Source organism: Camellia sinensis, chromosome 11 (assembly GCF_055761805.1).
Source record: "Camellia sinensis isolate YWXY chromosome 11, ASM5576180v1, whole genome shotgun sequence".
NCBI classification, from domain to species: domain Eukaryota; kingdom Viridiplantae; phylum Streptophyta; class Magnoliopsida; order Ericales; family Theaceae; genus Camellia; species Camellia sinensis.
In genome coordinates this window covers 110019810-110163988 of record NC_138971.1, presented here as the reverse complement: position 1 = coordinate 110163988, position 144179 = coordinate 110019810, and the positions used below count along the sequence as shown (strand labels likewise).

Genomic DNA, 144179 nt, shown 5'->3' with positions numbered 1-144179 from the left:
GTCAAGGCAGTCTCTTCCACTCTACATCAGATGCTAAAGTACCCTCACGGGAAAGGGGTAGCGATCGTTTTTGGGAATTCATCAATCCATCCCCCGCCGGAAGTGTCCACACCTGTCTTGGAGATCGAGCACGGCACGGAGGATGTGTTTCTATCGGGGTTCACTTTGGCCGAGGCTCAAGTGGTGCAGAATGTCATGGCTGTGAATGAGGGTATGTACGTTAGTGCTCAATCTATCTACCTCATGAACAAGCTAAAACATACCCTTGGGATGGGATTAGGGAGAAGCGGCTGGAAGGGCGTCTCAGTGTTGGCCGAAGTGCCACACAACCCTCACGCCTTTGGACTGGGTTATCTGCCCACCAAGGAGGATTGGGTGAGGAAAGGAAAAGAAATGGCCGGAAGGGCCAGAGCAAAGAAGGCCGGGAAGCCATTTGAGTTAATGCACAGGCCCATCTGGGGTACCCTAAACGGACGTTTCGTCCGGGAGGGGGAAGATTTTCCATTCTGCGGCTTCCCGGAGCCATGGCTAAACGCGGAGGGGAAGCGCGTGCTTGGTTTTGAAATCTTCTTCGACATACAATTATCTGGGGATGACGTTGCCGAAGCGCAGACAGACCCACCAACTGAGGTTGAGCAATGTGAAACAGTGGATCCTGAGAGCACAGAGCTTGAAATGGGGGTAGCACTGGCGAGTCTACTATCAGATCCTCCGATCGGCCAAGAGTGCTTGGGGGATAACTCTTCAGTTTCTGTGATTGGAGATGAAATAGCTGCGGGCTTTCCAGCACCGATCTTGGATGCATCTATCGCACCTTCTCTCATCTGGCAATATGAAGAAGGCTTTTTATCTAGCAGCTCCGGGTCAGGTAGTGAGCCGGAATCTGATTCTACCGAATCTTGTGCGTCGGAATCAGATTCCAGCTCGACTGAGTCTGAGTCCGGTATTCCTGGGGGTGATAACCCAGATGCCACAGTCCTGTCTAGGTCGTCATTTTCATTTTCTTTTGAGTCTGTTGTAACAGAGGAATCTGACGGCTTGGAAATATTTAATGAGAATGATGTCGATGTGGTTTCTGAGTATTTTTCTGTGCCTTTGATTTATTGCTTAAATCAGGATTTTCAAAATTTTGATGAAAACAACGAGGGAGAAATTCCCCCAGTTTTGCAACGATTAATTGATCAAGAGCAGGAAAGATTTGTTAAACCTTTAATGGATGAAATCACTACTGTGAATGTTGGTACTGAGAAGGACCCGCGGCTGGTCCAGATCGGGTCCACGTTGTCTTCAGAGGAGCGCGAGCGCTTAGTGGCTTTATTAAAAGATTTCAAAGATGTTTTCGCGTGGTCCTACGAAGACATGCCTGGAATCGATCCTGAGATTGTACAGCACCGGATCCCTCTTGATCCCGAGGCCCGCCCTGTCAAACAGAAACTCAGAAGGATTCGCCCGAACTGGGCTCTCAAAATTAAGGAAGAGGTCACCAAGCAAATTGACGCAGGGTTCCTGCTGGTATCTGAATACCCAACTTGGTTGGCCAACATTGTTCCGGTGCCAAAGAAGGACGGCAGAATTCGGGTCTGTGTAGACTTCAGAGATTTGAATAGGGCCAGCCCAAAGGACGACTTTCCCTTGCCACACATTGATGAATTGGTGGATTTCACGGCAGGACACGCCTTGCTTTCGTTTATGGATGGTTTCTCAGGCTATAATCAGATAGTAATGGCACCCGAAGACCGGGAGAAGACTGCGTTCACTACCCCGTGGGGTACATATTGTTATAGAGTGATGCCATTCGGGTTGAAAAATGCTGGAGCTACGTATCAACGGGCAGCAACTACAATATTGCATGATATGATCCATAAAGAGGTCGAGGTGTATGTGGACGACATGATTGTCAAGTCCAAAGAAAGAGAGGGCCACTACACCACCTTACAAAAATTCTTTCAAAGGATCAAAGAGTTTCGGCTGCGACTGAATCCCCAGAAATGCACGTTTGGTGTTACAGCAAGGAAGATGCTAGGGTTTCTGATTACACAAAGGGGCATCGAGGTCGACCCTTCCAAAATCAAGGCCATCTTAGAAATGCCACCACCAAGGACTGAAAAGGAGGTGCGAGGCTTTCTGGGTAAAGTGCAATTCATAAGACGGTTTATTTCTAAATTAACCTTGACTTGTGAACCACTTTTTGGTCTTCTGAAGAAAGGAAAGAAATTCCAATGGGACGGCCGATGTCAAGCAGCTTTTGAGCAGATCAAAGAGTATCTACAGAACCCGCTCGTGTTGTCACCACCAGAGCCAGGGAAACCGTTGATATTGTACCTTTCGGTAACTGAGACTACCATGGGCTGCATGCTCGCGCAGGAGTCAGAAGACAAAGTGGAAAGAGCCATCTACTATCTGAGAAAAAAGATGCTGGATTACGAGACCCGCTATACACCGCTGGAGAAGGCTTGTTTGGCCTTGGTATGGGCAACCAGGAAGCTGCGGCACTACCTGTTAGCTCACTCTGTAATGTTGGTTTCGCGTTTAGATCCCATCAAATATCTTTTCGAGAAACCAGCACTTACGGGTAGGCTAGCTCGTTGGCTGCTGTTGCTCTCCGAATTTGATTTGAAGTATGTAACGCGCAAGTCAGTAAAAGGGAGAGCGGTAGCGGAGTTCCTTGCCGACCACCCGGTTGAGGGGGATGAAGCGGTTGAGTATCTATTCCCAGATGAAGCCATTCCGCATGTCGAAGATGAAACTTGAACGATGTACTTTGACGGAGCGTCAAACCAGTATGGGTATGGGATAGGGGTGTTGCTGATAGTGCCTGACGATTCTCGTATCCCTTTAGCATTCAAGCTCCAGTTCAAAGTCTCGAACAATGAGGCAGAGTATGAGGCATGTATTGCTGGCCTGGAAGCAGCCCTAGAACTAGGGGCAAGACGGTTGGACGTCATTGGGGACTCAAACCTTGTTGTGTCTCAAGCAAAAGGAGATTGGAAAGTCAAGGAGGAAAGGATGATAATTTACCACCAAACCTTGGATCTGCTAATTCCTCGGTTTGAAAAGCTAAATTTCACCCACCTCGTAAGAGAGAACAACAGGTTTGCAGATTCACTAGCAACTCTATCTTCTATGATAGACATCCCGTCCGGAGTCCGGATGCGTCCAATCATTATTGATCAGAAGTTTGCGCCAGCATACGAGTCGATTTCCGCCATAGGTGAGGTTCAAGACGGCAACCCCTGGTATTACGACATCTGGAACTTCTTGGAAAATGAGACATATCCACCAGGGGCGAATGCCAAGGATAAGAGGGCTGTCAGGAGAATGGCTGCTCAATTTATCATCTGTGGGGAAAGCTGTACAAAAGGGGTCATCTGGGAATGCATAAGCTCTGTATAGAAGCTGAAGAATCGAAACGCCTGATGGAAGCCATCCATGGGGGGGAGTGCGGTGCACATATGAATAGAGTAATGCTGGCCAGAAAGATCCTCAGACAGGGCTACTACTGGTCAACCATGGAGGAGGATTGTATTAGCTTTGTTCGGCGATGCCACAAGTGTCAAATCCATGCAAATCGCATGAACATCCTGCCGTCAAAACTGTACAACATGACTTCACCATGGCCTTTTTCAGTCTGGGGAATTGATGTGATCGGAGCTGTTACCCCGAAGGGGTCAAACGGGCATGAGTTTATCCTAGTAGCGATAGATTATTTTACAAAGTGGGTCGAGGCCCAATCATACGCGGTGTTGAAGGCGTCGCACGTCGCAAAGTTCATTAGAAACAACATCATCTGTCACTACGGGGTGCCAAACGAGATAATTTCAGATAATGGTTCCCACTTCAAGAAAGAAGTGATAGACTTGTTGGAGAAATACAATGTGGCTTTCCATAAGTCATCCACATACCGGCCGCAGACCAACGGAGCGGTTGAGGCCGCCAACAAGAATATCAAGCATATACTGCAGAAGATGGTGGGAACCTACCGGGATTGGCCAGACAAGCTACCATTTGCTCTGTGGGGCTACAGGACTTCAATCAGGACTTCTACTGGAGCAACTCCATATTCATTGGTCTATGGAATGGAGGCTGTTCTACCCATTGAGATTGAGGTTCCGTCGTTACGAGTATTGGCTGAATGCCAGATAGCCGAAGCAGATTGGCAGCAAAGCAGATTCGAAGAACTCATGCTCTTTGATGAAAGAAGACTGAAAGCACTGTACCACATCCAAGGCTATCAACGCAGAATTGCCCGGGCTTTCAACAAGAAGGTTAAGTCCAGGAATCTGAAAGAAGGAGATTTGGTGCTCAAAGACAACCGAGCTCCCATCCACGACCCAAGGGGCAAGTTCAAACCCAATTGGACGGGTCCTTACATCATCAAAGCTATCTGGTCAGGTGGAGCTGTGGTTCTGATGGATCTAGATGGCTTGGAGTTCTCACAACCGATCAATATGGACAAGTTGAAGAAATACTATCCTTGAGAGGCTCGCTAGGCCGAAAACCCGAAAGGGCGACCTAGGCAAAAGTCAGAGCACAAAAAAAAAATTAGAAAATATAAAAACTGAGCTCGCAAGGTTGAAAACCCGCAAAGGGCGGCCTTGGCAAAAGTTAGAGCGCAAAAGGAGAGTGAAAATACTCGAGTGAACCTCAGCCTGAACTACGTAAGGCTTGATTCCCATCTTTGGGATACGTAGGCAACTTCACCTTGAAGTTCAGCCATAAACTTTTCCCCGATCAACTCTGTCCATTTTGATCATCTCAGTCATCTTTATCCATCAGCATTTATCACAATCTCCGGTACAGTGCTGTTCAGACTAGGGGCAACTTCCCGTTGCCGCGACGGTGCAAAGTTACTCAGACAAAGGGCAACTTTTCGTTGCCATGAAGTGCCGCATTGTTCTTCAGACTAGGGGCAACTTTCCAGTTGCGGGGATCTGGGGTTGTGCATCTCAGTGACAGATTTTCGGCGTGTCCAATTCTGATCCACATCGAAAATAGTTTTGAAAAGTTTTAATAAAAGTTGACTTTGTTCAAATCAATCTTTTTACGACTAAGACCATTTTTGGACCAATAGCGGAAAATTTTCAGTACCACAACTTTCAATTTCATTGATTTTAAAACTGAGTTCTCCTGCTCTTGCATTATAATCGGGGTTGCTTTTTTTTTAGTACATTCATAAAGAAAACTTGAAAATGCTAAATAAGCAATAAATTTGGGGCATAGTTGAATCAAGTATCTCTGCGTCCCCTCCCAGAGCTGGACGAAGCATCTGAAGCCAAGCTAGGCCCAACCTGTGCCTCCTCATTGAGCCAATTCAAGCACTTATCGGACAAAGTGCAACTGAAAGTAGAAGCAGGGGCCAGGAGCTCTCTAGTCCTCCATGCTGTGGCATATCGGGCAAGCTGTGCACCCCGGACCGGGAAAGCGGCTGGGTACTCAATCCCCTCCGGTGGGCAGGTCTGATCATGACCAAACTGACGCAGGAACCGGAACGGAAAATAGAATACGCAGTGGGTTAGACCAATCAATTGGATCCCAATCAGCCGAGACATACTATAGCTCATTGCCGGGAGGTTGAGCCAAGGGCAACGCCAAGCAATGCCGTCTGCGGACAAATTGCACATCCAATCGAACCACCACCTTTCGTCAAGAGCATTGACTAGGCGCTGCCGAAAGAAGTAGCCTCGAGCTGAATAGGCCGGGCAAGAGTCCACAACCTGCAACTTGTCCATTAACCATACCTAGGGGAGGGATGGAAAATGAGAGAATAAAGAACAGAGAGATGTACGATGAGAAAAAAAGTAAGACAAGGGTTTTGTGAAGAAAAAAAAACCGAGCCTGAGGGTCGAGTGATGTGAGCAAATATATATGTAAGGTTGGGTGGGAAACATTACCTGCAGCAGCAGTGGACTCCCAGCAAACCTAGTCGCCTCCCGGTGATAGACAGAATCTAAGCCCATCAGTGTCTCGGCCAAGGTCATGGCAATACAGCTCTTTCCTTCTCTCAAACCTTGGGCGACTTCAATCAGGCGAATGCTAGCCCCGCCGAAGCCCGAGGAAAGCAGAAAGTGAGACAACAAACATAAGCAGAGGGCGTGTTGCCGGAAACCCTGCCAATAATGGTTGCTGCGGTCACCGGCGTCGGAAAAACGATGGATCAAGCCGAGGATGTCCAGTTCCCCACTACAAATCAGAGATCGAGCGTCATGCGCCGTGAGCCCACACATCCGCCCTAAAGCCTGAGCGTGGCCAAAACGGAGCTGGGGCAAGATCACTTCAGAGCATTCAGACTCCATCAAAACCTGAAAATCTTCGAAAGTGGGACACATCTCTTGGCCGCCAAAGCTAAAAACATGCGTCACTGGATTCCAGAACCTTGCCGCGGCATGGAGAAAAGGGAGCTGTAGCGGAGTACGGCTCAGCGTGAATAGTGCATTCAAGCCGAAACCCCGGAAATTCAGCTTTTCCGAGCCATCTAGAGAAGAGATCCAAGATGTGACATTTTCTGCGAGAAACGCCTCCATCTTTGTCTAAAACTAAGATGAAATGAATGTTCCCGAAGTTGAGGCTTTTATAGAAGGAAAAACACTATTCACGGGGACACGTGTCAAAAACCAGGAGGCTGCAGGAATAACTGGCCGGCCGGCCACCTTTTCTGGCTGGTCAGCCATTTACTTTTTGAAAAACTGGCCGACCAGCTGTCTCTCTCCACAAAATTGGCCGGCCGGCCCCCAAAGGTGGCCGGCAATGCTGCAGTGTATCTCCTTGGCCCTGTTTTACTCTTCGAAGGGAAGTTTCAAGCATTTCCATGCAACAGGAGAGTCAAAGGCCTTCATCTCCCTCCGTTTCGGATGTGTTCCGGTGCCCAGATCGTCAGAAGTATGCTCTGTTGTTGCTGAGTTTTGTTTATCGAGTTATTGTTTTGCTTATCGAGTTGTTTGTCGAGCGGACGTGTTTCGTGTCTTTGAGTCATTGCGCTCTGTTTAAGCAATCTTTGTTTAAAGTCTTGTTTATTTGCGTTGTCAACGTTGTTGCTTATCGAGTTGTAAACTTGCTAAAGGTTCTGTTATATCTTAGTAAGTTGAGTTGCTTAGTTTGTTGCGTCGATTCACTACCTGACTTGGTGATTACACAATGCACATTCCCATTCAAATTCTTTTTTGTGCGAAATAAATGATGCGATACGATGCTAAAAGTTTAAAATACAAAACATCTTTTCAAAAGCTATTTCATTCCATCATGGCTTTACAACAAACAAAGGTACAAGTTTTACAAAAAATAAAAACTGCCTAACAATGTGCAAAGTGCTACAAACTACTAGCAAAAAGAAAAATAAAGCAGGAAACAGTGGCATCAATGTCCTCGGGAACGGGAATGAGAAGCACTCCTCATCCTCTTCTGCGGGACAACCTCTGCGCCATCATCATCATCTGGGTCGGAGCTGTCATCCTCAGGATCCCCCTCAGCCTCACCTCTGTTCCCCGAACCAAAACCGGAGCCCCCCTCCTCAGCAGATGTCTCTGACTGACGGTCAGTAGCCTCCTCCTCCTCCTCAGCATCCTCCTCCTCCTCATCAGGCTCCACCTCTACGACGTGAGCCCTGCGTCTGCGGACAGGCCCTCCTCGAGCTCCCCGAAAAGGCCTAGATGGCCCGGCTCCTCGGGAAGGCCGGGATGGCCCCACCCCCTGAAAAGGCCCGGGTGACCCAACTCCCTGAAAAGGCCCAGATGGCCCAGCTCCCCAAGGAGGCCCGGGTGGCCTGGCCTGCGGCTGACCGGACCATGAAGGCATCTGAAAACAAAAAGTTCAATTCAAATACATCAGTCCGAATATATACATCAGATGCAGATACAAGCAAAGGCTACGTGAAGTGGGTGCGTGTAAATGCAGTGTCCAAGTGGGGTGTGTGTCAGATGTGCTCTACACAAGTAGTCTATCGATGTAGTAGAAATCAGCATGTCATCAGAAGTATGATAAATGCCAGAAAACTGAAGGGTACCTGAATGCCCGCGACAGACAACTATGCCTCCCTACGCAGGACCATGCCCTCGAGTGTGGCCACCAGTCCAACCACCTCCTCCATGTACCCTCGCAGTGGCTGCAAATATGAGCTCATAATCATCAGTGAACAAAAATGTCTAAACATCTGAATGATGAATGAAAAACAGCGGAGCATACCAGCGGTGAGTCAGGATCAATGGCGTATCGATCACTGGGCATCGGAGGCTCTAGCGGAATCGGAGTCGGGGAGATAGCTCCATACTGCCACGCCATCAACTCAGTGGGCATATCTGGCCATCCAGGATGAGGATAAGCCGACGGAGTCGGAGGAACCAGTCTACTCCCACCTCTAGATGTACCAGCCCTGCTAGTAGAAGGGGCGTCTGCAGCCCGAGCCCGAGCCTGGCCCGAGGATGACATACCGGCAGGCCTCATCATCGGGATACGAGCTCCCGTCAATGGAGGCATCAAGTATATGTGACGGTAAGTGGCGTAGTCCCCCTCCTCAATATATAGTAAAGCATCACTACCCAGCATGGCGCCGACTACCTCCGAGTAAGAGAGCCTGTCAGCAGTCCGCATACTGACTGGGGGTACTGCGGGAGGATCCTGAGAAAGATACCCCCATACCTGGCGCAGAAAGCGTTCCCCCAGGAACCATGCCCTGCCAACCGGCCCTTCAAGCAGGATCCTATACTGGGAGATGTCCGACCCTCCGGTATACTGAAGTCGGAGACCGTCACCCAGGGACACCCAGGGCTGCCATGTGATCTGCGGATGATAAATGCATAAACCAATCAGAAATCAAGAATATACAGAGCAAATCAAAGATGAAAATGAAAGGAACTGAAAGTTCTGAGGTACCTCCGAATGTCGCACAGTGTCAAAGTACTGTCGCAGGTAAAGGAGGGTCTCTCGAGGTCTCGGCCGGTGCGGGCCCTCAAACACCAGTGAGTATGGGGTCATGGGAACCCCTGCCACCTCCAACTCTAGGGCTAATGCTAGGAAGTATACATAGACCCATAGCTGAGAAAAGCAGTGCAGAATGTAAGTACGAAATGCTGAGAGCAAAATACAGACTGTAAAAGTGCGCTGTGAGTGCAATGTACAAGTAATGAAGAGCAGAAATGTAAATCAAGAGAACAAAAAAGTACCTCCCAGGCTCTCCAGTAGTCGCCAAGTAAATCGCCCCGCCCGCGGGAGGTCGCGCTCATATAAAAGTAAAGGGTAGCCAGGCCGGCGCCCCCCCAGTCAAATCTACTGACCTGTGATAGGTCGACCAGAGCGCTCAGCAGATATAACCCAACTGTGTTCCCTCTATCGGTGAATAGAGTAGTCCCGAAGAGGAACATAAGGAAACCACGGGCGTACTGCTCCGTCTCCTCGGGAGTCTCAGGCACCATCTCCGCCCGCCGGAAGTGGGAAGAGAACCAAGTGTATCGGACTCTCCCAGAAACCCTATCAACAGGCGGGCGAGCCCCCAATAGGTACATCCAAGCGGCCTCCCACTCGCCCATATCCTCATCATAAGGGATGGACCAACCTCCTATGTCTAAGCCAGTCAACACAGCGAAGTCTAGGGGCGTCATGGTCATGTCCCCGGTAGCAGAAAAATAAAAGGAGTTGGTGGTGTCCCACCATCTCTCTACCAAGGCTGCCATCAGAGTCCTCTTGGCAGGACAACGTGACAACCCGACACAGAAGGGCCCGAACCCTGCCAAGTCTACTAAGTCTCGGACGCCCTCCGGGAGCTCAGCGTACCAGTCCCGCGCGATGGTGGAACCATACCCCCGCACACTGCGGGAACCAACCTGCATTCAGAATGAATACATGTGTCAATAATGAAATGAATGGGCTGTGTGCCAATGAGATGAAATGGGCTGTGTGCCGATGAAATGAACTGGGCTGTGTGCCAATGAAATGAACTCGGCTCTGTGCCAATGAGATGAAATGGGCTGCGTGCCAATGGAATGAAATGGGCTGTATGCCAATGAAGTGAAATAAGCTACATGCAAATTCTAATCTGGGCTGCGTGTTCAGAAAATTTGAAGTTTGGGCTGCATGTTCAACTTTCTATCAGTGTGGGCTGCGTGTTCACTATTTAATCTGGGCTGCGTGTTCAGAAAATTTGAAGTTTGGGCTGCGTGTTCAACTTTCTATCAGTGTGGGCTGCGTGTTCACTATTTAATCTGGGCTGCGTGTTCAGAAAATTTGAAGTTTGGGCTGCGTGTTCAACTTTCTATCAGTGTGGGCTGCGTGTTCACTATTTAATCTGGGCTGCGTGTTCAGAAAATTTGAAGTTTGGGCTGCGTGTTCAACTTTCTATCAGTGTGGGCTGCGTGTTCACTATTTAATCTGGGCTGCGTGTTCAGAAAATTTGAAGTTTGGGCTGCGTGTTCAACTTTCTATCAGTGTGGGCTGCGTGTTCACTATTTAATCTGGGCTGCGTGTTCAGAAAATTTGAAGTTTGGGCTGCGTGTTCAACTTTCTATCAGTGTGGGCTGCGTGTTCACTATTTAATCTGGGCTGCGTGTTCAGAAAATTTGAAGTTTGGGCTGCGTGTTCAACTTTCTATCAGTGTGGGCTGCGTGTTCACTATTTAATCTGGGCTGCGTGTTCAGAAAATTTGAAGTTTGGGCTGCGTGTTCAACTTTCTATCAGTGTGGGCTGCGTGTTCACTATTTAATCTGGGCTGCGTGTTCAGAAAATTTGAAGTTTGGGCTGCGTGTTCAACTTTCTATCAGTGTGGGCTGCGTGTTCACTATTTAATCTGGGCTGCGTGTTCAGAAAATTTGAAGTTTGGGCTGCGTGTTCAACTTTCTATCAGTGTGGGCTGCGTGTTCACTATTTAATCTGGGCTGCGTGTTCAGAAAATTTGAAGTTTGGGCTGCGTGTTCAACTTTCTATCAGTGTGGGCTGCGTGTTCACTATTTAATCTGGGCTGCGTGTTCAGAAAATTTGAAGTTTGGGCTGCGTGTTCAACTTTCTATCAGTGTGGGCTGCGTGTTCACTATTTAATCTGGGCTGCGTGTTCAGAAAATTTGAAGTTTGGGCTGCGTGTTCAACTTTCTATCAGTGTGGGCTGCGTGTTCACTATTTAATCTGGGCTGCGTGTTCAGAAAATTTGAAGTTTGGGCTGCGTGTTCAACTTTCTATCAGTGTGGGCTGCGTGTTCACTATTTAATCTGGGCTGCGTGTTCAGAAAATTTGAAGTTTGGGCTGCGTGTTCAACTTTCTATCAGTGTGGGCTGCGTGTTCACTATTTAATCTGGGCTGCGTGTTCAGAAAATTTGAAGTTTGGGCTGCGTGTTCAACTTTCTATCAGTGTGGGCTGCGTGTTCACTATTTAATCTGGGCTGCGTGTTCAGAAAATTTGAAGTTTGGGCTGCGTGTTCAACTTTCTATCAGTGTGGGCTGCGTGTTCACTATTTAATCTGGGCTGCGTGTTCAGAAAATTTGAAGTTTGGGCTGCGTGTTCAACTTTCTATCAGTGTGGGCTGCGTGTTCACTATTTAATCTGGGCTGCGTGTTCAGAAAATTTGAAGTTTGGGCTGCGTGTTCAACTTTCTATCGATGTGGGCTGCGTGTTCACTATTTAATCTGGGCTGCGTGTTCAGAAAATTTGAAGTTTGGGCTGCGTGTTCAACTTTCTATCAGTGTGGGCTACGTGTTCACTATTTAATCTGTGCTGCGTGTTCAGAAAATTTGAAGTCTGGGCTGCGTATTCAGAAAATTTGAAGTTTGGGCTGCGTGTTCAAACTTTCTATCAATCTGGGCTGTGTGTTCAGAAAATGTAAAGTGTGGGCTGTGTGTTCACTTTCGAATTCGGGCTGTGTGTTCGACAAATTAGTGTTTGAGCCGTGTGTTCGCCTCTTAACTAATGTGTACTGTGCGTTCACAATTAATTAATGAGCCGAGTGTTCAGAAATTCGAGTGTTGAAACTACATGTTCAGGATGCAAGCAAAGTACTATGTCATAAGCTAAACTGCGTGTTCAAGCATGGCAAATGTGCGAAATGTACGAAAAATACAGAAAATGAAGTAAATACCTCTCGGGCCTCATGAGAGAGGTGATGCTCCGGCTCTCGGAGAAGCAGATCCCCGGGTGCTCGCTCGTCAAAGCTAGTGAAGTGACGGAAGACGGCGCGCGGAAGAACGTGTGCTGGAGGATTGTACCTCCCAGGAATAAAAGGTCGGGTCCTCGGGGGTAGAGTCATAGGATCGAAATCATCTCCGGCACCTGGAAAACCTCCGCCGTGGGGAGAATTACCCGCCATTTTCAGAAGATCTGCAAAGGGAGCAAAAATGAGCAAAATGAGCCAAAATTGGAAAAAGTCAACAAAAGTCAACTCTCGGGAAATAAAAAAGTCAACAAAAGTCAACTCTCGAGAAAATCTCCCAAATATTGAGACAAACTTACCTCAAGTGGCGAAAATGCGAAAAGAAGCTCCGAAACCGAAATTTAATCGCTTCAAAGTACTTGAAACTGAATATTTTTGCGAAAACAATTTGCACGGGGCGTTGGAAAACGCGTATGAAACTCAGATCTGGAGAAGAAAGTATTGTAGGAGGCAAGAAAGGAAGGGATCTCGGCTGCCTTATATAGGCTCAAGGTCTTGGTTGAAGGAGCATAAAGAAAAGGAGGTAAAAAGACCAAAGTGCCCCCGGATCTGGGCATATGGCCGGCCGGCCCTCTTTTCTAGCCGGCCAGCCATTTCCTTTTTGGAAAACTAGCAGGCCAGCTATTTGCTTTATGGAAAACCGGTTGGCCACCTCCCCTTGGGAAGATAAACGGCCGGCCATGTCCCCCACATGCCCACCTAGCTCCCTGAAAATTTTGAGGAAGATTGGAGTTCCCGGGACCTGAAAAAGTTCAAGAAAAGTACACTTTCGGTCGCGAATTTGCTCCGTCGGAACTTCGGCTTCAAGATCTGACATGTGTCTCATCATCATTCATCAAAATCAAAGTGTATCCTTTTTGAATGAGTTGTAACCTTTCAGGGAAGCGGATCGGAGGCCGTGATCGAGTCGCCTTCGCCGAAACGCGCATTTCCATACTCGTTACTTCATGACAAACGGGCACCCTGATTTATGCTCATTTTGTACTATCATGCACATAACTTGCATTCTCATAAGCATACTCACATTTTTATGCACATTTCTTGATATTGGCATACCTCTATGTTTGAGCATACGTTGTCACGCATGTTCCACTCTTGCATTGCGATGCATTCACTTGCCGGCACTGCGTGTGTTGAACTTTCGGAATCACATTAAATATATGTTGGTAGCATATTGTACTTGTTGCAATTTCTCTCTTTTACAAGCATGATATTGTATGTACGGTTCATTTGAGACTGGTGTGACCAGACGAATCGTGCAGGTATCGTATCTTCTCCATGTGAGACGTGGCGGGGATTGAATAATCCTCCGCATTTCTTAACTGCATGAAATGTAGTTGTTGCTTTGCATTCTTGCTTAAAACTGTTGCATCTATTTGCGAATACTTGCTTCATTACAGCTTGCTGCATTCGCATGATCATTGGGTTACCTCCGGCTCTTTGCATATCTTTTGCATTTTGCCCCCTTGGCCTGCGGGCATGCCTGCGGGCACATCTCTGTTTGTCTTGTACGTTTGTCTAAGTCTTCGGCCCTGTCAAAAATGGGTCGTCTCTGGGCTTTGACATTCACTCCCGTCATTTTTTTATGACTTCCGAGTTCTGTCAAAGAGGGGCAACTGTAGACACCCCATTTTTTACCGACCTTAAGACTTAAACGTCACCAGTTGAGTGCTTGGTGATATTGCATATCGCGCTCGTTCAGAAGTCTCAGAGTCGCGGCCATGAGCCCTGCCTCCGGACTTCCGAACCCTCTCCTGTGCCTTGTCTCGGTTTGCGAACCAGACTCAATTTTCTCTGTTTCTTTTCCTGAGGGAAGGGAGAGGTCCCGTAGACCATCTCTCAATATCCGTAGGCTACATTTGGTGGCCGTAGGCCTTTTTTCCCATTTCAGAGTCCGGTTTCCGGTTTCCGGTTTTCGGAGCCGTCAGGCCGTGTGCCTCGGTTCGGGACAGCCTAACCATCTCCGTTTGTTCTGATTTTTGGCATACTTCCGTTATACTCCCTTTTGAAGGACACTGGGGGCTGAGAAACCCACTTCGTGGCCGAACGCCACTTTCGGTGCTTGACAGCCCATTTTCGGGACCTCGAACTGCGCGTTTTGGTCCCCGAGCATTCGTTTTGCAACGGTTTTCGTTCATTTTTGGCAGGGTACCTCTATTTTATCACCGGGGAGGTCACTGAAGGGGGAGAGGCCAGTAATTGTTGCAGCAACCAGTTATACATCCTCCGACGCCCTCCGGCGCCTGTTTTTCACACTTCCGGGCTAATGTTGAACACCTTGGGCCCACATTCTTGAACTTTGAACCACATATTTGTGATGTACACACATGGGAGGACCCTAAAAGTTGGTGGCCAGCCATTAATGTTACTTGACCCTTTTGATCCCCTCATTCCGGGCTAATGTTGAACACCTTGGGCCCACATTCTTGAACTTTGAACCACATATTTGTGATGTACACACATGGGAGGACCCTAAAAGTTGGTGGCCGGCCAGTAATTCCACCTGACCCTTTTGAACCCCTCTTTCCGAGCTAATGTTGAACCCCTTGGACCCACTTTCTTGGACTTTTAACCACAGGGTTGTGTTGTACACAGATAGGAGGACACCATCAGTTGGTGGCCGGCCACCAAATCTGCTTGACCCTTTTGACCCCTAGCCGGCCGGCTAGGGGGTGTGGCCGGCCGGCCACCTGGAGCAAAAGTAACTGGCCGGCCGGGTTCCTTGCACTGTGCACTTTACAGCTGTGGAGCTTTATCCCCCAGAAAATATCTTTATCCGGGGGATATTTTGTGGGGGAAAGTTGCTCTCCTTTTCCTCCACCTTTACACCCCCTTTTTGGCCCTTATAACCAGCTGGTGGCTTCACTTGTAGATGTTAGGAAAATTGTTCTTCAAGCTTCCATACACAAATCCCTTTCTATACCTCTCATTTCCTTGAAAATTCCTAAGTCCCTAAGCACCATTTCTTCTACACCACCAAGCTCTACCATCACCACTTCATTTCCAGCAACAAGGAAGGCTTCTCAAAGGCTAAAGGAGCTGCAAATTGATCCAAGAAGCAACAAAAGCTTTGATTTTCAAGGGTGAGTAACACTTCTCCTCTTTTGACCCTTTTTCTTGATCCATTTGTAAGCCCCATATTCTTTTTGTTTCAAGCTCCGGCCCTAACTGAAAGGGGCCCTCTTTTGAGCTCATCTTCACTTTTCATTAAGGGCTCAACCCTGTTTGAGCCCTCCATGATGCACTTGCTTCATTGATCCTCTTATATGTCATAGTCTTGCATGCTATTTTTGACCCATGAGTAATCTGTTTTTGAGCATGTTGTAAACTGATATTAGGCTTATTTTGAGCCCCTCTTCAACATTGAAGAAGGGCTCAACACCATTTGGGACCTCCATGTTGTACTTACCTTTATACTCCCCTTTTGGTCCCATTTTTGCATGCAATGGCAGCCTACCATGCTTTTGTTTTTGGCCATTTTACATTTCTGAAAAAGTGCTTATTTTGGTCCATTCTTCATGTTTCATTTAGGTCCTTTCATGGTTTGGGACCTCCATATGCCATTTCATGTTATATCTCCCTTTTATTCCTCATTCTTGCATGTTTAGTTAGCCTATCATGCTTTTGTTTTTGGCCATTTTACAGTTCTGGAAATAGTCCTATTTTGGCTCATTCTACATGTTTTATTAAGGGTCTTTGGCTGTTTGGTGAATATTTTGCATACCTCATGTTATAGCCACTTTTGAGCCTCATTTTGCATTGCATTTCTAGCATGTTTGTATACTGATTTTGAGGCTTCCATAAACTGTAAATGTGCATATTTTTGGTCCCTCTTCAGTGTTGTAGAAGGGAATTTTTCAGTTTGGATTTTTCTTATATCACTTGCTTCATTACCCCTCTCTTGGCCCCTATTCTTGCATGCCATTTTTGCCCTACTTATGCTTGCTGTTTGGCCATGTTTATAACTGTGAAAGTGCCTTTTTTGGGGCTGCCTAGCTTCTGTCTTTGCATTTCATGTCCATATTGTGCATGTTTGGCATAGCTATAGGCCATTTCGGGTGCCTAAATTCGCATTTCGGGACAATTCCATGCATTTAGTGTCATTTCGCCTCATTTTGGGACTGTTTTCCCCCGTATTTTAGTGCTGAAATTCCATTAGGATGATTGCTATCCATTTCATGTCATTTCATCACATTATGCCAATGCCTCGATTTGCGTACCCTGTGCACGCATTTCGAGACACTTCATTTTTATCCGCCGGCATCCTATGTGAGTGTGGCTGAGGCTCACTCATGTTGGTATAAGCCCATATCACATTTTCATGTCATTCGCACTGTGTATGCCAATGCCTCGGTTTGCGTGCCCGTGTGCACGCATTTCGAGGCACTTCATTTTTATCCGCCGGCATCCTATGTGAGTGTGGCTGAGGCTCACTCATGTTGGTATAAGCCCATATCACATTTTCATGTCATTCGCACTGTGTATGCCAATGCCTCGGTTTGCGTACCCGTGTGCACGCATTTCGAGGCACTTCATTTTTATCTGCCGGCATCCTATGTGAGTGTGGCTGAGGCTCACTCATGTTGGTATAAGCCCATATCACATTTTCATGTCATTCGCACTGTGTATGCCAATGCCTCGGTTTGCGTGCCCGTGTGCACGCATTTCGAGGCACTTCATTTTTATCCGTCGGCATCCTATGTGAGTGTGGCTGAGGCTCACTCATGTTGGTATAAGCCCATATCACATTTTCATGTCATTCGCATTGTGTATGCCATTGCCTCCGTTTGCGTGCCCGTGTGCACGCATTTCGAGGCATCTCCTTTTTACAGCACTATGCATACTAGATTGTATCTTAGATCATATTCTGTCATTTTCTCGGTTTGCGTGCCCGAGTGCACGCATTTCGAGGCATCTCATTTTCATAGCATTGTGTATGTTAGGATTGTATCTTAGTCGCATTTCATGCATATCATGCATATTGCATCGTGTTCGGAATAGGAGTTAGCCCGGGCACGGGAAACGAGGTGCATTTCGTACTCCGAGTGACGGAATGTGTCTTAATTCCCCAGTCACCGACACTCCGGATTATCCATGATGGAGTTAGGTTTTAGCTGTAGTTTCATGTGCATTCATTCTATATTGAGTTGTGCATTTCGACTCCTCGGCCATCATGCCTCGGTATGCGTGATTGGTGGCACGAGGATCGAGACATGCATATATCTGTGCAAATACATTGGTATGCCCATTTCCTGCTCTCTGTTGCAGCAAAACGAAGAATCAGTAACTTTTTTGGGGCTTGGCATGCATTTCAAGAACAGGTGTAAACAGAGGCTAATTGGGGCATTCCGGTGGATTTCCGCGCAAGGCAACCCGGACATGCATCATCCATCAGAAGCAAGGCAGTCCCTGACTTGCACGCCAGTTTTACTTGCTTTCTTAGTTAATTCATTAATTAATTGGGAATTTGTATATTATTCGGACTGTAATATTTGGACTGTAATATTCTTTCATTTGGGACTGTATTATTTATTCGGACCCTCTGCGCGAGGGCACAACTGTAATAAGTGTGCGTGTGTGTGTTGTATGTCTTCCAACCCCACGTCTTTCTCCCTTTTATTTATCCGCTTATGATGGTTAGATTAGGACATATTTCAATTAGCATACAGTATGATAGCATGTTTGCATTCATTCATCTGTTTTGCATGCACCGGGCTCGGCGCATCATACTAACTGCATTGTATTTTCAATTCTAAATTGAATACATGTTAGTTGTAGCATTTCATATACCATCTTAGAATAGCTGAGCCTGCTATAGTTGCATTTTGCATGTGTTGCATTAGGCATTTCTGTATACTTAGGTTTCATGCATGATTTCTAATAAGTTTCTATTTTGGCTTGGAGTACCCGGTAAGCTTTATGCTTTAGCATCCTTGCATGCGTGTGAGTGACTGCCATGAATAGCATGCTTACCATGAGGCTATGTGCTTATGTGATATAACTGCCTGAATGCCTGTGGGTGAAGGTTGGGTTATCTGAATTGGAATAAATCATCAAATGTTTCAAGCCTACCTGCGGGTAGCAAAACCTCTTTCAAAAACAAACATGAAATGTCTTATTCCAATTCAGGCGATTCAGTCTATACTTGTATGTTGTGCTCATCACATAGTAACCTAGGCTAATAACCGGAATAAGAACACACAAAGTTTTCAAAAATTGATATCACGGTTAGTAGAGGCCGGTCTATGACCGGGCGAGCGGGGGTGCTCACAAAGTGACCTTCCCCAATCGTACCCAAGTTCCCGAGCCGAGGCAACTTTGGTGATGACGGACACGTGGCCTTTGGCAACGAGTCAGGGTTTCCTAAATTTCCCAAAATAAAATATTTAGGTGGCGACTCTGTATCTGGCAAAGCAGTCCATGTTTGGCACTTCTTTCAAAAAAATCTGTTTTCTCAAAACGATTTGCCGGATTTGGACTCTTTGGTTCAGATTTAGAACCGTGACTACGAAAGTCGAGTCCGAGCTGTGGCGAGGTCCCCCGCGGGCTTGTCTACACCTCCTGATGTAGGTGCCCTTCGTTCGTGGTGTCCTTTGAGACTCCCCTCGCATTGACTCTATCCGTCTGGCATCTCGTGATTGCCGTTGTGAATTTCCATGTCCCTTAGCATGTTGTGGGACAGTTAGTACTGCATTTTACCCTCCTTTTTGGACACCAACTTTGGCTACTGGGGCCGGTGTATCTTGTAAGGGAAACGCTAGTTGCATCACATTGTTCTGCATCGTGAAGATGACCACAATCTGTAAGTCTGTCAACTTGTTCGCCATATCCTTCAGTTTCTCATCTCTTCTCAAGCACCTATCCTTTCATACCTAGAGATCACCTTCGTGGCAGTACTCATCTCGGTTACCTTTATTGTTACCGTTTCGGCCCCTGGCAATATTCTTTGCCTCAGGGTTGACCTCTTGTACTTCTTTGTTATTGTTCCCTCCTCCAATATTAGGATCCGTGTGTTCCTCCTCCTCCTCACTGTAAATGTCATCCCCGATCCTCACTTCATATTCGTTGTTGGCCATCTATTCTATACTAAGTTCCCACAGACGACGCCAAATTGTGGGTGTTGATTTCCGACCTCATAAACAAACAGGGAACTTAGCTAGAGATTATGCGGCAGAATAGATTAAGCAACCACCTGCCAACAAGAAGATGAGAATACCGTGGTGGTTCATCCACTCGGGGGCACTCCGGCGATCAAGTCAGTCAAATAATCTTTCAAAGATATCAAATAAGTAATCAATGCCTAAGTCAATGCATCACAAATAAAAACATACCTTAGACCCATGGGAGTGCCTCACTTTTATAATGATCAGTGTCTAACTTCCTATAGAAGTCTTACTTCATGGGACTCTATCCTTTACAAGGATAACATCTATCACAACTCATACTATTCAGATTAAGATGAACTTCCTCAAGAGTTTCATCTCTATCCAAATGGGTAGCTTGATGCTATCTAGGACTCTTGTCCTCTATTCGAATATCTCAGATTCTGGAACTATCGCACCGAACCTCGGTAACACCGCAATCACCTCGGAAAACATGACTTGACCACGTGGCACCTCAGCCGACATCTTGAAGGCACCTTGGCCACATGGCATTGTTTTCAAAATACTTCCCCATACCAAGAGATTTGCATATTCACATGTTATCACTATGACCATAGAATAATTGATTCAGTAAATAAAAAAAACCTTATATTTTCTTCAATAATTTGACTAGAGGCTTTGATACCACTTGTGTGATTTCAATAGAAATCTAAACCCCAAGATCTGAAGTCAAATTAATAGAAGAAAACAATAACTGTAACGACTCGGATTTTAAATTCACATTGGATTGATATATAGTGGTGCCTGCCACCTTAAAATTTGTATGGTTGTCGGACTCTTGATATTGATGGGTTGGCAAGTGAACTATAAATATTATAATTGAGGACCTTTGGATGATGTTTGGAACCTTGATCGAAGTATTAACAAGATATATAGATAAGATTAGATAAAAAGTCTCAAATTTGAGTTTGAATTTTTGACCAGCCGTCACTCTTTTGCCCTTTTCTCCTTCCATACTTAGAATTTGAATGTGAGGTTGGAACCATTGGAAAGCTTGTTTCCGGGGATTCAATTTGAACACAAGAACGGCCTAGAAAGGAGTCCCGATGAGAGAGTTATACCCGTTTGAAGTTTCCACATCTGTGCTGGAAGCAGAGCCGCACGTGCGGGGAATAGCGCCGCACGTGCGGGCTGTGCGGGACAGCAGCTAAAAAAACGTGATTTTTGGACCATTTCTTACATTTTCTTTTCCTCTCTTCTTCTCCCCTCTTCCATGTCCGAAAACTTAGCCCTAAAAACTTTGATTTCCTCCACTTTTATCAACAAATCAACCATGGATTTTGCATCAACGATGAAGAACAAGTGAAGATCAACATTTTCAACCGATGGGATTTTGAAATTTCGAAGTTATGCTCTTGACCTAGCTTCCTTGCTTTCAATCTTGAGGTAGGGGTCCTAGTTCTCCTTCAATGCTTACATAAATAGATAGATTTTTGGTATTTTTGAGTATATAAATGCAGAATCTACATGTTGAGCATATAGGGTTATATTATGGAAATTTGGGGATTTCGGATTTGAAGAGTTTGGGGTTTTATTGTTGGGTTTAGATTATGGATTATGAACCTAGGATATATAATCAAGGGGAAAATTGGAAGAAAAAATAATGGGTTAAGAAGTTTGAATTTTTCTTGAAATTTCTAGGTTTTTCTAGAAACCCTAGGTTGATTTTTGATGATAATCAATTATTTGGCCCAAATTGAAAGTTGAATCATGAAATTGGTAGGTTGAATTATCTATGTACAAGTTTAATTGGAATTTGGTTATGTTTGAAAATTATGTTTAAAATTTGCGAATGAATTTTGTTATGAGCAATGTAAATCATGTTATAATGAGAAGGAAATTGGAGGAAATGATTTATAAATGATATAGATGACATAAATTCGGTTATGGAATGTTGAAATGGAATTTAAGAATTTCTCTTGAATTATGTTGAATTATATTTAATGATGTTGAGTTGAATCATGTTGCTTATGTTGAATTGTAGTGATTATGTGAGATGGTATTGACTATGTTGACTTTGATTTTTGTGACTTAAAATGTAGAGTTTTCCAAAATGGGTTAATCCCAAATTATTTTGCTAAATACTTGTGGGCTTGCTTAGTTGTTAAAATCAAGAGAATGATTTATTTTTGGAAAAATGTGGAAGATGTCCATACAATTCCTTCCTATCTTGAAATCGAAGTGATTGATTAAAAATTCCATATTGTGTTTGCAAGAATGGTAATCTTCTATTTCTATATATAGATATATTGAGATGGAGGAAATTGTGGTATAATGGATGGATAATGGTAGGCTTGTGAAGAATAATGAAGGAAGGAAAAAAAACTAATGACTAAGTTATATATGTGTACAGGGCATACTTCAGGAGGGCCAAGCACTCCGTTGTAGCACTGTGAGTAGTAGTACTTCGATGTATCTTTAACCATTAATGATTATTGTTCTCGACGTTATGATCTTTGTCATAAGAATTATGTTGACATGTATGTTATGTATGCTACGTAAATATTGTGAAATTATGGAAACATCAAAGGTGTATGCTATATGAGGAACATTGTGAAATTATGAAAACATCAAAAAGGATTTGTGAAATATGCATCTCGAATTTGTGAAGTATGGATCACCAACTTGTGAAATATGAAACGATGTGGCCGAGGGCCATTTGTGAAGTATGAATTTCTGAATTGTGAATTGTGAAACTATGAAGCCAAGAGCCGAATTGTGAACCTATGAAACCCAAAAGCTAATTTATGTATATGTGAATTTATGAGGCCAAGGGCCGACTTGTGAATTTATGTGGCCAGGGGCCATTTGTGAACTATGAATCTATGTGGCCAGGGGCCATTTGTGAAATTATGAAGCTATGAGGCCAAGGGCCAAACTTGTGAACTTGTGAATCCAAAGGGCCGAAGGCCAATGTGATAAGTTGTGAATCTATGAAACCTAAAGGCTATTGTGAATGTGTGAACCCCTCAGGCCAAGGGCCGAACTGTGGAATTGTGAAACCGATAAAGTCATCTGTAATCTAATGAAAATGTGCTTACTTTGTCCTGTTAACTTTATGTTAATTATGTCAACTCGTGGGAATGATGTAACGGTTACCATTAGGACTCTATTAATTACAAGGCAAGGCAACTATGTTAACATATAAGAACGATTAAACAACGGTGTATACTATTGATTAATAGAGCACGTGAATTAAGTCATTTACCCAAAAGAATTTATGTTCATTCTTGAAGAATAGATTCTGAGTAAATATAAGAGTAGCTATGTGTATCCATATGAATTTGAAGTTATGTTGCTATGTTGCTTATGAATTGGAAGTTATTCAGAATCTACGATATAAGTGCAAAGTTTAGCATTATTATGTGACTCTTATGAGAATGTGAATTAGTCTCTTATTGTTAAGCGTATGATAATGACATGATACAACAAGAAACGCTCCAGTTATAATATGTTCCGTTTGAATTAATGAATGATGTTCAAGTATGCTGAGGTATGTTTCAAGTATATGTTACAAGTTTGAATATACTATAAGGTCAAACAAGTTTCAAGGGCTTTATGCCAATGTTTCAAGGGCCTCGTGCCACCACATTTCAAGGGCTTATAGCCATCAAGTTTATGTTGCAAGATTGGGCCTAAGGCCGTTATGTACTTAGCACAGAATCAGACTATTACATTGACATGTATTATGTTTCAAGTTAAGCATCATTTTATTTATGTATTACTATTCACTGAGCCCGGCTCACTCTCTATTATGTCTGTTTCTGTAGGTCACCAATCAGGTGGTCAGTCCTAGCCAAGACGCCCGCTTTCTTTTGTCAACCTTCGTATGTCCAGGCACTGTATAAGCCATTTATTTTATCAAGTTGTTAAGATGTTGACTTGCTTATGGGTGTCCCTCTAAGGTTGTTATATATCCTTTCATGTCTGCTTTTTTTGTATACGCCCAATCATGGGGCTGGCATTGTAAATGTGTATGTATATGCTCCGAGTTATAGTTGGAACTTTATCTATCCACTATAATGCATGTGATGAACGAGATCCTGGCATGTAGAAGTAGCTCAATGGAGTTTATTTGTTTCATTATTTCCATTTTTTTTCGTGCTTCCGATAAGGCCCCGTATGTTATGTTACCAGGTTACATGTCCGTTTCTGAATAGGTCATGCCCAAACTTTTAGGGGCGGGTTTGGGGCATGACAATAACAGTTGTGTACCTGATGCCATTGATGGAGGTAATCCAAGCAGTAGACTTCTTGGTAGTTGTTGTCTTCCAATCCAGAACCTTCTACTCCAGAACCTTACTCTTGTTTCTCTCACACACCGATGGAAAAATATAAGATGGAGGCTAAGGTTGGTGTGGGGACCTTAACCACATATTTGTAAAGCCCCAATTCCATATTAGCCTATCATAAATAATGGAATTATAAGTGAGCCTAAACTAGTGTTTACACATATGGTTTAGCCCATACTCCTTTAGTGCACATAGCATGACCAAAAATATGTACTATTAGAGATGTGTCCATGACGTGGTCATATTTTTATATGGATCATAATTTAATGGGTTTAATTGACACTACTCATACTTCATTTAACAGTATACAATGTATAATTATTTGATCTATGTAGGTCCATCTATGGAAAATTCCTTATAGATTGATTCTCGTAAACTTTCATTTAATTATATTTGCCTACAAACAAATAGATGATTTATTTTAAAAAACATGTTTGTTGTCATTTTTTCAAATATAAATACAATAAAATAAAAATGTTACGATTATTGGATTGACCCATGAATCATATATACAGAGGATCTTACAAAATGAACAGTTTAAATCATCAAAATGGAATCCATTGTGGACCTCATGAGCCCAAACATGACTGCTAAGTTTAGATTTGCTTGGGAGAAAACCCCAATCTTTTTGAAACGTTTTATTTTTAGTTAATTTTTAAATTTTTTGTGTAATTTTTTTTAATTTATTTTCTTGGTCTGTCTAGTTTAAAAAGATCTAAAAGTAATTTTTTTCCCTAAAATATCAACAACAAAAAAAAATCAACTTTTGTTATTATTATTATTTTTTTTGGAATTGCTAAAAGCATCCCTAAGGGATGGCGTTAGTATTGAAAAGGTGTGTAAAAAATGTATTTCAATGTGTGAAAGTGTTATGTGAAGAGTGTATTAAAATTATATATGTTTTGCCATTTTGTATTTCTTATTAAGAACTTATTATTAGCAAGAATTTTTTTTTTTTTTTTTAAATCTTTAGTTGTTTTGTTCTTTGTAGTTTTTAAGTTCATCTAATCTAGTTAGGGATGGCAACGGACCGGGGATCACACTCTCCATCCTCGATCCCAGATGGCAAAAATTCCCCCGTTCCCAGCCCTGATCCTCGACAAGAAACCTATCATCGTCCTTGTCCCCGCCTCCTAAAGGGGCTTAGGTTTCCCCAACCCCGAAAATTCCCCAGCCAAAAAAAAAAAAAAAAATCAGCTCCAGTTGTAGATCTAACAACACAATCACAACCAACTCAAACATACATATAGATATATATACACATGTAGAATCAGAATTAGAATCAGAAGTTGAAGTTGTAAAACACACACACACATGGACACGCACACACAAGTAGAATCAAAATCAGAAGCTGAAGCTATAAAACACACACAAATATATAGATATATATACACACATGGACACACACACAAAGAGAGAGAGAGAGAGAGAGAGAGAGAGAGAGAGACTAGATTTGGATTTGAAATGGTGGAGCTCATAGAGGACTCCGCCGTGCTCGACCGATCTTGTTTTCCCTGGATTAAATCCGTGGCAAAGATCAAGAAAGGCACGGCGGCCAAGGGTAGCACGGTGGTAGTGGCATCGGAGGAGGCAACGACATCGGAGAATGTGACAACTTTGGATGCAAAAGACAGAGTGAGAGAGAGTAGAGGGAAGAGAGAAAGAGTATGAGTCACACCATAGATCGTGAGATATATATATATATATATATAGAGAGAGAGAGAGAGAGAAAGAGAGAGAGAGAGAGAGATGGGTTTGTATCAAAAAAGTGAGCTAAATATATATATATATATATATATATACGAAGCTATTCAGAGATTAATTGTGGCGGGGTTAGGCCGGGGTCGGGGGAATCTATTCCTGTCTCCGGCCTGAAAACCATCGGGAATTTATTTTTCAATACCAGCCCCGACCCTATAGGGGATAATTTTTGGGAAACACCAGACTTAGAGAGGGCAGTCCGGCTCCTCGTCGAGCCAAGTTCAAATTGTCATTCCTAAATCTAGTAGTATCTAATGGTAGGATTGCTCAAATACCCAAATCACCCGTTCAAACCGACCCACCAATACAAAGAATGGACAGATTCAAATAAGGACACGATCAATTATAGTGTCAATTGTTTAAATCAACAATTCCACGATCAACAACGAGTTTTATTATATTGCAACCAATGTAACAATCTATCATGGGTGACTGCTCGAGTTGTTAATCGGTTGCTCAAGTGTTGATGTAGTATCTTGTTTGTTTGCAGGCGATACCACTTAAGCAGTCAAGTGGTTGCTTGAGCAAAGATATGAGACTCCTAGTATTTTTACTGTAGCTCTGCAAAATTTTTAAGACCTTATGTTTACCTCTCGAGTTATGGATAGTTTGCTCAAGCGGTTTGTTCGATTTTGTGTTCAACACTCAAGCGATGTAAAGTTCGTTTGAGCGATCTGTTCAGGATGGCAGTTTTAAAAGTCGATCTAAATATCTTTTTTTCTTACATTTTCACACCCTTTCTCTCTCCAATACCCATTTCGGAAACCCTAGCCCAAAAACACTTGGTTTCTCTTGATTTTACCCAAGATCCACCCTAGATCCTTCAAGAAAGTTGAAGAACAAGAATAGTTCAAGAGTTCTACCATTGTTTTGCGATTTCATCGAAGTTTGGAGTTGGGCTTTCATATTTTGTCTTTACTCTTGAGGGGGTACTTTTAACTGTTAAGCCACAACTCAAGACAGAGCTTAAGGCAGAACTCAAGTCACTAGCAAAGCCTCAGATGCAGTCCTAGCCTAAGTCAAGAATAGAGCTACACCAGTTGCAAACCTAGCCATAGCTCCAACTCAAGGAGTTGGTCAAGCCATTTAAGGCCAATACCCAAGGGATAAGCACGTGTATGAAGTTGAGAGGTTACAATCCACTTGTGGTGGTTAGAAGAATTTGTTAGGAAGTTATGATAACATAACCATGGTTAGTTAGTTGATTGATTGAGTTAGGCAGTTACAGTGACTATATAAGAGGCACAATTTGCATTGATTGAAAGATAAGGGAAATTAAATGATCTTCTTCAAATTCTTTTATGGTATCTATCACGACCCAAACTTGCCCCTAAAAGTTTAGGTCATGACCTACCTGCACTTAGGCCTCAAAACAAAAATTTCAACAATTATTTTATCCAATGACGGGGCCTAAAGCGGAAGAAAATATAATAACCAAATGAAATGTCCATTGAGTAGTTCCTAAATGGCAGGACCTTAGTACACCATACCATATATAGAGAACTTACATACACCATTCATAGTTCATATACAAACAAGTCCAAGTTATGCAAGTCTATACAAAAAGGAAACAACCCAACATTTGCATATGGACGATGTATCTATTACAAGTCTCTAAAGACTTATCAAAATGTGACATGAACCCCATGAAAGGCAAAAGGCTCCATTTGGGGAGGCTTGCCAAAACAGGTCCAACAAAAGGCTCTTGGAGATAACCTAAGGCTAGCCTCCAAGCTGGTCACCTACACAAATATATATAAATATGGAGTGAGCAAGGCTCAGTGAATAATAGTAATGTAAGGAGGTTCATACGAATGAGCATATACTTTGAAGAATAGATTTATAAGTCGTATGCCTGTCTTATTCATAAACTCATTCCGGAACGCCCTTGGGCTCACATTAGACAGAACGACCTTAGACCCAACATAATACGAAAAGGCCTTGGACCCAACATAGTACGGAACGGCCTTGGGCCCAACATATCAACAGTTGTTCAGAACATTATAGGGTAGATGGAACATCGGCATGTCTTCATCTCCCTCAGCCCTAAGCTATGAATCATAACTAATTTGTATCCTTATATAGTAGATGGAACATCGGCATGTCTCTATCTCCCTCAGCCTTCAGGCCATGAGTTATAAGTAGTCCACATCAGAACGGCCTCGAGCCCATCATTTATAACAGAAACAAAACGACCTCGGGTCCATCTCATATGCCATTGTTTAATCATTCCAATTATTCTAATCAAAACACAACTTATATAACATATGCCATTCATGAGCAAAATATGTAAAGTATGAGCACAGTACGTAAATAAAACATATCGTTACACTACTATTACTTATTGTGATATGATCGTGCAATGGTCCCTTCCGATACGTGACCTACACATGGTACACAACTTGTAAGTAAGTCACTTTTCCTTAGCCTTTTCTCTTTAATCAATTGCCCGATTCGTTAAATTCCCATTCATTTTTAAGCATTTCAAAAGGATCAAGTGGACACATTAACAAATTTAGAGAGTCAAAAAGAGCAAAAGAAATTGACAAAATTTTTCTTCATTGGCTGCACGTGCAGAAGTCCCCCATCGCACGTGCGGAGAGGTGTGCCGCACGTACGGCTCTGCAAGTGCTTTTATTTCAGAATGTTCAGTTTGCCTCCCCTATTTTTCGTACGTGCAACTGTGAGCCCCGCATCCTGGGCTCTGTTTGAGCAGTCTGAAACTTCAGCAAAATCAACATTTCCAAACACACGTCCAAGGCATAATACAAGCAAATGCACTTCAACATCATGATATATGATCATAATAAACATAAATCTCAAGCTCAACTAGCTCATAACCCATTTTAATTGCATATATACAACTCAAGTTGCCACTCTTCTCTTATTTCTCCATCTTTTCATGGTCTACCAAAACATATACAAACATATACACATATATGAGTGCAAAGCATACAAAACTAAAGATGAGAAAGTGATTCCTCTTAAGCTAACTCAAGACAAACTCAAAATGCAAGAATCAATTCTCAAATCAAACAAATACAATGAATCTTGATGATTTCCATGGATATTTACTCAAGTAAGATCATTATGTCAAAACCCTAGCTTATATGTGTGTAAAGACTCCATTTTAAGGCTTGATGCTAAGAAATTGAAGAGAGTTTTAGAGTAGTTAGGTGATTTACACATACCTTGAACTCTATTCCTTAAATCCCCTTCTAAAATCTTCAATCTCCAACTCTTGGTTGATCTCTTCTTCCCCCCTCTCTCTTTTTTCTCTTCTTCTCTCCTCTAAAAGCTCTCCATGAGAAATTTTTAGGGCTTTGTTGAGACTAAGTCACCTAAGGCTCATATAAGTGACCCTTATATCTATCAAGACTTGAATCTTGAGACTAATAAAATTTAATTAAGACTTGAGCCTAAATAATTCCAATTAATTTGTTACGAATCAAATTTTTACAAAACTTCATATAATGTCCTAAAAATCATGTTAATCATCACCGTAAAGTCAATTTCAGTTTATCGCGCCTCTAAGGCTTTCAATTTCCCCTCCAAAGGTCACAATTTTAACAGATTTTCTCATAACCGACAAACATAAAGTTATAAATTTATAATTCACACATTCAAACATGGAATTTCACATCAAACACATAAACACACATATAATAAGGGAATTTAAGCATATGAGAGGGACGGGTTATTACAGTATCAGAGCCTAGAAAACTCCTTCGAACATTGTATCTTCAATATGATACAGTAATGGTGGCAAACCTGCAAACTTGCTGTAACAATGGCAGTTACATCATCTTCTACGGTTCCTTCAAACATTTCTGTGTTACCTTCCAATCTCACTCTTCTTATTTCAAATCTAAACTCATTTGTTCCAACTGCGCTTGATTCAACAAATTATATCATTTGGAAAAGTCAATTTCAGAATATATTAAGAGCTATGAAGCTTGTAGGCTATGTTGATGGTTCAGAACTCTGTCCTCCTTCCATAACTAGTGATGCAAATGGTAATCCTATTCCAAATCCTACGTATACTCATTGGATCGCCATTGATGCACATTTGTTGAGTTGTCTTACTGTTACATTATCATCATCTATCTTCACTTCTGTTTTGCATTGTGGTACAAGTTCAAAGGTATGGACTACACTAGTCACTTGATTTACATCCCTTTCTTGATCCCATATCCATCAGTTAAAGAACAAACTCAATCATATTACAAAGAAGAATCTTACTATAGAAGACTATTTGAATCAAATCAAGACTGTTTATGATCAGTTGAGTTTGGATGGTTCACCAATTGAAGATGAAGATTTAGTTTTGCTCACCTTAAATGGATTACCTGATGAATATAATGCTTTCAAAACCACTATTCAAGCCAGATCTGACCCTATCTCTATTGCTAGCTTATCTGCTCTACTGTGCTCAGAATCCATTTATTTTAAAACCTCTCTTAAGCAAACACAAGCCTCTAATCTTCCTTTTTCTTATGCTGCTACACGAGGGAATTATAGAGGTGGTTTCAGAGGATCTCAAAGAGGGAGATATGGAGGCCATGGCTCATTCAGAGATCAAAATAATGACAATGGCAGTAGATTTTCTCAGAACAGACGTGGAGATAGATCATCATCTTCTCAAAATGAGTCCTCTAGTATCTCCACTATTGGACCTTTGTTATGTCAAATCTGTGGAAAGCCTAACCATTTAGCCTTGGATTGTTGGCATAGATTGGACTCAACCTTTCAAGCACCTGTTCTTCTCTTGTGTCTAGGTCCCATCCCAGGGCTTATGTTGCATCCTCATCAACCAATTGTGTTCATACTACCACCACTTCTCCTACTGCTTCTCAACATAGTTCTCCTTGGTTCTTAGATTCTGCTGCTACAAGTCACTTCAGTAATGATCTCAATAATTTGAGTACCTATCAACCTTATCATGGTCCTGATCAAGTCACTATGGGAGATGGTTCTACATTACCTATTCATCATACTGGTAATGGCATTCTTCCTACCCCAACTATGCCTTTCAAACTTAATAATTTGTTACATGTTCCGTCCATTTCTTCAAATCTTATTTCTGTTCATCAATTGATTGCTGACAACAAGTGCATCATTACTTTTGATGTTGATTCATTTGTTATATAGGACAAGATTATCAAAAAGGTTCTTTATAAAGGATGTCATTCTAATGGTCTTTATCATCTACCAGTTTCAGATACTTCTTCATTTGCTTCTAGGCTTGCAATCTGTTTTCATTGTTCCACTATTGCTACTGCTCATACTGATTCTCTTTGGCATTTTAGATTAGGCCATTCTTTATATAAGAAGTTGCACTTTCTTGTTTCTCAGCATCATTCACCTACTATTGCTAGTGTTGTTGCTACAAATAAATTGTGCACACATTGTTGTGTGTCTAAGAGCCATAGGTTGCCATTTAGTCTTTCTAATTCATCTATAAATTAACCTATAGCTCTAATCCATTCTGATGTATGGGGACCATTTGTTGCTTCTATTTCAAACTATAAATAGTATGTCCTTTTTATTGATGACTATAGCATATTTACATGGTTATTTCCTCTATCTTACAAGAGTGAAGTTTTTTTCCAAATTTTTTGAGTTTAAAGCTTTTGTGGAAACATTGTTTCACACCAAACTTAAAATTCTAAGAAGTGATAATAGAGGAGAATATCTGGCTACTAACTTTTAGAATTTTCTTAAAACTAAGCTTATTGAACATTAGTTCACTTGTCCACATACCCCTGCTCAAAATGGAATGGCTAAGAGGAAGCATAAACACTTAATTGAAACCACAATTACTCTCATGCATCAGTCTTCTCTTTCCATAAAATTTTGGTTTGATGCTCTTGCTGTTTCTGTTTTTCTCATTAACATGCATCCTACTTCTAAGCTTGACAATCGAACTCCTTTTGAAGTATTGTTTAAACATTCCCCTGATTATAATTTTTTGAAGGTCTTTGGATGTAGGTGTTATCCATGTCTTCAACCTTATAACACACAAACTTTAACGAAGATCAATTCCTTGTGTTTTTCTTGGCTATCAGCCTTCAACAAGGGGATATAGATGTCTTGATGTGTCCAGTGGTTGAATTTATGTTTCTAGGCATGTCCTCTTTGATAAAACCATTTTTCTTTTTTAGGACTCTTCTCTCTATGCTATTGTTCCAGCTCCTACTTTACTTCAACTTCACACTTTCTTCTGGCCTCCAATCAGTCATACCTCGCAACCTATGTCATCAGCTAGTTCTATTTTTTCTGTAGTACCTACAGTTCCTACATCTGTAGTATAGCGTTCTTGGTTTGGACTTGACCTATTTGATGATTGTGGATCCGAGTTTCTTTGCCACATATAGTTATCCATGTCTCGTTTCCCTTTATATCTCTTTGAGTTTGGCTTTTGAGAGGTGTTGATTGCATTTGGAACAGATTGGTGGCATGTTTTCAAACTTTTGTTGCCCATATTTTTGTCCCTTCGCTCGAGCGAACTTTGTGAACCTCCTGTACTTTTGCAGGTCTGCTAAAGTACTGCGAGTTTGTATTCTTCGCTCGAGTGACGACCTCTGTCTGCAAAACTTCTAGGAGGTTGTATTATGCGCTCAAGTGAAGCTTCTTGTGCTCGAGTGGTAAAACTTATTGTGTCTAGTCGGTCGAGTGAACTGTGTGTATATCAGTTCATAAATAGGCCATTTTACATCACTTTTTCATCTTTCTCTCTCTCTAAAAAATTTCAAAACCCTAAGTTGAGACCCTCTCTCTTTAAAACTCATCTTCACTCTACAAATACACCTAGATCTAATGATTTCTTCACTCTACTCCTTTGGTTAAAAAGGTAGAGCTCACCTAGAGCTTCATTTTGATCCGGACAAAGTTGGGTTTCGACGTGGTTGGAGTCTCTTCACTTTTTTTCTCGTCTTCTAAGCTTGAGGTAGGGGTTCTCTACACTCTTTTATGATTTTTAACTTAGCTATTTATCTGTTGATTTGGTATAAATAATGAAATTGATGTTGGCGTTATGAAATTGGATTTGTGCTGATGAGAAGGGTAGAGTTGGATATGTATTATCATTCATCTCTTGGAATTTGAAAAGTTTATCTTTATGGAATATAAATTATCTGTTTAGAAATATATGTTTTAGGCTATCGGTGGAGGATAGCTATGATTGTTGTAGAAATTACATGTGGATTAGGAGAATTGAAGCTATTTTCTCATTCATTTGCATTGAGCATTATCTCATACTTATACATTGAAAACGTTACTATTTTGGAGAAAATTAGTGAATTGGGGAAAGGAATTATTGTTATATCAAATAAGCTAGCCTGTGTGTCTTGGGTGAAAGTCCCAAAAATCGCACATATACATGGGTGCCAATCTCGTTGATGAGATTTTCGTGAAATGGCAATAGTAGTACTTGTATAGCCTACGTTTACATGGATTCCGATTTACGGTTTCCTCTAGATGAAATTTCCGGAAAAGGTTGGATTGTTTGAAATTCCTAGAGTGTGATTCACTGCCCTCTTTTCTATCGTAATGGAAATGATTTATGAATGAAGATATTAATTGGCATTGTATAGTTTTAAAAAGAGCTATAAAGATGTTTTGGCACAAGCATTACATATGCATTCATCTTATAACTTTGTTAAGATTCATATACTGTGTTAGATTATTCCTATTGGGCTTTGGCTCACCCTACTTGGGAAAAAAATTTCAGGTGCTAATGATATGCCTCTGCCAAGGCAATAGCTTGGGAGGACCTGGAGCGAGAGCTTTTTTTTTATTTGTTATATTTATTTTTTTGTACAAGCCAAGGGCTTAAAACTGTATTGGACTTAAGTCCACTTTTGATGTAACCAAGAACTATCTTGGAAAGTTGCAAGCCTTTAGGGCATTTATTTATCTGTTTTACTTTCACATCTTATGTCTTGTTGTACATATGCTATAGATTCAGGGTTAGACTTGTGAATTTATATCTGTTGTACAAGTTATTGAGATAAATTAAAGATGATTGTTTCATCACATGTTGTTATGTATCGATATCGTGGATGGTTTATGGTATTTATTTTGAGGCGTTACATGCAGTACCTCCACCTGCAGCTTCTGTAGTCCCTATTTCTGTCATTTCTCTAGCTGTAGTCCTTTCTTCATCTGCTACAGCACATATCTCTCCTATTTCTGCAACACTTGTCTCTTTCTAAGCTTCTACCCCTCACTTACCTATTTCTCCTTCTCCTATCCCTTTTTCATCTATTTCTATTGATTTACCTCTTACCATGCCTTCCCAAAATAACCATCTTATGCTTACCAGGCCTAAGACCCAGTCAATGTTCACTTGTTTCTTAGTTTCCACTGATTTCATAGAACCATCTTCTTACAAAGAAGTAGTGCAATCTTCTCAATGGCAAGCTGTAATGCTAGATGAATTTCAAGCATTACAAAGACAGGCCACATGGTCACTTGTGCCATTACCTCCTAGCAAATCAACCATAGGTTTTAAATGGGTGTACAGAATCAAGAAAAAATCAGATGGTATTATTGCATGGTATAAGGCCATTTGGTTGTTAAGGGTTTTCTCTAAAAGGGCATCGATTTTCATGAGACATTTAGTCATGTTGCCAAACAGCCAACTGTCAGAGTTCTTTTATCCTTAGTTCTACGTTTTCAATGGCAAATCAAGCAACTTGATACCTCAAATGCCTTTCTCCATGGTGTCCTTTCTCTATGGTGTCCTAGAGGAGGAAGCATATATGCACTAGCCTCAAGGCTTCGTTAATGCCTCTTCTCCTCATCTTGTTTGCAAGCTTCACAAGTCTCTTTATGGGCTTATATAAGCCCTATGGGCCTGGTATTCCACATTCTCCACATTTCTTCAGCCTCAGGGTTTTTTTTTTCAGTCATTGTGATTCCTCCCTATTTGTTAAGAAAACTGTCTCTTCTATTCTCATTTTGCTCATATTTGTGGATGATATACTTTTAACTGGCAATGACTCTTCTTCTATTGCTCAGCTTGTTGAGCAAATGCACTCCACTTTTGCCATGAAAGAACTTAGGTTTATAAATTAAGTTCTTGGTATTTCAATCATTTCTTTCTCTCAAGGATATTTCCTCTCTTAGCACAAATATGCTACTGAGATCCTTACTAGAGCTGGCATGTTTGACTGTAAATCATATTCCTCCCCTATGGCTCTTGAACAAATTGATTCCTCTACTAATGTGCCATTTTCTAATCCTTCTCTTTACAGAAGCATTGTTGGTGTTCTTCAATACTGAACTATAACCCATTCCAATCTTTCTTTTGCTATGAACTATGCTTGCCAATTTATGCATCTGCCTCTTATTAGTCATTTTGCTCATGTTAAATGTCTTCTGAGATATCTTAAAGGTATTCTTGACCTTGGGCTACAATTTAGTCCTAGTCCTTTCATTCTTTAAGCTTGCTCTAACTCTGATTGGGCTAGCAATTCTTATAACCGAAGATCTACTACCGGCTATTGTGTTTTCCTTGGCACAAATTTGATCTCATGGTCTGCTAAAAAGTTGCCAACCGTGCCCCGCTCTTCTACTGAGGCTGAGTATTAAGCCTTAGCTCAAACAGTAGAAGAGCTCAGTTGGCTTACCATGCTCTTATCTGATCTTCACATATCAGTTCCTTCACCCACTCTTTGGTGTGATAATATTTCTGGTATCTCTCTTTCCTCTAATCTTGTCTTCTATGCTCGAACAAAACACATAGAATTACCATTATGTTTAAGAGAAAGTGGTAGTTAAACAGCTCAAAATCAGTCACATTTTGACTTCTGATCAATTGGCCGATATTTTAACAAAACCCCTTTCAAATAAGAGTTTTCAATACTTACAATCCAAGCTTATGGTCTTGCCAGCTTCCCTAAGCTTGAGAGGGCATGTTAAGCCACAGTTCGAGACAGAGCTCAAGGCAGAACTCAAGTCACAAGCAAAGCCTCAGATGCAGTCCAAGCCTAAGTCAAGAATAGAGCTACACCAGTTGTAAACCAAGCCACAGCTCCAGCTAAAGGAGTTGGTCAAGCCATCTGAGGCTAATGCTTAAAGGATGAGCACGTGTATGAAGTTGATGAGGTACAATCCACTAGTGGTGGTTAGAAGAATCTGTTAGGAAGTTATGATAACATAACCATGGTTAGTTAGTTGATTGATTGAGTTAGGCAGTTATAGTGATTGTATAAGAGGCACAGTTTGTATTGATTGAAAGATAAGGAAAATAAAATGATCTTTTTCAAATTCTTTTATTAACTTGTTATATCTTTGATTTGAGACATCTATGTGGTATTTTCATTAGTTATCAAGATGTATGAAGTGTATTTGTATTGTAAAATGAGTTTGATCAAAAGGGCTATACCTCATGATTTTTGGAAGAGTTATGTACATTTTTTTGTTTATTATGGTTATTGATGATGAGTTGGCCTTTAGTTTGTGTAAAAGGGAAAAGTCTTAGTTTTCTCGAAACCCTGTTTTCAAATTGGCTTATTGAAGGGGATTTGGCACAATTGATCTTTTAATCTTGAATTGGATGTATTGATTTGACTTTGGTGTTGAAATATGAAATTTTGGGAACTTCTTGAAACAAATCCTTGGGATGGTGAAGATTGTGAGTTAGAGAATCTCTTCAATTGTTGATATTTATATTATGGATTGTTGTAAATTGAACTCACCTTAGGGAAATTGAGATTTGTAAAATCATACATCATATGCATTATAACTACACCTTGTGGCTCTTACCTGCTAATGTTTGGAAAGTGTTGGATATGGGTAAATAGCGTTGGATGTGGGTAAATAGCGTATGGGTCTAGGTAATGAGTTGGGTTTTGGTTTGAGTGTGTATTGTATATTGGTACCCGCATAGATAATCAAGGTGGCCAATTGCCTTGTCTTAAACATATCGCCGGGCGAATGTGGGAAAGGTTTTAGGGTGTCCATGAGCCTACCGTTTTTAGAGTCGACAAATGTGGAAAACATAATTTTGGGTGACCACGAGCCCACCGTTTCTGGATTCGGCAAATATGGAAGAGAAAGGTCTTGGGTGCTTATCGTCTAGCTATTTTTAGACTTGGCAAATGTGAGACTATTTTATATATATCAATCTACGTATGCATATATGGTGTTAAGGCTATTGCTTGTGACATCATAGCTCATTTACACCCCATGATTACTTGAGATTGGTTATTGACATTTCATAATTAGCATAAAGGTTTTAAAAAGAAAAGAAAAGACTTGGATTTCTCATCTCTTGCATGGCATGATTATATGTATTTCGATTAATTGTATAACTTGTTAATGGTATTTCCTACTGGCAATTGCTCACCCAAAAACTAACAACCTTTCAGGTGATGAAACTGTGATGTCACCAAAGTGATTGGCATGATGTATTTTTGGATGGGAGTACGAATGCTCTATTTATATGCTACATGTTAAAGCCTCGGGCTATTTTTTGTGTTGGAAATAGAATTATGTCATTTTGTGTAGTCAAGGGCATTCCTTGAAAAGATGTGTGCCTTTAGGGCATTTATATTTTGTGTTATCTTTCACTCTTTGAACTATTATTGTCATTTGGTGAAAGTGATCGGTGCCTAAATGTTATACATTTAATCCCTTAATATACACTTTATTAGTTTATTTATTTGTATTATTTTATAGTTTTGTATGATTTAATCTATTTGTATATATTTTAGTGTTTATACATAAATTAGTCTAAATAATACATTTTAAATATTTTAAATATTATATTATATTTATTATAAAACAAAAAAAAATATATCATCATCACATTTCGGTGGAGGTGGCCACCATCATCAACCTTTGGTCGAAAGAAAAATAAAAATAAAAAAAAAAGAAAAAGAAGAAAGAAATTTGTCGGCAGCTCATGCAGCAAACCACCATCAACCATTCCACTAATATATATTATTATATTATATTATATTTGTTTATTTGTTTTCATTTGCAGATCTTGGCCTATACAAGGAGGCATACAGACGAAGAGAAGGGAGGAGATAGCAAGAGAACTGGGAGCTCTTGGAAGAGACGGAAAAATTAGTGAGAGAGTGTAGAGTGTTTCTTTTATAGAGTGATAGCTCCACAATTATGTGAAATTAACTTTCTTATTTTAGGTTTAAGATGAAACTCTAATCAATTGATTGGAATAGTTTGTATTTAGTTTTGTAGACTTTTAATTGATTTGGGTACTGTTGTATAACTTAGATTTTTATGCAAATATTGTTTTATCAAATTATGTGTTCACTAGTTATAAATACATGTCATATAAATGGTTTTCATGCTTGTGTAATAAAATTATTAGACGGGTCATGCATCAACCTTAGTTTAGCGGTGACGGTTCGTGCTAAGCAAAGATGATTTGTAGCTTTCTGATTTTAAAACACAAATATTTAAGTGATGTGTCCCGACCAAGATACATCGTAATATCCATTTCAATGATTTTCTTCAATCTAAATACGAACAACCCCTAATGATAAGATTAGTAGTGGATTCTAAGCTCTAAGATTTTCTTTTTATTATCTTCTATCCTCCAGCCAGATTAGTAGTGGATTCTAAGCCCTAAGGTTTTTTTTTTTTTTTATTATCTTCCATCCTCCAGCCAGAAATCTTTAAATTAAAGTCAACTTTCATCATCTTTGTGGTTCGACATTCGTTCTCAACCGCTATAATTCAGTGTAGTAGTTATTATTCAATTTTTTTAATTAATATATTTTGGTGTGCAAACGACAACACCAGAAAGTAACTGAACAATGATGTAATCATTTAAATAGTTCAATGGAGAAAAGATTCTTTATGAAGTATCACTATATTATTTATTGGATTGTTGTATTTTAAATAAAATTAAATTATTGATGAATTAATATTGTAATTTGAGGTTATGATTTCGAGGCATTACAACCAAAGCACCCGAACTGACTAAGCTATTTATAAAAGGAAAATGATTGGTGGCCCTAAAAAATTTGCCCCTAATGTCCCTAATTTCCATTTTTGGAAACTGTTTCTTTTTTTCTTTCTTTTTTCCTTTTTTTTTTTTTTTTTTTTTTTACTTAAAGTGGAATTTCGAGGCATTCGAGCCCCGAAATTTAGGGCCCTCAATCACTTCCGTTTATAAAAACGAGGCTTCATGCATGGTAGCATTTTGTTGAGTTGTCAAATTACATCTTATCTCTATGGAAGGGAACTTTATCTTTTATATCTCTTCAAATCTTATCACATATCATAAACTTTAATGTTACTTAAAGGCTGTCGATATCTTTCTTTATTAGTACATTTTTGTTTTCTTTTTCAAGACTGTCATTTATGACATACTTTAATATATATATCTTTCATCTGTATACATATATATATATATATTTTCTTTTCCAAGACTTTCACTTATCAGAGCATCTCCAACCCATCCTTCATATCTTCAAATATGAAGGATGGTCTCCTCCAACCCACCCTTCAAATTCATCTCTATTTGGGAGGAGAATGAATTCATCCTTCATATTTGAAGGGAGGATGAAAAAATGAAAGATCCCTCTAAAATACTATTCATTTTGTATTTCTTATTATATTACAAATAACTTTTAATTTGTAAATTTAATGTTTATAAAATTGACATCATTAAAAAGTATAAAATCATACCTTTAAAATGAGTACAATATTAAATATATTTTACAAAAATTTTAAAATTAAATATTTATTAATGAATAAAAATTACTTTTTGAATAGAGTTTGAATGAAGGAAATGAAGGTTTGTGGTTGGAGTTTGAATGAATAGTAACCTCCTCTATATTTACTTTTTAAATAAAAAATATTATTTTCATCCTCTTAGTGAGAGTATTGCATTGGAGATGCTCTCAAAAACTTATATCTCTCTCTCTCTACTTTACTTTTTTTTTCTTTTTCCAAAACTCATTCTTGACTTTGTACTCCACAAATCCCTTTCTCCGATGTTCATCTGTTAGCCTACGAGTCCAGATCATCCACCGCCCATTCCTGCGACACTCTCTGTGGCCCACAAAAACGATGTCGTTTTTTTTTTTTTTTTTTTAGCTCCTTCTTTCTTACTTTTTTTTTTTTTTTTACCCCTTTTCATTTTTGAACCCAGCCCCTCTGAGAAAGACGAAGAGAGAGGCGAGAGGAGTGAAATGGGTGCTCAGTTCGAATGGGTAACTCTGCACATGAAATGTGAAGCAAACCCTTACACTGTAAACAAACATAAAACCAATCTCCATCAACAGTCGTCAAAGGAACTGCAAGTATAATCAAGTTCTTATCTTTATTGCACAAAATCAATGGATGTGGGTGATTGGGTTGCTGAAACTCAATATTCTTCTTCTTCTGGGTATTGTTGTTTTGCTTGGGATTGAGCAGAGCACACTTGAAAAAGCATCGGATTGACCTACGAAACGAATTTATGGGTTTGGGTCAGAAGACGGAGATTGATTTTGGCATGGGTTTTGCATCTTTTTAGCGAAGGATTTTAGAGAGCGAAAGAATGGTGGTGGAGGAGAGATGGTACGCGGTCATTGATGGGTTTTGATAGGGTTTTTTGATGGGAAGTTATGATTTTATTTAGCATTTTGATTGTTGAGATTGAAAATATAGTGATTGGGGGTTGGAGGTATATGTATATATACATATAGAGATAGAGATAAAAGAGTGGATAGAAAGGAACTTGGACTGAAGAGAGAGCGGGGAGAGAGAGAGCGAGAGAGTTGATAAACAAAACGACGTCGTTTGTAGAGGGCCGTAGGAACGGCTGCAGGAAGTGGCGGCCGATGATCCTTACTCGTTAGCCTACCCCCTAGTTTTCATCTCTCCTCATAGCATTACTCTTGGTAAAACTCGTCACATCTCAAATCGTGATTACAGTATCATTGTAGAAAGTACAATGGAAACTTAAGATTGATGCCTCCACAATCAAAATCGTCAACAGCTCTAAGTTTTGTCATCATCAAGATCTACAAAGGTCAGGCTCCAAGTTCACCATTAATTGAAAGATCATGATCTAAGTTTTTTTTTTTTTTTTTTTTTTTTTTTTTTTTTTTTTTTTTTTTTTTGTGTGTGGTGTGGAGCCATTTGGTATTTCCTTTTAACGGATTTAGTTTTACTATAAGTTCTTAAATATTTTTTTAATGGATTTTGATATGAATAAATTGAATTGGATTTGAAATTAGGGTTTCTGATACTTTAATTTTGTGCATCTATGTTTCTTTGATTTGTGAGAATTTCTCCATCTATCGACACCCAATTGCCTAATCAAAGGCATGGTGTGGTTTATTTTGAAACTTGTGTTACTCATGAATCCGAACTGATTCAACCTGCAAACATTTCTACCTAATGATGAAACATTTTAAATTTATTATTTAAATACAAAAAAAGTCAATAAAAATATACTAAAATATAATTGTCAAAGCTATTTTAGACATTTTTTTGGGATAATTTAAAAATATTTATTTGGCTAAAAAAGTAAAAGAAAAAAACTTATTTGTTATTAATTAAAAAAATTAGATGTCATATTATTTTTATATTTACAAAAAATATTTTTTTAAACACATCAACCCCCTTTGTCAAGCAATTTTCTATGGGCTTGGATAATAATTTTAAGAAAAATGCTTGAGACCTTCATTTTTTGGCAACTCTACGATTTCTTTTGGATCTCGATCATTGATGTATATATAGAACTCATTTATATATGTGTGAAGCTCACACCGTCAATAGTGAAAATTCAAAAAAAATTGAAAAGATCTCCCCAAAAAAAAAAAAAAAAAAAAAAAAAAGTTTTTATCATTGTTGTAATTTCAAACCTTATAAATCATGAGTGAGTTTAATGGGCGCACATGTAAAGTGGTCTTGTGCACGCCACCACAGCCAATTCTTGCCCCCAAAAGTTTTTAACCCTACTACTACCCTTCAGATTCTTATTGCAAAAGCGTCGTTCCGCTCTCCTCCATCTCTCACTCGGTGGTTCTCTCCTGCGGGCGGCTGCCGTACTCTCGGGCAAAGATCGATCTAAAGGTAGCTCTGATCTCTCTTCGTTCCCATAAACCCACTGACTATGGTTGATTTTGATTAGTTCTTTGTATTTTGATTCTTTGTACAGAGATACACATAGAAACAGCACAGAGAGCGACAGTTAGAGAGCAAGAGAGATAGATTGGATCTTCATTAGGAGGGCTTGGCAGAGAGACATGGCTCCTCAGTCATCAGGTAAATTTAGTGCACATATGTTTAATTACCATGTCGAAACTATAGTTGGTTTTTATTTTCCAAATAGTTTTTAATGTTGCGTTTGGTTGGAGGATTTGAGAAGTTATTTGAAAAAGAAAAGAGAAAATGTAGTGAAAACATTTCAACTATTTTCACGTATCTCTTTCTTTTTTCCTTTTCTTTTCCCAATTCTTTCTCAAATTCCCCAACCAAATCCGCCATAAATATTTTCTTTTGTTTTCTTGGTAACTAAAACATTTGTTTACTTTTTCCATTTGTAATAATAAAATAGGTTTACATACTGGAATTTTAATGGCATGAGTGGAGTCGGAAAAAATAAAAATAAATAAAGGTATGCTTTGCTCCTTCTGGTTGTGCTGTGTGAATGTTTATTTTACATATTCAATTAAGGGTTAATTATACCTTTTACCTTGTAGTTTGATTCAAATTTCACTTTAGTTCCATAGTTTTAATCTAATAATTTGGTTTGTATGCTTTTTTAAATGTATTTTAATTTTGTGTTTCTGTCCAAATTGGCTGTTAAAATTAATAATTTTGAGACATTTGTCAATTTTCTATTGTCTACACGTGAGTAAAATTAATAGAAATTTAGACGGAATGATTAAATTGGAATTGGATTTGTAGAGATCAAATTGTTTAAATTAAAACAATAAAGACTAAAGTGAAACTTGGATCAAATTATAAGATTGAAAAATGTAACTAACCCTTCAATTAAATACTACTTGTTGTGAAACTTAGGACATGTTTGGAAATTATATTTCAAAAATTTGTAAACACTTTACAAAATTTAATATTTTTTTTGTAACCATAAAAAAGTTGGTTTCACTTATTTTGAAAAAAAAAAGGTTTTATTTTATTTAATATTTTTTCCCCAATTGCTTTGGCTAATATTTATTGCTTGTCACCGAAACTGGCCACCCCTACCTCTAGCCACTGTCGTTGGTTTGTTGATGAGCGTCTCTAACAACCACCTTTGGCCACTACCTTCCACTAGCGGCAACCAACATTGGCCACCACCGCGCTAGGAACCACCTTCGGTGGCCGACTAGTATCTCCGATTGTTAGCATTGACCTCTGGCCACTACCAACCACCTTTGGCGGCCAAAAACAACCTCAGATCACCACCTTTGTGCAACCAATAACCACATCTAGCCACAATCTACGACACCGTCAACAACCATCTTCGGCCACCCTTTTTACTTCATTTTTAAAACTAAATTTTAGAACACATGTTCCAAACATGTTTTATTTTTGTTGTCATAAAAAATAAAAATGACGTGTTTAATATTTTTTGTAAACAAAAACTAAAAGGTGTAAATTTTACCAAACGACACCTTAGTTACTCCTATATTATAACTAACTTTTGTAATTTTTATGTTTGCCAATATTCATTCAACAATGTTTTTTAACTTATTGCATGGATAAAGGACAAAAACGTATACATCTTATGAGCTGCTAGTGTTGTTGTTAGTATTGTATGATTCGAATTATGATTTGCACGATTTGATACGATTCACCAAGAAATTGATACGGGTTGGTTATTTGAATAAGAAATAGCAGCAAATTGTACCTTAATCACAAAGTTATTAAAATCGAGATCCTATATAGGGTCGGTGAGAGGGTCTCGTGGATTAGATCGTAGGATCGTAAGATTCTACTTTCAATTAAAAATAAGGAAAATACAAATTAGAATAATACATATTAAAAATATGTTGCTCAGGCCATATGTCATTTTTATAAACTTTTAATTTTATACATCCATGTGACTTCTGTTTGGGTCCATAAGGATAGTCCTAGGTCCACAAGAACAATCCACATGCCTTTTGTATTTGTTTGGATCCACGAGTGTCTCTCTCTCTCTCTCACACCACGCGGCTTTTCAAACTCTATCATGATCATATATATACACATCCATACAATCTACCAACACATTCAAATATTCTAATTTCTCATAAAATCAAAACTATTTAATCTCTATCTCTCTCTGTTAGATTCTCTTTTTCAATGACCCCTCTCGTTGCGACTCTCAAAACCAAGTAAGCTCCTCTCTGTGTGTGTGTGTGTGTTTTGTTTTTTTAAATTTATGGGGCTATGAACCTAGATGGATTATGCTCTATTCATGGTGTTTGCTTAAAAAACTCATCCGTGTTTTTGTTTTTTTCCTTTTATTTTTTGATTTTCTCTCTTCTTTTTGCTTTTTATCTAGATTTTCCATCTGGGCCTGCTGAATAATTCCTAAATTCAAGTCTCTAATTTGCATGTGTGTGTTCTCTGTCTTTGTTTCGTAGTTCAATGGGTGAAGAAAACAGAGATGGGTTTGTTGGAAGCAAAACTATCCACTTTCTAGAGGGATTCGATACCAGAAACACTGAATTTTCTGATTCACTCAATCTGGGGCTCTCTATAGGTTGTTTTTATGCCCAAATTCCCCAACAAAACCCCACTGATTGTGGCTGAGAATGATGTCGGCGATGTTGGGTTGAGTGTTTGTGTGTTTCTTCCTTAGGCCCCATTTGTTTTTAGAGTTAGATTGGGTGGGATTGTGAAAAATGTATTCTCTTTAAAAACTCTAATGTTTGAATTATTTTCTTAAAGCCCCTCAGTTCCTAGAATTATTTTGAATTTTGTCGGTTAGAATTTTTATTTATATTTTTATTTTTATCCGAACAGGAATATCCTAGCCAAATTAGGTTCCTTAACCTAATTTAATTTAATTCTACATAAGTAAAATTCCAATACATGAGTTTAATTCCAAGTCCTCACTACTTTTATTAATTTCAAGAATTTCTCCAAAACTAGTACATGTACTTTTATATTATAGGTACCATCAATCAATTTGAGATCTATATATATATACATTAGGGGATGTGTCCCTAGTACTTAAATTGAATAAAAAAATGCCCCATCTCCCTTCCCAATGGCCGGCCACCATAGGAAGATGTGAGGAGCCCATTTTCAAGAATTGTAATCATGGTATTCTAGAAACCCTAACATCTAGTACCCCTAAATCTAGGGTTTTGTTTCCAATACTAGTTTCATTTCAACTAGGGACCAACTAGATATTGTCTAATCCCATGATTAAGCTCCCTAATCACTCCTATTCCATTAAACTCCAAGTAAATCCTAATTTTTCCATCCAATTCCAACTAGTGAGCCTTTATGTCTTTTTATACCAAAATTTGCCTATAAATACCACCACTCCCGAGCATGGCAAACACAAACAACACACTCACACACACATTCGGCCTAGAGGAGAGAAAGGAGTACAAGAGAGAAGTCTTGAGAGGGAGAGGAAGAGGAGAGCACTCTTGTTCAAGCGTAGCAAGTAAGCCACAACACAATCTTCTCTTTCATTTTTCTTTTTTCAAATACATGTTCTTAAGGGTTCTAAATATTGTTTTCAGATGTGTTATTGATGAGTTACTTGTGTTAAAAATGATAAGAGTTGAGCCATGATTCTACCTCTCTTGTATTTTCTCTCATTTCGGTACAAAACTATCTTTTTCATACCAATCTCTCAAACTTTCCAAAGGCACACCTTCAAGCAAATTTTCTGAGTTTAATATATGTTAGTTAGCATGTTTTCATCACAAAAGAAATGAAAATTTTCCCTTCGTGGATTCATTTTCTCACAAATCTTCTTGTTTTGAGTATTATGCCTTAGAATCTGTTTTCGCAGCCAACTTTCAAAATTTCTAGAAAAATGTAGAAAATTATTCTGGACCTCTATTTTATGTCAAAATCGTCCTTAAGGAGTTAGCTTTCAACTAAAATTGGTTTCATTGAAAAACAGTGAGCGGTTTGGAAGAAAATCAAATTTTCGTAACGGTCGATGAATCTGGACAGCGTTGGAGTGTTTTCTAAATAACTTAAAATCCAGAAAAGTTATCCCATTTCCGAAATATGTTCTAGAAACTAGATTAAATTCTCTACGAACCATAGGAAGGCCGAGTCCGGTGAATAATCGAAAATAGTCCTTTCATTCTAATCCTTATGTGATATTGAATCTGGAAATTCTGTTGTGCATGGATGCTTTATGCTCTTGTGTTCATGAAAATGCTTATTAGCTTATGATCATATCTTGGCATGATATTATATGTGTTATGATTATGTTCTTTATCTTCTTCATCTTAATGATGCATGCTTATGTGGATATTATTATCTTGTTAAGTTAGTCTAACCTTGATTTAAAATATTTAACTTAACGGAAAACTTAATTGGGATGGTATTGGGTTTTCGATCTTTTGAGTAATGGAAAGATGATAATATGTGATGTATGGATTGTTGGAATGCGTTCTCTATTTGGAAGCTAAAGTCTTGTGCAAGTGGTTTTCGGAACCCTTGAACGGAGTGGTTGTATTCGGACCCTAGGTGGTTTGGTTTGAGGAGGGATTTGGGTAAGACCCATTATTACCGTCTCTTTTGAGGCCCTACAGTTGGCGCTACGCGGTATATAACCGTTGGTAGGCATCCGAGGTTAGTTCTGCCATAAAGCAGCAAAAGAGGGGGCATACCGAATAATCCGCGTCCGATTCTTGTAGTTAGGAGGACGAAATCTCTTTGGGGGATTTCTAGTTTACTAACACTTAACTTATAACCCTTTATTTATTTAGTTGAGTATCATGCTTTACTACTTGATATTATACTTGTAATTGTGTTTTAGACTGGGAAAAAAGGGACGGGGTGTGTGTGTGTGTGTTTATTGGGCATTCAAAGCTCACGGCGTATCATGCCAGGCGCCGAAGAGGAGCTTATAGCTGGAGATGACGAGCCTGAAACTTTCCAAGTCTTTTGGCTATCTTAGGAAAGCTAGAAATTCCTTTTGATATTTTGTAAGACTCATATGAATATTTAAATTTTCTTTTTGGGATGTAATGTAATGGAACAAGCTTTTAAAATTAAGGATATTCGTGGTTGTTATGTACTTATATTTTATATGTATGAACCTTATCGTTGTTTATGAGACCTTGTGGCAATACTTTTTAAGATCTGTCACAAGGGTAGTGCGCTGCCTAAGAAAGCCGGACTTAGAAGGGAGGCTAATTTGACTCTTCCGGCGATTTGGGATCTTACTTAGTTATTGACCATAGGATTCATTAGTGACTCTCCCTTGACTGTAACCTATAGTGTAGATTCGGTGCGTCACAACTTGGTATCAGAGCAAATGTTCAACCCTTAACCCACGCAACCCAATATGCGACTCTAGAAGCCCTTACCCCTTTATCTTATTTTATTCTGTCACGCGATTATATTTAAAGAAGACTAACAAATAAAAAATCTTTTCCACCTCAGGATGTCATCGGGAGACTATCCAGGACGCGGCGTCAGTCTCGACTCGTGGGGTACTTTCCGTATGCAAGGAAGGAGGGCCATGTCTGTCAGCCCCTACTTTAGCCGCCGACACTGTACAAGTGCCGCCGAGGAAATGATCAAAACAGAGATATGTAAGGTAGAAACGGAGTACTCCCACTATACGAGGGAGCATAAGAGGTCCCTGGTACGGCGCCACCTACAATTTTTAAGTCGGGCAACAAAGAAGGCAATCCAAATGGAGCAATATGATCAGAGGATGGACTCCTTGATACACCGAGCTTTGACCACCATAGCATTCCACCGACCATCGACTCAGGCTGAAAGCTACGAATCTTGTTATCAAGGGCTGAGCGACAATCAACCAATGGATATGGAGCAACCACCCAAACAGCAAGGGGCAACCCAAGCCTACCCCATAGAGGTGTCATCTGAACACAATCCCTCCTCACCAAGGTACACCCCCCGCTCTCCGGACCAAGCAACTGACTCCGCTGAAGAAGACCCAGAAGAAGACTTTTATTGGTCGGGAAACGAGAACTAGTTCGAGGAATAGTAAAACTAAACTTTTGTAAGATCCGCTGATGGGGATCCTTAGAATAAGATAGCTTGAACTTCGTAATGCGTAGATGCCCTTTGAATGTAACTCTGATTTGGAAGCCCTTTTGTAATGATGCCTATTATAATATATGAATGATGTGTTGATCTATGTTGTTGACTGTTACTTGCTTTAGTATACCCTAAGGAAACTGAACCTTTATTTCAAATCTAAGTAGTAAGATTCTCTAAAACTGGAACCCAACTCAGCACGTGCCATGAACAGAATGGTGGACACGCGAGCTAATGGCTATACCGAAACCAGCAACAATCCATGGAACCGTCCTAGAAACCAACACGGACCCGTCCCCGCAGGGGGTTGACATCCCAATAACCTAGGTCATCAAATTTTGGAGGAACTAGGGCAAGTAAGGAACAATCGGCAGAATGAGAGGACTCGACTCTTTTCTGAATTTCGAAAACAGAGGCCCCCAAAGTTCGCAGGTGTACCAGACCCAAAGGTAGCTGAAAATTGGCTTCGGCAGATAGAGAAAATGCTAGACACCATGGGCATAACCGAGGCCGCTGATAGAATAGCTTTGGCAGTATTCGAGCTTGATGATGAGGTTGACCACTGGTGGGAGTTAATCAAGAATACTCGTGACGTAGCGAGCCTATCATGGAACCAGTTCAGGGAGCTATTCCTAAATAAATATTTCCCAAATACAGTCTGCCGAGAACTAGTCAAGGAATTCCAAAACCTTCAACAAGGAAATATGACCGTAACCCAGTATGTTGCAAAATTTGAAGAGTTAGCCCGTTACGCAACTAGATACGTAGCAAATGATGAAGAGAAAGCAAGGATGTTCGAGTGGGGGTTGGACCTTACAATCAGGGGAAGAGTTCTTCCGCAACGACTCCACTCATATGCCGAGGTGCTGGAAACGGCAGTAGAATCTGAAAGGGAAGTAACCGACGCTAGAAAGGCTTGGACCAAGCGAAGAGGGAGTCAGGCGTCTATTGGACCTCAGAGGAACCAGAAAGGAAACATGGCCTCAAAGCCCTACTCCAGACCACAACCACAACAGCAACGACAGCAATCGCAACAAATGATCCAAAGAGGATGCTATCAACAAAGGCCGGCGGGTTAACTCCAATGCTTTCATTGCCAATAATTGGGGCACAAAAAGAGTGAACGCGCCCAACTCCCTCCATCTGGATACCAAGGTGGAGGTTCCGGAGCAAATACCCAGGCATTAGTTGGGCAAAAGCCTTGGACGAACAAGACAGGATCTACCGGGCAGCAGCACCAGAAGAGTGGGGGAACTCAGAATGCCAAGACCAGTGGCAACTAGAAGGCAACCGGCAGAGTCTTCGCCTTGCAAGAGGAAGAAGCAGACTTGTCTGTAATTGAGGGTAATTTAGTGCTATACAATTCTTGGGTGCATGTTTTATTTGATACTGGTGCATCACGTTCTTTTATATTCTCTGCTTGTGCTAAATCATTAGGACTTGTAGGAGAATCCTTAGAAAATGCCTTAAATATAATGTCACCTATGGGAGGATGCGTTCGGATAAGATTGGTCTGTAAGGATTATAAGATAGGAATGTCGAACCTACGCTTAACTTGCGACTTTCGTGTCATGGAAATGTCGGACTTCGATATCATTTTGGGCATGGACTAGTTGTCTGCCCACCGAGCGGTGATTGACTGCTGTCAGAGGAAGGTAATAGCTCATACGCATGACGGAACACGTTTCCAGTTTAAGGGAGATAGACAAGACCCCATGGCTTCAACGAAATGTAGGACGCAGTGGCGCGATCAACTTGCGGGTAGGATAGCAAGTCTGATTTTAAATGAGGGCCCAGGAGAATTAGAACTTTCGCGTGTAGTATGCGAATATGCAGATGTATTTCCTACGGAATTACCAGGATTGCCACCAACCCGGGAAGTAGACTTTAGTATTGAGCTACAACCTGGAACTACCCTAATATCCATGGCCCCGTATCGCATGGCACCCTCAGAATTACGAGAATTAAAGACACAACTACAGTAGTTGTTCGAGAGAGGATTCATTGGGCCAAGTACTTCGCCATAGGGAGCACCCGTGTTGTTTGCTAAAAAGAAGGATGGGTCGTTGAGGCTATGCATCGATTACCGTCAACTCAATCGAGTCACGATTAAGAACCGATACCCACTCTCAAGGATTGATGACCTTTTTGACCAACTTAGAGGCTCAAGGTGCTATTCAAAGATCGATCTCAGGTCAGGTTACCATCTACTACGAGTCAAGGAGGAGGACATACCAAAAACTGCCTTTCGTACTAGATATGGCCACCATGAGTTTGTATTAATGCCCTTCGGACTAACCAATGCACCGGCAGTATTCATGAGCCTAATGAATAAGGTTTTTAGACCATATCTTGACTAGTTTGTAGTAGTGTTCATTGATGACATCTTGGTATATTCGAGGTCTGAAGAAGAGCATGAGCAACATTTAAGGATTGTCCTTCAAGTTCTTAGGGATAATCGGTTATATGCCAACGCAAGTAAATGTGAGTTCTGGTTGAATGAAGTGAAATTCTTAAGGCATGTAGTATCGGAGAATGGGATTGCGGTGGATTCAACCAAGGTGGAGGCAGTATTAGATTGGAGACAACCGAAAACCGTATCAGAAATCCGCAGTTTCTTCGGATTGGCCGGTTATTACTGGACGTTCATCCAAGATTTTTCCAAACTAGCTAAACCAATGACTCGTTTGACGTAAAAAGGAGTAAAGTATGAGTGGGACGAACCTCGCGAAAAATCCTTCCAAGAGCTAAAGAAGAGGTTAACTAGTGCGCCAATTTTGACCATCCCAGAACGGGAAGTGGGGTACACTCTGTATTGTGATGCGTCTAAAGAAGGATTAGGTTGTGTGCTCATGCAAAATGGAAAGGTAGTCGCATATGGATCCAAGCAGTTGAAACCTCATGAGCATAATTACCCAACACATGACCTGGAGTTAGCGGCCGTAGTTTTTGCCCTAAAGCAATGGCGACACTACCTGTATGGGGAACAATTTGAGATTTTCATAGATCACAAGAGTTTGAAGTATCTGTTTACACAGAAGGATCTTAACTTGAGACACAGACGATGGATGGAGTATCTTGAGGACTTCCAGTTCACTCTCTCATATCATCCCGGTAAAGCCAATGTAGTAGTAGATGCTCTAAGTCGCAAGAGCAGAGGAGTGAAGGCTAAGATATTCGTCAAAGAATGCAATATGGTTAAGATACTCAATGAATTCAGGATCCAAGTAGAATCTCAAGATACAAAAGCATATCTTAGTGCACAGAAGGTGATGCCTGAGTTGATGAATGAGATCATGGAGGCCCATAAGCACGATCAAGAGGTAGCCTATATCAAGGGACGTCTGGAAGCAGGAGAACCAATGCTCGATTGGGTAATTCACCACGATGGGAGTTTGAGATACCAAGGTAGATTGTTTATACCAAGTGACGAGTTGCTTAGAGAAAAGGTACTTAAGGAATGTCATCATTCTGCATTTGCAGTACATCCAGGAGGGACTAAAATGTACTAAGATTTGAAGAGGCAGTATTGGTGGAATGGAATGAAAAAGGAAGTGGCTAAATTTGTAGCAAAATGTCTAACATGCAAACAAGTGAAGGCGGAACATCAGAAACTGAGGGGAATGTTGCAACCTTTACCAATAGCCGAATGGAAGTAGGAGTATGTGACGATGGACTTTGTGACAGGGTTGCCTAAGTCACCTAGAGGGCGCGATGCTATATGGGTAATAGTGGATCGCCTCACAAAGTCAGCACATTTCTTACCATATAAGATGACCGACACTTTGGAGTCTATGTGCATGCTCTACATTGAGGAGATCATTCGACTACATGAAATTCCGATATCTATTAGGTCAGATCGTGATCCACGGTTCACCTCTCGATTTTGGGGAAGCCTGCAGGAAGCTCTTGGTACTGAGTTATGTTTTAGCATCGCCTTTCACCCGCAAACAGATGGACAATCTGAACGCACCATCCAGACACTTGAAGATATGTTGAGAGCTTGCGCAATGGATTTTCAAGGAAGTTGGGAACGTCACCTACCTTTAATTGAATTTGCCTATAACAACAGCTTTCAAGCTAGCATCGGTATGGCGCCTTTTGAAGCATTATATGGACAACCTTGTAGATCGCCGATTTGTTGGGTAGAAGTGGGTGATACAAATCTAATCGGACCCGAACTTGTTCTAGAAACTACTGACAAGGTCAAATTGATCCGACAACGGTTAAAGACTGCTCAAGACCGTCGAAAGAATTATGCAGATAGGAGGAGAAGGTCGTTGATGTTTGAAGTAGGCAGCCACGTGTTCCTAAAGGTGCAACCTAGGCGTGGAATCGTACGTTTTGGAAGGCGAAGCTATCACCACAATATATTGGGCCTTTTGAGGTATTGGAAAGAGTGGGCGAAGTAGCATACAGACTAGCTCTACCCCCGCAGTTAGTAGGGATACACAACGTCTTCCATGTATCTATGTTGAGAAAATACATCGCCGACCCGTCACACGTCCTCAAATGGGAAGAAATCAGTCTTGACAAAGATGTTGCATTTAGGGGTTGTTTGGGATAAACTAAATAAGTGTATTTTTTGACTTTTTATAAAATATGGGTTGAGTATGGGTTGGGTTTGAAATGATGTGGTAGAGAGGTGATGTGATTTAAATAAGATGATATGACTTAAATAGGATAGTGATTTTTTGTCTTTTTGACTTTTTTAGGTTATGCCAAACCAAGCCTTAAAGAAGGACTGGTAGCAATACAAGATAGTCGAGAGAAGAACCTTAGAGGCAAAACGGTTCACTTGGTAAAAGTGCTATGGCGTCATCGGGGAATTGAGGAATTTACTTGGGAACGCCAGGATTGAGTGAAGGCAAACTATCTCGAACTTTTCGAAGGCAGTATGTAATTGAATTTTGGGGATGAAATTATTTTAAGGAGGATAGGTTGTGAAGCCCCTGAAAAATGTATTCTCTTAAAAAACCCTAATGTTTGAATTATTTTCTTAAAACCCCTCAGTTCCTAGAATTATTTCGAATCTTGTTAGTTAGCATTTTTATTTTTATTTTTATCGAAACAGGAATATTCTAGCCAAATTAGGTTCCTTAACCTAATTTAATTTAATTCTACATAAGTAAAATTTCAATACATGAGTTTAATTCCAAGTCCTCACTACTTTTATTAATTTCCAAGAATTTCCCCCAAACTAGTACATGTACTTTTATATTATAGGTACCATCAATCAATTTGAGATCTATATATATATATACATTGGGGGATGTGTCCCCAGTACCTAAATTCAATAAAAAAATGCCACATCTCCCTTCCCAATGGCCGGCCACCATAGGAAGATGTGAGGAGCCCATTTTCAAGAATTGTAATTATGGTATTCTAGAAACCCTAACACCTAGTACCCCTAAATCTAGGGTTTTGTTTCCAATACTAGTTTCATTTCAACTAGGGACCAACTAGATATTGTCTAATCCCATGATTAAGCTCCCTAATCACTCCTATTTCATTAGACTCTAAGTAAATCCTAATTTTTCCATCCAATTCCAACTAGTGGGCCTTTATATCTTTTTATACCAAAATTTGCCTATAAATACCATCACTCCCTAGCATGGCAAACACAAACAACACACTCACACACACATTCGGCCTAGAGGAGAGAAAAGAGTACAAGAGAGGTCTTGAGAGGGAGAGGAAAGAAGAGGAGAGCACTCTTGTTCAAGCATAGCAAGTAAGCCACAACACAACCTTCTCTTTCATTTTTCTTTTTTCAAATACATGTTCTTAAGAGTTCTAAACATTGTTTTCAGATGTGTTATTGATGAGTTACTTGTGTTAAAAATGATAAGAGTTGAGCCATGATTCTACCTCTCTTGTATTTTCTCTCATTTCGGTACAAAACTATCTTTTTCATACCAATCTCTCAAACTTTCCAAAGGCACACCTTCAAGCAAATTTTCTGAGTTTAATATATGTTAGTTAGCATGTTTTCATCACAAAAGAAATGAAAATTTTCCTTCAGTGGATTCCTTTTCTCACAAATCTTCTTGTTTTGAGTATTATGCCTTAGAATCTGTTTTCGCAGCCAACTTTCAAAATTTCTAGAAAAATGTAAAAAATTATTCTGGACCTTTATTTTATGTCAAAATCTTTCTTAAGGAGTTAGCTTTCAACTAAAATTGGTTTCATTGAAAAACAGTGAGCGGTTTGGAAGAAAATCAAATTTTCGTAACGGTCGACAAATCTGGACAGTGCTGGAGCGTTTTCTAAATAACTTAAAATCCAGAAAAGCTATCCCATTATCGAAATATGTTCTGGAAACTAGATTAAATTCTCTACGAATCATAGGAAGGCCGAGTCCGGTGAAAAATCAAAAATAGTCCTTTCATTCTAATCCTTATGTGATATTGAATCTGGAAATTCTGTTGTGCATGGATGTTTTATGCTTTTGTGTTCATGAAAATGCTTATTAGCTTATGATCATATCTTGGTGTGATATTATGGCCTAGTTTGGGAAGACTAAATAAGTGCATTTCTTGACTTTTTATGAAATATGGGTTGTGTTTGGGTTGGATTTGAAGTGATGTGTTAGAGAGGTGATGTGACTTAAATAAGATGATATGACTTAAATAGGATAGTGACTTTTTGACTTTTTGTCTTTTTTCAATTATGCCAAACTTGGCCATATGTGTTATGATTATGTTCTTTATCTTCTTCATCTTAATGATGCATGCTTATGTAGATATTATTATCTTGTTAAGTTAGTCTAACCTTGATTTAAAACATTTAACTTAACGGAAAACTTAATTGGCATGTGTAGACGTCCCCCGAACGCCCCGGGAGGGTTTAGCTCCCGTTCTGTTCATTTGGGGTCACTACAGCTCGGACTCTTAAATGTCACGGTTCCTAATCTGAACCAAAGAGTCCAAATCCGGCAAATCGTTTTTGAGAAACTGATTTTTTAAAAAAGTAGTGCCAAACATGGACTGCTTTGCCAGATACAGAGTCGCCACCTAAATATTTTATTTTGGGAAATTTAGGAAACCCTGACTCGGTGCCAAAAGGCCACGTGTCCGTCATCACCAAAGTTGCCTCGGCTCGGGAACTTGGGTACGATTGGGGAAGGTCACTTCGTGAGCACCCCCGCTCGCCCGGTCATAGACCGGCCTCTACTAACCATGATATCAATTTTTGAAAACATTGTGAGTTCTTATTCCAGTTATTAGCCTAGGTTACTATGCGATGCTCACAGCATATAAATATAGATCGGGTCGCCTGAATTGGAATGAAAACATTTCATGTTTGTTTTTGAAAGAGGGTTTGCTACCCGCAGGTAGGCTTTAAAACATTTGATGATTTATTCCAATTTAAACAACCCAACCTTCACCCACAGGCATTCAGACAGTTATATCAGATAAGCACATAGCCTCATGGTAAGCATGCTATCATGGCATTCACTCACACGCATGCAAGGATGCTAAAGCATAAAAACTCACCGAGTACTCCAAGCCAAAATAGACACTTATTAGAAATCATGCATGAATCCTAAGTATACAGAAATGCCTAACGCAACACATGCAAAAATGCAATTATAGTAGGCTCGGCTGTTCTAAGATGGTATATGAGATGCTACAGCTATCATGTATTCAACTTTGAAATTGAAAGTACGATGCAGTTAGTATGATGCGCCGAGCCCGGTGCATGCAATACAGATGAATGATGCAAACATGCTGTCATACCGTATGCTAATTTAAATATGCCCTAATCTAACCATCATAAGCGGATAAATAAAAGGGAGAAAGACGTGGGGTTGGAAGACATACAACACACCCACGCACACTTATTACAGTTGTGCCCTCGCACAGAGGGTCCGAATAAATATACAGTCCAAATATTACAGTCCCGAATAAAAGAATATTACAGATTTCTAATTAATTAATGAATTAACTAAGAAAGCAGATAAAACTGGCGTGCAGGCCAGGGACTGTCTTGCTTCTGATGGACGATGCATGTCCGGGTTGTCTTGCGCGGAAATCCACCGGAATGCCCCAATTAGCCTCTGTTTACACCTGTTCTTGAAATGTGTGCTGAGCCCTGAAAAATTGCTGATTCTTCGTTTTGCTGCAACAGAGAGCAGGAAAGGGGCATAGCAATGTATTTGCATAGATATATGCATGTCTCGATCCTCGTGCCACCAATCGCGCATACCGAGGCATGATGGCCGAGGAATCGAAATGCACAACTCAATATAGGATGAATGCACATGAAACTACAGCTAAAACCTAACTCCATCATGGATAATCCGGAGTGTCGGTGACTGGGGAATTGAGACACATTCCGTCACTCGGAGTACGAAATGTACCTCGTTTCCCGTGCCCGGGCTAACTCCTATTCCGAACATGATGCAATATGCATGATATGCATGAAATGCAACTAAGATACAATCCTAACATACACAATGCTATGGAATGACATGCCTCGAAGTGCGTGCACACGGGCACGCAAACCGAGAAAATGGCAGAATGATATGAAGATGAGGTGCCTCGAAGTGTGTGCTTACGGACACGCAAACTGAGGCGATGGCAGAAACGATGCGAATGAGGTGCCTCGAAGTGCGTGCACACGGGCACGCAAACCGAGGCGATGGCAAATGCAATGAAAATGAGATGTCTCAAAGTACGTGCACACGGGCACGCAAATCGAGGCGATGATAGATGCAGTGAAAATGAGATGTCTCGAAGTACGTGCACACGGGTACGCAAACCGAGGCGATAATAAATACAGTGAAATGACAAATGGGCTTATACCAACATGAGTGAGCCTCAGCCACACTCACATCGGATGCCGTCGGATAAAAAAATGGAATGCCTCGAAATGCGTGCACACGGGCACGCAAACCGAGGCGATGCTAAAATGACATGGAAATGACAAATGGGCTTATACCAACATGAGTGAGCCTCAGCCACACTCACATCGGATGCCGTCGGATAAAAAATGGAGTGCCTCGAAATGCGTGCACACGGGCACGCAAACCGAGGCGATGCTAAAATGACATGGAAATGACAAATGGGCTTATACCAACATGAGTGAGCCTCAGCCACACTCACATCGGATGCCGTCGGATAAAAATGGAGTGCCTCGAAATGCGTGCACACGGGCACGCAAACCGAGGCGATGCTAAAATGACATGGAAAATGGCAAAAATGATATGCAAGCATACTAACAGAATTTCAGCAACAAAATATGGGAAAAAACAGTCCCGAAATGTAGCGAAATGATACTAGATGCATGAAATTGTCCCGAAATGCAACATTAGGCACCCGAAATGGCCTATAGCCATGCTAAACATGCACAACATGGACATGCAATGCAAAGACAGAAGCTAGACAGCCCCAAAATAAGCACTTTTCCAGTTATAAACATGGCCAAACAGCAAATATAGGTATGGCAAAAATAGCATACAAGAATAGGGGCCAAGATAGGGGTAATGAAGCAAGTGGTATAAGCTAAACCCAAACTGAAAAAATTCCTTCTTCAACAATGAAGATGGACCAAAAATATGAACATTTACAGTATATGGCAGCCTCAAAATCAGTATACAAATATGCTAAAAATGGGATGCAAAGCCAGGCCCAAAAGGTGCTATAACATGAAGTATATAAAATAATCACCAAACAGAAAAAAAGTGTGAATGAAACATGAAGTATAGGCCAAAATAAGGCCACTTTCAGTTCGGACCAAGGTCCAAAAACAGAAACCAAGAGGGCTATCAACTTATGCAAAAATGGGGCCAAATAGGGGATTGAACTACAAGTGATACATGGAGACACCAAACAATGTTGAGCCCTTCTCCAATGTTGAAGAGGGGCTCAAAATAAGCCCTAAATCAGTTTACCACATGCTCGAAAATAAATTGCTCATGGGTCAAAAATAGCATGCAAAACTATGACATACAAGATGGTCAATGAAGCAAGTGTATCATGGAGGGCTCAAACAGGGTTGAGCCCTTAATGAGAAGTGAAGATGACCTCAAAAGATGGCCCTTTTCAGTTAGGGCCGGAGTTTGAAACAAAAAGGAAGTGAAGCTTAGAAGTGGATCAAGAAAAATGGTCAAAAGGGTAAAAGTGTAACTTACCCTTGAAGATTCGAATTTTTGTTGCTTCTTGGATGGATTTGCAGCTTCTTTAACCTTCAAGAATCCCTCCTTGCTGCTGGAAATGAGGTGGTGGTGGTAGAGCTTGGTGGTGTAGAAGGAATGAAGGTTATGGACTTAGGGTTTTTTGAAGAATTGAAGAAGAAGAAGATGGAGGTGGCTATGGAGCTTTGAAGAAAAGTTTTTCTAACCCTTGTAGAGGAGGCCATCAGCTGGTTAAAAGGGCCAAAAGGGGGTGTAAAAGGTGGGGGAAATGGAGAGGAAAACTCCCCCACAAAATATCCCCCGGATACAGAAAATATCTGGGGGATATTGCCCAACAGCTGGAAAGGGTACAGTGAGGAGAATACGGCCGGCCTCATACTTTTACAGGAGGTGGCCGGCCGGCCACACCCCCTAGCCGGCCGGCTAGGGGTCAAAAGGGTCAAGGAGCTTTTCTGGCCGGCCAGATATTGGGGAGGTAGCCCTATGTGTGTACAACACAACCATGTAATTGAAATTCCAAGAAAGTGGGCCCAAGGGGTTCAACAATGGCTCGGAAAGAGGGGGTCAAAAGGGTCAAGTTGACTTACTGGCCGGCCATGAACTTTTAGGGGCCTCTCAGGTGTGTACATCACAGATATGTGGTTCAAAGTTCAAGAAAAAAGACCCAAGGGGTTCAACATTAGCCCGGAAGAAAGGGGTCAAAAGGGTCAGGTGACCTTAATGGCCGGCCACCAACTTTTAGTGGCCTCCCAGATGTGTAGATCACAGATATGTGGTTGAAAGTTGGCAACACTAGCTCTAAGGTATTCAACATTAGCCCGGAAGTGCGAAAAACGGGCGCCGGGAGGTTCCGGAAGAGAAATAACTGGTTGCTGCAACAATTGCTGGCCTCCCACCCTTCAGTGACCTTCCCTGTGATAAAACAGAGGTACCTGCCAAAAATGAGCGAAAACCGTTGCAAAACGAATGTTTCGGAGCCAAAACACGCAGTTCGGGGTCCCGGAAATGGGCCGTTAAGCACCGAAAATGGTATTCGACCTCGAAGTGGGTTTCTCAGCCCCCAGTGTCCCTCAAAATGGATGAAATAAGATGTATGCAAAAAAAAATCAAAGCAATAGGAGATGGTTAAGCGGTCCCGAACCGAGGCACACGGCCTGACGGCTCCGAAAATCGGGAACCGGACTTCGAAATGGGCAAAATGGCCTCCGGCCACCAAATGTAGCCTACGGACATTGAGAGATGGTCTACGGGACCTCTCCCTTCCCTCAGGAAAAGAAACAGAGAAAATCGAGTCTGGTTCGCAAACCGAGACAAGGCACAGAAGAGGGTTCGGAAATCCGGAGGCAGGGCTCACGGCCGCAACTCTGAAGCTTCTGAACAAGCACATTATGCAACATCACCAAGCGCTCAATCGGTGACGTCTGAGTCTTAAGGTCGGTCAAAAATGGGGTGTCTACAGTTGCCCCTCTTTGACAGAACTCGGAAGTCACAAGTGACGGGAGTGAATGTCAAAGCCAAGAGACGATCCATTTTTGACAAGGCCGAAGACTTAGACAAACAGGCAAGATAAACAGAGATGTGCCCGCAGGCATGCCCGCAGGCAGGGGGCAAAATGCAAATGACATGCAAGAAGCCGAAGGTAACCCAATGATTATGCAAATGCAGCAAGCTGTAATGAAGCAAGTATTCGCAAATAGATGCAACAGTTCTAAGCAAGAATGCAAAGCAACAACTACATTTCATGCAGTTAAGAATGCGGAGGATTATTCAATCTCCGCCATGTCTCACACGGAGAAGATACGATACCTGCGCGATTCGTCTGGTCGCACCAGCCTCAATTGAACCGTACATACAATATCGTGCCTGCAAAAGAGAGAAATTGCAACAAGTACAATATGCTAACAACATATATTTAATGCGATTTCGAAAGTTCGACACACGCAGTGCCGGTGAGTGAATGTGTCGCAATGCAAGAACAGAATACGCGTGACAACGTACACTCAAGCACAGAAGTATGATTAACATCAAGAAACGTGCATGTTAATACAGGTATGTTCATGAAAATGCAAGATAATGTGACATGAGCAAGAATCAGGGCGCCCGTTTGTTATGAAATAACGAGTACGGAAATGCACGTTTCGGCGAAGGCAACTTAATCGCGACCTCCGATCTGCTTCTTTGAAATGTTACGACTCAATTAAAAAGGATACACTTTGATTTCGATGAATGATGATGAGACATATGTCAGAATTGGAAACCGAAGTCCTGACGGAGCAATTTCGCGACCGGAAGTGTACTTTTCTTGAACTTTTTCAGGTCCCGGGAACTCCGATCTTCCTCAAAATTTGCAGAGAGCTAGGTGAGCATGTGGAGAGCATGGCCGGCCACTTATCTTCCCAAGGGGGGGTGTCCAACCGGTTTCCATTAAAGTAGATGGCTGGCCGGCCATTTCTGCAAAAAGCAGATGGCTGGCCAGCTAGAATTAGAGGCCGGCCGGCCATGCCCTTTTCCCAGGGGCATTTTGGTCTTTTCCCCTCCTTTTTGTATGCCTTTTCACCCAAGGCTTGAGGCCTATAAATGGCAGCCGAACCTCACTTCATTTCTTGCCTCTTTCAACACTTTTCTCTCCAGTTTTGAGTTTTACGCGCGTTTTCCAACGCCTCGCGCAAATTGTTTTCGTAAAAACACTTAGTTTTAAACACTTTGGAGCGATTAAATTCCGGCTTCGGAGCTTCTCTTTGCATTTTCACCACTTGAGGTAAGTTCATCTTAATATTTAGAATATTTTCTCGGGAGTTGACTTTTGTTGACTTTTTCCAATTTTGCTCATTTTGCTCATTTTTGCTCCCCTTTTGCAGATTCTTGAAAATGGCGGGCAATTCTGCTCATGGCGGAGGTTTTCCAGGTGCCGGAGATGACTTCGATCCCATGACTCTACCTCCGAGGACCCGACCTTTCATGCCCGAGAGGTACCGTCCGGCAGCGCACGTCCTCCCGCGTGCCGTCTTCCGTCATTTTACCAGCTTTGACGAGCGAGCACCCGTGGATCTGCTTCTCAGAGAGCCGGAGCAGCATCTCTCCCACGAGGCCCGAGAGGTATTTACCTTATCTTCTGTATTTTACATTTCGCACCTTTGCCATGCTTGAACATGTAGTTTCAACACTTGAATTTCTGAACACTCGGCTCATTAATTAATTGCGAACACACAGCCCACATTAGAACACACGGCTCAAATTTCAAATTCTCTGAACACGCAGCCCAGGTAGATAGTGAACACGCAGCCCAGGAATTAACTGAAAGTTGAACACGCAGCCCAAAATTCAAATTTTCTGAACACGCAGCCCAGGTAGATAGTGAACACGCAGCCCACAATTAACTGAAAGTTGAACACGCAGCCCAAAATTCAAATTTTCTGAACACGCAGCCCAGGTAGATAGTGAACACGCAGCCCACAATTAACTGAAAGTTGAACACGCAGCTCAAATTTCAAATTTTCTGAACACGCAGCCCAGGTAGATAGTGAACACGCAGCCCACAAATTAACTGAAAGTTGAACACGCAGCCCAAATCTCAAATTTTCTGAACACGCAGCCCAGGTAGATAGTGAACACGCAGCCCACAAGTTAACTGAAAGTTGAACACGCAGCCCAAAATTCAAATTTTCTGAACACGCAGCCCAGGTAGATAGTGAACACGCAGCCCACAAATTAACTGAAAGTTGAACACGCAGCCCAAATCTCAAATTCTCTGAACACGCAGCCCAGGTAGATAGTGAACACGCAGCCCACAAGTAACTGAAAATTGAACACGCAGCCCAAATTTCAAATTTTCTGAACACGCAGCCCAGGTAGATAGTGAACACGCAGCCCACAATTAACTGAAAGTTGAACACGCAGCCCAAAATTCAAATTTTCTGAACACGCAGCCTAGGTAGATAGTGAACACGCAGCCCACAATTAACTGAAAGTTGAACACGCAGCTCAAATTTCAAATTTTCTGAACACGCAGCCCAGGTAGATAGTGAACACGCAGCCCACAAATTAACTGAAAGTTGAACACGCAGCCCAAATCTCAAATTTTCTGAACACGCAGCCCAGGTAGATAGAATTTGCATGTAGCTTATTTTACTTCATCGGCACACAGCCCATTTCATCTTATTGGCACACAGCCCATTTCATTATCATTGGTATACAGCCCATTTATTTCATTATTGACACATACATTCATTCTGAATGCAGGGTGGTTCCCGCAGTGTGCGAGGATATGGTTCCACCATGGCGCGGGATTGGTATGCTGAGCTCCCGGAGGGCGTCAGAGACTTAGTAGACTTGGCGGGGTTTGGCCCCTTCTGTGTCGGGTTGTCACGCTGTCCTGCCAGGAGGACCTTGATGGCAGCTCTGGTAGAGAGATGGTGGGACACCACCAATTCCTTTCATTTCTCTGCTACCGGGGACATGACCATGACCCCTTTTGACTTTGCTGTATTGACCGGCCTTGATGTCGGAGGTTGGCCCATCCCCTACGATGAGGATATGGGCGAGTGGGAGGCCGCCTGGATGTATTTGTTGGGGGCTCGCCCACCTGTTGACAGGGTCTCTGGGAGAGTCCGATACACTTGGTTCTCTTCCCATTTTCGGCGGGCAGAGATGGTGCCCGAGACTCCCGAGGAGACAGAGCAGTATGCTCGTGGCTTCCTGATGTTCCTCTTCGGGACTACCCTGTTCGCCGACAGAGGGAACACCATTGGGCTATACCTGTTGAGCGCTCTGGTTGACCTATCACAGGTCAGTAGATATGATTGGGGTGGCGCTGGCCTGGCTACCCTCTACTTTTACATGAGCGCGACCTCCCGCGGGCGGGGCGATTTGCTTGGTGGCTACTGGAGAGCTTGGGAGGTATTTTCTGTCCCCTCAATTTACATTTCTGCTCTTCATTACTTGTACATTGCACACACAGCGCACTTTTACAGTCTGCATTTTGCTCTCAGCATTTCGTACTTATATTCTGCACTGCTTTTCTCAGCTATGGGCTTATGTATACTTCCCATCGTTAGCCCCAGAGCTGGAGGTGGTGGGGATTCCCGTGACCCCATATTCATTGATATTTGAGGGCCCGCACCGGGCGAGGCCTCGAGAGACCCTGGTTCGCCTGCGACAGTACTTCGACACTGTGCGACACTCAGAGGTACTTCAGAACTTTCAGTTCTTTTCATTTTCATCTTTGACTTGCTCTGTATATTCTTGATTTCTGATTGGTTTATGCATTTATCATCCGCAGATTACTTGGCAGCCTTGGGCACCCTTGGGTGATGATCTCCTACTTCAGTATACCGGAGCGTCAGGCATCTCCCGGTATAGGGTCCTGCTCGAAGGGCCAGTTGGCAGAGTCTGGTTCCTGGGGGAGCGCTTTCTGCGCCAGGTACGGGGGTATCTTTCTCAGGATGTTCCCGCGGTACCTCCAGCTAGTATGCGGACTGTTGACAGGCTCTCTTACTCAGAGGTAGTCGGCGCCATGCTGGGCAGCGATGCTTTGCTATATGTTGCGGAGGGGGACTACGCCACCTATCGTCACATATATTTGATGCCTCTATTGACAGAAGCTCGTATTCCGATGATGAGACCTGCCGGTATGTCATCCTCGGACCAGGCTCAGGCTCGAGCTACAGACATCCCTTCTTCTAGCAGGGCTGGCACATCTAGAGGTGGGAGTAGACCGTTTCCTCCGACCCCGTCGATTCATCCTCATCTGGGATGGCCAGATATGCCTACTGAGTTGATGGCATGGCAGTATGGGGCCAGCTCTCCGACCCCAATCCCACTAGAGCCTCCGATGCCCAGTGATCGATATGCCATTGACCCGAACTCACCGCCGGTATGCTCCATTTTTCATTCATCATTCAGATGTTTAGACACTCTTCTGTTTACTGATGATTATGAGCTCATTTTTGCAGCCATCGCGAGGGTACATAGAGGAGGTGGTTGGGCTGGTGGCCACACTCGAGGGCATGGTCCTGCGCAGGGAGGCACAGTTGTCCGTCGCAGGCATTCAGGTACCCTTCAGTTTTCTGGCATTTATCATACTTCTGATGACATGCTGATTTCCACTGCATCGATTGACTACTTGTGTAGAACACATCTGCCACACACCTCACTTGTACACTGTATTTACATGCACCCACTTCATGTAGCTTTTGCTTGTATTTGCGTCTGATGTACATATTTGGACTGATGTATTTGAATTGAACTCTTTGTTTTCAGATGCCTTCCTGGTCCGGTCAGCCGCAGGCCAGGCCACCTGGGCCTCATTGGGGAGCTGGGCCATCTGAGCCTTTTCAGGGGGCGGGGTCATCTCGGCCTTCCCGAGGAGTCGGGCCATCTAGGCCTTATCGAGGAGCTCAAGGAGGGCCTGTCCGCAGACGTAGGGCTCATGTTGTGGAGGTGGAGCCTGATGATGAGGAGGAGGAGGCTACCGACCGTCAGTTCGAGACATCTGTTGAGGAGGGAGGCTCCGGTTTTGGCTCGGGGAACAGAGGCGAGGCTGAGGAGGATCCTGAGGATGACAGCTCCGACTCTGATGGTGGTGTGGAGGTTGTCCCACAAAAGAGGACCAGTCGTGCTTCTCGTTCCCGTTCCCGAGGATTTTGATGCTGCTATTTCCTGCTTTATTTTTCTTTTTGCTAGTAGTTTGTAGCACTTTGCACATTGTTAGGCAGTTTTATTTTTTTGTAAAACTTGTACCTTTGTTTGTTGTAAAGCATGATGAAATGAAATAGCTTTTGAAAAGGTGTTTGTATTTTGAACTTTTAGCATCGTATCGCATCATTTACTTTGCACAAAAATGAAATTGAATGGTAATGCGCATTGTGTAATCACCAAGTCAGGTAGTGAACCGACGCAACAAACTAAACAACTCAACTTACTAAGATATAACAGAATCTTTAGCAAGTTTACAACTCGATAAGCAAAAAGCAATAACGCAAATAAACAAGACTTTAACAAAAATTGCTTAAACAGAGAGCAATGACTCGAATACAAAACACGTCCGCTCGACGGACAACTCGATAAGCAAAATGCAACAACTCGATAAGCAAAACTCAACAACCACAAAGTGTACTTCTGACGATCTGGGCATCGGAACGCGTCTGAAATGAAGGCCTTCGACTCTCCCGTTGCATGGAAATGCTTGGAGTTCTCCTTCGAAGAGTAAAACAGGGCCGAGGAGACACACTGCAGCATTGCCAGCCATCCCTGGGAGCTGGCCGGCCATTTTTGCAAAAAGTGAATGGCTGGCCAGCCATTTCTGCAGAAAGTAAATAGCTGGCCAGCCAGAAAAAGTAGCTGGCCGGCCATTCAGTCCTGCAGCCACCAGATTTTTGACACGTGTTCCCGTGAATAGTGTTTTTCCTTCTATAAAAGCCTCAACTTCGGGAACATTCATTTCATCTTAGTTTTAGCCAAAGATGGAGGCGTTTCTCGCAGAAAATGTCACATCTTGGATTTCTTCTTTAGATGGCTCGGAAAAGCTAAATTTCCGGGGTTTCGGCTTGAATGCACTATTCACGTTGAGCCGTACTCCGCTACAACTTCCTTTTCTCCATGCCGCGGCAAGGTTCTGGAATCCAGTGACGCATGTTTTTAGCTTTAGCGGCCAAGAGATGTGCCCCACTTTTGAAGATTTTCAGATTTTGATGGAGTCCGAGTGCTCTGAAGTGATCTTGCCCCAGCTCCGTTTTGGTCACGCCCAGGCTTTAGGGCGGATGTGTGGGCTGACAGCGCATGACGCTCGATCTCTGATCTGCAGTGGAGAGCTGGACATCCTCGGCTTGATCCATCGTTTCTCTGACGCTGGTGACCGCAGTAACCATTATTGGCAGGGTTTCCGGCAACACGCCCTCTGCTTATGCATGTTGTCTCACTTTCTACTTTCCTCGGGCTTCGGCGGGGCTAGCATTCGCCTGATTGAAGTCGCCCAAGGTTTGAGAGAAGGAAAGAGCTGTATTGCCATGACTTTGGCCGAGACATTGATGGGTTTAGATTCTGTCTATCGCCGGGAGGCGACTAGGTTTGCTGGGAGTCCGTTGCTATTGCAGGTAATGTTTCCCACCCAACCTTACATATATATTTGCTCACATCACTCGACCCTCAGGCTCGATTTTTCTCTCAAAACCTTTGTCTTACTTTTCTCTCATCATACATCTCTCTATTCTTTATTCTCTCATTTTCCATCCCTCCCCTAGGTATGGTTAATGGATAAGTTGCAGGTTGTGGACTCTTGTCCGGCTTATTCAGCTCGAGGCTACTTCTTTCGGCAGCGCCTAGTCAATGCTCTTGACGAAAGGTGGTGGTTCGATTGGATGTGCAATTTGTCCGCAGACGGTATTGCTTGGCGTTGCCCTTGGCTCAACCTCCCGGTAATGAGCTATAGTATGTCCCGGCTGACTGGGATCCAATTGATTGGCCTAACCTACTGCGTATTCTATTTTCCGTTTCGGTTCCTGCGTCAGTTTGGTCATGATCAGACCTGCCCACCGGAGGGGATTGAGTGCCCAGCTGCTTTCCCGGTCCGGGGTACACAGCTTGCCCGATATGCCACGGCATGGAGGACTAGAGAGCTTCTGGCCCCTGCTTCCACTTTCAGTTGCACCTTGTCCGATGAGTGCGTGGATTGGCTCAATGAGGAGGCACAGGTTGGGCCCAGCTTGGCATCAGATGCTCCGTCCAGCTCTGGGAGGGGACACAGAGATACTTGATTCAACTATGCCCCGAATTTATTGCTTATTTAGCATTTTCAAGTTTTCTTTATAAATGTACTAAAATAAGCAACCTCGATTGTAATGCAAGAGCAGGAGAACTCTATTTTGAAATCAATGAAATTGAAAGTTATGGTACTGAAAATTTTCCGCTTTTGGTCCAAAAATGGTCTAAGTCGTAAAAAGATTGATTTGAACAAAGTCAACTTTTATTAAAACTTTTCAAAACTATTTTCGATGTGGATCAGAACTGGACGTGCCGAAAATCTGTCACTGAAATGCACAACCCCAGATCCCTGCAACTGGAAAGTTGCCCCTAGTCTGAAGAACAATGCGGCACTTCATAGCAACGGAAAGTTGCCCCTAGTCTGAGTAACTTTGCATCGTCGCGGCAACGGAAAGCTGCCCCTAGTCTGAACAGCACTATACCGGAGATCACGATAAATGCTGATGGATAGAGATGACTGAGATGATCAAAATGGACAGAGTTGATCGGGGAAAAATTTATGGCTGAACTTCAAGATGAAGCTGCCTACGTATCCCAAGGATGGGAATCAAGCCTTACGTAGTTCAGGCTTGGGTTCACTCGAGTATTTTCACTCTCCTTTTGCGCTCTAACTTTTGCCAAGGCCGCCCTTTGCGGGTTTTCAACCTTGCGAGCTCAGTTTTTATATTTTCTAATTTTTTTGTGCTCTGAATTTTGCCTAGGTCGCCCTTTCGGGTTTTCGGCCTAGCGAGCCCCTCAAGGATAGTATTTCTTCAACTTGTCCATATTGATCGGTTGTGAGAACTCCAAGCCATCTAGATCCATCAGAACCACAGCTCCACCTGACCAGATAGCTTTGATGATGTAAGGACCAGTCCAATTAGGTTTGAACTTGCCCCTTGGGTCGTGGATGGGAGCTCGGTTGTCTTTGAGCACCAAATCTCCTTCTTTCAGATTCCTAGACTTAACCTTCTTGTTGAAAGCCCGGGCAATTCTGCGTTGATAGCCTTGGATGTGGTACAGTGCTTTCAGTCTTCTTTCATCAAAGAGCATGAGTTCTTCGAATCTGCTTTGCTGCCAATCTGTTTCGGCTATCTGGCATTCAGCCAATACTCGTAATGATGGGACCTCAATCTCAATGGGTAGAACAGCCTCCATTCCATAGACCAATGAATATGGAGTTGCTCCAGTAGAAGTTCTGATTGAAGTCCTGTAGCCCCACAAAGCAAATGGCAGCTTGTCTGGCCAATCTCGATAGGTTTCCACCATCTTCTGTAGTATATGCTTGATATTCTTGTTGGCGGCCTCAACCGCTCCGTTGGTCTGTGGCCTGTATGTAGATGACTTATGAAAAGCCACATTGTATTTCTCCAACAAGTCTATCACTTCTTTCTTGAAGTGGGAACCATTGTCTGAAATTATTTCGTTTGGCACCCCGTAGCGACAGATGATGTTGTTCCTGATGAACTTTGCGACATGCGACGCCTTCAACACTGCGTATGATTGGGCCTCGACCCACTTTGTAAAATAATCTATCGCTACTAGGATAAACTCATGCCCGTTTGACCCCTTCGGGGTAACAGCTCCGATCACATCAATTCCCCAGACTGAAAAAGGCCATGGCGAAGTCATGTTGTACAGCTTTGACGGCGGGATGTTCATGCGATTTGCATGGATTTGACATTTGTGGCATCGCCGAACAAAACCAATGCAATCCTCCTCCATGGTTGACCAGTAGTAGCCCTGTCTGAGGATCTTTCTGGCCAGCATTACTCCATTCATGTGTGTACCGCACTCCCCCCCATGGATGGCTTCCATCAGGCGTTTTGACTCTTCGGCTTCTACACAGAGCTTATGCATTCCCAGATGACCCCTTTTGTACAAATTTCCCCCGCAGATAACGAATTGAGCAGCCATTCTTCTGATAGCCCTCTTATCTTTGGCATTTGCCCCTAGTGGATATGTCTCCTTTTCCAAGAAGTTCCAGATGTCGTAGTACCAGGGGTTGCCGTCTTGAACCTCATCTATGGCGGAAATCGACTCGTATGCTGGCGCAAACTTCTGATCAATAATGACTGGACGCATCCGGACTCCGGACGGGATGTCTATCATAGAAGATAGAGTTGCTAGTGAATCTGCAAACCTGTTGTTCTCTCTTACGAGGTAGGTGAAATTTAGCTTCTCAAACCGAGGAATTAACAAATCCAAGGCTTGGTGGTAGATTATCATCCTTTCCTCCTTGACCTTCCAATCCCCTTTTGCTTGAGACACAACAAGGTTCGAGTCCCCAATGACGTCCACTCGTCTTGCCCCTAGTTCCAGGGCTGCTTCCAGGCCAGCAATACATGCCTCATACTCTGCTTCATTGTTGGAAACTTTGAACCGGAGCTTGAATGCTAAAGGGATACGGGAATCATCAGGCGCTATCAGCAACACCCCTATCCCATACCCATACTGGTTTGACGCTCCGTCAAAGTACATTGTCCAAGTTTCATCTTCGACGTGCAGAATGGCTTCATCTGGGAATAGATACTCAACCGCTTCATCCCCCTCAACCGGGTGGTCGGCAAGGAACTCCGCTACCGCTCTGCCTTTTACTGACTTGCGCGTTACATACTTCAAATCAAATTCGGAGAGCAACGGCAGCCAGCGAGCTAGCCTACCCGTAAGTGCTGGTTTCTCGAAAAGATATTTGATGGGATCCAAACGCGAAACCAACATTACTGAGTGGGCTAACAGGTAATGCCGCAGCTTCCTGGTTGCCCATACCAAGGCCAAACAAGCCTTCTCCAGCGGCGTATAGCGGGTCTCGTAATCTAGCATCTTTTTGCTCAGATAGTATATGGCCCTTTCCACTTTGTCTTCTGATTCCTGCGCGAGCATGCAGCCCATGGTAATCTCAGTTACCGAAAGGTACAGTATCAACGGTCTCCCCGGCTCTGGCGGTGACAACACGGGTGGGTTCTGTAGATACTCCTTGATCTGCTCAAAAGCTACTTGACATCGGTCGTCCCACTGGAATTTCTTTCCTTTCTTCAGGAGGCCAAAAAGTGGTTCACAAGTCAAGGTTAATTTAGAAATAAACCGTCTTATGAATTGCACTTTACCCAGAAAGCCTCGCACCTCCTTTTCAGTCCTTGGTGGTGGCATTTCTAAGATGGCCTTGATTTTGGAAGGGTCGACCTCAATGCCCCTTTGTGTGATCAGAAACCCTACCATCTTCCCTGCTGTAACACCAAACGTGCATTTCTGGGGATTCAGTCGCAGCCGAAACTCTTTGATCCGTTGAAAGAATTTTTGTAAGGCGGTGTAGTGGCCCTCTCTATCTTTGGACTTGACAATCATGTCGTCCACATACACCTCGACCTCCTTATGGATCATATCATGCAATATTGTAGTCGCTGCCCGTTGATACGTAGCTCCAGTATTTTTCAACCCGAATGGCATCACTCTATAACAATATGTCCCCCACGGGGTAGTGAACGCAGTCTTCTCCCGGTCTTCGGGTGCCATCACTATCTGATTATGGCCTGAGAAACCATCTATAAACGAAAGCAAGGCGTGTCCTGCCGTGAAATCCACCAATTCGTCGATGTGCGGCAAGGGGAAGTCGTCCTTCGGACTGGCCCTGTTCAAATCTCTGAAGTCTACACAGACCCGAATTCTGCCATCCTTCTTTGGCACCGGGACTATGTTGGCCAACCAAGTTGGATATTCAGATACTAGCAGGAACCCTGCGTCAATTTGTTTGGTGACCTCTTCCTTAATCTTGAGGGCCCAGTCCGGACGAATCCTTCTGAGTTTCTGTTTGACAGGGCGGGCCTCTGGATCAAGAGGGATCCGGTGCTGTACAATCTCAGGATCGATTCCAGGCATGTCTTCATAGGACCACGCGAAAACATCTTTGAAATCTTTTAATAAAGCGACTAAGCGCTCGCGCTCCTCTGAAGACAACGTGGACCCGATCTGGACCAGCCGCGGGTCCTTCTCAGTACCAACATTCACAGTAGTGATTTCATCCATTAAAGGTTTAACAAATCTTTCCTGCTCTTGATTGATTAATCGTTGCAAAACTGGAGGAATTTCTTCCTCGCTGTTTTCATCAAAATTTTGAAAATCCTGATTTAAGCAATAAATCAAAGGCACAGAAAAATACTCGGAAACCACATCCACATCATTCTCATTAAATACTTCCAAGCCGTCAGATTCCTCTGTTACAACAGACTCAAAAGAAAATGAAAAAGACGACCTAGACAGGACTGTGGTATCCGGGTTATCACTCCCAGGAATACCGGACTCAGACTCAGTCGAGCTGGAATCTGATTCCGACGCAGAAGATTCGGTAGAATAAGATTCCGGCTCACTACCTGACCCGGTGCTGCTAGATAAAAAGCCTTCTTCATATTGCCAGATGAGAGAAGGTGCGATAGATGCATCCAAGATCGGCGCTGGAAAGCCCGCAGCTATTTCATCTCCAATCACAGAAACCAAAGAGTTATCCCCCAAGCACTCTTGGCCGATCGGAGGATCTGATAGTAGACTCGCCAGTGCTACCCCCATTTCAAGCTCTGTGCTCTCAGGATCCACTGCTTCACACTGCTCAACCTCAGTTGGTGGGTCTGTCTGCGCTTCGGCAACGTCATCCCCAGAGAATTGTATGTCGAAGAAGATTTCAAAACCAGGCACGCGCTTCCCCTCCGCGTTTTGCCATGGCTCCGGGAAGCCGCAGAATGGAAAATATTCCCCCTCCCGGACGAAACGTCCGTTTAGGGTACCCCAGATGGGCCTGTGCATTAAATCAAATAGCTTCCCGGCCTTCTTTGCTCTGGCCCTTCCGGCCATTTCTTTCCCTTTCCTCACCCAGTCTTCTTTAGTGGGTAGATAACCCAGTCCAAAGGCGTGAGGGTTGTGTGGCACTTCGGCCAACACTGAGACGCCTTTCCGGCCACTTCTCCCTAATCCCATCCCAGGGGTATGCTTTAGCTTGTTCATGAGGTATATGGATTGTGCACTAACGTACATGCCCTCATTCGCAGCCATGACATTCTGAACCACTTGAGCCTCGGCCAAAGTGAACCCTGATAAAAATACATCCTCCGTGCCGTGCTCAATCTCCAAGACAGGTGTAGACACCTCCGGCGGCGGATGGATTGATGAATTCCCAAAAACGATCGCTACCCCTTTCCCGTGGGGGTACTTTAGCATTTGATGTAGAGTGGAAGAGACTGCTTTGACCTGGTGCAACCACGGTCGCCCCAAAAGTAGGTTAAAGGTTGCGGGAACGTCCAAGATATGAAATTCGATGCTGTGTTGTCCTGGACCAACCTTGGTTTGAATTTTAACAGTCCCCATCACTTCTCTGCTGGTATTATCGTATGCTCTGATCACTTGGGTAGTTGGGACGAAGTCCACGGGTTTCAACCCGATTGCATATGTCGTTCTGGTTGGGCAGACATTAATCGCAGACCCGGTATCAACAAGTACCACCGGTATCCACTTATCTCTACATTCCACAGAAATATAGAGAGGTTTGTTATGGTTTGTGCCCTCAGGCGGTAGCTCCTTGTCCGAAAAGGTTAATGCCGGGGAACCTCCTCCCGGAAAAACCAGCCCAACCAGCTGTTCAGGCGTGGTGTCTATGGAAAGTTTCGACTTGTCCATGGCAGATAGGACAGCTTCTCTGTGCACTCGTGATGCCATTAGCAGTCCCCAGATGGAGATGTCTGCTTGTATCTTCTTTAACTGTTTCAACACAGCCTCGTCTTCGATCTGCTTCTCCTTCTGTCTCTCCGCTTCTCTGTCTTTCCCGGATGCCTCGGGTTGGTCCAGGTGTGGGGGTTTGAAGTACCGCCCACTTCTTGTCATGTGGTCCACTTCATCTAGATACCAAGTATCATCCGGCTGGCCATTTCCCCAGTCTTCATCGGTGTGGGCAAGACACAAGTCGTCATCTTCCCACCACATTCCGCTGGCAGCCAACAAACATCTGTCCGGCTCCAGTCTATTCGCACTCTCAGTGCTCTCTGTCCAAATGCTCGCAGCATTGTCTGTCTTTGTGCACATAGCACTTTCGGTCCCCTCAGGGCCCTTCGCCTTTCTGGCTCTCTCAGTTTCCTCGAACTTTCCTTGTTCCAACTGCGTCAGTACAGCTGTTTGTTCAATAGTTCCCACATCCGTAATGCCCATGTCCTGAGCGGAATTCTTAATACCGGCGCTCTCCGGCGATACAACTTGATTTTCGGCCGTTCCGGCCACAACTGATATTTCTGCCCCTGCCGGGCTCTGTTCTGATTGGGCTTCCCCCACTGCATCCGGTTGATCTTCAAGCCATCCAGTGGCCTCCTCTGATCCCTCATAATCATTCCAGTTAATGGATGCATCTTCCAGCTCCTGATCATCGAGAAATTGCAAGTTAGCAAAGTCCTCTTCTACGGTTGTCGGCTCATCTGCCCATAGCCCAGATCCATCCCCTCGGATCATACACAGTTCTCCTGTCTCGGGAAATTCTACACTTAGCCCATTTCGGCTCGTTGATAGGATGTACTTACTCGGATCATAAGCTCCCTCAGCAAAATTCTGTCCAGTCCCAGATTCAACAATCTCATTTCCTCTCAAAATCTGCCCTGCCCTGTCTTCGACGGTCACCACCATTGGTTCTGTTTGGGTTTTGGAGATGTCCATCATGCACAAGAAATCAGTGCAATCGGGAAGGAGCACCTCTGGCTTGGGTAGGTGGATGGGAGTAATGTAGATACTAGGATCGTAAGACGCGACCCCAGTCTGGATAAAGTTAATTCTTTTGGGAGGAGGAGCTTGGTTATGTGATGGGAAAGGGTTGGTCGTAACATTGGGTTGGTCGGGAGATGCGATCACCTGTTTGTCAATAAGATCTTGGATCTCATGACGCAGTCTGTAACAACGGTCGGTGTCATGACCGTGTTGTTGGTGGTATGCACAGTATTTTGACGGGTCATATGAGGGGGGAAGTGGATTTGGTAATGGCTTTGGTTCTAGGGGTTTTAAATGATTCTTTCTGATCAGTATTCCTAGAACTTTGGTCAGAGGCATATATAGTGGAGTAAAGGTTCTTTGGCCTCGTGGTTGGAATCGGTTGTTGGCTTGTATGTTGCTTCCGGACGCGCCGGAGAATGGTGTGGCAGTCATAGGTCTTGGAGGGGGAGGGGGAGTGGTGGTGACCATACCAACTTCCGAGGCTCTCGTATTTGCAGCGCCGCTCGGGCCTGCATTGTTATTGCGATTGAAGGTCCTCCTCGGTTGTTCTCTGTCCTGGTCAAACAGTCCTTGCCTCATAGCATCTTCTATTTGCACCCCCATATCATGTAAATCTGCGAAAGTAGGGAAGGGGACCACAATCATTCTTTGCATTAACTTCGGGTGGAGATTGCGCACAATCATCCGAATTTGATCCCTGTCAGTAGGCCTTAAAGTCATCGTCAACGCCTTGGCCCTCCATCGGATCACAAAGTCCGAGAAAGATTCCTTGGGCTCTTGCCTCGTCGTTTCAAGATCACGGGTTGTGATCTCGATCTGAGTGTTGTATGAATATTGTGTGACAAAGGCCTCAGCCATCTCATCCCAATTCTTCTTCACCTCATCCGATAATCTTGCGTACCAATGGGAGGCCACACCCGACAGGGTTCGGCCGAATAGTGAGAGCTTCTGTTGTCGTGTTAGGCCCATTGGCCGCAAGACATCCGCAAACAGTCGGATATGGACCATGGGGTCACCAGTCCCATCAAAACGGTCGATTTGTGGCATTTTGAACCTGTCGGGGAGTGTTACGGCCTCCTCGGTATATCCGTCTCCGATATCCGGCATAGCCTTGGCCCCTTGGGATTTTTTGAAGAGCTTCTCCAATTTGCTCAATTTCAGAGCCGTATGATCAACCTCGACCTCGGATGGAGAGTCCGGGTGATTGGATGTATGGACCTTGGACAGTTGCGGTGGAATCGGGGGCGGTGCTGGCCCCGTTGGAAGACTCGTGTCCTCTTGTAAATTTTGGACAGTCGGTACAGTATTTTGGGTGTTCGGAGGAACGTCCTGAATAGCAAGAGCCTTCTCGGGTAATGGGGTCCCCGCCGGAGGAGGGATTTGTTGTGAAGCAGATGCTGTGTTCTGTTGTTGCAATCTGGTAATCAACTCAGCCTGTTGGGCCATGACTGTGGCCTGCTGTTTGGAGAATTCCGCTTGACGGGCGGCATCATCGTGCATCTGTTTCATGCTCTCCTGCATTTGGCGCATTAGGGCCTCTATCCCTGATGTATTCTGTTGCTCCATCTGCCTAACTGGTATGTCTATTTCTGCAGCAGTAATTGAGACCTCAGTCCTATAGTCCTCTGATGGAGTAACCCACTGTCCTGACAACCTCTGTTCTGACACACTGCGCCTTTTCGGCTTCCTTCTGATAACAGGGGGTAGAGAATAGAACACTGGCTGTCCGTCGATTAGATCCTCAGATCGGTGGAGTCGACGACCTCGTGTCCAAGGTGCTTAGGGAATGCCTGTTGGGTCGGAAGCAATCGTGCTAAAACTGACCTAGCAAAAGATAAATAAAGCGAAAAGGAAATAAATAAACAGATAAACGGGCAGCATAACAGCTTAAAGTAATATGCAAGACACACAGTCGGGCATAACAACACATAGTCAATAAGCTGAAATATACACTGTCCTCAAACACTGATTATCATCCCTGTATCATTGTTCCCCGAAACAGAATCTGATATCCGCAGATAATTAATCCTCAAATACTGGCTGATGCCTGCGGGCTTGATACCCGCAATACCAAACTGATGCTCGCAGGCCTGATGTCGACAATACTGAGCTGATGCCTGCAGGCCTGATGATGATAATTCTGAACCGTAGCCCGCAGGCTTGATACTCAAATTCATATACTGATCTGATGCCCGCAGGCCTGATACTGCCAATACTGAACTGAAACCCGCAGGCCTGATGCCCACACTCATATACTGATACATGCATTCCTGTAGAGACGCACTCTAAAGCACATAACAGATAAGTGAGAGCCAAAACACCCCTATGTTGGGGGAGGGTTTCCCTGTCCTATTTTGTCAGGAGCTAGGGTTTCACTACGCACGCAGCGGTTTCAAACAACCTATAAACGGGTAAGCAACCTGTCCTAATTTGGAATGGTCACTATGGATCCGAATATGCACTAGGCCGAATGGTCAAAAAAAAGGGTGCCCCGGTAAAACCGGGGTTTGTGTTCCCATACTGGTAGAGCCCACAACCGGTCAGCCTTATGGTCATGCCTTGACAAGACAAGCCTCCGGCAAACCGTTCAGGAATAGCAGATGGCAAACACGGTATTCTAGGCGCACCAATGCAAATGCAATGCAAAGAAACACACAAGTGTAGTCAAAAACAGATATCATGAGTTCGAGTCAAGTTCTCTAAATCCCCAGCAGAGTCGCCAGAAACTGTAGACGTCCCCCGAACGCCCCGGGAGGGTTTAGCTCCCGTTCTGTTCATTTGGGGTCACTACAGCTCGGACTCTTAAATGTCACGGTTCCTAATCTGAACCAAAGAGTCCAAATCCGGCAAATCGTTTTTGAGAAACTGATTTTTTAAAAAAGTAGTGCCAAACATGGACTGCTTTGCCAGATACAGAGTCGCCACCTAAATATTTTATTTTGGGAAATTTAGGAAACCCTGACTCGGTGCCAAAAGGCCACGTGTCCGTCATCACCAAAGTTGCCTCGGCTCGGGAACTTGGGTACGATTGGGGAAGGTCACTTCGTGAGCACCCCCGCTCGCCCGGTCATAGACCGGCCTCTACTAACCATGATATCAATTTTTGAAAACATTGTGAGTTCTTATTCCGGTTATTAGCCTAGGTTACTATGCGATGCTCACAGCATATAAATATAGATCGGGTCGCCTGAATTGGAATGAAAACATTTCATGTTTGTTTTTGAAAGAGGGTTTGCTACCCGCAGGTAGGCTTTAAAACATTTGATGATTTATTCCAATTTAAACAACCCAACCTTCACCCACAGGCATTCAGGCAGTTATATCAGATAAGCACATAGCCTCATGGTAAGCATGCTATCATGGCATTCACTCACACGCATGCAAGGATGCTAAAGCATAAAAACTCACCGAGTACTCCAAGCCAAAATAGACACTTATTAGAAATCATGCATGAATCCTAAGTATACAGAAATGCCTAACGCAACACATGCAAAAATGCAATTATAGTAGGCTCGGCTGTTCTAAGATGGTATATGAGATGCTACAGCTATCATGTATTCAACTTTGAAATTGAAAGTACGATGCAGTTAGTATGATGCGCCGAGCCCGGTGCATGCAATACAGATGAATGATGCAAACATGCTGTCATACCGTATGCTAATTTAAATATGCCCTAATCTAACCATCATAAGCGGATAAATAAAAGGGAGAAAGACGTGGGGTTGGAAGACATACAACACACCCACGCACACTTATTACAGTTGTGCCCTCGCACAGAGGGTCCGAATAAATATACAGTCCAAATATTACAGTCCCGAATAAAAGAATATTACAGATTTCTAATTAATTAATGAATTAACTAAGAAAGCAGATAAAACTGGCGTGCAGGCCAGGGACTGTCTTGCTTCTGATGGACGATGCATGTCCGGGTTGTCTTGCGCGGAAATCCACCGGAATGCCCCAATTAGCCTCTGTTTACACCTGTTCTTGAAATGTGTGCTGAGCCCTGAAAAATTGCTGATTCTTCGTTTTGCTGCAACAGAGAGCAGGAAAGGGGCATAGCAATGTATTTGCACAGATATATGCATGTCTCGATCCTCGTGCCACCAATCGCGCATACCGAGGCATGATGGCCGAGGAATCGAAATGCACAACTCAATATAGGATGAATGCACATGAAACTACAGCTAAAACCTAACTCCATCATGGATAATCCGGAGTGTCGGTGACTGGGGAATTGAGACACATTCCGTCACTCGGAGTACGAAATGTACCTCGTTTCCCGTGCCCGGGCTAACTCCTATTCCGAACATGATGCAATATGCATGATATGCATGAAATGCAACTAAGATACAATCCTAACATACACAATGCTATGGAATGACATGCCTCGAAGTGCGTGCACACAGGCACGCAAATCGAGAAAATGGCAGAATGATATGAAGATGAGGTGCCTCGAAGTGTGTGCTTACGGACACGCAAACTGAGGCGATGGCAGAAACGATGCGAATGAGGTGCCTCGAAGTGCGTGCACACGGGCACGCAAATCGAGGCGATGGCAAATGCAATGAAAATGAGATGTCTCGAAGTACGTGCACACGGGCACGCAAATCGAGGCGATGATAGATGCAGTGAAAATGAGATGCCTCGAAGTACGTGCACACGGGCACGCAAACCGAGGCGATAATAAATGCAGTGAAATGACAAATGGGCTTATACCAACATGAGTGAGCCTCAGCCACACTCACATCGGATGCCGTCGGATAAAAATGGAGTGCCTCGAAATGCGTGCACACGGGCACGCAAACCGAGGCGATGCTAAAATGACATGGAAATAGCAAAAATGATATGCAAGCATACTAACAGAATTTCAGCAACAAAATATGGGAAAAAACAGTCCCGAAATGTAGCGAAATGATACTAGATGCATGAAATTGTCCCGAAATGCAACATTAGGCACCCGAAATGGCCTATAGCCATGCTAAACATGCACAACATGGACATACAATGCAAAGACAGAAGCTAGACAGCCTCAAAATAAGCACTTTTCCAGTTATAAACATGGCCAAACAGCAAATATAGGTATGGCAAAAATAGCATACAAGAATAGGGGCCAAGATAGGGGTAATGAAGCAAGTGGTATAAGCTAAACCCAAACTGAAAAAATTCCTTCTACAACAATGAAGATGGACCAAAAATATGAACATTTACAGTTTATGGCAGCCTCAAAATCAGTATACAAATATGCTAAAAATGGGATGCAAAGCGAGGCCCAAAAGGTGCTATAACATGAAGTATATAAAATAATCACCAAACAGAAAAAAAGTGTGAATGAAACATGAAGTATAGGCCAAAATAAGGCCACTTTCAGTTCAGACCAAGGTCCAAAAACAGAAACCAAGAGGGCTATCAACTTATGCAAAAATGGGGCCAAATAGGGGATTGAACTACAAGTGATACATGGAGACACCAAACAATGTTGAGCCCTTCTCCAATGTTGAAGAGGGGCTCAAAATAAGCCCTAAATCAGTTTACCACATGCTCGAAAATAAATTGCTCATGGGTCAAAAATAGCATGCAAAACTATGACATACAAGATGGTCAATGAAGCAAGTGTATCATGGAGGGCTCAAACAGGGTTGAGCCCTTAATGAGAAGTGAAGATGAGCTCAAAAGATGGCCCTTTTAAGTTAGGGCCGGAGTTTGAAACAAAAAGGAAGTGAAGCTTAGAAGTGGATCAAGAAAAAGGGTCAAAAGGGTAAAAGTGTAACTTACCCTTGAAGATTCGAATTTTTGTTGCTTCTTGGATGGATTTGCAGCTTCTTTAGCCTTCAAGAATCCCTCCTTGCTGCTGGAAATGAGGTGGTGGTGGTAGAGCTTGGTGGTGTAGAAGGAATGAAGGTTATGGACTTAGGGTTTTTTGAAGAATTGAAGAAGAAGAAGATGGAGGTGGCTATGGAGCTTTGAAGAAAAGTTTTTCTAACCCTTGTAGAGGAGGCCATCAGCTGGTTAAAAGGGCCAAAAGGGGGTGTAAAAGGTGGGGGAAATGGAGAGGAAAACTCCCCCACAAAATATCCCCCGGATACAGAAAATATCTGGGGGATATTGCCCAACAGCTGGAAAGGGTACAGTGAGGAGAATACGGCCGGCCTCATACTTTTACAGGAGGTGGACGGCCGGCCACACCCCCTAGCCGGCCGGCTAGGGGTCAAAAGGGTCAAGGAGCTTTTCTGGCCGGCCAGATATTGGGGAGGTAGCCCTATGTGTGTACAACACAACCATGTAATTGAAATTCCAAGAAAGTGGGCCCAAGGGGTTCAACAATGGCTCAGAAAGAGGGGGTCAAAAGGGTCAAGTTGACTTACTGGCCGGCCATGAACTTTTAGGGGCCTCTCAGGTGTGTACATCACAGATATGTGGTTCAAAGTTCAAGAAAAAAGGCCCAGGGGTTCAACATTAGCCCGGAAGAAAGGGGTCAAAAGGGTCAGGTGACCTTAATGGCCGGCCACCAACTTTTAGTGGCCTCCCAGATGTGTAGATCACAGATATGTGGTTGAAAGTTGGCAACACTAGCTCTAAGGTATTCAACATTAGCCCGGAAGTGCGAAAAACGGGCGCCGGGAGGCTCCGGAAGAGAAATAACTGGTTGCTGCAACAATTGCTGGCCTCTCACCCTTCAGTGACCTTCCCTGTGATAAAACAGAGGTACCTGCCAAAAATGAGCGAAAACCGTTGCAAAACGAATGTTCCGGAGCCAAAACATGCAGTTCGGGGTCCCGGAAATGGGCCGTTAAGCACCGAAAATGGTATTCGACCTCGAAGTGGGTTTCTCAGCCCCCAGTGTCCCTCAAAATGGATGAAATAAGATGTATGCAAAAAAAAAATCGAAGCAATAGGAGATGGTTAAGCGGTCCCGAACCGAGGCACACGGCCTGACGGCTCCGAAAATCGGGAACCGGACTCCGAAATGGGCAAAATGGCCTCCGGCCACCAAATGTAGCCTACGGACATTGAGAGATGGTCTACGGGACCTCTCCCTTCCCTCAGGAAAAGAAACAGAGAAAACCGAGTCTGGTTCGCAAACCGAGACAAGGCACAAAAGAGGGTTCGGAAATCCGGAGGCAGGGCTCACGGCCGCAACTCTGAAGCTTCTGAACAAGCACATTATGCAACATCACCAAGCGCTCAATCGGTGACGTCTGAGTCTTAAGGTCGGTCAAAAATGGGGTGTCTACAGCATGGTATTGGGTTTTCGATCTTTTGAGTAATGGAAAGATGATAATATGTGATGTATGGATTGTTGGAATGCGTTTCCTATTTGGAAGCTAAAGTCTTGTGCAAGTGGTTTTCGGAACCCTTGAACGGAGCGGTTGTATTCGGACCCTAGGTGGTTTGGTTTGAGGAGGGATTTGGGCAAGACCCATTATTACCGTCTCTTTTGAGGCCCTGCGGTTGGCGCTACGCGGTATATAACCGTTGGGGTAGGCATCCGAGGTTAGTTCTGCAACAAAACAGCAAAAGATGGGGCATACTGAATAATCCGCGTCCGATTCTTGTGGTTAGGAGGACGAAATCTCTTTGGGGGATTTCTAGTTTACTAACACCTAACTTATAACCCTTTATTTATTTAGTTGAGTATCATGCTTTACTACTTGATATTATACTTGTAATTGTGTTTTGGACTGGGAAAAAAGGGACGGGGTGTGTGTGTGTTTATTGGGCATTCAAAGTTCACGGCGCATCATGCCAGGTGCCGAAGAGGAGCTTATAGGTGGAGACGACGAGCCTGAAACCTTCGAAGACTTTTGGCTATCTCAGGAAAGTTAGAAATTCCTTTTGATATTTTGTAAGACTCATATGAAGATTTAAATTTTCTTTTTGGGATGTAATGTAATGGAACAAGCTTTTAAAATTAAGGATATTCGTGGTTGTTATGTACTTATATTCTATATGTATGAACCTTATCGTTGTTTGTGAGACCTTGTGTCAATACCTTTTAAGATCTGTCAAAAGGGTTGTGCGCTGCCTAAGAAAGTCGGACTTAGAAAGGAGGCTAATTTGACTCCTTCGGCGATTTGGGATCTTACTATTGACCATAGGACTCATTAGGTCTAGTTTGGGAAGACTAAATAAGTGCACTTTTTGACTTTTTATGAAATGTGGGTTGGGTTTGGATTAGGTTTGAAGTGATGTGTTAGAGAAGTGATGTGACTTAAATAAGATGATGTGACTTAAATAGGATAGTGACTTTTTGACTTTTTGTCTTTTTTCAATCATGCCAAACTTGGCCTTAGTGACTCTCCCTTGACTGCAACCTATAGTGTAGATTCGGGCGTCACAGTTACTGTGAGAATTGTTAGTGAGGAAATTATTAGTTCAAGGATTTTTAGTGAGGACATTAAGAAAAATTGTGTTTGTTTGATGATCATCGGACTAGCAAGAATTTATGTTTGTTTTGTGATGGGATTAATTATATGAAATTCCCTAATACCCTTAATGTTTTTGATATATTTTAATATTAAAAATTATATTTTATAAACATATTATTTGTTTTGGTACTATATTATTTTAATATACTATTTTTTTTGGTAAGAATATATTATTATACTATATTATTTTAATATATTGTTTTTGATTTTTTTTTTCTCCTTTTATTTTATAGAAACAATCAATAAACTTCCTATGAAAATTATTTTCAATACATTGAAATGGCCTGTAAAAAAAAGTGGGAAACATAAGCATATTTGTTTTCAAGTTGATGTACATACAACAGAAAACAATGATAGGCCAAAATGGTAATTTACCTTCTAATACCGACAACTTATTTTTGCAATACCAACCCCCCAAGCTCACTACTAATCCCCCTCAAGTGAGGCCTTTCATAGTCCCAGGGGACTATTAATCTTGAGCTCGACTTTGCAAACAAAAAGGATTTTAGTAGTCGAAACCTCCATCTTAATCCGATCCCCTCCTCTATAACCCAAAACAAACGGGGCCTTAGATAGTTCTGATTACTGGATCACGCAAGGTTTCATGAAATTACTTATTATTTTACATAGTAATTAATTAGTTTTTTCTTCATATTCTTGTGTCATGTAGTGACATGTGGTCAATTTTAATCCTATGGATGATAATCACTTCCTCAGTGGTTCAATAGATGGAAAAGTTCGGATTTGGGCAATTACTGGTTGGGCAAGAACAACTCTCTCTCTCTCTTTGTTCTTGCTCTAACATTTCTTCTACATTTCGTCGTTTAACCAAGCACAACATCAATCCTAGCTTAGATTTGGTTCAAAAACGGCCGTCAAAAGAGGAGTAAAAATTCTAAAGATAAGGGAAAGAGGCTTGGTGAATTTCAACAAATAGGAAAAATAAGCTTGGTGAATTTCAATAGATAAATTAAAAATATTAAAACAATTTTGACAAATAGATAAAAAATTGAACAGATAAAAATAAACAATTGAATAGATAGGTTAATTTTTTTTTTTTTTTTTTTTTTTTGGAATAGATAGGTGGTATTTATGGAACTAAATCTGTTAATGTCCCTTTGGCCAACAAATGTTCTTATGTCCTCAGTATAACCACCCTTGTCCTTGATGACTTATAGGGGTGGGAATATGGATTTATCACTAATTTTCTTTTAAAAAAAGTTAAAAAAATCATAAATCCAGCAATCCTATCTTTGATTCTATATGATCCCATATGATCGTACTATAACACCGATCCTACATAGATTTGGATTGTTTTGACAATTTAGGATAGTAGGATCGTATAATTATACTATCCGGATTGCGATTTTGATAACCATGCTTTATCGTCGAATCATTCGCCAAATCGATGGAATCGCAAATGCGCACGATTAGTCCTCCAAGCATTATTGTGGGTCAACTTGCAAACCGTCGGACCTGGATTTGATTTTTTAAATTATTTTTGGCTCTTTTTTTTGCTGGATAAAGCTTCAACTAAAGCTTGTGAGGGGTTTCGACTTACTTTATTCCACCCCGGTGTCTTTTTTTGTCGCTATTGCCTCCCAAATGACAAACCCTTGGAAAAAAATTGGATCATACTACTTTTCTTACATAACAATGTTGCCGATCTTTGATACCTTGTGTTTTCAACTTTAATGGAATCTTTGTAACTTTAGGGGACTTTATTAAAGTGTGGTGATTCTTTGACTTTTAGATATTGGTCATAATAGACTTGATACTTTATTACAATGTGTCCGCTCTAAGATTTTTTGTTACTTACTGTAGACGTCCCCCCGAACGCCCCGGGAGGATGAATCTCCCCCGTTCTGTTCGTTTGTGGGTTTACTACAGTTCGGATTCAAATTGTCACGGTTCTTAATCTGATCTCACAATGTGCAATGTGAGATTGATAAATCACCAAAAAGTCTAAATCCGACAAATATCGTTTTTGAAAATAGATTTTTTTTTAGAAAGAAGTGCCAGACATGGACTGTTTTGCCAGATACAGAGTCGCCACTTAAATATTTTTATGGAGGAATTTAGGAAACCCTGACTCATTTGCCTAAGGCCACGTGTCCGTCATCACCAAAGTTGCCTCGGCTCGGGAACTTAGGTACGATTGGGGAAGGTCAGCTATGAGCATCCCCTCTCGCCCGATCAAAGATTGGCCTCTACTGACCATGATATCTAGTTTTGAAAACATTATGCGTTCTTATTCCGATTAATTAGCTAATCTTACTATGTGATACGCACGACACAAAAATATAGACTAGATCGCCTAATTTGGAACAAAGCATCGCATATCCGTTTGTTTAGAAATTGGTTTGAAATTTGCTACTCGCAAGTAGGCTAAAACATGGATTTCAACGCGTTGTTCCAACTCAAACAATCCAACCTTCACCCACAGGCATTTAGACAGATATATCACATAAGCATATAGCCACATGATAAGCATGATGCCATGTTAACATTCACATTCATGCGAGATGCTAAAGCATAAAACACTTACAGTGTACTCTAAGCAAAACAATGAACATGTTAGCAATTAAATGTATGATCCAAGTCCATGTTAAATGGCCAATGCATCGCATACAAAATGCAATCTAGAATAGGTCGGCTAATCTAAGAGTGGCATGTGAAATGTAATAAGTAACACGTATTCAAGTTAGATTTGAAATACAATGCAGTTAGTATGATGCGCCGAGCCCGGTGCATGCAATACAAATGAATGGATGCACGCATGCATAGCATAAGGATGCTAAATTAAATATGGCCTAATACTAACCATCAAAAGCAGGTAAGTAAAAGGGAGAAAGAAGTGGGGGTTGGAAGACATGCACACACGCACCCACACTTATTACAAATTCGCCCTCGCTCGGAGGGACCGAATGAATAATACAAATTAATTAACTTACAAGCTAATTAATTAATTTATACAACTCTTAACCAATTAACGAATCAATTAAGCTACTGAAAGCAGTAAAAGGCCTCGGGAAGAGGGATGCACGCATGCTCAGATTGGCTTCGCTCGGAAATCCGCCGCTATGCACAAGCTGCCTCTGTTTTCCCTGCTTTTCTCCTCTGAGACTTACACAAATCCCAAGAATGCTTCAGCATCACTCCCTGAGGGTTGTGGGATGTCACCGGCTAAGGGTGAACACCACCGACCATAGGGAATTGGTCATCGACCAAATATTCAGCTCTCGGCCAAATATTATTGGTCGGTCGGCACTTTAGGCAGTCGACCGGCCATCCATTCCTGCAGAATCCTGTTTTGACAGCAACAGAGGGCAAACATGGCATGGCAATGTATTTTAAGCAAATGTGTACACCAACATCCTCTTTATCATGTTTATGACTCAAAGGAGGATGGTCCTTGACCCTCGGACCACCAATCGCGCATTTCAATGCGTGGCGGCCAAATAAGTCAAGTTGTGCATTTTGATGTCAAATGTAATGCACACAAACACATAAGGCCCAACCTCTGTCATAATCAATTCAAGAGGCAAGGCATGCATGCCAAATGCAACCTAAGCATGCGAGCTAAGTATGCAATATGAGCATAAGCACAAGCAATGTTTGTTAGGCACACAACCTAAGCAAGCCCGAAGCTTAAGGCTCCTTGCATCTATTACACCAAAACAACCTTAAACAACTATTTTAAGCACTTAAAATCAGAACTTTTATATAAGTGAAGCTTAAAAATAGATGCAAGGATGGCTAAAAGCCTATGCAAAAATGGGGAACAAAGAGCAAAGTTCTTACCCTTGAAGACCCCTTTCAAGAACCGAGCTCCAGCTGCTTCTTCAAGCTTGAATCCACTCAAGAACTTCAAGAACACCCCTTTGGCTCCTCAGCAACGAAGGTAAGGTGTGATACTAGGTGTCCTAGTACAAAACTGAGAACAAAACACCTTTGAACACACACAAAGAGCAAAAGAGAGGGAGATATAGAGATAGATAGATACACAAGACCTAACCCTAATTCAAACCTCTGGAACTCTTTTTTGTAACCTTCAAGGAGGGAGGAGGAGACCTCCCTTTATAGAGGATCACTCTTGCAAAGCTTACAAAACAAGCTAAGCAAGAGTGAAATCCCTCCATACACGTGTATGGAGGGGGTGCAAAGTGGGTGCCAACTATCACAGCTGGCACAAAATATCTGCCAAAAGCAGATGCACAGTGATCGGCCCGCCAAAAATGACAAATTGACCAAATAAATGGTCGACCAACCAAACAGAGTGCCGATCGGCCAAACATTTGGCCGATGGCAACAAAACACAACCGGTGGCCTCAAGCCATGGCCGGTGAGGTGTGGGGATGGCCAACAAGCCATTCCCTGCCTCTCAGAAGCAAAACACAAGTGTTTGGCGCAAAACCAAACACAAAACAGGCAAGTCGAAAGGTCTTGAGGCAAGGCGCGTAGCCGAGACCTCCGAGAACTCAAGACGAACACGAACATGGATGATCGCCTAGTGTTCAAACCTTAGTTACAGGATTCGCGCAAACAGGCCGCGATTCTTACTCAGAATCGCGATTCCGCGCTTCCTAGAAAGAAACGCGTAAAAATCGCGTTTCTGTGGAGAGAGAAACGCGAATCAAATGAAGATGGGATCGTAAAGGGGAGAGAGAGAGAGAGAGAAACCTGGTGCGTTTGCCTTCGATCTGCCTTCGATCTCAGTCACTCGCCTTCGATCTGCCTTCCGATCTGCCGTAGAGACTCGTTAGCTCCTCCGATCTGCCTTCGATTTGCGTCGCCATGTCGTCGCCTTCGATTTGCCTTCCTTCCTCTCTCTCTCTCTCTCTCTCTCTCTCTCTTGTCATGCGTCTCTGTCCCTCCCGTTTTCAACCTATAACAATATAATTGGTTATATATAAAATATATATATCTAATTTATTATATAAAATATATATCTAATAAATTATATTAACATATTTGTGTCTAATAAAATATATATATATATATATATATAATACATATAATAAATCTAATAAATAATATAATTTTTGTCTATCTCACCCCTCTCCAATTTTAATTTTTTTATTTATTTTAATATATTTTAACACATTATTTAAAAAATATAATTAATAAAGAAAATAATTAATATGTATTAAAAAAATATTTATAAAAAAAAATTTTAATGTGTATTAAAACATATATATATATTTGTATATTACCGCTCCCCGAGGCGCTCCCAACTTAAGAAACTTCTATTGACTCACACTTCCCCGCTCCCGCTCCCGCCCCCGCTCCTGCTTCGTGCAACTAAGGTTCAAACGGTGACGTCCAAGTTTTGAGGACGGTCAAAAATGGGGTGTTACTTACTTTGGTTCAATAACTTTGTTATTGCTATGTTATTGGTGCTACTAGCTGGAATTTGTGAGTTTGTAGCTTATTTTTTTTTTTTTTTGGGTTTTTTGGTGAGAAGCCCCTTCCATGAGGCCTATTTTGTCTCAAGCCCACGGATGAAAACAATGGCCCCAAAAGCCCTCAATTAAAAAAATAGCATGAATTGACTGAAATGTCTATCCATATATAAGGGGGGAAATATGAAACAATTACACCGTTTCTCTCCCTTCCCTCTGTTTCATCGATTGAAAACCCTCCTCTCCTCTGAATATCATCATTCGAAATCCCTAGCAACGATTGTAACCCTTCTCTGAGTCTCACTCTGGCTCTCTGGAGCTACTTCGTTACATTTTCGTCGATTGAAACCCTAGCAAGGTTACAGGTTCGTCGCTTTCGTCGCTTGGGCTCGAATCAAACTCGGCATTACGCATTACTCTCTCTCTTGGACACACATTTTACAGGTGATTTTTTCCTCTTTCTGCTAGGTTTTCCATATTATGAAGTCTGCGTGGGTTTGTTTTCATTTTGGGAGTGGTGTATGAGATTACGTTGGGTGAGTAGAATTTGGGATTTTTGGTTGGACTAAGGATCATCTGTTCTAAAAATTTTATCATTATCTTAGAATACTTTAAATTACTAAATCATGTGAGAATGTTAAGGTTTAAAAATTTTGAACAGAGTAAAATTTTACTTTAACTCTAGCCTTTCCTCATTACGTTTTGATTTCTGTAGTGTTTTGGTCCTGCAATTTCAATGCTTTGAAATTCACTTGCTTCATGAATTTTTCAGAGTAAAATTTTACTTCCAACCAGAGTAAAATTTTACTTATAATGAGAGTAAAATTTTACTTATTACAGAGTAAAATTTTACTTTAAATCTATCATTTGTTCGTTACGCTTTGATTTATGTAGTGTTTTGGTCCTGCCATTTCAATGCTTTCAAATTCACTTGCTTATACTGAGAGTAAAATTTTAATTATTACAGAGCAAAATTTTACTTTGACTATAGCCTTTTGCTCATTGCCCTTTGATTTCTGTAGTGTTTTGGTCCTAGCATTTCAATGCTTTCAAATTCACTTGCTTATAATGAGAGTATATTTTACTTATTACAGAGTAAAATTTTACTTTAACTCTAGCCTTTGCTCTTACGCTTTGATTTCTGTAGTGTTTTGGTCCTGGCATTTCAATGCTTTCAAATTCACTTATTTATAATGAGAGTAGAATTTTACTTAATACAGAGTAAAATTTTAATTTAACGCTAGCCTTTGCTCATTACGCTTTGATTTCTGTAGTGTTTTGGTCCTGCAATTTCAATGCTTTCAAATTGACTTGCTTCATGAATTTTTCAGAGTAAAATTTTACTTTCAGATTCACTTGTTTATAATGAGTAAAATTTTACTCATTACAGAGTAAAATTTTACTTTAACTCTAGCCTTTGCTCATTACGCTTTGATTTCTGTAGTGTTTTGGTCCTGCAATTTCAATGCTTTCAAATTCACTTGATTCATAAATTTTTCAGAGTAAAATTTTACTTCCAATCAGAGTAAAATTTTACGTCCAATCATAGTAAAATTTTACTTTCAATAAAATTAAAGTTTTACTTTCAGATTCACTTGTTTATAATGAGAGTAAAATTTTACTTTAACTCTAGCCTTTGCGCATTACGCTTTGATTTCTGTAGTGTTTTGGTCTTGCAATTTCAATGCTTTCGAATTCACTTGCTTCATGAATTTTTCAGAGTAAAATTTTACTTCCAACCAGAGTAAAATTTTACTTTCAATAAAAGTAAAGTTTTACTGCCAAACAGAGTAAAATTTTACTGTCTCATTACAATGCTTGTGCATTTTGTTTAGTGTTTATTTGTTTTGTCACATTGTTGTTTATAGTAAAATGTTACACTGTTGATATAGGGAAACTTTTTAGTGTTTGAAAATGGTTGTTAGAAGAAGCAAATTTGGTGATGATGATGATGATGATTTTGAAGTTCCACCAACGGTTATACAAAAGATGAAAGTCCCTAAAAAAAAGAGCAAAAGTAGTGAAAAAAGTCCTTCGAAGTTGAATATTGTACATGGAATACGGGAGAGGGAGAACTATATGAAACAATATAGGTTAAATATTGTTTCATTGATAAACATAATGCAAGACACGAGGTTCACTAAAAGACACATTACTGCCCTTGAGAGAACACCTTTTGGGATGTTGTTTAAATGTTTTCGGAAGAAAAATGATGTGGTGTTAAAGAAGTTCAAGAAAGTTGATGATAATGTCATGGATGTGATCAAATCTTATGACTTTCATGCAAAGGGATTTAAGCTTGGAGGAAAAACATGTGACATATGGGACAGTCATGTTACTTTGATTTTTGGGATAAAATCGGGAATGAAAAAAGTAGATGTGTCATATGGGAAGAAACAAGAATCACCTTTTGTGCAGAGAAGGTTTCGTAATATGTCAAGAATATTTGTAAAGAGTTTGCGAGAGGCATTAGGAAATGCGCTGGAAGGCACAACGAGAGTTGATGTTAAGGATGTTGCACGAATAATGTGTCTATTTGTTGTGGCGACTTTGCTATTACCAACAACTGGTCTAACAATTGGATGGGCCTTTGTCACCCTTGTAGAAGATTTGGAAATGATGAATTCGTATGCATGGTCGACTGCAGTTGCATCCACGTTGACTACTTCAATCCATTCTTCATTAGGAAGTCCTGAAAATGTCACTGGATGTGTACTTCTTCTTTTGATAAGTAAATTGAACTACTTTAAATATTATGCAATGTATCTTTAGAGAATTAACTAATTTTGATTTTTTATTTTATAGTACTGGTTATGCGAGCATACTACCCTCATTCAACCTCAAGGAAAAAATTTGTGTCCAAGGCTCATTCGATGGGACTTATCAACATTGAGGAAAAAGCTAATGAAGAGGTCATTGCAAACACTAAAGCCTGAAGAGGTATCATCTTTCCAAACTCAGCCTTACTGGTTCACTTTGTTTAAAATTATACTTACATAATAAAATCTTACTCTTGAACAGAGTAAAAGTTTACTTACAGTCAGAGTAAACTTTTACTTTGAAACATAGTAAAATTTTACTTACTCTTGAACTGAGTAAAATTTTACTTACAATTAGAGTAAACTTTTACTTTGAAACAGAGTAAAATTTTACTTACTCTTGAAGAGAGTAAAAGTTTACTTTAAATCAGAGTAAAAGTTTACTTACAATCAGAGTAAAATTTTACTTACTCTTTAACAGAGTAAAAGTTTAAATCAGAGTAAACTTTTACTTGAAATCAGAGTAAACTTTTACTTGCAGTCAGAGTAAAATTTTACTTACTCTTTAACAGAGTAAAAGTTTAAATCAGAGTAAACTTTTACTTGAAATCAGAGTAAACTTTTACTTGCAGTCAGAGTAAAATTTTACTTACAGTCAGAGTAAAATTTTACTTACTCTTGAACAGAGTAAATGTTTACTTTAAATCAAAGTAAAAGTTTACTTTAAATCAGAGTAAACTTTTACTTACCGTCAGAGTAAACTTTTACTTACTCTTGAACAGAGTAAATGTTTACTTAAAATTAGAGTAAAAGTTTACTTACAATCAGAGTAAACTTTTACTTTGAAACAGAGTAAAATTTTACTTTGGTGGTTAAAGTTTGCTTAATTGCTGGCTTCTTTTCTTTTTCTATTTTTCAAATGCAGGTAAATCACAATGAACTGAAGCCCATTTCCAGAGAAGAAATGACCCTTATTTGCAATGATGATGAAGAAGATGCATTGGAAATAGAGGAAAATTTGGAGACTGAAGAAGATGCATTGGACATGGAGAAAAATTTGGAGACTAAAGAAGATGCATTGGACATGGAGGAAAATTTGGAGACTGAAGAAGATGAAGATCATGTAGCTGAAGCTTTAGGAGATGATCAACCTTTGAAGGACTTCATTGATCTTCAAAAGGAAAACAAAAGGCTGAAAAGTGAGAATATGGCGTTGGTTGAAGAACTGAAGAAAATGAGGGAAACAATGCAAAAAATAGAAGAGGATCAAGAGGCAAAAACAAAAGAAACAATGGAAAAGATGAGCAACACAGAGAAAGAAATGGAGAAACTGAGAAAGGAGATTGAAGTACTCGAATCTGAAAATAAACAGTTGGTTGAGCAGATTGAAGAAAATGCAGTTCATGCGGCTACCCAAGGTTTTGCTTCTAAAGAAATGTCATATGCTGAAGAAGTAGAACAAGAGCAAAACATTGGGATTCAAAGTACATTGAAAGAATCACCTATAGTCGTAGAGCCATTGCAAACATCCATGGTCAGGAAAATCAAAATCAAGGCGAGGAAGAAAAAAGAGATGTTTGATTTTGAATGTGAGCCAAGAGAGGTAAAGAAAAAAAAGACCACAAAACAAGCAATTGAAGTGATGTCAAAAGAAGTGATTTGTGTTGACAACTTGTCTCTAAGCCAAGCAAAGCCAGTTGAAAGGGTTTTGTTTCCAGATAAGGCTGCAATATGCAAATTGCTTGATGAGAATGATAAGTGTCTACTGAACAAGATTTACAATTTGGAAACCACAGAGTAAGACCATTTTAATTTTGTCAAACAACAGATTTTTACTGTTATCAAACTGCAATGTGTTAATCAACATTTTTTTTACCTTATGACTAGTGCAATCATATGGTCCGGCACAGGAAATGGAGTATATGTTACATTGCATGATGTGGATGCAATTCTGAGAGATGGTGATACTGCAAATAATGTAAGTGGCCATACAAGTTTCAATGACTAGTGTTCACTTTAATAACTAAAAATAGTTTATTTTATTAACATATATTTAATTGGTTTTTGTTTTTGTAGGTCATTGACAGCTTCATAGAAATGCTTCAGATTGAGCAACAAGTCAAGAAGCTAGAAAAGAATAAATCATTCTTTTTCTCAAGCCTTTGTTGGGTAAGCCATCAATCTGTATTTAGTTTGAATTGATGAATTTTTACTATGGTTTAGTGTAACATTGTACTGTATTTTGGAGTTAATTTTTACTATTTGGTTTGCCAAAGATTGACAACTCATACAGTGTGTCACTAACACAACTTGAGACATGACACTCTTATATGATTAAATGCAGTCTTTAGTGAAATGGGGTTATGGGGAGCTGAGAAATCATTTAATTAATAAAGTCCTTCAACAAGATTTGAGTGGATATAGATACCTTCATTTTTGCATGAATTCCAATGGGAACAAAAAGGAAGAAAAATCCTACCACTGGACACTTCTTGTATTTGACACTGAACTTGATGAGTGGAGACATTACAATTCTTTAAGGTCAAGAGACAACAGAGAAGATCCTTACCTTAAGGATGCAAAAAAGATTGTAAGTGCTTTGCATCATATTAACAGTAATTTTTTGTTGTGTTTTATTCTTGAATTTAATCGTGACCAAACAATTATGCAATGATGTTAGATAACATATGTGGATAGCAAGTTGGCCAACAAAACGAAGAGAGGTAGAAGAAAGTTTGCAAACTTGGTTTCGGTGAAAGATAGTCCACAACAACGCCCAACATCGTAAGTATTTCACGCTATTATTACATGCTTGAATTGGTAGTTTTCAAATTTGACTAAATCTAACAAGATATTGATTTTTATTGAACAGTGTTGATTGTGGAATTATTGTATGTTATATCATGTGCCAAATCATAAGAGATGAGCCTATTGCAAATTCTATGGAAGAGGATGAAATTAACAATTTCCGAGCGTCAATAGTGCATCAATTTTTGAATGATTATCCAAAAGCATGGACTGAGGAACAGTTCAACCTCAAAAAAAAAAAAAAATGGGCAAGAGCTAAGACCTCAAGGATGACAATGTGGACAAGTTCTGGGGAACTACTGTGAATGATTTTTGTAATTTCGGTTTTTGTAAATGAAAGAACGGTGAAAAAGTAATTGTAAGTGAAAGAATACTAAAAGAGTATTAGATAGTAGATGCTATGTCTATTGTTCTAGTAAATTTTACTATAGTTTGGTGATTATTATACAAGGATATTTTGTTTTGACTGGGAATGAATGTTGTTATGGATAGAATACAATGATACAGGTAGAGGCTTAAATTTTTTCACTGAATGTTGCTATGAATGTTGGAATGAATGTTGCTATGAATTTTGTTTTGACTGGGAATGTAAGTGAAATGAATGTTGCTATGAATGTTGTTTTGAGTGGGAATGAATGTTGATGACATATGTAGTTGTGTTGTTAGATTTTTTTTGCACAAAGATTGCATGATGATCATCAGGGGAGTTTGTGTGTTGTGGATTTTGGTGCAAGTTGGAAATGTTTTTCTAAGGGGACTAACATATTTTCTGAAATAAAGCAAAATTTTACTTTCAAATGAAGTAAAATTTTACTCTGAAATGAAGTAAACTTTTACTCTTTATATTTTGAAAGATGAGTAAATTATTGCACTCTGTATCTAAAAGTAAAATTTTACTTTATATTTTGAAAGATGAGTAAATTATTGCACTCTGTATCTAAAAGTAAAATTTTACTCTGCATAAAAGTAAAATTTTACTCTGAAATAAGAGTAAAATGTTACCAGAAGAATCTGAAAGTAAAATTTTACTCTGCATAAAAGTAAAATTTTACTCTGAAATAAGAATAAAATGTACACTCTGAATCTAAGAGCAAAATGTTACGGCCGGAAGAAGTAAAATTTTACTCTGTATAAAAGTAAAATTTTACTCTGTACAAAAGTAAAGTTTTACTCTGTATGAAAGTAAAATTTTACTCTGAAAGGCGAGTAATATTTGGACTCTAAATCTAAAAGTAAAATTTTACTCTGTACAAAAGTAAAATTTTACTCTGTATGAAAGTAAAATTTTACTCTGTAAAATTTTACTCTGAAGGGCGAGTAAAATTTGAACTCTAAATCTAAAAGCAAAATGTTACTCTGCACTAAAGTAAAATTTTACCCTCCATAAAAGTAAAATTTTACTTTGAAATAAGGTAAAATTTTAATATAAAAGTAACATTTTACTCTGAACATAGTAAAATTTTACTGTGAAACCACAAGCTCCTCACACCCATAGACAACCATTCAACGACAAAACAAATCAGAAACTAGAACAGACAACCATTCAAGAACATAGTAAAAATGTCTTTTATTGCAATGTCTCCTGACAAATCTAGTCTAAAAGACTATACTATTATTGCTATGGACTACTTATTGCAGAAGAACTGCATTATTTTCATACTTCTATTATAAAATCAATAATGTCTTTCACGGCAATGCCTCCTTGCAAGTCTTCCTATTATGACCGTACTTCTCGCATCTACCACACTGTACTCGTCTTATCTTCTCACCCCTAGATGGGATCTTATTCTTCCTTGGCCTACCAGGTGGCTTCTTACAAATTGGAGGAAGGACAACAAGATCATCCATAGCTACAAGAGGTTTCTCAACAGTGGGTATTGGATAAATGGACTCAGCATAGCAATCTTTGAACTTGCTAGTGTAATAAAATGGTTCCACATGTGCATACAAATCACCTCCGCTCTTTTGGATAGCAGTCGCCGCGTGAGCACAAAGAAATCCATTTAATTGCCATTGGTAACATGAGCAAGTTCTATTCAAGAGGTCAACGCTAACCGATGGCCGGGATTGAACCTCAAAAACGTGATCACTTGAACGACTAACCAACCAAGTTCTTCCACTTTTAAGAGCATTTACTAATGTTGAATCCATCTCCGGACAAAGAAAAGTATTCCATTTCTTAGCTTGTTCTCTCCTTCTCGACATCAAATCCATGATCTTCAACCTAATTGAATCAATCATCTTTGTAGTGGGCAAATGGCGAGCTTGACGGATCCATGAATTGAAAGACTCTGCCACATTCGAGTGCATTTCACCGTATTTTTGTCCTTTAAAATATGCATTAATCCACTTGTCATAGGGCAAATTGGATAGAAACCCACAAACGATCCCTTTTCCCTCATCTTGTAATTCTTTCAAGCACTGATTAAAACATCCCACTGTCGGAGCGTAAGCACACAAAGAAAACAAAAAAACTATTCTACTCCTGAAAGTATTGCTGAAACTTGGACCAGAGAACCTATCCCTCAAATTGGCCTTCAAGTGTTGGAGACAAAAATAGTGGTAAGCAGTAGGTAAAACCTTGGGTAAAGCCTCCAAAAGTCCAGCGTTCCGATCAGATATGAAGGTAATTGGTCTTTCATCCAATAATATATTCGACAAATGCATAAAAAACCATTCCCAACTGTCTGTAGTCTCTGTATCGACAATTGCCATTGCAAGCGGGAAAAAACCTGAAAAATAACATTTTACAATTAGTAAGTATCTTAAACGAAAAGGACAAATAAAGTAGATTTTTACTCTGAATAACAATAACATGTTAATCTGAGAATAAGTAACTTGTTACTTTGGAATAAACTATAGTAATATCTACCTTGATCCCCATCCTTCGCTGTAGCTGTTAACAAGGTGCCCTTATATTTCCCCTTCAGAAAAGTTCCATCGATAAACAATAGAGGACGACAATGCCTAAACCCTTGAATGGAAGCATTAAATGCAACAAAAAACCTCTTGAACCGTCCACTTTGATGGTTATAGTCAAGACGCAAATAGCTACCAGGATTTGTGCTCATCACAATATCCATATACCATCGAATCTCATCATAAGACATAGAGAAATCTCCAAAAGTAGCAGTCCTGGCTTTCTCAACTCCCAACCAAGCGTGATTGTACGTAATGGTGAGCCCGTATTGATCTGTAAATTGACGCACAACATCAATTGGACGGGTTTGGGGATTTCCACGAACTTCATTAATAATCAAACTTGCAACCAAATTTGAACTCATCCTTGAGTTTTTAGAAGTACGAACTGCAGCTCCACAAGTATGCTCATCATGTAGAATCCTAATGTAGAAAAAATTATTAGCACTTTCCAGAGATGCATGTACTCGCCATAAACAAGCTTTTGACTCCCGCATTGAACACACAGCAGTGACCCGACACTTCTCATTCTTCACATACACAAACTCAAATCCTATCTCAATGGCATATTTACATAATGCAGTCCGAAAATCCTTTGCACCTCCAATAAATCTTTGACCTACATGAGTAATTCCATTCACCCATCCACAAGACAACAAAGTCCTTTCTTCATGTTGACAAAACATAGGGAGTAAATCCATTTCATCATCAGTAATGTTGGATCCAGTAGCGTCCCCTGATTCTCCAACTCCATGTTTTTCATTTGAAATGCCCATTTCAGTAATAGTCACATCAACCCGGTCAACACCAAGGGGATAAACAAAGCGACAACATATTCTGAAAATCAGAATCATCATCAATCATGCATTGCGAATGTCCAGGCAAACAGTACGATAACAGTATGCAACCACTATTGTCAAACTTCTTCAATTTACAACTTAAGAAATCAGTTAAATCCTTCAACGTGCAGTTTGACACAACTTTGAACACAATGGTACGATCACCATACTTGCATAACAACATAAGAGGTGGAACCATTTTACAAATCTGCAATCAATTAACAGTAAAATTTTACTCTGCATAAAAGTAAAATTTTATTCTGCATAAAAGTAAAATTTTACTCTGCATAAGAGTAAAATTTTACTCTGAATCTAAGAGTAAAATGTTGCGGCCTGAATTTGAAAGTAAAATTTTACTCTCATTGTAAACAGAGGATTCAGACCAGAGTAAAATTTTACTCTGATGTAGGAGTAAAATGTTACAAAAGGAATCTAAAAGTAAAATTTTATTCTGCAAAAAAGTAAAATTTACTCTGCATAAGAGTAAAATTTTATAAATGTAAAATTTTACTCTCATTGTAAACAGAGCAATCAAGCACAGTAAAATTTTACTTTGATATAGGAGTAAAATGTTACAAACGGAATCTAAAAGTACATAAAAGTAAAATTTTACTCTGCATAAGAGTAAAATTTTACTCTGAATTTAAGAGTAAAAATGTTGCGGCCTGAATTTGAAAGTAAAATTTTACTCTGTATAAATGTAAAATTTTACTCTCATTGTAAACAGAGCAATCGAGCGGAGTAAAATTTTACTCTGATATAGGAGTAAAATGTTACAAACGGAATCTCAAAGTACATAAAAGTAAAATTTTACTCTGAATCTATGAGTAAAATGTTGCGGCCTGAATTTGAAAGTAAAATTTTACTCTGTATAAAAGTAAAATTTTACTCTGCATAAAAGTAAAATTTTACTCTCATTGTAAACAAAGGATTCGGACCAGAGTAAAATTTTACTCTCATTCTCGGAAACAAAAGGCACAGCAATAGAACCAGAGTAAAATTTTACTCTGATTCTGTCAAACGAAATCAGATCAAACACAACAAAAATAAATCAAACGAACAAAAATAAAAAAAATTAATTACAAATCAACATACTTAATTGAGAAGAAAAACCTCTACAACTCGATCAACAATCACAAATCTCAATGAAACTTTCGTTTAATTGAAAGTGTTGATCATCGGCCACCAAGTAAGAGATGTTCGGCTGCGAGATCGTCTATTGTTGAACAAGTGAGATGTTCGGCTGCGAGATCTTCAAATTTGGAGATCGCCTTCATCAATTTTGTGAAGTATGATCGATTTGGAGGTCGTTTTCATCGTCTTTCATCGGCTACGAGCTCAGATTTCAAATTTTTCATACGTATGATACTATGTATACAAGGGCAATATTGTGATAAAAAAAAATAGAAATTATAAAATGTCCTTATTAAGTTAAGCATTTCTTACTCAGGGACTTTTTGAAAGAAAATTAATTGGGTTATCCTTTACCCTAATAAAAAGGCCCAAAAGGGGGGTTCCACCAAAAATCCTTTTTTTTTTTTTTCCGGCTTTCTTTATCATGATTAAAGAATGGTAGATAAGAAAATGTAAAAGGAAAGACCTAATGTAGGGGATTCTACATGGGGTCATTGTACCTTTGTCAAATGTGACAATAGAATGCACTTGAGATGTAATTATTGTGGGAAAGACTATTGGGGTGGAGTTATTCGAATGAAAAATCATTTGGCCAAAACTCATGATGATTGGTGCATGTGTTTGGAAGATATTCACTTTTTTTGGTTTTGAGTTTTCAAAAATAGCTTTTTAATTTTCAATTCATATTTTTTTGGTTTGTAATGACCTTTTTAATAGAGTAGTCAATAATCAATTTTTTTTTTATTTAAAATATTTTTAAATGCCCAAAATCTAAATTTACTTAAAAGGTAAAATATTTGTGAATAAATATTTAAAAGATCATTAACACACACAAAAAAAAAATACAAAAATGTATAGACTTTTTTTATTTTTTTGGTATTTTTTAGTATTTTAGTAAATTTTAAAAAAAAAGTTTCTCAAATTTTGTACTTTGTAAGTGTCTAGATTAAGTCCATCTAAGGAAAAAAAATATTAAAAAAGATCACGAAAGCAAAAAATATATGAATTGAAAGCTTAAATTGTTTTGAAAACTCCAAAAGCAAATAGAATTTATGAATTTTTTTCCGCAAATGTTAAGTGGAATACCCAAAGATATTATTGTAGATATTGATTGTTTTGAAGAACAAAATGTTGAGGGGAAAGGGGCAAAATGTGTGGTGAAACTTATAAATTTATCTAGACTCTGTAGCTTCCATAATCAAGAAAACTTTGATAGCGGTATGGAGGTGAAAGTTGGTTTGTATAAAACCATTAGGAGGATGTATCGCAACATAGAGACAAGTGTCAAGGTCTATGTTATATGGACTTGGGTACGGATGTCAGTGCGGGTATGTATTTAGAGGTCGGACTCATCAAATCATAAATTTAAGGGTACGTGGACTTGACCAACAAATGTCATATTTTTATATTTTTAACCAAATATGTGAGATAAAATGATATTATATGTAACTTATAGTGTTAAAAAATCATTTATAGTAACTGTACGACTATATGTACATATAATAATAGTGTTATATATAATTATAATAAGTGTTTGTTAAAAAGTATCCGACACAATACATTTGTCTGAGTGTCGAGTGTCCGACACGGGTATTTGATTTATTTTAAAGAGTCTGTGTAACATAGATCAAGGTTGATGAGCAATTAGAGAAACTCAAAGACAGTTGAAGGTATGTTTGGATTGAGCATGGCCATCTTGACAAGGGAAAGAAACAACCTTGTAACCTTTAAATTATGAATTTGTAAAGTCACGATTATAAATTAAAATCATGTCATGCATTATTCTCTAAGTTTATTTTTATTATTTATTTATGCAAAATTACAATTTTATAGCTCTATGGTGGGAGTGTTATGCTAGGAGAGTGCAAAAGCTAGCTATAAGAGTGCTACGTCTTACTTGTAGTGCCATGGGGTGTGTTAGAAATTGGAGCACCTTTGATTTTGTGGTCCAAAAAGGAACTGGTTGGAGCAACACCGATTGAATGATTTGGTTTTCTTTAAGTATAACATTCAAGTTTATTTAAGTCAATTGAAGAGATGAGAGGGTTGAGGCTTGTGATTCGATTTATTTATCGGATATAAAATTTGATGATGAATGGATTACCAAGAAAGAGGATCCCTGTCTATCCAAAGATCGTTTTGGATGAACATCCACGAATGCTTCCAAGACGATGAAGGAGCAAAAACCAAAAACAGAAAGAGGGGTATAATTTCAGATTTGACAAAAGTTAATTTGAAAGATTTATTAGTTTCTCTGTTTCACCTTTACTTGATCTCATAATCTTATTTTTATTTTAAGATCAAGATACTTAAATGGCAACGAAAGAGGTAAAGGAAAGTATGTGAAGAGGATGATGTAGTTGAAGTTAATAAAGAGGAAGAGGTAGATAAAGTGGCTATGGTAGAAGATGACTCCTTGTATCAAATAGTTTGCGGTGTTGCGTCATGGGCTATATATCTCTATGTGAGAGAGATGATTAATTGGTTTTATGTTAATTAGGGTGGGAATGATATTAATCTTGAATTGGGTGGCTACCCTTATGGTTCAGTTTGTGATTATGTTTAGTGGTGTAAGCTTGGAATAGTGTGGAATGCGTACAATCTTGGTTGAATAATGTGTTCTTGTGAGCCTTGGCTAGTGGAGTACCTACCTTCCTAGGGGATTGAGTCTCTAGGTATGATTTTTGGGTTATAAGACCTCTAGGAGGGGGTTGGAGTTGTTGAGAAGCTAGACACTGCTTGTTGGTGTAGGTTGTAGTTTATGCTTGGTTGTGGATATGAAGTTGTGTTGATGGCTAGTTTACTAATGATTTGTAGTACATGTTTTGAATCTTAAAATGTGTTCCTTAAAAATAATCCACCCACTTGAGAAGATCATGCTTGTATATATATATTGAGTTCTCCCTGTCCAATTAATTTCATATTTTCCCATATTACTATTGTTAGTCTATTCTTACTCAAGCTTGGGCTTATGTAGTCAACAAAAATTTTTGGTTAGGGTGCAGAGCAATTAGTAAGAATTTTTTTGGAGACTTAGCTTTTTATGATCCTTGTAGGCTTTGAGCTTTTCTATTATTGTAAGGCCGTGAGGCCCCTTTCCTCTCATTTATAAAATTTATAATTTAACTAATTTGCATATCTTGATTATGTGACTTTGCTTCTACGAATTTTTAAATATAGTCTCTCAAATTAGAATTTTATGAAATTTACATGTAATGTTCATACATGAGTATATTATATGTGGTAAAAAATTCAGATTGAAATATTTTCATAGAAAAAAAAAAAGCACAAACTGATCGGTGATTTGTTCGCTATTAGAGCAGAATTTGTGTTTTTGATTTTCCATTTTGTATTGGACTTTGGATGTCAGGCCCATAACATGAGGTCAATTTTGCTAGGTCTAGTTGGGTCATGTTAGCCCCAATGGTATTAGAGAGGAGAAACGAATTTCTGCTTAATAAATCACGCTTAGGTTGAATTAGATTCTGCATAATTAACCTTTCGTGCTTAATAAATCACGCTTAGGTTGAATTAGATTCTGCATAATTAACCTTTCGAAAATCGGGGTGTGACAACATGGTATCAGAGCTTGACCGGGTTTGAATACCTAGGACTATGAGAAGTGGCCGAGTCCACTCTTCGTGTTTGGTCAGCATGTGTTAATGCTTGGAGAATTTGTATGGTTGTTGTTTCATGTCAAGAATTTTATAGTGGCTAGAGTTGTGTTTTTTAGCTTTCACATATTAAATTCTTTCTTTGTAGATTACTTCTGGATTTCTGTTCTAAATCTATTTGGTAAGAAATTTCTTCTTTAGGGTACTCATCCATGAGGGTACAGTTGGGTTTGTTCATTTGGGCATCGATGAGAAAAAGGACAAGAAGTACATGTGTGTCTTGTGTCTGTATGTGGTATATTTTAATGGTATGCATTAGTGGGTTTGTTGTGGATTTTGCTATGATTGGTAATTTTGTTGTGGGTTTTGCTATGATTGGCAACTTGTTGGCTTCGTGGCTGATGTTTGTCAAGAAAAATTTGTGATGTAATGGGTTTGTGATTAAGAACTTGGGCCTTGGTCGTGATGGTGGTGGGTGTTAAATTATTGTTTAATTTATTTACTCAAAAATAAATGAATAGAATCTGTTGTTGAAATATCTGAATAGCTGCTATTTGATTCAAAATTCATTTTCATAGCTATACTTGGTTTTATGGTATGAAAAATTGAGGGATGAAAATAGACTTCCTAAAGGCGACATAAAATTTTGTTTCATAAAATAAAAAATCTTTGCAGCAATTATGACTTTGGACTCACATGTAATATAGTTTTTGAGATTCAAATGCTTTGGAATTTTGGCCACATGACCTCTAATATGTTTAGTAAAAGTTCATGCTATTCATGTTTATATCTTATTGTAGACTCGACTTTCTTCGCGCGCCCCCCTTTTGGAGAGGCGCGAATTGGTCCTATAGTTCAGACTCCTGTCACGATTTTGAATCTAATATCACAAAGTGCAATGTGAGACTGATAAACACCAAAGAGTTCAAATCCGGCAAATCGTTTTGGAAAATCGATTTTGAATCAAAAAGCGCCAAAAATGGACTGCTTTGTCAGATTATAGAGTCGCCACCTAAATATTTTATTTTTGAGAAATTTAGGAAACTCTGACTCGTGCCAAAGGCCACGTGTCCGTCATCACCAAAGTTGCCTCGACTCGGTAACTTGCGTACAAGAGGGGACGGTCCTGAAATGAGCATCCCCGCTCGTCCGATCAAAGATCGGCCTCTACTAATCATGATATGTTTTATAAACCTCATGTGTTCTTATCCGGTTATTAGCTAACTTTACTATGTGACGCACACATACAAGTATAGACTAAATCACGAGAATTGGAACAAAACAACTCATATTTGTTTTCGAAAATGGTTTGAAGGTGTCACTCTCAAGTGGGCTAAAACGCGAATTTGCCATCCTCAGTTGGGCTTAAAAACATGATTTTGCCACTTCGCAAAGTGGGCTTAAAACTCACATTCGTTGAATTGTCCAATTCAAGCAACAAAGCCTTCATCTACAGGCATTCATGCAGTTAAGCACTTAAGCAAATAGCCTCATGGCAAGCATACTATCATGGCAACACTCATACTCATGCAAGTATGCTAAAGCGTAATACTTACAGTGTACTCCAAACCAAAACAACAGCTAGTTAGAAATATGCATAATCCTAACTATGTTAAAATGCCTAATGCAACACATGCAATATGCAACTAATAGGCTCGGCTATCTAAGATGGCATATGAATGCAACAATTTTGATAATATGCTTTGAAACATGTATTCAATTAAGTATTGAAATACAATGCAGTTTGAATGATGCGCCAAGCCTCGGTGCATGCATGACAAATGAATGATGCAAACATACAAGTATAAGGTGTGCTAATTGAAACATGATCCCTAAACGAACCGTCAAAAGCGGTTAAATAAAAGGGAGAAAGAAATGGGATTAGAAGACATGCACACAAACACGCATACTTATTACAATATTGCGCCCTCGCGAAGGAGGGTCCAAATGGACAAGCTAAGCCAATCTAAGCTAAGCTAACTAACTAACCTAATTAAACTAATTATTACAAAACAAAATAAAGAAATAGCTAAGCTAAGCTACTGTACTTAATTATTACAATACTTAACTAATTAGCAAACTAATTAATTAAATTACAAAACCATACTAACTAAACATGTAAAACACTAACTACACTGCCTCAGCTCTGCTTTAGGAAGTTAAATATGCATGCACTCGGTTTTCGCCTCGAAAAGCCCACTGGTTTGCTTTCGAGAGGCTCTGTTTGCAGGGTTGCTCCAAGAACTTTCTACTCCACCTTACCAATTCACTGCTGAGGAATGCACTAGTGGCCTGCTGGCCATGAGTTCTTGCTGCCGGCCATCTGCTGGCCAAGAGTGTGCTATGCCGGCCAAGGATGAAGCCACTGTCGGCCACTGGTGTGCTGAATCACCACACTGCAACAGAGCACAGACAGAGGAAAATGGAGGGTTTTCCAAGGATATGTTTGTACTATGCCCCTCCTTATCATCTCAAAACATCAAAGGAGTGGCATTCTTGGATCCAAAACCACAAACAAGCATTTTCAATGCATGATGGCCAAAGATCCAAGTTGTACATTTTCAATAAATGCACAAAACAAGACTCAAAGGACTACCACCCTATCATGCATGATTAAAGGTGATGGAGACAAAGGAGATTGGCTCATTTCATCACTTTGAGTATGAAATAGACCAATTTACCTTGTGTTTCAATATAATGTCCGATTGAACACGATGCAAGGCAAACACAACATGCTTATTTTGGTCATGTTTTACTTGTCCAATCCTTGTTTACACATTTTACATTACCGATTAATCCTTTAACCGATTAAGCCCAATGTGAAAGTCCTCTAATTGGAAAGATGGCCTAAGCCACAAGTGCCTTGAGCATGAAAGAGGTTTAATACTGTTGGTTAGGAGGAACTCTCAAGAGAGGGTTAAAACCATTAGGCATGAGAACCTCAAGTTCACACTCAAGCCAACAAGGGGCTCAAGACCACTTTCAAAGAAAAACAAAAAGTGAAGAATAGAGGGAGGTTACAGACTTTTCAGTGCTGAAATGGCATGAAAAATGGCACTAAACCATGCAAGCAACACATGCAAGACATGTTCAAAGGCCAAAAGCATTAAACTAGTGAACAGTACTACACTAGAGGCATGCAATATCAATCTAAAATGACTAAACCAACTCAAAACAGAGCTAAAACATGTCAAAACAGTGGCTAAAATATGCTGAGATGGAAGTACAAAAGGCAAGAAAAACATGCTCACATGTTAGGCTACAAACAAGGCTCAAGGCACAACTCTCAAAAGTAATAAAAGAGTGAAATAAGTGAGAGTGTGACAGAGTTGTATGCACTGAAATCACATATTAAATGATGCTACAACATGCAATCAACACATGCACAACATGTTAGAGGCCTTAAAACACTAAGCTAGTGAAGGCCATTTGCACTACAACCATGCAAGACAAGGCTCATATGACCAAGACAGCCCAAAACAGAGCTAAAGCATGCCAAATCAGTAGCTAAAACATGTTGAGATCAAGTCACAAATACGTAGGAAAACATGCTCACATGCTAGGCTATCTACACTTGCAAACAAGACACAAGGAGGGGAGGCCACCCCCTCCTATTTTGGACCTCAAAACCAAGTTTTTACCACTGAAATTTCCCTGGAATTCAGTGGTTAAAATGTCAAAAAAAGGTTTTAAAAGCTTGAAAAGTGGCACAACACTTAACCAAACAAACTACAAAAAGGGTGAAGCACCCCTAACTCCAAACCAAACCTCAAACCACCATTTTAAACCATAAAAACAGAGATTTCAGAGGTCAAAACAAGACTCAAAATAGCATGCAAAGATGGCCAAACAAGTATTTAAACTAAGCTAAAAATACAAGAAGTTCTACCTCTTTGAAGAAAAGATGCTATATAGGCAATAAAGGTAAGACAAACCAAGCTAAAACCCTCTTTTAGAGCTCAAATAGGACCTTAAGAAGCCTCAACACAAAGATGATCAAGTTTGATCAAGGGCTCACAAGCAAAAGTGTACAGAATTCAAGTTTTAAGGCAAAATATTTAGAGAGAGGATTCTAGAGAGATTTTTTTGTCTTCAAAATTTCTAACCCTTGGCATGCAAGAGGAAGGCCTCTATATATAGAAGATACAAAATCCTCTCAAAAAGATCCAGCCATCCATGTGCTAGCAGATGCTCTAACCTGTGCAGACAGCTGACACAAAATATCACAAAATATCTACTGATGCATTGGTGGCCGGCTGACTATCAGTGATGGCCGGCAGGGGCTCATTGATGGCCGGCAGGCCAAAATCCATGGCCGGCAGTGCACCAAAAGCAACATGCTAAAAGGACCAAAACATGGTCCAAAAATGAGATAGAACTGATGCAGGGTTTGGTAAGCTCAAACCTGTGGCGCTCCACCGCGGAGTTCGAGCGCTCGACGAGCAATCAAACTTGTCACTGGATGTACCTGCAAGAACATCCAAGTCTTGAGGACGGTCAAAAATGGGGTGTCTACACTTATTTTTAGTGAACTATTGGAGAAGAGTGAACAATGCTGGAAATTTGGCAGATTGCCTACACTTATGCACTTTTTTTAATGGTTGTGAATGCGGCAGTGGTGAATGGCGAGAAAGTGAGGGAGATAGTGGGTTAGTGTGTGAGATTGGTGGTCTTGAACAATGGTGGTATATTTGGGCTTGGTAGTTGGGTGACCAACTTAATTGAGTTTCCTATTAATTGTTGTATTCTTCAACACTCGAAAAATAGATCCATGCCATAGTGAGAAACAAGTTTTATTGATTAGATTGGGGATTGTTTGTAGTCTCCATAATAGAAGATTTTATGGCTATGTTATATATATACACATGTATAGTGTTTGATTTTATTTGGATTAACCGTATTGCTTTTACTCATCACTAAGTGAACTCTTCCCCGGTAATAAAGCAAATTGAATGGAATACTGTATTATGTTTTGACTGGGGGCATTATAAATTTAAATTGAGCAAATGGCATATTAATTTGGGACTTGGAACTTGGTTGAAGAAAGACACAAAAGAGGATGAAAGATGTGGTAAAGAAATGCAAAAAATGGGGTGACACTGTACATGGTATTAGCCCCAATGGTATTAGAGAGGAGAAATGAATTTATACTTAATAAATCACGCTAATTCTGCATAATTAACCTTTTGAGAATTTGGGTGGGACACTCTACATAGTAGCCTCTCGTAAGAATGATAGTGTTTAGATTGATAGTGGTTGGGTGATGTGTTAGCATTTTGGCTGTTGCTAGTTATCGGTTGTTTGTGCTAGGGAAATGCTCTTTTGCTTTTGTACTTTTCTGTTATATCTGTTTTTGAATTTTATTTTGCTTATCACAAAAATAAAATGCTAGATTTTCATATTACTACTTATCCAAGTCTTTCATTTCGTACTTGAAGTCTAATCAATTCAAATGCGTCATTCATCAAGATAGATGGGATTGCTTATGCGGCAGCGGGGGTGGTTTTCTGAGATCATTTGGGTACGATCAAAGCTATGCATGTTATACCACTCAGAGGTGTACGTGACAGCTACGAAGTTGAGTTAAAAGCTGTCAAATGTAGCCTCATTCTAGCTCGACAATATGGGTTCACAAAGATATTAATACAGTTGGATAACTCATTTATTGTTGAAGCTATTAAAGGCGGCGAATTACCAGTGAAATATTACGATCTCTACAGGTATGAATTATTGCTTTATTTATTTTTATTTAGAAGTTGTTCAAATGATATTTTTTCATTGCACTAATGCATTTTTTGTACTTACAGGACATTGCCTCTTAAAGAGTTCAAGAGATACATGTTTGATTACCTCCCTAGAGAGGGAAATCAGGCTACGGATTTTTTGGCTATAAGAGCCAGAGATTGGATGCTACGACCAACATCGAAGACTACTGTAGAAATTTGTCGTGCTTTTAACACAGTAAGAGATTGTTGCAAGGATGAATTGGCAGAGCAAACTTGTTTCAGGCTTAAAGTGCAGGTTTTAATAGTTTTACATTGAATAAGTCTAATATTTGTTATTATGTTAATTTTCGCATGTCGTCGTTCTAGGTGATAGTTTGGGACAATTCAATAGTTTCACATTTAACGGTTTATTGGGTTCTTTGTGTGGGGACCCTCACTGCACTTGCGGTGATTATTGGGGCACGTGCAGATTCATGCAATGCCGAATCTTGTGTTCTACTTCGAATTTCCTAGCTTGTGCAAGGTCTTCCCTTCTCATTTCTAAGGCTTGGGGCTATGAAAACTTATTGTAAAACATTCAAAACTTGTAGAAAAACATGAAAACATTATTTATTTCAAAGTGACAAGATCAAAACATTATATATTCATCAAGAATTCTCTTTTAACTTAATCTTTCCCAAACTTTTACTAGTCATGATGATCAAAACAAAGGATATAGTGAAGAATTTACTTCAATTCAAAGGTTCGGGGGCTAAGGTTCAAGATCTTCAAGCTCAAATTCTTGTTCTTCCTTTTCTCTCTTTTCTTCTTCCTGTCACCTCTCTTCTTGTTATCAAACTTCCAACAATTTCTCTTTCCTCTACGCTGAATTTTTGAATATATAATTGAAGAGACACTTATCTCTCAAGGGTGCAACCTAACCTAATCTTCTGAGTAGGAGGTGTAAGGAACCTAGGTGTGGTGTCTGTATGCTTCTCCTTTGTGGATGGTTCACATTCTTGCATGCTTCGCCAAATCTCTAATCCTCCCTCGTTAGCTTAGCTAATCAAGCTTAGTGTTAATTAATCAAGGTTAGATCTTAATCACTCCAATTAATTTAATTAATCTTGAATAGGACTAATTAATCCTACTTAGTTATCACTAATCTTAATTAACATTTCTCACTTAACATCAAATTGTCAAGTACATTAGTCTAAGTTTTTTAAGCTCCTTGATTAGTGAATAGGACAACTCAAAACATAATCTAAACTTGAAGTCATCTACATTAGTTTAGGATCTTTTAGCTCCTTGATTAGTGATTAGGACAACTCAAAACATACTAAATCTAAACTACGAGATTTTTTTTCAAAACATGCATGCTTAACGATTTTAAAATTTCAGATTTTGTACATGATGGATCTGATCCATATGTGCAAGAAAGCAGCTCTGCTAATAGCTCAACAAGTTTTCCTGGTATGATTACTGCCAATTGGATTTTTTTCTATTCATTAGGTAGTGATATTTTTCTAATTCCTCACCACTCTTGATCACAGGACCAGTTTCAGTTGGAATTATTCCTTTACAAGGAGGTAAAAGTTACTATACCTTTTTATTTTTATGAAAACATGTGTGCTTAATTGATGTCAACCTTTCAGATTTTGAAAACGAGGAAACTAATTCATGTGTGCAAGAATACAAAATTGACATTACCTGAATCATGTGAGGGGAAGACAACCGCACAACAGTTATGATCCACAACATTCCCAAAAGGTATTTAAAATTTAACTAAATATATATACTAATTTTTGTGCACATATGTTGCATGTGGCATATTTTATAAAAGCTTCTTGTGATTATATGAGTATTGCTGAAAAAGAGTACATCAAACGCTTATTAACATAGTGTACTTAACTAAAGAGCATGATGAAAATTAGAAGTCCCTACAATATAAGACTAATTAGCAATTTACCAATAAACCAACCAGCGTCGTCCATGCTTCCTTTTGTTTGTCTTTTGGAGAATGTTGTAGCACTTGTTCTTAGTAGGTTATTCTTTGAAACCATGTCTTTATTTTTGCTTGCTTGGCCTTCTTTACTGGAGTCCTTAGATGCTATACATTTAATTGCTACTTTTTTGATTTGTTCTTACTACTCTTTTGATTGTTGCTATCTTGAAGAAACAATGTAGCATAAGGCATGGCATACATTTAGAGGAGATTGTCAATGTCCAATATGACCCCAAGGCAAAAGTCAAGCTGGAACTTAAGTGATTAGATAACTTAAAATGATCCCAAAATATAGAACAATGTCCCACAGCACCTAAACTATGTTAAAAAGACACCATTTATGCTCTACTTCCATACATTGTCCTTTTGTGACAAATTTCTCTCTCTAAAGTGCATACTTATTGTTGATAATTGGTTTGAACACAGAAATGCATAACCTCACAATTGCACACTTCTACTAAACAAACAATAAAAGAAGAAAATAATTTTATTATCTCTCTGTTGGTAATTCGTAATAGAGAAGAGACCATTTGATGTCTAATGAAAAAAGATAGGCAATTTAAAATCTAACTATGCTTATGAAAAAGAAAATGAATATAGCATCTAGATGAGACGAAATGCTCCAAATGCAAACTAAAATTTCTTTACCAAAGAAAAAGAAAAATAATAGAAAAATAAAAACTCATCTGATGATTGAAACCTAACCCACCATACCAATAATCGAGAAGCAATCATAGTCTATTTACATTTGCAATAGATACATTTAAATTGGGAATGTCAACTCAAATTCACAATTAACAAACAACATGAATATATATATATATATATATATACATATTTGTTTAAATGCTTGTACGTGGCTGTAGAATAGGTAAGAACGTATGTAGAATTGGGACAAACCTTATTTTTAATTGTGGATTCATCACAAGGAAACCAAACCGAAGAAAATTATCAAGAAGGTAGGTCAACAACCACTAAAAGAGAGAGAGACGTAGGTACCTCCTCAATCCAAGCCTAGACATAGTCATGCAAGAGCATGGGCCATTTGGTTTGTAGTCCAATGAGAAGTGTATTTTCTAAGAGCAAAACCAATGAGTGCCTCAGTTTCCGAAAGATTTTATGCCTTTAAATCAACAGCCCTTATATTTTGTTAGATTCTCCTAATAGAAACTACATTGGGTACCAAGAAACCCTAGCAGAACTTTAAGAAATCCCCAAGACTTTACTTAAGGATGTTGAATGAATGTTGCGTGTAGTGCCAACTAGTGGATTATTATAGGAAGAGAGAGAATGATGGGGCTTTCTTTTCCATGGTGATATGAACATTAGTGACGCAATGAATTTCTTAAATCTAGCCTCTTCTCTAAGGAGAAAGGGTGGGTTTTTATATCGATTGATGGGAATGGCTTGGAGAAAGAGGCAATATGAAGAAGGACGGACAAGAGGCGAGTGATGGCTTATAGCTATGGAAATGTTCTAATAATGACTAAATTGTCTGAGTTGATTTGAACATCAGTAGTTGTGTTATTTCATAAATGTTGTGTTTGGGGTAATTGTCGCAACTGTTTGACATGTAGCAACGGTGGAACCCTTACGCAAGACATGTAAATGAAATTTTAAATTTATAAAGGCAGTTTGGGAGAGTATAGGAAACACCTTCCATCTTTCTAAAGTAGTAGTAGATGATTATGTATATTTGTTTTTGTCTCAGTTTCTCTTCTTATCTTGATAAGGTTTTAATGATAGGTGTACTTATAAGATGCTTGAAGATGTCATTGGTGAACGTTACAAGGGTGGTTATGTTTTTATTAAACTGCCCTTCGATTTTTAGGCAAGTTACTTTTCACCTTAGAAAAGCAGACATTAATTTTGCCTTACAAACTGTGAATAATTATTTGACTTATCCTTCTTTTGCTATAGAACAAATGCAATACGGTTTATGCATTCATCAATCTGACTGAACCTGCCTCTGTTATCTCCTTCTATCAGATTTGTTTGACTAATGCTGCAAATGGGTGTCATTTTTTTGCCTTTTGTTTTATTGTTTCTTCTATACAAGAAATTGCATTTTTCGCAATGCAACAAAATATGTTGCTAAAAGGAAAAATTCGTCGGCAAAAAGTTTTGCCGACACATGGAGCTATGTTGGCAACCTGTAGGTAAAAGTGAGTCGGCAAAAGTTTTTGCCGACGAAATTATCATTGTGTTGGTAAAAGTAATGCCTTTAGCGACAAACATAGTCGTCGATAAAAGCCTTCATCCATCGTCGGCAATTTACCTTGCGTCGGTAAAAGTAGTTCAAATATGATGATTGTGTGTTACTTTTCCCGACACAAATTTGCATGGGCAAAAAATACACCTTTACCAACAAAATATGAGTGGGCAAAAGTAAACTTTGGGTGACACATTTACATCGGTAAATGTTGCCATTTGCCGATGATTTGTTTGTCGATAAAGCTTTACTTTTGGCAACGACAAATTGACATTGGCAAAAAATACACTTCTAGCAACACAATATGAGTGGGCAAAAATAAACTTTTGGTGACATATTTACCGACAAGTTGTTTGTCTAGAAAGCATTACTTTTTGACGACGACAAATTTGCAATGGCAAAATAATTAAAAATCATTTATATTTTTTTGTAAGATTTACAAATTTACAAGAGGCATCCCTCAGGCACCACTATTACAAACTAATAATGTTGATCTGAAATCACCTAAAGTTGATGTGCAGGCAAAAAAACACTGTTGATACTGCTTTTAAAAGCAGTGTATAAAACCTAAAAAGCTAAACTCACTAAAATACCAAAATACATCTAAATTGTAAACCCACAATAGAAACAACAGATAACAAAATGAAAACATAAAACTAACAAAAACAGGAAAAACGGCACGACAATCACCCACAAACTTACAATAACCCAATGTCTATTGCACATTGACTACCTCGGCTTCCCTAAACCCTTTTTCTTGTCTTTCAATGGTCCTCTTGAAATTTTATTGAGAACCTTGGCATCAAACACTGCATACTGTTTCTTGATCTTGATCATTACTTTCTCTAAAAACGAATCAACCTAGTCCTCATACTTCTCATACAGTATAGGCACCGTGTGTAGCAATACGAAAGTTGTTTCATCAAAATCACAATAATTAAGACTAGGTATAGTCTATAAACAAAAACCTACGTTTGATATATTAAAAAAAAAAACCAAAAAAGTTTGTTGTCATTACATATGTAGAGCAATGTCAAGAAATTGTAGCAACTTCTCAAAATTGAAGATATCCACAAGCCAGCAATCACCTATTCACCAAAACAGTCTCTTAGAAGACAATAATTAAACACACACATGCAAGGATTGAGCATCACCCTTGGCATACAAAATTCAGCAATTAGTTTAGACCAACTAATGAATTCCAACATCAACAGCCACTAGGAATCAAATTCATTTGGCAAATAGGCCAAAGAAAAGGACCAGTTAAGAAGCATGGACACTTTAAAAAAGTTAAAATAACTTGGTTTATTGGGTAAATACTTGATATTTGCATTAGGAGAGTTGTTTGTGCATGTGATGTTTGCATATTCTTTATAGTTTTCCAAAATCTAAAGACAATTTTATATGATGAAACATGTATGTGTCCTACACGTTTTTTTTTTTTATTTTTTATTTTTTATTTGTATTTGTTTTTATGAAACATGTATGTGTCCTACATTGGCTTGCCTTGGATTGTTTATTTCATAAGTAGCTCATTCCCAATGTTGACTTATATCTACTTTGGATTGAGCACACAAATTTATTTACTGAATTGTTTGTGGAAACTATTCTTACATAAAACCAATTTTCTTTTGAAACTCTTGAAAAAAATTTGTGCATAAAAATGAAAACGATACGCAACGATGTGTGAGAACATGAAAATGTCCGAAACGATGGAAGTTGTACTTATTGTTCTCATCATTGTTGATGTAGTGAAATCGTCAATTTCTTGTGGTTGGTTCGATCTCCGCTGTATGAAGAGTCGTAAGGCAAGGAGTAAGCTCTATCAACCCTTGTAATTGTATTCTATGTATTTTTCGACAACTTATTTCTTGATTATGGTTCATTTATATCATAATGTTATCATCCATGTACTGAACAACAATGAACATGAGGACCCCCATTTACTAAAATTCACTGTACAGTTCATTTACCAGGACCCCCATTTCGTGAAGAAGCTTTCAAGACGAAGCAAAAGACAGTACACACACCGGACTCTATTGCATCTTCTTGTGGTGAAAACGACGTCGAGGTATGCTCCTCCGCTGAACGTTGTAAATGTGTTACATGCATTGTTTTAACAAAACATGATTGCATTTGAAAAACTAAAAACTATTCCCCGGATTTTTTTTTGTAGATGAAGTATTACATTCTACCAAACCTGCTTGTTTACACATACGAAATACCTATATAAATGTTAGACATGTCTATTAAACTTGGTGACAATAGTTGCAACTTATGCTATGAAATTAGTTGCCATGTGCACGAGTGTTGAACACGAAAATAACTTTTATCTGTGTAGTACTCTACAATTGTGTCTCCCTACAAACTTAAGTAAACCCATGACGTACCTCACATGTGTAATACGCGTATTTCATAGATGGACAGTGAGGGGTTCGTTGATAATGCGCAAGACCTGAGGTTGTGGCCAAGCAGGATTGAGTTGGCCTTCATACAAATGATGGTGGAAGAGGTGAAGCAAGACCCTTCCTTAACTAGAAAAAACTCTTTCACTACAAGGCATTGGAGTCGGATTGACAATGAGCTGTAAAAATCAATTTAAAGTTAGGTCCACGGTTAACTGTTAAACAGAAGTACCACTGCATCAAGCAAGCTTACAATACATTTGTCAAATTGAAGAATCATACGGGATTCAGATGGGATGACCAGAGGAAAAACAGTTACGGCACCAGATGATGTTTGGGATCAACATGTTAAGGTAACTACCACCACCTTAGATTTGAGTACAACCTTCGTAGTGCACTTAGTTAACTGTGAAGTTACTATTTACCACATCTTTGGCTGTCTTATTTTTGTAGGCACATCCCAAAGCTAAAGTGTTTAGGAAAAAGGGTCTAGACCACATTGACTTGTTAAATGTCCTCTTTGCAAACTCCCAAGCCCCTGGCGCACTTGCCCGTGCCTCAACCCAAGGACCCTCAACCTCTGATGAAGAAAGGGATATCCAAAGTGCATTCTTCGGTGTTGGTATCAACTCTAATACCGATTCTTTCCTGTTGGTGACAAAATTGAGGGAGATGATGACCCAAAGGTAGGTGGGAGTAGTGGCAATGATGGTGGGCGAAAGGGTGCACACCTTGATTAAACCTTGCAAAAAAAGAATTTTACATGTGCCAGAACAAAATGGCTGAAGCGAGTCAGGCCAATATGAAACAATACTCCATTGATGCATTTATGGACTGTTTCGCAACAATGGACGGAATTGCTCTCGACCAATACGTTAAGGCATGTGAGAGTTTCCGCGATAAAGCAATGAGAAGAATGTTCATTAGGATGCTATCCAACATGAAGATGCATTGGGTTCATAAGCTCGCTTAGGAATTAAGTTTGACAATTGATGCAATTTTATTTTGTTAAGCATCCAGTTTGGTGTAAGTCAACGTATCTGCTAAAACATTAAAAATCTGCTCTTTATTTTTTATTTTTTAATCCGTGTATTTCATATGTGGACTATGGCTATGTAAGGAACTTGGAAGCTTTACCAAAGTATAAGTTTGTCTGTCATGAACAGAACATTAGATGAATATTTCGTATTCAAGTTTGGGATTGTTAAGAACTTGTGTTGTTACTTGTGCTACGAATTGTCAACCAATGAGGTTGAGCAGAGAAGCCCCTTAACACGTTTGCTTGCTACAATCACTTATGCTTAACAAAGCTTATATAGTGTTGCTTGAGCATCTCACAGACAGACTAAAGCATGGATTTTGTAATCCTGATTATTTTAGGCTAATCGGTGGGCTTACATGATGATGTGGCAAACTTTAGTTGCCTTGTTCATTGAGGTTTTATTATTCAGTCCTGTGGCTTACTGAAGTTTCTGTATCTGTTTATGGTCCTTAGGAAAAACAGAAGCCTTATAAGATTAAAGGACTGCACATTTGGAACTGATCAAAAAAAAAAAAAAAAAACCTGCAAATTTTGGAAATGCTAAAACTTCCACATAGACCAGACATTTGTGTTGTGCAGCTATTGTTTGTTATACAAAGAGATTTATGATCCAACATTTTGCTTGAATTTGTTGCACTCAATTTTTTTTTGATTATTGTTGAGGATAATAATGCATTGTATTATGGGAAAAAGAAAGAAATAGAAATTCTGTTATAGTTCATTTCTATTCTTATCTTCTTAAGCATTCTTTGTTCACCATTTTTCATATATCACTGTCATGTGCTCCCCAAATTATGTTTTCTGACAGTGATTTCGTATTGTTATCAATGCTACACTTGCAGGAAACTAAGTATTTAAAGCCATTTGGTTTTCAAATGCCCCACATATAAAGAATCTAGTTCTCCAGAGAGCTGACTTTAGGTCTGTTATTTACTCTACTTTTCTTTTTCTTGTAATCTGAAAGGAATATGTTCTTTTCATTCCCTTTTTTATTATGCATATTTGACCAATTTATAATGTTATGGATTTATTGTAAAGAGAAGTAAAATTTCCAAGTTAGTATTATTTTAACTATCACCCAAAGGGTTATACATCTAAGTTCTAACTCTGGTAAGTTGATCAAAATTTGGTTACATTTGTCATCTAAATCTAACAGTATTCCTCAGTTGAAGAAAGAGAAAGCTCTTCAAACTGTGTTTCTCACCGAAATTGTACACTGTGAAACTTCATCTTCATCTGCTCTCTGTCTCTCTGTTAGACTGTGCTGTGCACGGCAAAACTTTCCTCACTGCACCCGGTGCGAAGCCCATTATAGACACATCTATCCACAAATTGTATAGAGGGTAGAAACCCCAGAACACAGAGAAGAAGAAGAGCATGGCAATCTGCAGTAAAGAAGAAACCTTTGTTAAGTGGTCATGTCAAGTCCATGATACTTGAATATCTTTAATTGTCATCTTACACTCACCTATTTACTGCCTCTGATGATATTCTTATGTTTCTTCTATTTCAGGACATGCGTATTTCATATTCCAAAATTATAGTTTATAATTGCGTATTGGACAATTAATTTAACCTCTTTGTGGTGTCGATGTGAATTATATTTTGATTTTGATTTTTCTTACTTTTTACTTACAGAAATGGACACGAGTAACAACAAATCTGTTTCATATGGACGTTGCAATAAACAATCAGGAAAATGAATTTCCCGACTACGACAACAACACAGCGGAAATGGATTCAAGTGGGGAAAGCGTGGAGAGCGAGGACAGCAAAGACAGTCCTGACAGCGCTGACAGCAAGGACAGTGAAGACAGTAGTGCGGAGCAGTTGAGGTCGTCATTTATTGCATCAGACGACGATGATGTGGGACCTTGCCATGGTATGCTAGATATTTGAATCAACCAATGGACTTCCAGGGAAGCAGCCGCAACGGACATGTCCGTACACTAGAGAAATGTACACAACATTTATTGAACGGTCATCCGCGCACAATTCAGGAGATCTTGCGGATGGATGTGCCAACGTTCAGGTCCCTTTGTGCTGAATTGAAACACAGAGAGTTTATAAAGGCGGACAAGAACAGGTTATCTGTGGAGCAATAACTTGCTGTGTTTTTATGTATGTGGACATAGTGAAGAATTAAGTTATTTATATCACTGTCAAGTTATTATATTATTTTTATGTATGTGGACATAGTAGTCAGTGAATTAGTGACTTAATTGGAATACTCTGACTACAGGAATTAAGTTATTAAGACCTATGACATATACTCTGAAATTATGTAAGACCTATTAACCTGTGGACATAGTGGGACAGAAAACCATTTGCTTATGTATGTATTTGTAATGGAATTGAAAGTCCATCTGATTTTCATGTGGCATTTCATATAATGTTATTTTAGACACATTTAGTTTAAAGGCAAAACAGACCTTTCCGCTCTATTAATGCTGTGTTTGGTTGGAGGATTTGGAAAGGGATTTGAAAAGGGAAAGGGCAAAGGTGTGTGAAACTATGTGAAATATAGGCAGGATTTATTCACATTTCACCTATCTTTTCCATTTCCCTTTCCAAATCCCTTCCCAAATCCCCCAACCAAACACAGCATAAAAGAAAAGTTGTGACATTAATACTAAAAAAGATTCTAGATGCTAAAATTTCATTATCATGGATGAACTTTAGTCCTAATAATTGGCAAGTATCACAATTCTTGATTTTTTTGGTATTGTTTGTTAATACAATATGAATATATCATGTTTAATATAAAATGTGGTTGTGGGAAGAGAAAATCTAAAGATTTTGCTCCATCGACTGAATGACTTGGAAGATTTTACTTTATTAATGGTTTACTTGTCCAAAACACATTTGTGCTTTTGTTACCATTTGATTAAATTTTCTATATGTTCACACGGGTAACATATTAATCCTTTCGGTAACACAGGATGCTTTTGTTATCATAGGCCGTGGCTTGTTAGGTAAGACACAAGGATATTGCCATAAACATTGTGGGGCCCTAGATCCAATTTCTTTGGGAAGGAGCTAGGTTTGATGAAGCTCTTGGCCTGTTCAGAAATTCGACCTTAGAGGTCAGTAAGAGCATCTCCAATGCACTAAGCATATAATACTTGTTAGTTAAAATGCCTAGTGTGATTCATTTTTTTCAATTCCAATGCACTAGACATATGATTAGGCATTTTGGCTCAACTCATATTCACTAGCTACATGTAGCTAGCCTTCAACGCTAGGCAAAATATATTCAATCATTAGGATCATTTCCCTCCATCTTTGTTGTTGGCGTGGCATTCTATAAAATTAATAGTATTTGGATAAATAGCTAAAATAAAGAGCATGGTTGGAGTAAAAACATAAAATAGTTGATAGGCAAAATAAAATATATACTTTATAGTAATATTTAGATAGGTAAAATGCCTACTACCGTTGGAGATGCTCTAAGATTAAGAAAAATGTGGATGCTTGTAAGACAATGACATGGCTAGGCCGATTACCCGATTAAACCCAAACCTGCATAATTTCATTTTAAACGGAACGAATTAGGATAAATCCTGTCTGGTTCGATTATTTATTTGAATCCGATTATAATACAGTTATGTCTCTCTCACCCAGCAAATTCACACTATCACTAGAAGGTCTGAATGCTTATGTCTCTCATCGTCTCACCTTAACATTTGTTTTTGGAAAATGTTATAGATCTTAAATTTTTTACTAAATAAATGATCAAATATCTCACATGGGAGTGAGATCTATAAAAGTGCCCTATACCATACCATGTGAGATATTTGTTCATTATTTCGTAAAAAATTTGATATCCCTAACATTACCTTTGTTTTTTATTTTTGTCTTACCTTATCATCTGCGATTTATTTCTCACCAATACCGTCATCGAGAGACATCACAAGCGAAACTGCAATACAATTGATTGCTTGAGATCAACGCTGAAGGGTTTTGTTATCATCAAGTCTAAGCTAAGTTTGATTGTTGAGCCTCCAATACTGCATTGCCAAGCCTCCATATGCATTGAAAATTGATCGTTGGAAATTTTGGGTTTGTTTTCATCTTGCCCTCTCTCCCCCCTTCTCTTTCTAGCAAGGTTCTGAAAAGCGATTGTGGTCGCCGTAACGGTGGCGGTGGCGGTGGCACGATTGCGGTTGCAGGGCGTAAAGGTTGTAGCATAAGAGTTGCGATAATCAGAATCGTGAATTTTTTTTTAATTTTTTGAATAATTTGAAAAAACTTATCGATACACATTTTTTTTTTCCAAAATCATATTTATTGCATTACAAGAAAAGTGGGCTTAAAAGACGGAACTATTTGCGACGTCACACTTGCCGTCTCAAAAAGTCACTTTTTGCGACGACACAAAATGCCGTCTCAAAAAAGTAGAGTATTTGCGACGACACTATTTGCCGTCTCAAAAAATTAGAGTATTTGCAACGGTATTTCTCTGCCGTCGCAAATACTCTCATTTTTTTAGACGGCAAATAGTGCCGTCGCAAATGCTCTGCTTTTTTGAGACGGCAAATGCTGCCGTCGTAAATACTCTGCTTTTTTGAGACGGCAAATGGTGCCGTCGCAAAAAGTGACTTTCGTGTTTTTTTTTTTTAGTGGATATTTTTAAAATTTTAAATATTTTTTTTAGATGCATCTTACTTAGATGTATCTAAAAAATAAAAATTTTATGAAAAAATATTTTTAAAAATTAATAAATACACAAAAATACAAAAAAAAAAATGTATTGAATTATTGTATTTTTTTTGTATTTTTGATATTTAGTGAATTTTTACAATTTTTTTAATTTTTAGGTGTATTTATGTTAGGTGTGTCTAAAAATTAAAAAAAAAATACTTAAAATATTAAAAAAATTCAGTAAAAACAAATAACACGGAGAACAAGAAAGTATAATTTTCTTAAAAGAGTTTTTGGAAAACTCTAACCTAGCATAGTGATTGTGGTTTTGAGACAGCTTCATATATATACAGTCACAAAATGGTTTGAATAAATTCAACGGTATTTTTCTGTCGCGAAAAAAATTAAAAAAACAATGTCGTCTTACTCTTTTGATATAACATTTTTCTTTTCATTCAGTTTTTCATCTTTCTGTCTCTGTGTCTCTATCTCTCTCTCTTCACTTTATCTCTTTCACTTATCACTCTTCTTTCTCTGTCTGTCTGTTTCTCTCTCTCATTTTCTCTTTGTGTCTCTCGCCTATCTTTCTTATCTGTTTTCTCTCTCTGTCTCTCTCGCTCATCTCTCTTCTCTCTATCTCTCTCATTTCTTTTTTTTCTCTCTCTCTCTCTCTCTCTCTCTTATCTTTCTATCTCTCTCTATCTCTCTTCTCTTTCTGTCTCTCTCTTTTTCTATGTCTCTCTCTCGCTCATCTCTTTTTGCTCTATGTCTCTTTCTTTTTGTCTATCTCTCGCTCATGTCTTGTTTCTCTCTTTTTTTCTATCTCTCCCTCTATCTCTCTTTCTCTCTCTATCCCTTTGTTTGTCTATTTCTCTCTCTCTCTGTCTCTCTCTCACTCATCACTCTTCTCTCTCTCTGTCTACTTGTTTATTTCTCCCTCACTATGTTCGCCTTGCTCACTCTCTCACTCACATCTTCTCTATTTATCGAGCTCCTTCTCGATTTATCGATCCACTATAAGAAAATATATTTTTAGCAACCACTTTGTCTCTCTCTCTCTCTCTCGCTCATCACTCTATCTCTGTCTCTGTCTCTCTATCTCTCTTCTTTATCTGTCTCTCACAAAATTAAAATATTTAAATATTTAAAAAATTGATTTGAATTATGTTTTGAAAAGAGTTTTGAATTATGTGTTTGGTTATGAGTTTTGAAAAGTAATGATTATATATATATCTCTCTCTCTCTCTCTCTTTCTCTTTCTATGTCTCTCTCTATATCTCTTGTTCATCTCTTTTTGCTGTTTCTCTCTCTTTCTCTCTCCCTCTCTCTCTTTGTCTATCTCTCGGTCATCTTGTTTCTCTCTTTTTTTTCTGTGTGTGTGTGTCTCTTTTTCTCTCTCACTCATCACTATTCTCTCTGGCTCTCTCATCTCTCTTGCTTATCTTTCTTCTCTCTCCTTCTTTCTCTATATCTACTGTTCATCTCTTTTTGCTCTCTCTCTCTCTCTCGCTCATTTTGTTTCTCTTTTTATTTTTATTTTTATTTCTCTCTCTCTCTCTCTCTTTCACTCATCTCTCTCAAAAAATGAGTTTACGTTAGTTTTTAAACAGAAATCTAAAAATTTGACTAACAATATTTTTTTAATTAATTGTTTTTTCAAATATTTTTTTTATTAATTTTTTTTAAATATTTTTTTTTCAAATAAAATTTTTTCAATAACTTTTTTTTAATTAAAATGTGTATGATCTCATTGTCATAAATAATAAAAAAATAAATATAAACATTTTAGGCCTAGATAAACATGTTTTTTAGTTTATCTTTTTAATTTTTTAAAAATATTTTGTTCAAACACATTTGTAATTTATATTTTTCTAAAAATAAACAAAAATCAATTTATAAAATTTTTGTAAACATAAATTAAAAATATAAATGTTATCGAACCTACCTTAAATTTTCATCTGAGCCAGTTATGCTTGAGGGCAATGATTGGTGGTCACAAATTCTGTGGCTCAAATGGCTCGAAAATGCCAAAACGATGTCATTTTGACATTTTCGAGCCATTTGAGCCACAGCATTTGTGGCCACCAAACATTTTCCAATGTGGTGAAAAAAAAAAACACAAAATCTGATTCCCGCTCATTCCCCCCCATCTCTCTCTCTCTCGCGACTGTGAGCACGGCAGACGATGGCGTCGAGCGACGGGGTTAAGGAGCCTCACTCTTTTGTTTCTCACTCCGTTGGCTTTCCCTCTGCTGCTCTCATTCCAGTGGTGAAGGAGCTGCTCAGGGACCACCGCAGCCATTAATAGTAGGCTCGAAGCTTTTAGCTTCAAGAACATCGGTCCGTTCATATTCGCATGATTGAAGAGACTCTCCGATTCGCCGGTGTTCCTGGTGCGGTCTAATTTCTTATATCTTTCTGTCTATCTGAATATATTTTGATGATTTCATTTGATTTCATTTCATTTAAATAAACAGGGCATTCTTATATTTTGTAATTGTTTTGTTGAATCCACGATGGAATGCGAAGGTGATTACATCTGTGGCGGGTGGATTTTGCTGCATTCATTCAAGATCTGGGTGAGTTCGGACACAGCTAAGATTGGGCTGTCTGGTCTATCTTCGTAAATCTCACGGCTTGTTTTGAGGTTGACTTGAACTTTTTGACCTGCTTGTGCTCTAGTTTGAATTTGTGACTTAGATGATTGATTTTTCCTCAACTTGGAAGAAAGATATTGTGGATTTATTCTGATAAATTGTAGTGTCCTTGGAATAGTTTAAGCCCCTTGAAATGAGACTTCTGGAATTCACAAAAGTTGTGCCAGAAAATGGTGTGGGGCTGTAGAGGTTTGAGCCAATTACCCTCTCACTGCATGAAAAATATATTCACCTTTGATCTGTGTCTCTGGTTGTGTAATAAAAAGCTAAAACTGTTCGCCAAATACGTGCAATCACATGCTTCATGGCCCGCGACTAGTGGGTTATTTTATGAAATATTGAGGGGCCCAATTATTTTCTTGAAACCTTGTCTTGGTTATCATGTGTCATTCAGGCCCTCCACGAAGTCTGAACCTTGTTCCATGATGTAGAAAAATGAGCTAAAAAAAGGATTAAATACACAGACACAGATTCACAGAAATATGCATGTTAATATGTATAGGCTCATCTTTGTGCATAAGTTTCTTTTTCTTATTTTATTGAGGACTATCATAGATTAAGTTTTGAAAGTATTCCTTGTTAAGAATAATTTGAAGAATTGCATGTTTACATAAAGGTGGTTTGACCTAAGGGAAAATACATTTTCGAATGATAGATATCCTTGAATTATTGTTGTTATTATTGTTTGTTTTGTAAGCATAAAGAACGATGATAAAATGATACAAGCGGAGGGTTTGGAGTCTCTTTCAGAAGCTGAACTTCGTGAAGACTGTAGAGAGCAAGGCATGCTTGGTTTACTTTCAGTTAAGGAAATGCGCCAACAGGTTTTTTTCTTTCCTTTTTTTTCCCCCTCTCTTTATCCCACTCTTGGATCTACTTGTTTGTTGCTCTTTTTCATCTTTGACAATTAGAATTGAAACAGAAGTATAAAGCTTGAAAACTCCTTGAATTATGTCTAGTGTATAGAATATTAAATGCAGACTGAGGATCTCATTCCAAGGTCCATGGTTTCATAAAGAAATTATATTTTTGGATAGCATTTTTTGTGTTTGTAGAAATTCCAAATTACATTAAATGGTCTCATTAATTCCTATTGTTGTACAAGGGGATTGTGAGCTAAAATTGAACCAGCCCATCCTATCATGGGTATGCTAACTCCCCTGAAGAAGTTTCTCTTTTGGCTTGGTTTGTAAATGTTTCACGTAAGTTAAATAGAAATTTCAAGATTATCATGGGTATGCTTCATTTTGTTGACATACAATATAGCTGGGCCATATGGGTTCTTCCAGTTTGTATACTTCTTTAACTGGCTTTGCCAAGGGTTTTGTTCACCGGTTCACTGGTTTGACTATGTTGGCTGGGATGGTTCTTTTTACATTGGCACATGAGCTACCTTTTTTGGTATAAGTAGAATTTTGTGCTTCTTCACAAAAAAATTTAGCTGCATATAGTTATGAAAAAATCCTTGACTAAAGCCTAAGAGCATGACATGCTGTTGTAATTTAATATTGTGATAAAATTCAAGAAGATAGCATTCTAATTGACACATTGATTGAAGCAGTCTACCCAATGTCTCTCCATAAAAGCAATTTCGTAAATTCAGCTTGAGGAGGGCTTTTAAGAAGCTCAAGATCATCTATATTAAATGGAATTGGATGTGTGTTGGGTGTTGGTATGCATCTAATCATAGAATATATATTAATTCCCAAATCCAAGGACATCAGGATATGGCTAAACGTTCCTATCTTTTTTTTGTAATATTAGAAAGGTATTTTTGTGTGATGGAGATTATTTGGCATGGGCAGCTGCTTGACATCAGCTACACATGAATCTCTCTCTCTCTCTCTCTCTCTCTCTCTCTCTCTCTCAATTTTACAGCCCAGCTACATTTACATCATTTTTGGTAAATTAACATATTTGGTTCAGAAGTTTAATGTAAGTGTATAATTTCTTTCTTTAGCTCCGTGATTGGTTGGATTTGTCTCTCAATCACTCAGTACCATCTTCACTTTTGATCCTCTCCAGGTATTTTAAAGGCCCTTTCAGTTCTAATTTTTGTAATAAAAAATGGAAGCCACACCAGTTTGCTTTAATCTATAACTTGAACTGCATTTGACTTTTTCCTGTTTTGATACTGTACACAGAGCCTTCACTATTTCTGGAAAGTTAAAGACGGAGGAAATCGTTTGGACTACATTGTCTTCACTTCCAGATGAGGTTGTCGATACTGTTGGTGTCATAGCCTTACCATCTGAAGATTTTGTTTCAGAAAGGAGGAGGAAATTGGAGTTCCTTGAAATGCAAGAAGAACTCATCAAGGTTAATAATCTTGTGGTTTATTTTATTGCCAATTAACACGCTCTTTGACTTTTTGACCAATCATTCTTTTGGTGACAATATGCCAGGGTAATTCTACTTTCAAAATTTACTGCTTTTGCCTTGTATTGACAGCTAGTCCTGATGTCTTCACTTTTGTTCCTATCATGGGAACTTGAATCCTGAAGCAGAAAATGGAAGAATGTTTAGTACTTTCAATATTGTGGATAGATTGGGGATTTTGTTAGGAAATAAGGTTGACACCCAAACCTCAAGGTGCATTGTATTATTGTGTTTGAAGTAGGAAACAAAGTTTCCTTTTGTTTTTAATGGGATGTTTGAAATGTTTTCGTTTCCTAAGAGACCAAAACAAACACTAGTGGAATAACAAAATTCTAGCGTTGTCCACTGAAAGATAGTAGACAATTGCGAATTGCATCAAAACCCAATGCAACATTGTGAAATGATAAGTTGCGTGGACACAAATTTGGAATCTCTCGTAATAATTTTTTTTCTTTTTATATTTTTGGTGGGGAAAAAAAAAGAAGATAAAGGCATTATTTAGTAGTTCATTTTTTATGTTTTTCTGTAAATAAAATATTAACACCATTATATTGTCATTAATTATTTTTATTTTGTTATTTTCAGATATTTCCTGAGTAGTAGCTTGCTTCTTGTGGAATGCGGGCGTGTAAAGATTATGACCAACTTTTGTTTTTGTAACCTACGGAAGAATCATGATGAAAACTTTTGGTTTTGATTTATGTTATTTAGATTTGTGAGCAACATTATGTATGTATTATGCGACATTATGTAGTGGGATAATTTTTATTGTTATGAATTTTTATTTATGTATTATTATGAATGGAACAACATTATGGATTTTCATTATGTGTCAATTTTTGTTTATGTATGTATTTATGTTATTATGTAACTATCGGTTTTTTTTTAGTTATTTTTCATTTAATACAGGTTATTTTCATATTTTTAATAATTTTAATACAATTTTTTTTTTTTTTTTTTTGAGATGGCAGCACACATACCGTCTCAAAAAGAAAATTGAACTAAGGTTTTTTGCGACGGCAGCTTTACTGTCACAAAAGGTAGGGGAATTGGTTGAAAAATAGTCCTTTAGTGATGGCATCAGTTGCTGTCTCAAATAAACTTTTAGCGACAGCATTTTTGCCGTCACAAAAAACCCTTTTAGCGACGGCAACACAGTGCCGTCTCAAAAAAATCTAGATTTTCACCCGTTATTTGCGACAGAATTTTTCCGTCGCAAAAAAGGCATTTTGCCGTCGCAAACTAAAGGCGACGGCGTTATGCCGTCGCTAAAAACCTTTTGCAACCCCCTTTGTTGCGACCCCCCACTTGCCGTCGCAAAAAGTCACTTATCGTCGCAAAAAACCTTTTGAGACGGCGTTAGGGTATTTGCGACGGCATTTTGCCGTCGCAAAAAAGCAATTTTTTTGTAGTGTTGGGTTTAAAAATAAATTTTGATCAATTTTTGTTAATTTTTAAGTATGATCCAATATATTTCATATTTTTAAATCACTACAAACGAAGTTTTTTACATTTTATTTTAATAATTAATGACTTTATATGTCAGAAATTCATATTACAAGTTGTGGCAAAAATTTTCTTTTATTAGACTTAGATGTATAAAATTCTTTTTTTAATTATTATACTTGTGGAAACATAAGCAAATTTTAACTTGAATAGTTTTAAAAAATAAATTATACATGCTAATGCAATCATATAAAAATTAAAAAATAAATTACAAAGAAAAAAAATTTGTACATGGTTTTTTTCTTTAGGTTTAGATCACTTGAATAATCGTTTTCTTTTTAGATAACCTGTAAATAAAAATAAAATAAAATAAACTAATCAACAAAAATTGACATATATAAAATATGTACTAATATATAATTATAGGTGTTATGTTTTCTAGATATTTTATAAAAAATCAATCACTAACTATTATATATAAGATAAACAATGACAAAAGTAAGAGAATAAATAAGAGCTTAAATATATATATATATATATAAATTAAGCCAAATAGATAATGATTGCACTTATTATTATTATTATTATTATTATTATTATTATTATAAAAAAACAAAAGATTACATGGTTGAGTGAAGTTCTCCCTGCAAGTTGAATGGGCAACATCATTCTCAACAAATCAATAATAGGTTTTTCATCTTCCCTTTTCTCCCTCTCTATCTCTTACTTCTCCATCTTCCCTCCTCTCTCTATCCCTCTTCCCATCTTTTCAGCGTTTTTTTTCTTTTTTCGAAAGAAGCTGTTTGGAACTGTTACGTAACTGTGCGTAACGGGCCGTTACGACACCATTACGGCCACTACGGCAGCCGCTACGACCGACACACTTGTAAATCTCAATCACACCGCAAAAGCGGGGTAACGCGTTGTGCCTACCACCGCAACTGTTATGTAACAGCCGCAGCAGTTATGTAACGCCGTATTTTGAAACATTGCTCTCTAGTTTCTTCTCAAGTTCTCAACCTTTTTGATTACTCATCTCTTTGGTTCCATTCCCAATTGCATTTTGAGCTCTCACTCACATCCACCTAAATGAAGGCTTGATATACTTAGGTTCTTTACAGTTTATTTCTAAATTTGATTGATATAATTTATTGAGGGTTTTTCTTTGTTTGTTTGTTATTTTATTTTATTTTATTTTTATTTTTTTTACTTCAAGGAATTAAGATTTGATACTTATGAGTTTTAATGGGTCTGGTAGGGACCATTTGGAATCCACATTTTGTTTGACTTTGTGGATTAAATCTTTTGGGGGATTGTTTTAGTATTTGAATTTTCTAGTACTTTGTGCTACTTTTTTTTGTGAGATGTTGAATGGGGTTTGATTAATGCATGTGAATCTAGTTGATTCTTTGATTTCAATTGTAATCCACTTTTTGGGGGGTGGTTTTAGCATTTGAATTTTCTGGTACTTTTTACTACTTTGTTGATGTTCATATATGATATAATGAATGAGGTGTGGTTAAATTATGTGAATCTAGTTGATTCTCAGATTTCAATTGATAAAAAGTTTGGTTGATTCAAAATTATATTTGTTTCTGTATGGACTCTTTTGGTTTTGTTTTAGTTCCAGTTTGGTTGATCAAAAAGACAAAAGAAAAAAGAAAGAAATAAAGAAAGTTTTTAGATAGTTGAGAAGCTTGGTTTAAAATCATAGCATAACTTTATAAATATTAGTTGCAAGTGTCATTTGATTACTGATCTGTGACTCTATTAATGAGAAATTGAAATTTTTGTTACTTGATACATTTGTGAGAAATTGAAAGTTTTAATCACTTGATGCATTTTTTAAGATTAGCAACGGTGATTCAAACAATATACATTCCAGTGCAAGGCAAAGATTAATTTGATGGTTACTTTGTAAAAGCTTTATGAATTTGAGGGTTTTAGAGTGTTTAATTTATCATATCATGGCATTTTTTGTTTGATATTTTTGTTTTACTTGTCAAGTGCATATTTGATTTCTTGAGTCGAAGATGTCTAGAGATTTTAGTGAACATATTCTTGGCAAGGATGATATGGCCGAATTTGGTGACAACGTATGACCTACAAAGAGGAGTTAAAACTGACATCAAAGGTAGGGAATGACTTTGACAAATTTAACTGACTGAATAGACAAGACATAGCTAGATGTAAGCATTACAAGAATCAATTTGTTGGAGAGAGTAGGTAAGGGTGCTTCTGATTTAACTCTCAAGGTTGTAACTTTTAAATCTTTTAAATTTGATCAAGAGAGGAGTCGTATGGATTTTGCTAGAATGGTAATAAAGCATAAGTATCCTTTAAACATAGATAAGAGGTTGTTTTCAATGCTAGTCGATAATGCATCGAGTAATGATGTCATGGTGAGACTCCTAAAGCAATGGCCACATGACTAGGCATTACTACATTTGGGTGGAGAATTGTTTCATGTGCGTTGTAGTGCGCATATACTCAGTTTTGTTGTTCAAGATGGTTTGAAAGTGATGTGGAGTCTTATTTCCAAAATTTGTGAAAGAGTGAGATATTTAGGGAGGTCTTCTTATGCCAAACAAAAAAATGACGTTGCAGTGAATCATTTTAAATTACATGGTAGAAAGAAAGCTCTCATGGATGTTTGGAATTCCACTTATTCAATGCTTGAAGCTCCATTAGTTTTTAAAAGTGCATTCTAGAGCTTAGAGTAAGAAACAATATAAGCAAAATCTTTTTAAAATGAGTGGAGAATAGCAAATGTGATTTGCAGGTGCTTCATGTTGAAGATTGGCTTGGACACTCAAGTCAAGGAGTAGGCACCGAAATACTCCAAGTGTCATGACCCAAACCCGCCCCTATAGGTTTAGCGTCGTAACCGGCCAGTAATCCATGATTATCAAAAGCCTTTTTAACAGTAATAACAATAATACTATAATAGGAGCCGGTGGAAGCTTGTAAATAATAAAATATTACGTCCAATGAGCTTTGAGTACTTAAATGAACAAACAACTTTGACATATACATAAACGATTAAGTCCATAAAACACTTACGTACAAAATGAAAACATAAGTTAGGGAATTAAATACCATTACCAAAACAGTTACAATGTCATAAAACATTCATGTCATTTATACACAGGTTTCAAAGGGTGAACTTCTGGACCACCCCAAAAGCCTTAATACTTGACGATTCAAAACCTTGCAGTGAGGCACAATAGTTGGCTTGACAAAATAGGATCAGGTCGACGCCGCTAAGCTCATTTTGGTGCTTGAACACCTACATACATATAATAAACAATGACCTAGAGCCTGGTGAATAACAAATGTGTAAAGGGGTTTATGAATGATGTCCTTATCACAATTCAAAATAGTTAGTTTCAGTAGTGAATCAGTTCACAAGAAGTCTTTCTTACATTTTAGAGTCATATGAAATCCTAACAGTCAAACGTGGTACATCTAATAGCAGAACAGTACAGTAGGTCTTAAAGACCAAGCAGTTATTTGATGGTCATCAATACAGTAAACAGTAGTTTCAAGAGTTACAACTAACAGAGATCTCTGTAACAGTAGCAGTAACAGTAGTAGTAAATAGTAACAATGAACAGTTGCTATGGATGCCACGAGTACAGTTCACAAAATAAGACAATCATTCATTCAGTAAACACATTTCAGAATACAGTACATTTCATTGATCAGAAAATAATTTCAATTGAACATAACTTTACAACATTGTTACTTACAGTGGGCTCCTTGAAACACGTGCTTAAGATGCGGTGTTTGTAGACACCCCATTTTTGATTGAGCTTAAGACTCAGACGTCATCGATTGAGCACTCGGTGATTGCGCATGTTGTGCTCGTTCCGAGGTTTCGGAGTTTTCGGCTAAGTACCTTGCCTCCGGGCCTCTAAACTCTTTGTGTTTTGGCTCGGTTTGCAAACCAAGCCTTGTTTTCCTTGCCTGAGGGAGGGAGAGGTCTTGTAGACCATCCTTTTGTGGTCGTAGACCACTTTTCCCGCTTGGAGACTAGTTTTCGGTTTTCGGAGCCTTCGGCCGCGCGCCTTGTCTCAGGACCGCTTAACGTTCTCCGTTTGGCGTGGTTTTTGAACCATAGCCTAGAGGGCCACTGTGGTTTGGGAGACCACTTTTGTGGTCGTAAACCACTTTTGGTGCTCGTCAGCTAGTTTCCGAGGCTCCCGGCTGCACGTCTTGCCTCCCGAACTTTCGTCTTACATCCGTTTTGGTTTGTTTTTGGTACAAACCTTGTTTTCCTTGTTTCGAAGGTGGTACAAGGGTGCGAGACCAGTTTCTTTCCCCGCAAACCACTTACCTTCCTGCCAGCCAGTTTTCTGGTCTAACAACTGGTCTCCTTGGTCTTTGGGCCATCTTTTCTGGTCGGCCACCACACCATTGCGTTGTTTTCATGCTTTAGACCCTCTCCCACCATTGCCGACCAGTTTTTGTCTTGGGAGACCACTTGAAGTGGTCGGCCGACCACTTTAAGTAGCTGGCCAGCCACTTCAAGTGGTCGGCTGCTTTTTGTCACCGTTTTGGAGATATTTTTAGCCAGCTGGTACAGCTAGAGAGCACCAGATGGAGGGATGGCCTTGAACCTTAGCTTCTTCAAGAAGCTTGAGCTTTTGGTTCTCTATAAGAGAGAACCACCTCCTCCCTCCTCTAGGTTCAGATTTTAGAGGCTTGAGAGTGATACATATATATTTGTATCTATCTTGCTCTTGTTCTTCATTTTGTGCCTTAAAAGTGCCCTTTTATCACACTTTTGTACACAAACACACACTCAAACACCATCCTTTTGTTCCTGAGGTGCTTAGGAGCTAGTTTTGAGGTTTTTGGTTTGGTTTGAGCTTGAAAAAGTTGCTGGAGTTGCAACGTTGAAGGTGTTCATCAAGGGTGAGCAACTAACCTCTTAAACTCCTACTCTTGCTTAAGCTTTTAAACCTATTTGCATGCTGTTTTAGGACTAACTTCCTACGACAAAAAGTTTTGAATTTTGGTGCTTATGATCTTTGTTTAAGGTCACTTTTGTGTTGGGGGTTGTTTACCCCCTCTTAGGCCTTGTTTGGCCTTGCTTTTGTGGCTTCTTTTTAAGCCTTTGGGACCACCTTGTTTTGGCGTTCTCACCATTGAAACTCAGAGGAATTTCAGTGGTGGAAAAGGTGTTTTGAGGTCCCAAAAGGAGAGGGTCATCCCCTCTCCTTGTGTCTTGAATACTTGCTTCATATGCCTCATGTGTGAGCATGTTTGTTAAGCTTATGTTGGTCATATCTTAGCATGTATTTGTGGTTATTTTGCTGTGGCATACCACTGTTTTTACTTGGTTTTGTCAATCAATGCATGCCTAATACACTTGTAGTGTAAATCTCACAAACTAGTCTTGTATGCTTCATGAAGTAGCATGTCATTCTAGCTTGTTTTGTTTCCATTTCAGCATGTTTTTGGTGTTTTTTTGCCATTTCATACCTCTGTTAGGGTTTGGTTTGGTTAGCCTTTGCATGCTCCATGCACTTGTAGTGCAATTCCATGAAATAGCCTAACATGCATCATGCTTTGACATGTCATTCTTGCATGCTTTTGGCTTAACTTCAAGAAGCTTTTGTCCATGTTTTAGCACGCTCTAGCTCTAATTTTGATTGTTTTGGCCATGCATGCCATGCTTTGTATAGTTATAGTGCATTTTAGCTTGTTAGCTTTGTGCATGGGGTCCACTAGCATGCACTGCTTGGCCTATTTGAATGATTTGGCATCATTTCATATGTGATTTCAGTCCATGTTTCATGGTCATGCACTTGCATTTATCATCCATTCAATGCGTTGGAGGGTTTGCCCCTTTATGCCTTAACATGAACCATTGCGTATGCCTTCATGCCTAAGCTTGCGAGCTATCATTTCGATGTGTTTTTGGGGTTATTTTGCCAAGATATAACTCTGATTTTTGTTGGTTAAGTCATCCCATGCTTGGTCTTAATAGATGTAGTGCAATCTACCTTATTTACCTTGTATGTATCATGCCTTATGCCCCTCATGCTAGCTTGTTTTGGCTTCCTTCTATGCATGTTTTAGACTCATTTTGACATGTTCTAGGACTGTTTTGGGTTGCCTTGGTCACATGCTTCATGTTTTGCATAGTTGTAGTACAAGTGCCTATGCTAGCTTCAAGCTTCGGGCACCATAGCATGCTTCATTTGTGTTGTGTACATGATTTGACATCATTTAATACTTCATTTCAGAGCTTATAGCATGGCTATGTTCCCACTTCATTCACTCTTTAAATGCCTTTGAGTGTTGTGCATTGTTGCCTAGTTTGTGGCCTAGCATGTATGCCATCTTACTTAGGTACTTGAGCCTCCATCTTAGCATGTTTTGGTCATTGTCTTGACCTACTTGAGCTCTGTTTGTGGTTGGTTCATGCATATTTGCCATGCATTGCATGCCTCCTTTGTAGTCCTCTTTATTAGCTTTCATGCTTTAGGATTCTTGCATGCTTTACTTGCTTTGTTTAAATGATTTGGCATCATTTTTTACTTAATTTCAGTGCACTTAGTGTTGCTACACTTCCACTTTTGTCACTCTTTGAGCACTCTCTAGAGTTGTGTTCTTAAGCCTAATTGGTAAGCCAATTGGCATGCATGCTTATATATGCTTTTGGTGCCTTCATTTTGGTGTTACGGCCATTGATTTGGGCATGACCGAGGTCTGCCCATTTTGGTTTAAGTCCATTAAACATTATGCATGCCATGTAGTCCATAGCATTGAGTATGCCATGTTGTTTGCATGTTGATTCATTGCATTGTGCATGCTAATTGACATTTGCATTGTGTATGCTAGTTGTTGCATGCATTAGCATTGTGCATGCCATTAGCCTTGTTAGGTTGTTCACATTGCATTGCATGTTTGCATGCTTAAGTCAAATTGCATATTTGCATGCTCGTATTGCATTACATTTTTGCATACTCCATGTTACATAGCATTGTGCATGCCATGTTATGTGTTGCATTGCGTTTGAAATAGGTGTTAGTCCAAACACGAAAAACGAGGGACGTTTCATACTTGAAGTGATGAAACGTGCCTCAATTCTCGGTCGCCGACGCTCTTGATCATACATGATAGAGTTTTAGGCCTTATGTGTTTATGTGTGCATTCATTTTATATTGAATTGTGCAACTTCGCCTCTTGGCCATCATGCATTGAAATGCGCGATTGGTGGCCCGAGGGTCGAGAACCACACTCCCTTGAGCTAATAAAATGATAGGGAGGGTGGTTGTGAATACATCCCTTGCAAATACATTGCCATGCCCTTTCTTGCTCTCTGTTGCAGCAAACTGGAGGAATGCAGCAACAACTGGTCGGCCAACCAGAAAAACTAGCTAGCCGACCACTTTTTCTGGTTTGCAACAACAAAAAGTGGTCGGCCAATGGCTAGAGAGAGTAACAACTGGTCGGCCACCCTTCCACAGGTCCCCAAGGTGTGTTAGAAGCTTTCTAGAGCTTGGTGCAAGGTTCTGAGAATAAATGAAAGTAGAGGCAAGTCGGGGCATCGCAACGGATTTCCGAACGAGGCAACCGGGCATGCATGCATTCTTCCCTCTGAGGGCACCTTTGTTTACTGCTTTACTTAGCTAGTTTATGCTTTGGTTCTGTACCTTAAGTAGTTAATACATTAGCTGCTTATTCATTTTGTAACAGTTAGTTAACTAGGGTTAGTTAATTAGCTTATTCGTTGTGTAATAATAATTAGTTTAATTAGCTTAGATTGGCTAGTTAGCTTCTTATTCGGACTCTCCCTCGAGAGGGCCAACTGTTGTAATAAGCGTGCGTGTGTGTGATGCATGACTTCCAACCCCCATTTCTTTCTCTCTTTTACTTAACCGCTTATGATGGTTAGTTTTAGGGCATATTTTGTTTAGCATACCTTATGCTTTGCGTGCGTGCATCCATTCATCTGTTTTGCATGCACCGGACTTGGCGCATCATGCTAACTGCATTGTATTTTCAATACATTTACTTGAATACGTGTTCAACAGCATGTTATCAAATCGCATTTCACATGACATCTTAGAATAGCCGAGCCTATCTGAGTTGCATTTTTGCATGTGCTGCATTAGCCATCTTAATATGAACTAGGATCATGCATGATTTCTAACTAGTTCTCTGTTTTGGCTCGGAGTACACTGTGAGTGTTTACGCTTTAGCATACTGCTTGTGTGTTATTGATTGCCATGTTAACATGCTTACCATGAGGCTAACTGCTTATGTGATTAACTGCCTGAATGCCTGTGGGTGAAGGTTGGATTACTTGAATTGGAATAATTCATCAAATCCTCGATTGAGCCTACTTGCGAGTAGCAAACTTCAAACCGTTTTGAAACAAACGAATATGCAATGTTTCGTTCCAACTTAGGCGATCTAGTCTATACTTGTATGCTGTGCGCATCACATAGTAATTCTAGGTTAATAACCAGAATAAGAACACATGTGTTTTCGAAAACAAAATATCATGCTTAGTAAAGGCCAATCTTTTGATCGGGCGAGCGGGGGTGCTCCATGCATGACCTTCCCCTCTCGTACCCAAGTTCCCGAGCCGAGGCAACTTTGGTGATGATGGACACATGGCCTTAGGCACGAGTCAGGGTTTCCTAAATTTCACCCAAAATAAAATACTTAGGTGGCGACTCTGTATCTGGCAAAGCAGTCCATGTTTGGCACTTCTTTATTAAAATTAGTTTTTCAAAACGATTTGCCGGATGTGGACTCTTTGGTGATTTATCAATCTTACATTGCACTTTGTAAGATCAGATTAAGAACTGTGACATTGAGTCCGAACTGTAGTAGCTAATGAACAAAACAGATTTTCGCGCTCTTCGCGCACGGGGCCGTGACGTTCGGGCGGTCTACAATGTCCGACCTAAACAAACAAATTCAAGCACAACAACTCAATCACATTAAGTTCATTCAGTTGGTTCTATTCAGTTCGTTTGCTTCTTATTCGGTTTCTATCCGTTGCTTAACCGTTAGATTATAACTTTTTGTTCTTTATTTCGTTTTGTTCATGAGATACGAATGCATACGAAAAACATTTTAAAACCATGCAAACGAAGTCCTGGAAGGTAGAAAAATGGAGCGAAAATGAAACTGGGACCGCCTTGAAAACCGCACGTGCGGAGGCACTGGCTGCACGTGCAGAACCACCACCGCACGTGCACCCCGCATGTGCAATTAAAATAGTAGGTGCAACTTGTGGTACCCTATTTTCTACACGTGCGGGGCCCCAGGCTGCACGTGCAGAACTAGGTAAAATCCAGTCCAAAATGTGCTCTTCAATTTGGACTTAAAATTCTTCAAAATTAGGCTCCAAATTCATGTATTTCAACCCCAAAATTTATATAAACAAGCTTGACTTTGGACCTTTAACATCAAATAAAAATCAAAACTTGTAAATAAATTCCAAATTTCCAATTTGAAAGATCAAAAGACTCCAAATAAATTATAAACACATAAACCATGCGTTTCAAAGCTTCAAGTCCAAAATTTATGAGGAAATCCCTTCAAAACCTTTAGACTTATGAAGTTTATGCAAGAAAATATGTGTATAAACAAGAATGTCTCGAATTCATGCCATGCATGTTGAATTTGAGAACAAATTTCTTCAATTCTTCACTTTTATGATCATACAAGTTCATATAGCTTTTAAACTTCTAAATCTTCCTACAAAACCTTTAATTCCTTAATAATTCATTCTATTTCAACTTAATTTCCAAAGGATGATAACTATGACATCTCAATTCATGAAATTAAAGGAGAGTTCTTACCTTAATTGGTTGATTTATGAAGAATTAGCCTAATCTCTCTTGTTTATCTAAGCTTTCCTCTTTTCTCTTCTTTGAAACCCTCCTTAGAAGTCTCTCAAAGTTGTCTCTACAATATCCATTATCACTCTCTTATTTCCTCTTTCTTTGTTGTTCAATATGACGAGTAGAGTTTAGGATTATACTTCATCTCTAATTTATCCTAAGCCTTGATTAACTGTGTGGTTAAATTGAATTTCATCAACATCAAAGTCACTTAACTAAATCAATTCTCATCACAATCTAATTAAACTAGACTGACTTAATTGTCTTAATGTGGATTAGGCTCTAATTACCTATCCAATTATTCACTTCTAATTTGTTTAAATTACTGATTCAAATAGGTTCAATTACCATATATTCATATCTGTTCCCAATACCATATAACACATGGCACCATAATTAACACATAATCACATGATCAATATTAATCACATAATTAGCTTAATTAATCAAGGAGGTGGTTGTCACACCAAGTCAAGGAGTAGGTATAGAAATGAGGAAAATGAGATCCCACTATGTGCTGTCCAAGACCTTCCACCAAATGAGAGCCGAAAGAGAGGGAATTTTGTCTCCTTTGTCTGTGACTTTCCTCTCCCTCTATTGTGTATAAATAAGGAGAGATATGAGGGAGCTCGGTGTGGTGAGTTAAAGAGAGAGTACAGAGAGAGAGAGAGAGCGAGAGAGAGAAAGAGAACAAGAGAGTCTGTAATTCTTTGTTCCAAATTTAGTGAATTCTGTTGCCCGTGGACATATGCGATTTATCGAACCAAGTAAATCTTTGTGTGTTCTTGCTTGTGTGTTTGTGTGTGATTATTTTCTAATTCCTATGAACAACAAGTTGGTATCAGAGCATTGTTGTGTGAAAAATAGAGCATTTTTTTTTTCTATAAACTGAAAATTTCAAAGTTGTCAAAATCAAGTTTTTAGCCTACCAGGACATACACCTCGACAAGAGGAGCCCAGACCTAGAAAGATCAACCTAAAAGGACATTTCACGTGCCCTTACACACTTGCTGGAGTTCCACCAAAGACTTGCCAGAAAGTTTAGTTCGACGAAGACATAGAGGTTGAAGAGGACAACCTATCACCAAACTTGAAGGCTTTAAATATTCACTTGTGAAACAATACAACACAAGTCCACACTTGGCAGAGTGGTTAGAGCTTTGGTTCAATTCCTCAAGGTTAAGGGTTCAAAACCTTGGGCAAACAAATGCTGCCAACTAATCGCCACGTCAGCGACAACTCATTTGCCACGTCATTATCCCAGTTAGCTAAAATTCTTAAAATTATAGGGAGGCCTCTGAAAGTTTGGGAAATTACATTTTAACACCTAATCTTTTTGAAATTGCATTTAGTCCCTAAAACTTATAAATTGCAATAAAGTCCCTAGAGTTTTGGGAAATCGCAATTTGGCTCCTAAATTTGGAGAAATTTTATTGAGGTCCCTGGAGAGGTGGAGAAAGTGCTTTCTTAGCTAAAACAACCGTTTCGAACGCAATCACGGATTTCATTTTTTAAGATTTGGACCCGAATTTTCAGTAAAGTTTTCGGGAGCTAAGAAGTTGTCGTTTTTCGGGCATTTCAAGCATCCGCTATTGTTTGTGGTGGAGATTTTTTGAGAAGTCTCAATGGAAAAATCTGCAGAGATGAGATCTGCCGAATCTACAAGCAGCCCCGCGGCTGTAAGAAGCTCTAGCATTGAACCCCAGTGTCCTGTGTTAAGTTCGAAGTAGAAGAGTTTGATAGAAATAGCAACTTCGGTATATGGAAATGCGAAGTTAAAGACATGCTTGTCCAGATGAACCTGCATTTTACTCTGGGAGACAAACCAAAGAGCTTGAATGAGTTTGAGTGGGAGAAAGTTAGTCACTTGGCCTGTAGTTCCATCTGATTTTTCTTTGCAAAAGAGGAGAAGTACGTCTTCAAAGAATATGATACTGCGAAGGATTTATGAAAGGCGCTGGAAGACAAGTTCATGACAAAGAGCATTGAGAACTGACTCTATCTGAAGAAAAGGTTGTTTCGTTTCGACTACAAGAAAGGTACTTTGATGAACGAACATCTGAATACTTTCAGTAAAATGCTTAACGATTTGAAGAACCTGGATGTTCAAATCAATAATGAAGAAAAAGCACTGTTATTATTAAATTCCTTGCCTGACACACATGATCACCTCACCACCACTTTATTGTATGGAAAAGAAAAGATCAATTATGTTGATGTTTCAAATGCTTTGGTGAATAACGAGTTCAGAAAGAAGATAAGTCTATCAATAGGGACTCAACATCAGAGGCATTGATTGTCAGAGGCAAGACAAATAACAGAAGATATACAAGTCGAGGAAAGTCTCAGTCAAAATCCAGAGGGAGATTATTAGACAGAAGACGTCTTGCAAAAGATGAGTGTGTTATCTATCGCCAAAAGGGGCATTGGGCAAAAGATTGTCCTAATAAAGAAAAGAAAGAAAAAGAAAAAAAAAGTGAACATTGCATAAGATGGAGATAATGGTGAAGGATCAGCCTTCACAGTTTCATCACTTAGCCATTCTGATGAATAGATTCTAGATTCCGGATGTTCCTACTACATGTGTCCTAATAAGAAGTGGTTCTTAAGCTTATGAAAGTTCAATGGAGGAGTTGTGCTAATGGGTAACAAACAAGCTTGCCTGACAAAGGGGATTAGAACAATTCGACTGAAGATGTGTGATGGAACAATTAGAATTCTCGAAGATATTCGGTATGTACTGGATTTGACGAAGAATCTCATCTCAGTGGGAGTTTTAGACTCCAAAGGTTATAAAGTAACTATGAAAGGTGGAGTCCTCAAAGTTGTTTGAGGAGCATTTGTTGCAATGAAGGATACTTGGAAGGGAAATTTATATTTCCTAGACGGCTCTACAGTCACAGGGAGAGTGGTTGTCTCTACCAGCTCAATGGATGACGCATCAAATACTTCCAGACTTTGGCACATATGCCTAGGGCATGTCAGTGAGAAGGCTTTACAAGGATTGGTAAAGCAAGGCCTGTTGAAAGGCGCCAAGACAGAGAAGCTTGAGTTCTACGAGTATTGTGTACTGGGTAAGCAAACAAGAATCAAGTTTGGTATTGCTATTCACCGTACCAAAGGGATTCTAGACTACGTTCACACTGACGTATGGGGTCCTTCCAAGAATGCTTCTTTGGGAGGTAAACGTTACTTTGTGTCATTCATTGATGATTTCTCAAGGAGAGTTTGGGTTTACACAATGAAGCACAAAGATGAGGTATTAGACATCTTCCTTATATGAAAGAAAATGATTGAAACCCAGACAGGCAAGAAAATCAAGAAGCTCAGATCTGACAATGGCAACAAATACACATCAGTTCCTTTCTTTGAGGTTTGCCAAAGAGAAGGGATAGTGAGACATTTCATAGTTCGTGGAACGCCGCCGTAAAATGGAGTTGCAGAACGCATGAACCGCACTTTGGTGGAGAAAGTTCGGTGTATGCTATCATATTCAAGATTGAGCAAGGCATTTTGGGGCTAGGCATTGAACTATGCTCGTTATCTTGTCAACAGACTACCTACTGCAACACTAGATTGCAAGACTCCCATGGAGGTATGGTCAGGAGCACAAGCTGTTGATTATGATCAGTTGTGTATCTTCGGATGTCTAACTTATTTTCATGTTACAGAATCTAAGTTTGATCCTAGAGCCAAGTAAGCTGTCTTCTTGGGCTTTAGTGACGGTGTCAAGGGATACAGACTCTAGTTACCTGAATCAAAGAAAGTTGTCACTAGAAGAGACATTACCTTTGAGGAGTCTACAATGCTGAAGCAGCCAAATCCTCGAGAGAATAAAGAAGCATTGAAGAAGTCAATGCATGTGGAGTTTGAGACTCCAACAAAAATTGTTCGGACAGTCAACAATCCTGAAGAAGTTTCAACTTTAAAGAAGATCTTGAAAATAGTTCAGATGAGAATGAAGATCCAATTTAAGAGGTCCCACAACAGTCAGAACCCATTGCAACCAAAAAAAGAAAAAGAGTTACTAAGCAACCTGGTTAGATGATTGATATGGTGGTCTATGCACTTCCAATCATTGAAGACAATGTTCCTTGCACTTTCAAAGAAGCCGTGCAGAATGTAGAAAGTGTCAAGTGGAAGGTGGCTATGGATAAAGAGATTGGGTCACTTCACAAGAACCAGACTTGGGAACTGGTGCAACTTCCAAAAGGCAAGAAAGCAATTGGGTGTAAGTGGGTTTACACCAAGAAGGAAGGCATCCCAGGAAGAGACAACATCAGATTCAAAACTAGATTGGTAGCTAAAGGCTATGCCCAGAAAGAAGGAATATACTACAATGAGGTATTCTTACCTATTATAAAGCACACGTCTATTCGTATCTTGCTAGCTTTGATTGCACAATTTGATTTCAGGCTCTCCCAACTCGATGTCAAAATCACCTTCTTACATGGAGATCTTGAAGATGAGACATACATGTTCCAACCAAATGGTTTCAAAGTTACAGGAAAAGAGAATTGGGCCTGTAAGTTGAACAAATCCTTGTACGGGTTGAAGCAATCCCCGAGACAGTGGTACAAACGATTTGATCGGTTCATGATAGAAAAAGAATACACAAGAATTCAATTTGATCATTGTGTATATTTTCGAAAGCTTCCTGATGGTTCCTTCATCTATTTGCTCTTATATGTAAATGATATGCTGATTGTATCTAAGAACAAGACAGAGATTGACAAACTCAAGGCACAGTTGGCAGGAGAGTTCGAAATGAAGGATCTTGGCGAAGCAAAGAAAATTCTTAGCATGGAGATCAAGAGAGACAGGAAGAAGGGCATGGTTCATCTGACACAAACTTAATACTTGAAGAAGGTGTTAGAAAGGTTTGGAATTGACAGGAAAACAAAAGCTATGAGTACCTCATTGCCCCCTCATTTCAAGTTAAGTGTTTCTATGTCTCCGCACATAGAAGAAGAGCGCAAGCATATGACCCAAATTCCATATGCTAAGGCAATTGGTGCATTGATGTATGCTATGGTTTGTACAAGGCCTGACATCTTACATATTGTAAGTATGGTGAATAGGTATATGCAGGATTCAGGGAAAGGTCACTGGCAGACAGTGAAATGGATCCTAATGTACATACATGGCACGGTTAATCTGGGATTAAAGTTTGAAAGAGATAGCCGACTTGAATAATATCTGGTTGGATATGTGGAGTCAGATTATGCTGGTGACTTGGACAAATGCTGGTCAATAACATGATAGTTATTTATGCTTGCTAAAGGGCCGGTGAGTTAGAAATCAACGCTTCAGTAAATGGTGGCTTTGTCTACTACAAAAGTAGAGTACATGGCAGCGATGAAAGCCTTTAAGGAAGCTATTTGGCTACATGGGTTGATTGAAGACTTGGATATTATTCAGAAGCACGTTAAGGTGCATTGCGACAGTCAGAGTGCTATTTGTTTGGCAAAGAACCAGGTCCATCATTCCCGCACCAAGAATATCGATGTCCAATTCCACTTCGTCTGAGAAATAGTAAATGAAGGGGATGCTTTGCTTCAGAAGATTGGTACTACAGATAATCCTGCTGACATGCTCACTAAGGTGGTATCCGGGATCAAGTTCAAACACTACTTGGACTTGATCAACATCTCTTAGCAGTGAGTACTTTTGGGTACAATGCAGCAGTCACTATATTGCATAAAGAATCCTAGCCAAGGTGGAGATTTGTTGAAGATTGGCTTGGATGCTCAAGTCAAGGAGTAGGCACCGAAATACTCCAAGTCAAGAAGTAGGTATAGAAATGAGAAAAATGAGATCCCACCATATGTTGTCCCAGACCTTTCACTAAAAGAGGGAAAGAGAGGGAAATTTGTCTCCCTTGTCTGTGACTTTCCTCTCCCTCTATTGTGTATAAATAGGGAGAGATAGGAGGAAGCTCAGTGCGGTGAGTTGAAGAGAGAGAACAGAGAGCAGAGAGAGAGAGAGAGAACAAGAGAATGTGTAATTCTTTGTCCCAAATTTAGTGAATTTCGCTGCCCGTGGACGTAGGCAATTTTCCAAACCACATAAATCTTTGTGTTTATGTGTGATTATTTTTTGGCTCCTAATTCTACTACCTATTTTAGTGGTACCACGTTCTTTAGTGCAAATGTTTTTTTTCCAGATATATGTCTTGTTCAATTCCAATTGAAAGAATGGGATCAGAATGAATGTGTTTGTTTGATGGTTGGTCCAATGAGAGGGTGAAATTTGAAAAATATTGGGAAGAATGTTGTTTGGCGTTTGCAATTGCAATGGTTCTCGATCCAAGGTTCAAAATTGAGTTAGTGGAATAGTACTTTGGTCTAATTTATGTTGGTGATGACAATAATTATATTAAGAGGGTCGGTAGTGCTTTGGTTGATCTTTTTTACAAGTATTGGAGTGATTCTTTTGATTCCATAAGTTCTGATAGACTTGTTTAAGATAATTGTAGCTCAAGTGGTAGTTAATTGCTCACTGGTTCTTTGTATCGAGAAAGTTTGGTTGGCTTGGTATACCCAGGCATGTGCTTTCAACATTTATGCATATCAAAAATCAGAGGTGGAGCAATACTTGGAGGAGTTAGTATTTTCAATAATGGAAGTTTCAATATTCTACATTGGTTGAAAGTCAATAATGTGAAATTTTCAACTTTGGCAAGGATGGCTTGTGATAATTTAAGTGTTCAAAATACAATTGTTGCATCAGATGCGACGTTTAGTGTAAGTGGTAGGGTGATTGATGAGACACATGCATCATTACTTCCGGATATTGTGGAGTCCTTGATCAATGGCAATGATTAGATTGAATCAAACAATCAAAAAAAAAAAAAAAAAAAGTAAATGAATATTGAAATTTTGCAATGATTAGATATTTTCTAGTTTAGTTCTATAAATATCTTAATGTCTCATTGTTTTGAAATTGTTGATATAAAAGAATGCAACTTAAGCAGTGATTGGAGGTCAATTGTGGATTTGGTAATGAATTTCACTACAAACTATGTAGTTTTCTTGATTATTGTGTGTGAAATTTGTTTAGTTCTCATTTGGGTTTGATGGATTTGGGCTATGTGAATGCGGGGGGATATACTCATTGAGAGTTTTTGGGCTATATGGGATGTTGATTTCATTTTTCTTCTTGTTCAATCCATTTATGAGGTATATATCTTCACCATCCAAAAGCATATAAAATTTTCATTATTTATAGTACACTTTGTGGGTTGTTTTTGTGCTATGAGAGCTTTTTGGTTCTGTCATAACAGTATGTTTACTTCAATATGTGCATATATGTCTGCATGTCTACATGGACACAAGTTATCATAACATGTTCCTTGACTTGCTAACCTTCTAAATTTAGTAGCAACCAACGAATTTGAGATATGTCTTTGAGCATTCAATCACGTGCCTAAAGATTGAGTCTACTTGCATGAGTTTAACAACTGTTGAAATTGTATTTTTGTTTTCTAGTATTCTCCTTGGCTATATTTAAGGAAGTTTTTACTGATCTAGTAGTCAAACTTCTTGTTAAAGGCTTTTAATAACTCTGCTAAGTGGTTGTTAGTAATTCTTTAATAACAGCCCAATTGTTATCTGCTTAACTGAAGACCTTTACTAGATTTCAATGTTCTAAATCAATTCATGACTGACTAAATTGATTATAGTCTTAAAGATTTCAAATAGATACAAGGTGACACTTAGCAAACTTTGCAAAGAATACAATCACGCGTGTCGCAAAAAGATCCCTGCACTTTTTTCAATCAGAAACTATAATAAAATAGCATCTCTAAATCCAAGACATGATTATGGCCTTCAATGCGACCCCATAACTTAAGGTTATTCTTTTTTGATCCTTATCTGAGTAACTTGATTTTATGGTTTTTTATAGTTAGGTTTATCACTTTCTTGGACTTGTAGTCAGTGTATTAGTGACTTAATTGGAATTAAGTTATTTATATCACTGTCCCACTATTTGATATTCTGAAGAATTGATTAGTTCTTTTTTAGCTTTGATGTAACAACTGATTTATCTTGAATTTAAGCGAGAACTACCTATCAATCGAATAAGATAATAGGTCATCGATCTCATCCTTTGTTTGTGATTGTTAAAAGTGAGGATTACATGATCATTTGTGTAAGGAACAAAAGGATACAAGTAAATGGGTTTCTGAAAACGACCCATGTGTTATATGTGACAATGTCAATCCATGTTCTTGCATAAAAAACATTTGCTCAACAATGGCAAGTTACCTGTAAACAAATAAAGATCTATGTGATGATTTTTTTGATAAGATGATGACTTGGTTGGAAAAAAAACAATCACAAGATGGCCAATTAATTAGATATTAAATGTGAAACCATAACAAAATAATAGAAGGTGAACTCTAAGAAACTTAATCACCATAATTTTGCTTCATTCAACTTAATTACGAACACTAGTGTCAACTTTTGATCACTTATTAGTAGCAAAAAATGGTCAGTTACGAATGCTATCATTTGAATTTTAGATGTGTTGCTTGATTGGGTAGTCATTTGGTTTTGGGGCCACGGAATCATAAACATAACATTGATTTTGCTTCTACTTTTATATTTTAGTGCAATTTTGGAGTCTATTATTTCAATATTTTTTTAAATTTTTATTTATTTATTAATAATATTTTTCGATGGAGGATGTATCACAATTGCGCTTTTGGAGTTGTACATACAAGTATACGAGTCTTTGAGAGTCATTTGATGCTTTCTTTTTTAAAGAA

General features: G+C 39.5%; 4 protein-coding genes and 2 long non-coding RNA genes across 15 annotated transcripts; 5 read left to right on the top strand and 1 right to left on the bottom strand.

Moving 5' to 3' along the window:
- The first annotated feature begins 20299 nt into the window (after positions 1 to 20299).
- Positions 20300 to 23187, top strand: LOC145803211 (uncharacterized). Its single transcript, XR_014345332.1, has 3 exons — positions 20300 to 20668; positions 21636 to 21674; positions 23053 to 23187. It is a non-coding gene; the product is annotated as an uncharacterized LOC145803211 (long non-coding RNA).
- A 16209-nt stretch (positions 23188 to 39396) lies between these two features.
- Positions 39397 to 93055, top strand: LOC114272880 (serine/threonine-protein phosphatase 7 long form homolog). 6 transcript variants are annotated; one of them, XM_082894474.1, is made up of 11 exons: positions 39397 to 40336; positions 41285 to 41385; positions 41471 to 41577; positions 41870 to 41929; positions 89766 to 89900; positions 90645 to 91516; positions 91607 to 91697; positions 91796 to 91888; positions 92064 to 92309; positions 92400 to 92503; positions 92592 to 93055. In XM_082894474.1, exons 5-11 carry the CDS (start codon positions 89865 to 89867, stop codon positions 92830 to 92832), a joined length of 1683 nt encoding a protein of 560 aa, XP_082750600.1. In that variant the 5' UTR covers positions 39397 to 40336; positions 41285 to 41385; positions 41471 to 41577; positions 41870 to 41929; positions 89766 to 89864; the 3' UTR covers positions 92833 to 93055. The 6 variants fall into 6 exon arrangements, with proteins under 6 accessions (XP_082750600.1, XP_082750598.1, XP_082750596.1 ...); XM_082894472.1 differs by lacking the exons at positions 89766 to 89900; positions 90645 to 91516; positions 91607 to 91697; ... (2 more) ...; positions 92400 to 92503; positions 92592 to 93055 and adding exons at positions 52233 to 60416; positions 60517 to 60754; positions 61898 to 62554; ... (2 more) ...; positions 63610 to 63708; positions 63917 to 64441; XM_082894470.1 differs by lacking the exons at positions 89766 to 89900; positions 90645 to 91516; positions 91607 to 91697; ... (2 more) ...; positions 92400 to 92503; positions 92592 to 93055 and adding exons at positions 60517 to 60754; positions 61898 to 62554; positions 62682 to 62843; ... (1 more) ...; positions 63610 to 63708; positions 63917 to 64441.
- LOC145802551 (uncharacterized) lies at positions 48012 to 48596 on the top strand. The gene has a single exon (XM_082895278.1). It carries the CDS (start codon positions 48012 to 48014, stop codon positions 48594 to 48596), a length of 585 nt encoding a protein of 194 aa, XP_082751404.1.
- A 1024-nt stretch (positions 93056 to 94079) lies between the features above and the next one.
- On the bottom strand, positions 94080 to 96251 carry LOC114318543 (uncharacterized). The gene is made up of 2 exons (XM_082896521.1): positions 95400 to 96251; positions 94080 to 95259 (listed from the first exon to the last, which is right to left on the bottom strand). The coding sequence occupies exons 1-2, from the start codon at positions 96220 to 96222 to the stop codon at positions 94214 to 94216; spliced, it is 1869 nt and encodes a 622-aa protein (XP_082752647.1). The 5' UTR covers positions 96223 to 96251; the 3' UTR covers positions 94080 to 94213.
- A 19308-nt stretch (positions 96252 to 115559) lies between these two features.
- LOC145803210 (uncharacterized) lies at positions 115560 to 116778 on the top strand. Its single transcript, XR_014345331.1, has 2 exons — positions 115560 to 115817; positions 116041 to 116778. It is a non-coding gene; the product is annotated as an uncharacterized LOC145803210 (long non-coding RNA).
- A 4395-nt stretch (positions 116779 to 121173) lies between these two features.
- Positions 121174 to 124900, top strand: LOC145803209 (uncharacterized). 5 transcript variants are annotated; one of them, XM_082896520.1, is made up of 6 exons: positions 121174 to 121439; positions 121620 to 121693; positions 122401 to 122527; positions 123664 to 123728; positions 123848 to 124022; positions 124668 to 124900. In XM_082896520.1, exons 3-6 carry the CDS (start codon positions 122420 to 122422, stop codon positions 124680 to 124682), a joined length of 363 nt encoding a protein of 120 aa, XP_082752646.1. In that variant the 5' UTR covers positions 121174 to 121439; positions 121620 to 121693; positions 122401 to 122419; the 3' UTR covers positions 124683 to 124900. The 5 variants fall into 5 exon arrangements, with proteins under 5 accessions (XP_082752646.1, XP_082752645.1, XP_082752644.1 ...); XM_082896519.1 differs by having other exon boundaries at positions 121576 to 121625; XM_082896518.1 differs by having other exon boundaries at positions 121576 to 121693.
- Positions 124901 to 144179: the final 19279 nt, after the last annotated feature.

What these genes read in the sequence shown, in the direction of transcription:
- LOC114318543 (XM_082896521.1), bottom strand. Translation starts at nt 96,222, where the DNA reads ATGGGCATTTCAAATGAAAAACATGGAGTTGGAGAATCAGGGGACGCT. An exon ending in AGCGAAGGATGGGGATCAAG is followed by an intron (nt 95,260 to 95,399) that starts GTAGATATTACT and finishes GTTATTTTTCAG; the next exon opens with GTTTTTTCCCGCTTGCAATG.
- LOC145802551 (XM_082895278.1), top strand. Translation starts at nt 48,012, where the DNA reads ATGGGCATAACCGAGGCCGCTGATAGAATAGCTTTGGCAGTATTCGAG.
- LOC114272880 (XM_082894470.1), top strand. Translation starts at nt 60,527, where the DNA reads ATGGCGGGCAATTCTGCTCATGGCGGAGGTTTTCCAGGTGCCGGAGAT. An exon ending in TCTCCCACGAGGCCCGAGAG is followed by an intron (nt 60,755 to 61,897) that starts GTATTTACCTTA and finishes TTCTGAATGCAG; the next exon opens with GGTGGTTCCCGCAGTGTGCG. An exon ending in TTGACCCGAACTCACCGCCG is followed by an intron (nt 63,531 to 63,609) that starts GTATGCTCCATT and finishes TCATTTTTGCAG; the next exon opens with CCATCGCGAGGGTACATAGA.
- LOC145803209 (XM_082896520.1), top strand. Translation starts at nt 122,420, where the DNA reads ATGATACAAGCGGAGGGTTTGGAGTCTCTTTCAGAAGCTGAACTTCGT. An exon ending in TTAAGGAAATGCGCCAACAG is followed by an intron (nt 122,528 to 123,663) that starts GTTTTTTTCTTT and finishes TTCTTTCTTTAG; the next exon opens with CTCCGTGATTGGTTGGATTT. An exon ending in TCACTTTTGATCCTCTCCAG is followed by an intron (nt 123,729 to 123,847) that starts GTATTTTAAAGG and finishes TACTGTACACAG; the next exon opens with AGCCTTCACTATTTCTGGAA.